This window comes from Macrobrachium rosenbergii, chromosome 22 (genome assembly GCF_040412425.1).
Source record: "Macrobrachium rosenbergii isolate ZJJX-2024 chromosome 22, ASM4041242v1, whole genome shotgun sequence".
Lineage (NCBI taxonomy): Eukaryota > Metazoa > Arthropoda > Malacostraca > Decapoda > Palaemonidae > Macrobrachium > Macrobrachium rosenbergii.
The window spans coordinates 1,551,990-1,692,061 of record NC_089762.1 but is presented as its reverse complement, the minus strand read 5'-3'; the positions used below and the strand labels follow the sequence as shown (position 1 = coordinate 1,692,061).

Genomic DNA, 140,072 nt, shown 5'->3' with positions numbered 1-140,072 from the left:
TATATATATATATATATATATATATATATATATATATATATATATATATATATATATATATATATATAATCATGTTTATAAATCAAATAGAGTTAAATCAGAAATGAATAAATAACCGAATGACGAAGTAAATGAAGTACAGAACAAAAGATAAATAAATTTATGAGCAAAAGCTGAATGTAAAAGGAAATAAACAATACGTAAAAATGAAATCATAAAGAAATAAATAATACATAAATGAGCACATCAGTGATAGATTACATACATTAATTATTTAAAAGATGGAAATCGATAAGCAAATGAAAAAGATGACACTAATGTATGAAAAAAGAAACAGATAAATAAATATAAATAAAAAAATGAATAAAATAAGAAATATAAATAGATAAACATAAGAAATAAAAAAATAAAAATTATTGACAAATAGGTTCGTATAAATAAAAACACGAGATAACGGAGAAATAAGTTATGTATGAATGTGTAAATACATATGTGAGATTAATTGGTGAATAAATATACATGCAAATGCCTTAACAAACAGGTAAATGAGGTAGACAAATGTAAATGTAATAAATGATTATAATAAATAACCTGAAAACATTACTAACTGAATAAATAGCTAACTAGATAAAAAATATGAAAATGATTAGACAAACGAGTAAGAGAAATCAATAAAAAGATAAATGAAGTAAATGAAAGAGTCGAATGGAAAATGAATAAATAAACAAATAAACAACTGAATTGCTTAAACAAATAAACAATAAATTGATTAATTAAATCAGTCATTAAACAAATAAAATAGTTGTATTAACTAAGAAGTAAAATAACGAATAAACTAAATAAGTAAATGAAATAAATAAAAATGAATAAAAAATAAGGAGGCGGATATAAACAAACAGATTAAGTAAATATTTAAATATATGAAAAAAATAAATCAATATGTAAAAGAATACATAATATATATATATATATATATATATATATATATATATATATGTGTGTGTGTGTGTGTGTGTGTGTGTGTGTATACATATATATATACATATATATATGTATATATATATATACTTATATATATATAAAGAAAAATCCACGAAGGAAAGAGAAACAATGGAGTGCTGAGAGGCCTTTCGACTTGTCGTCCTTTACTTAGCAGACTGAAGAAATTATTATAAAAATAAGTTTACAAAGAAAGCTCATATAAATGACAGAAGGGGATTACAAAGGAAAATAATATCTACCTGAATCCAACAAAACCGAAGAATTAGTAGAACTGCCAAAACAGGGTTAAATATTTTAAGAGGTTTTACAAGGGATTAGGATCAACCGTTCAGAAGCAGGGACAGGACAATTAAATAATACAAGGAGGTGACTGACCGCCAAAAAATGTTATAAAAGTACAACTCTATAATTCTCGAGTTTTGTAAGCAATAACAATTTTTGCATTTATATATATATATATATATATATATATATATATATATATACTGTATATATATATATATATATATATATATATATATATATATATATATATATATATATATATATATATATATATATATATATATATATATATATATGTGTGTGTGTGTGTGTGTGTGTGTGTGTGGAAGGGGGAGTGAATATAAAACAAATTAAAAGGAGAAATGAGGATAATATATATAAATGCATGAAATAAAGAGAATAATTAAAAAATGAACAAATCAATAATTATGTAAATGAAAACCAGATAAATAAACATGAAAATGAAGTAAATGTATGAGTAAGTAAAAAAACTGTGAAAGGGTAAGACGTAAAAGAAATAGAATGAGTGAAAAAATCAATAAGAATTGAAATGAAATAGATAAATGATTAAATAAGTAAAGAAATAGAAACTTGACAAACTCAGAGTATGCAAATAATACTGTTTTCATTTACAAAGGTTGCTTAGCAGAAAATGCATCTTGTATCTGGAGAGATGAAACTCATCATAAATCTAAGAAAACCAGAAGTCATGAGGGCAGAGCGAGCACAAAGAGTAAAATAGCATCAGATGGAGAAAGGATTAATGAGGTGGAATCTTTCAGATATTTAGGAACAATGAAATCTGGTAAGGGTTCTCTTGAGTTGGGATTTATTGAATGACTAAATATGGCAAATCAGCATTGGCCAAGATGAATAAGATTTGCAAGTCAAATAGACTGAAATTGCACGCAAAACTTACACCTATGTCTAGTTATGAGACCATAAGGGATATTAGGACACTTTCATATGTACATAATGCAATGATGGCTTGGGTATGTCCTTCGAGCAATTTGGAAGAGCAGTAGGCTACGTCTCAAAATGTCCGCTGGGATTCTGTGGGCACCGGAAGAGTTAGAAGACCCGGACAGACCTACTTGGATAAGAACTATGAGAAGGAAGGCTGGAGATGAGAGGAGATTTGCGGAAGACAAAGCGCTGGAAAGACATGAGTGATAGAATTCCAGAGAACGTTTGCGTCACGCGACGCTGGAGGCGATGGTGATGATGCAATATTCTATGGCGTGATATGAAAATAATGCAACACTTTGATGTCAAAAGAAATGCAGCTAAAGTGTCTGTCAGGTGTTTTTTCTCTCGCGCTGCGTTAAACGCCTTCTAGTTCTTACTCTTCTTAGGCTAATATCTATACCTTCTGGCGGAGATTCATAATGGCGAAGTTCCAAGGGTGGGTCTAGGAAGCCCCTTGCTCCGTATTGACAACGGTGGGTTGACCTTTGCTTACGAGACTTTGTTTTATTTGAATCAGGAACCAATTAAATACCATCTTCTCTCCTCCGTCTTCCTTTGTAGGAAGTCTTACAGTGGTTCGTAACATACAGAGCACATTTTATTATAAAGCATTTATCAGTGTCTTTTAGGCACAAGGACAATTTAAACAGTCGTTACAAGATGATTCAGAGACGTTTAGAATAAACAGAGAAAATGAAATGAAGACTAGAAAAATCAAGCAAATTTACAAGATTTTGTGAAAAACGCATTAGCATCCTTCAACCCAATATGACGAGGTAATGCAAATGGTAAAATATCTTAAAAACAACTGAATACAGAGGAAAATTGTGGCGTAAAAAAAATAAATTGGAAGCTACTGAACAAGGAAATCTGCTCTCTCATCAAGAAACTATTCCTTCCCAAGCAAAGTACCGGCCGGGAGGCGCTTATTAGCACGCAATAAGCAAAAATATTCAGTAGCTTTTGGTTATATATATATATTTTCAAGGTGAACGGAGCATTTTGGGGAGAGCGTTTACGGCACTTCATCGGTGAACCGTTGTTTGTTATCGTCGTGATAGCGGCGGATCGGTTGTTTGCGCTGAACCTGCAGAAGCTATTTTTATTTTCAGGAGCTCACTGAATTGACGGGGAATATTATCCGAGAGATAAGACAGGAGACATTGCAAACGGAAAGACGGGCTAAAGGACGACGACAGACAAGATGACTGGCAGAGAGGCAAACGGACAGAATTATATTTCTAACGAAAAGCAATTCTGTTGCCTATGTGTGTATGAGTTCGTGGGTCGAAAAGATAGTACAGTAGGGAATGAACATAACATACTTCAAACTTTAATAGAGATTTTGTCGTTACATAAAGGAAATACTAATGGTAAAAAAAAAATGACTGGAGGCTACGGAAATAGCAACCGACGGGGTTCACTGAGACGAAGTAAAAGATTTCATCATTCATGCGGTGGCGTAACAGTTCCAGGTGCGTAGATTTTCTACGCCACAGCACCCGGTAGGATTTACGGACAAATAAGGAAACGTAATCGCTGCAAGAAAATACTCTTTGCGGTGTTTAGTTAAAAGATCAGTTATACGTTTTTAAAAGCTGAATGCCAGAAATAAAAGCGGAGTTTTGTCTCAAGAAATTAATCATAGCCAAACAACTACACAAAGACTGAAAGGTGCTTTTTTTTCGCGCACTTTCAAATGCTTTCCCTCTCTCTCTGACGAAATATTGGAAGGGAACGATTCTCGACCGACGCTTTTGTCCTCACACAAGTTTCATTGCCATAGAGGACAACGAAAGGAAATGTCACTTAGGATAAGGTCGAGTATCCTTCGGGATACGCCCTAAATTATAATATGTCTATCAGAGTGATTGAGACTCACCAGCGTCAGGAGCAGAAGCTGTCCTAGATAAATGGTTGATAGATTGCATATTGCCGAATATCTGCCAAGGATCTCAGTGTCAGGACCCTGAAAGCGTTGAAGATAATGAGAGGCTTACGTTTACCTTCGTAGAAGTAAGAGGCGTCATTACTGCATCGAGTGTCCTTCAGCGCAGTTGTCCGGAGAAGATTATTGTGGACCCAATCTATCCCTCAGGCTGGTTGGGGGATTACTCCGTTGAGAGAGAGAGAGCCCCGAGATTGATTCAGGAGAGGAAGAATGAATTGAGGACTTTTCTGGAAAACTCTTTGTTCCTATCTTCACCAAAGAAATTAATTATACTTGGTAGTTAGTCGACTGTGGTGAGTCAAAGTTATCTACCCTCTCTAAATGATTTCTGAAAACTGTAAGGTTGCATTTTAAATATATATATATATATATATATATATATATATATATATATATATATATATATATATATAATTAATTATTAAGCTACAACTGTCGTTTAATACCCAATTCACGCTACCTCGGTAATATCACCTAATTCTAATATTGTCGGAATTATGGTCAATTGCACAAAAATTTAACTTTTCAACATCAAAAATGTTATTCCTACCATGTGCATTTTCCCATGATGAATATTGGTCTAAGTTATACGTAGTTTATGATGGAGATTCAAGACTCAAGAGTAAAACATTAATATTTAATAATTCTTTAATAAATAATAGTAATATATCAGGTTTCTAGCGAAGTAAACAAACATTTGTCTTTCTACATTAAATGTTAATGTTTCATTAACATTCCAACTTTTCGATAAGTTATCCCAGTACGTAATTATTAAATGTTATTTACTCTATATTTATTCACTATGATGACTTTGACAAGCCTGTCGTAGCCGAGGGTCAGTTATCCAGGACATAATTATCATGATTCGGCGCAATCGAGTTTTCTGTACAGCCGTTACAGCGCATAATCAAGGCCACCGAAAACAGATCTATCTTTCGGTAGTCTCCGTATAATGCTGTATGAGCCGCGGCCCACGAAACTTTAACTACTGCACGGTGGTGGCCTATCCTATGTCGTTGCCAGGAGCACGAGTATGGCTAACTTTAACCTTAAATAAAATCAAAACTACTGAGGCTAGAGGGCTGCAATTTGGTATGCTTGATGATTGGAGGGTGGATGATCAACATACCAATTTGCAGCCCTCTAGCCTCAGTAGTTTTAAAATCTGAGGGCGGACAGAAAAAGTGCGGACGGACAAACAAAGCAGGCACAACAGTTTTCTTTACAGAAACCTAAAATGTATTGGAAAACCGAGAAGTTAACTGGATTAGCTAACCGTTTCATCCACCTGCCCAGAAGTCTTGTCAGATACTGCCCTCTGGAAGTTAAACGGACCGGCGCAGCAAGCGTAACCCACAGGCAGCTTTCTCTCTCTCTCTCTCTTTCCATAGAGGCATAGAGTATAATATCACTTCTGAAGGCCAACTCAAATCCCCGTGCTCGTGGGCATATTACGTGTCTGCTGACCAAGGCCGGAGTGAAACGGTAGGTAGCCATCGTCTCAAGCAGACAACACTACGCATGCGCAGCCGGGCACGACGTCACGTCTCCCCTCCCACCAAGTGTTCTTTTTATGCGGGGCTCTTTAAGGCGATTGTATCTAAAATATCTAACAATCGTAAACTACAGGCTGGGAAACTGATGTATTTATTTTGAGGCTACATTATGTAGAAATGATTATGCTTATTCGTTAAGATTGAAAGAACACAAAGAAGTTTCCTTTGAAAACATTTAGCGTCGACTATGACAAGAAAAAGTGTAACCAAAGAACAGTAAAATGACTAAAGAAAACTTGCAAGGTTATTCTTTATACTGCCAACGGGTTTCCTCTAAAGCAAAAATCACGATAGAGCTATAATCGAGTCATATATTTTTCGAATCAACAGGGTGGCAAATACGTTCGTGAGAATTTCCCAGCGTAGCAATGGGCTTACTTAAAATGAAACCCGCGCATAAGAAAACATTTATTTTGGGAGAAGTGTCCGCGAGAAACTTGACAAAATATGCAGTTACGGAAACCAGCAATTTGACACGAGCTAAATGTAACTTGATACCTCCACGTATTACGTTAACATATCTGTAAATAAGATGAAGTTACTAATATAATATATGTCCATGTACTAGCGAACAAATCTGGAAAGTATCAGGGAGCACAAGTAACAAAAATTACTTGGATTAAAGGAACAACAACTGCACGGAACATTTCGATGAACGGTGGGCGTGTCTTCATTCCAAACAAACTTTCTGATCATTTACTTCACTGATACCTGTACTTGAATGGCTGTTCAAGGAATTCATGTTTGAGAGATACACACTTGTTATATATATATATATATATATATATATATATATATATATATATATATATATATATATGTATGATATATATATATATATATATATATATATATATATATATATATATATATATATGACTGAAGATTGAGGATGGTCCAGGGTTGCCTGGTAATAGTGAAGAGAAGCTGCAGAGATTAGTGAGTCTGCAAGTGCTTGTAAGAGGAGAGAGAGCTCAGAGTAGATATGAGATGGAAGAGGGTTATGAGTATGGATGGTGAAACATTGGAAACAGTATATTCGTAGCTTCAAAAATTCATTTAGCAATAAACATATTAGATGAGGGTAGGATGAGAGAAGAGGCGAGTTACAGAACAGGTGGAGCAAAGAAGACTAGGTAGAAGCTTGGAGTATTTTTAGAAGCCTAGTTTTGGAATGTATAAAGGGACTGTTGAGCCAACTCTTCATTATGGAAGTGAAGTGCAGGTGTTGGATGTAAAGGAAAATGATTGCAACTGCAGATGTGATCTGTCTGTGTAGTATATAGGGCGGAATAACAATTAAAACGGTAAGAAAATTGAAGATCTAGGAAGTTGTGAAAAGCTTAACATAGATGAAGGGAAGTGTTTCAAGGTGGTTTGGTTGTATGGAAAGAATGGAGGAGAAGAGGCTGGTGAAAAGAGTGCATAACTTGAAAGAACAGATAGGGAAGAGGAGAGGAAGACTGCGTAAAAGATACTGGAAATGAGGGACCTTAGCAGCCTTCAGGATTCACAGTTCGCCATCACTATTTGTCTTCAGTAAGACAGCGCCATCAGGTTGAGTAAAAGACCATCCTTGAGTCTACGTTTTGGTCTGCGTCAGTGACCTAAGCTTCTTTTCGGATTATCTTTGGGATGACTTGAGCTTTCTGTTTGTAGGAAGCGGCATAGTTCATCCTGTAATAGAAAGGGCTCCTTCTGACCTCCCTGTCTGGTCTCCCTGCTAGTTCCTCATTCTGGGATTTACCAGTTCTGGCTAGATCCCAGACGCCAGTGTTCCAAGTCTTTCTCCCACTGTTGTCAAGCGTGTTCTTAGTTTTAGAAGCGGTTTCTTTACGAAGAGGTCTTGAGTATAAGTTGGAGTATAAGATTTAGGCCAAGGGCCAAGCACTGGGACCTATGAGGTCATTCAGCGCTGGAAGGGAAATTGAGAATAAAAAGGACTGCAAGGTGTAACTGGAGAAAAGCCTCGCAGTTGCACTGTGAAACAATTGTTTGGAGAGGGTGGAAAGTGAGATAGAAGAAAGAGAATATGAACGAAAGTATAGCACAAAGTGGTCTGGGTAACCTTAATTAACTCCTGACCAGGGCAAGGGTCTTCAAAACTGCTAAATAGCTCAGTATAACTGTAGACCTCCCAAAGATGGGAAGAGTTCGTCCCAAGAGCTGAGGATTGTTATTTTAACTGCTTTTATGCAAATGCACAAACGAATGTCAAGGTTGCACAACATAAGCAGAAACAATAAAAGGTTTTACTTCACTGTCGGGAAAACGACCAAAAAGTCGTTATTTTGCTCCACTATTAGTAATGATAAGAAACAAGTAAAAAAAAGCGCCGAAGTTTCTTCGGCGCAATCGAGTTTTCTGTACAGACGCTACAGCGCGTAATCAAGATCACAGAAGATAGACCTATCTTTCGGTGGTCTCGGTGTAATGCTTTATAAACCGCGGCCTATGAAACTTTAACCACGGCCTGGAGGTGGCCTGTCCTATATCGTTTCCAGAAGCACGATCATGGCTAAGTTTAACCTTGAATCAAATAAAAACTATTGCGGCTAGAGGGCTGCAAATTGGTACGTTTGATGATTGGGGGGTGGATGATCAACATACTAATTTGCAGCCCTCTAGCCTCAGTAGTTTTCAAGATCTGAGGGCGGACAGAAAAAGAGCGGACTGAATAAAGTGCGGACAGACAGACAGTCACCGCAATTGTTTACTTTTCAGACAACTAAAAGGGTTCTTGAAAAAGCTGGTTTATTATCAACAGCAGTCATTAGATGCCAGAATCACTACAAAAAATATTCGATAATAATGAAGACAATCAATAAATCTCATTCATGACCCCTTGTCATCTGGATGAATTATAAGCAAGCATCTTAAATCTTACTTGAGTTCAATTACTGTCCAGCAGGTTGAGAATTGGAGTACCGGTAAAAGAGGAAGGAAGAGAAAAAGAAATAATTCAATCAAAAGGAAACATTGAAAGTAAAAGGACTTCATCTTTCGGGCGAAACAAAGCACCAGAAGAAAGACATTCTATAATAATAAAATCCCAGGGTGACAGTAGGGGAGACATGACACAGCCACCCACCCCCTGCGAACTGGTTTGTCAGCCCCGGGTCGGGTGAGGTAGGTAGGGGAATGGGAGGGTAGGAGAGACATCTACCCTCCTCCTGTGAACCTGTTTGTCCGCCCCGGGTGGGGGCAGGGTATATTGGCGAATGAGAGGGTAGGGGAGACATCTACCCTCCTCCGGCAAACCTGTGTGTCCTCCTCAGGTGGGGGGCAGGGTAGGTAGGAGGATGGGAGGGTAGGAGAGACATCCACCATCCTTCTGCGAGCCTGTTTGTCCTCCCCGAGTGGGAGCGAGGTAGGTAGGAGGATGGGAGGGTAGGGGAGACATCTACTCTCCTCCGGCAAACCTGTTTGTCCTCCCCGAGTGGGAGCGAGGTAGGTAGGGGAATGGGAGGGTAGGGGAGACATCTACCCTCCTCCTGCAAACCTGTTTGTCCGCCCAGGGTCGGGGCGAGGTAGGTAGGGGATCAGGAGGGTAGGGGAGACAGCGCGTGTAGCATGCACCAACAAGCTCGTTTAAAAACTAATCGAAGCAAGCTTGCTGGGCATCAAATTGATGTGAAATTTGTATTATCTGACCATTTATGTTCTTAGGAATAATAAATATAACTCTTTTGGAATTATATTTATTATTTATTATATTGTCCTGTCATAAAGGTATTAAAGAATTTCGAGATTGCTTCTGCAATCGTGTTTTCGTGTATTTTGGTGAAAGTCGGTCATTATGATGACTGGTGTCAATCAAACCTCAAATGAAAGCCAGGATTCGATCGTTTTACACACACACACATATACAGTATATATGCGTGTGTGTATTTATATTTATGTAAATATATTTATATATATGTATATATATGTGCATATATATACATGTATATACATGAATATATAAATATATTTACATCAATTTAAATACACACACACATATATACATATATAAGTGTGTGTACCAACACTAAACACCCAATTATCGTCCACACAACTGTTTATAGTATAATTGGCTGTTTGTTTCATGTTCGTTATAGGTTTCTCTCGTACGTCTGTTTTCTACCAGAGTCCCAGTCTTTTCAGTCACTTTTTAGCTCTTGCCGCGGGAGGTGTTTCTTTCAAGTTCTTGTTTTAATTTTTGTATTTGTAAGTGTTAAAAATTTTTGAAAATTTTCCCGTTGTATAAGTGACGTTTTATGTATTTGTAGTGTGTAATTTTCCAGCCTCGAGGATGAGGCATCGTGTGATGTGAAACGTTGGCATAATAAACTTGATCTTGTGAGAGACATACATGCCTTTACCTCTTCAACCTGATATATATATATATATATATATATATATATATATATATATATATATATATATATATATATATATATGTGTGTGTGTGTGTGTGTGTGTGTGTGTGTGTGTGTGTGTGTGTGTGTGCGCGCGTGTGTGTAAAGCGATCGAATCCTGGCCGGCACAAAGGCACTTCACAGTTATAATTCCCCTTCGGTGCAAGTTATTCCTGGGCATAATGAAGTCGATATCAAATGATATTTGTGGCTTAATATTTATGAATATGAAAAAAAAGTTACGCGCGTATAAGTGGCAAGAATTCACACACACTTTCACACACACACAGACACACACACACACAAATGCTGTGTATGTACACAGACAAAGGCGAGAAAGTTACTGTTCTGAATTCTTCTTTGCTTTTTGCTTGACTGCACAAACAGCTGAATTTCCTGTCACATCGAAATCTTGGGAAAATTCATTGATTTAACGAAAACAGATCAAAATATTGTTTCCGCATGACGTCAGAGAATCTTACAGAATGTCTTATAAAAAAAGAATAGAGATTTACCTGATTTTCCTGCCCAAGCTTTGCGAGGTAAGACTAGGGAAGTACCAAAATGTCCTTCAAGCAGCAGCTGAAACGCGACACAGGATATGTTTTTCATCTCGAAGTAGTGAATCATAATATGATTCGCTCTCCGCCTGAATGTTTACTAAAGCAGAAATCCATCATAAGGTTCCCTGTGCCTCCTTAGTAATGATTTGCAGTGTTGGTTCTTCCACTATTTCCACCTCATTACTCCAACCAAGCATCCACTCCTTTTCTGCGTCTCCTTTCCTGATTCGGAGCATATGCTCAACCGTCTGTGCGTCCTTTTCCTCATCATCTCCTCCCCCAATCAAATGGGCTCTTCTCTCGTCTATTCCGGCACTCCCCAACCGCCTACCTCATCACATAACCCACTGCTCTACAGTAGGTACCTACTCTTGAAAGCCTTCTCTCGCTCGCGTTCTCTCTCTCTCTCTCTCTCTCTCTCTCGTCAATTTGTTCATTCCCCACCGTAACAATACATCTGTTCCAGTTCTTGACTCGTGGTCACTCCAGTGGCTCAAGCTTCCTGAGTCACGCACTCATTGTTTTCACCACCAGTGAGTCACATAATGGAAGTAATGACTATTTTCGCCTTACTTGCTTATTCACATATCAAGCATCGGAGGAACCCTGAGACAGCCAGTACTCTTTGAGCCTCCGTCTTGTGAAGGTGAATATTTATCCGCCTGTGGGAGATTTACGACCCGTTTCGTTGTTTTCAGTTAGGTCTAAGTTCTATTCTTTCACATTTTATTTTTTACGACACGTTTCGTTTGTTTCACTTAGGTCTAAGTTTTATTTTTTCACGGCAGGCGAGTCACGCGTTTCAGCTTTTCCGTTTCGTTGCTGTCTTTTTGTCTATATATATATATATATATATATATATATATATATATATATATATATATATATATATATATATATATATATATATATATATATATATATATATATATATATATATATATATATATATATATATGTATATATTTCACAGTTATTTTTTTATGTGATACGTAAGTGTTGTCTTTATTTTCAGTTTCTTTTTTTTTTTTTTTTTTCAGAAGGCTTCGATATCCGTTTCACTTTCCTCTTTCTTCGCCGAATCTGTAGTTGCATAAGTAAGGTGTTATTCAAGATTAGGTAAAGAAACAGCTTCTTTTCAATTATTGCACGTGCACACACACACACAACGACTTTTCCATATCACAGAAGGCGAATTGTGTCGTACCCACCAACGACTTCCAGTTGGCGTTCTAGACCAAACGCCAGGTACCAAATCATTTATCATTTATAATTCCCCTCCAGTGATATTCCCGAAGTAGCGCGAACTGGATATTAAACGACATTTGTAGCTTAATGTTTGTTTATAAAATGTCACGGTGATGTGATAAAAACTATATATGCATATGTATGTATGTGTGTGTGTGATTGTATACCGGTTGGCCGGCGTCGTTTTGAGAGAGAATTATTTTAGCGAAGGTCGTCTGAAGCATTAATATCAACTTTTGAAGTTTACGCACAAAGGAACGAATTATCCGAAGCGCCATTGAAAGCAATTAGTCACAGAGTGTGGTCGTGGTATTTTATATTTAGATATACATTAACTCATCATGGAAATTTTTTTTAAACTAAAGGTGACCAAGATAAATAGAAATATGACGAATATAGTTATAGAAAGAACAAAGCCCGGGAAAGTACCGCCACATGCGCTGTGAGGTGAAGAATTGCCAAGGACGTTTGAGGAGAGCAATAAACTAAAAAAAAAAAAACAAATAGAATTGGGTATTTAAACTTATATTTTTTTAAAGTTAAATCCTTCCTTATTTTGCATAATAAATCTTCCCAATAAATTCTGTTCTCATGAATAACACTTTTCCATTGTTATATCTCGTGATCTCTCTTTCGCTTGTAATGCATTGCCTGGAGTGAGTTTGTTCATACTAACCTCGCATAAACAACTAGCCTAATATATATATATATATATATATATATATATATATATATATATATATATATATATATATATATACATGTGTGTGTGTTTATAAAACGAGTTCTATGTCCACGAGAAAAGTGAAATAACGGAATGCAAATCCTTCGCCTTTACTCTAAGGGAATTCTCAAGCAACCTACACACGACAGAAAAAAGTACAAAGTGAAACCTAGTGTTACAATAAATAACCAAGATTAAAGAAGCATAATGAATATAAACCCATATAAAACCTACAAAGATCATCGCAATGAATATGATCTTTCGACGGGGAACAGAAGACTTATTACCCGATTTCCTTCTGAGTTCAGTAGACGCCTATGAGTTATGATTGGTCTCGCCCCTCCATCCCTCTTATCCTATGATTTGAACTCAATTTCTCTCGCTGTCCAGGTGAGTGGCCTAACATTAGGCCGCACGGTGCAGCGTATACGAACTTCGAAAAGGCTTGAGATAGAAAGGACTTGGTGGACGGTATTGAGGATGTATGATGTATGATAAGTCACTGGTAGCGACTGAAAAGTTCTGCAATGCAAATGAAGACCGTGATAGAATGTGTAAATGGAGTGGAATATAGAATTTAGGCCAAAAGGCCAAGAGCTGGGAACTATGAGGTCACTCAGCGCTGAAAGGGAAATTGAGAGTGAAAAGTTTGAAATGTGTAACAGGAGGAAAGCCTCGCAGTTGCACTAAGAAACAGTTGCTAGAGAGGGTGGGGAGTAAGATGGAAGAAAGAGGATATGAACGGAGGTACAGTAAAAGGAACGAAAGGGATTGCAGCTAGGGGCCAAAGGGACGCTGCAATGCCTACATTGCCCTGCATGAGGTGCACTGACGGCACTAACCTCCTGAGTTGATGTAGAGAGGTCTGGGATATGGAAGTGTGTTGTCTCCATGGCTGTTTCACATCAACTGGGATGGAGCAACGCTACACTGATATTTGCACATGATAACATTCTAATAAGGAGTAGTAAAAATAAACTAGTGGTTGTATGTGGAAACACTGAAAGCAAATGCAAATCAAAATAAGGTTATGATGATAAATAGAAACAAGGATATATATAGAACAATAAATTTAATATGAATATGAGTGATGCACAGTGATATCCAGAGACTTAACTTGCTACAACAGACAATTATTGACAATGAAACGTCAACGTAAGTTGGTCTTCTGTCTGACATTTCGACAAAACCCACGTGAGATTCTCGTGACAAGGGATGTTTAGTAAATGAAGAAAAACAAGTAAAAACTGCGCCGAAGTTTCTTCGGCGCAACCGAGTTTTCTGTACAGCCGCTACAGCGTATAATCAAGGCTACCAAAAATAGATATATCTTTCAGTGGTCTCGGTATAATGCTGTGTGAGCCGCAGCTCATGAAACTTTAACCACAGCCCGGTGGTGGCCTATCCTATATCGTTGCCAGAAGCACGAGTATAGCTAACTTTAACCTTAAATAAAATCAAAACTACTGAGGCTAGAGGGCTGCAATTTGGTATGTTTGGTGATTGGAGGGTGGATGATCAACAAACCAATTTGCAGTCCTCTAGCCTCAGTAGTTTTTAAGATCTGAGGGCGGACAGAATAAAGTGCGGACGGGGAGACAAAGCCGGCGCAATAGTTTTCCTTTATCCTTTACAGAAAACTAATAAGATTATTTATGTTGTAAATGAAGAGCAGAAAGAGCGAGAAATCTCATCCTGAAATACCTGTTGAGATCAGAGGGACAATGCCTTCCGTCTCGCTGGGTAACCCAACCAGGGGCCATTCGTTGCCATTCATGTGAATGAACCATAGAACATTAACATTTGCATGGATAAGCATAGGTATGAAATCAGAACGTAGTGCGCAGCAAACCTGGAATAAAATATTTATATTTTTCGCCTTGGCGTTCTCCAAGGTAGTGCACCTGACTCACTGCTGTTTACGCTACTCAAGAACATTGCGGGGTTTAGCCTTAAAAAGAAAAGTTCGTTTTCTACGAAGGTGATGCTACTGTTTTCATTTGCACTGTCTGGGTCCTGCGCTTGCTGACTCTCTTAACAATGAATCCTCGCCCTGATCTTGTTATTTACAATGTTTCTTTAAATGTATGCAACTCAATTAAAATTCTAGACGTCATTCTTGATGGCAAATTTACTTTTAAGAAACATAACGAAGCCTATCAAACCTTCAGTTACGCCAAAGCATTGTTATTAGGAGAAAGTCTTTCAAGATTTTCCGGAGAACTGTTTACTCTGAAGAAATGTTTTTCTTCTTTTCTTACGTCATAATTATTTGCAGTACTTTCTCCGGTTTGGTCTTAATAGCTGATTCGCATCTCAGACTTAGTTCTGTTATATTTTCTGTTCCAGATCTTAGCAACACTTTGTCACCAACGATTTGCTAAATGTTCTTAACATTTTACACAATTCTTTTCATCTTTTGTTTTAAAATCTTTTCGTGGTCTACCCTGTGCCGGACCAGACCTGCTCAAAGGATGCCAGAGTGTCCCCCCCCACGGGACAATGCCGCCCGGGCCGGACCGCCCCCTCCCCTTAGTTAAGCCACTGGGTCTAAGATGCTAAATGTGCAGAGTGAGGACGGTACCCCTCTTACGAGCCGGCATTAAAATATAGTTGTAATGTATATGGTTGAAACCAAGGTCCAAAGGCCTTGGTTGAAACAACAAGACCCAACCATGGGTAATTGACATGCAGTCAGGGCACGTCCACACTGTTGCAAAATATGCCATACCCTTGCGATGGCTACTTACCTCATATACACCCGACTGAATATAAGCCAAGGACTTGTTGGTAGGCCTAACCAGGATTAATAGAATGCGTACTCTGTTAATCCTGGGTCTAACCAGTGCTTTATAAGATTATCCAACATTTGCCAAACATTCTCCACTAACGGTTATTAACATGTTTTCAACCTGTTCGTGAGATATACGCGGTAAGTTGCCGACGCGTGTTTATGACGTGTTTTACGGCAGTGTGGATATACCCTTGTACTGACACAGAGGCCAGTGGCGAGAGACTGGCCTAGAGAGTAGAGCCTTGGGAGAAAACGTGCCAGCCTTGGGAATGTTACGTGTTGTCCTGAAACAGGGCAAAGACACCTTCATTCTCCACAATCATAACGGATCCATTGGTTCTATCGATGCTACGCACAGAAAAAATATGTGGACGCCAATGAGGTTTTTGTAAGATATTCTACCTGCATATTCATATAAAGGAAGGTAAATCAAACGAAGCCTTGGTGACGCAAGTTGATGCCACATTGCAGTAAAGCTTCTAGTTACACTTCCTATAATTTTCAAACAAATCTTCTTTGGAAGGGTGGCTAGAGCTCTCGGCTAGCACGCTGTTGGTCCAGCGTTCGAGTCTCCGTCCGGCCAATGAAGAATTAGAGGAATTTATTTCATAGAAATTCATTTCTCGCTATAATGTGGTTCGGATTCCACAATAAGTTGTGGACCCAAGAAAATTTGTTCTTAGCCACGTAAAATAAGTCTATTTTCGGTAGGAGAGCTGTTAATCAGCTCAGTGGTCTGGTTAAACTAAAATATACTTAAAGACAAATCTTGAAAAGATCCAGTTCAGAATGTAAGTAAATCAACGGAGGAAACGTCACGGAATAAGTTTAGGTATTTGAAGGGGGCAAAAAAAAGAAACATTTATCATTAAAAATCTTCAGCGCATAATTCGCAAGTATTTTCTTTCACCTTCATAGGAAGCCTGCCCACTTTGAAAGCTTTCATTACAGGGAAAAAAAAAAAAGAAACAGTGAATACAAGTGCGGCTCTAACAATGGCCTATGATCTAAGCAGACATACTTGTCAATGATAATATCTATAACTATTAATTCTTGGTCTCATTACTTGATACAGGCTGACTTCGGAGAATGGAACAAACAGTTAATAACAGAAGATGACCACACTTCTGAACAAAAAGCGCTTTCTAGCTGCACTGGTAAGTTTTCATCATTTATCAACTTTAAGTTCTTATTAAGATACGCGCTTGAATTTAATCAGTAATGTGTGGTTTACGGTTGCTGGAACATAAGATTTGCACAAATCTATCCATATATATATAGGCCTATAAGCGAGCTTTACCTAAACTTCGATGCAGCTGTAAGAAATATATGCTAAAATTGAGCATTTTTAACATTTTTCATCAGAAGATCCTGATTCGTACGGTGACAGAAGTTTACGAGTATAAGCGACCATGATGTTCATTTGTCTAATGCGTACGCTAACCATTTGCCTGCCGTATCATACTCCTTTTCCTTGCTAATGTAGACATTCTGATCTTAAAGTCCTTTCCGTTACCTTTAGGTGCTGCTTCTGGCGTTGAAACTCCCGAGGAATCTATGCCGTGCATCAACTGACCTCGTGACGGCGCCGAGAGCTTTCAAGGAAAGTACACCTGGAGTTCGGTAAAGGACTTGGACGAACCATTGAGTTTTGTGGGTTCAGAATCCAGGTCTTTAAACTCTGTAGTCAGGCCGAGGGGCGACGACATTTTGGGAACGATCACCTACGGGGAGAGTGGGAGGTGGGTTGGTAAAGCCATTCCTTACATTCAGGAGCCTTTCACTAATGTTGTGTCCACATCAGTAACGGTCCGCGGGGGAGAACCGGATAATGGGGTTTATGACCCTTATGGGGTGAACCAGCGCAGATTTCCGAACCAGAGAACACCAGCGCCTCCCTCGTTTAACAATATCCCTTACAATAATTTCATCCCGTATGGCGAGCCTAATTATTATTATTATGGTCCCTTTGTCCCTTACTACGATCAGAATATCCCGCAATATTACAACCCATTTTATAATGAATTCTTACCTGTAGGCCGGTCCAGGAATCTCCCAGTCAGATATGGTGATATCAAATTCACCGAAGTGGACCCTAGCATTAAAACTTATCTTTATGACGATGACTCTAAACCTACAAAATTGCGCTCTTCCACAAAGATAAACGAATCGGTAAGATTGAAGCGAACGGATGACAGTAATGATTGGGAACTGGTTCAGGTGAATGGGTCTACAGTTGATAGTTCGCAACTTCATCTGGTGGACAAAATGGAAATGGTTCAAGCAGCTCCCATTTCACCTAATTCTACCGGTGAAGATTCTGAACTCAAGAGGCATTCCAGTTTCCCCTGAAACAGTGGCAACTAGGCCAGAAGTTCCAGCACGCCGGAAGTTTGTGCCCATCAATTTTCAAAAAGCCACTTCTGAAACAGCAGGTTCGGCTTTCTCTCGTGCTTTTAAAGTCGAAGATTTGCCGTCAGTTCAGGAAAATAAAACTGCACAGAATATATCCCAACCTCAGTTGAAGAGCAAAATGAAGGCTCCTCCGCCGAAAAACTTTTTCTCTCTTTCTATCGATCTAGTTTCTGAACCAAAAAACATTTCAGCTTCACCTGAAACAGTTACAGATAAGCCAGTTCTTACACATCAAGGGGTTGTTTCTACAAAGTTTGTTCCTATCGCTTTTCTAGTTACTACTCCTAGACCAGCAGGTTTAGCCTTTGGCACCTTTAACATCAAAGACTCGGAGCCAGTTCAGGGAAATAAAACTGACACTTCACAGCCTCAGCTGTGGAGCAAAATGAAAGTCCCTCCATCCAAAAACCTTTCCTCTGATTTTACCCACGCGGTTTCTGAAAAAAGAAATATTTCAGTCTCTCCTGAAACAGATGCAAATACCTCAGGAGCCGTTGGTGATCAAAGGTTTGTCTCTTCAGAGTTTATTCCCATTACGTTCATACAAACTACTTATAGACCAACAGTCCCAGCATCCTTTGGTTCTTTTACCCCCAAGCCAATTAAGACCCCTACAGATCGTTTCATCCCTAACTTCATCCCTACAACCCGTAGACCGATGACTAAATTCAATCCTGGAGCGGGAGCATCACCTGATGAAACGGATGCTAACGACGTGGACAGAGTCATATCTGATATCATTCGCGTAGTCCCTGCCACGCGAAGAGACAACCCAACGACTCAGAACAGAGAGGACGATGGCCTCCCGCCTTCAAAATTCCCATTTTCCCCTGAGTCAAATCCGGAGAATTTCCCTGGCTTAAATCCCTACCCTCCTCCGCCCCTATTCCCAGGAGAGAGTCCCCCCAGACGACTACCCGACGTAGATGAAGAAGGATGGACAGTAATAAAATCGAAGTTCCAAGGGACGATAACGAGAACACCCTTTGAGGAACCCCCGGGAGGGCGTCCTGTAAAATCTCCGGACGTCGAGTTCATTCCCGCCCTTCCTGCGAATGACAGGTTCAATCCGATGGTGATTGACAAAGCTCTGGCGTCCGAGTCGACCGAAACCAAGTTCCACAAGGATGTCAAGGGACCAGTGACGTCATCAAATCACTACTTCGATCGCCCAGGCGTTGGGAACAGCTCGCCGGTAGTAGGTTACTTACCATTCACAACTATGGCAAGTTCCATAATCATTTTATGGTTTTATTCAGTAAAGGCCGGTATCTGAAGGGCAATTGGTACAAGTAAGAGAATGTTAAGGAACTTTGTAGTAACACTCGATATTTTTCTCTAAATCTAAACTAAAAAGTACAAGAAATAGAGGAACATAATGGTACTTTTGTTCTAAAAAAACGGTTTATAAACGGGCTAATATATATAGCGCAATTAAAATGAGTAAGTTTAATATGTTGTCAAAATAAATGTAATCATTAGTGTTAGGTTCATCCATCTCCGCTTGATGCACTTTTACGTAAGTGTCTGTTTATATCTATTTTCAAGTTTCATTAGCACATGTGTATAGCCTACATTCAGCAGATGCTCTAAAACGAACGTAGTTTGATTCGTAATTCTGTACTGTTATTTGTACACCTGTCTTTATATGAGAGAGAGAGAGAGAGAGAGAGCGCGCGTTTTACTGCGTTCAGTTAGAGTACTAAGCAACTGGTTCATTACTGAAAATTTCCTAAACTCTGTATAAGAATCACTACGTAATTCCTTCCTTGTTTTCCAGTGTTGCGAACAATTGGCAAACATTGGACAGAATGATGTTGCTGACTTGTAGCCAACAAGACGCAGTCCATATAAAAATTCTAATGGTGTGTGGTTACCAAGACGTTATGTATGTAACGTTTCGATTGAAAATAACTATCAATGTAAAAGACTCTTGATTCCCCGGCAGTTGTGTATATACGTCTGGCATTGTTGATTAATAAGAAACGGATTGTGACATTGTTAATTTCCACAGAGACACCTCAAAGTTTTGTATTCTCAATAAAAATTTGTATAAAATTTCCAACCGTATGTAATTGCAACCTAACACACATGTATATATACTTGGCGAAAGTATGGAACAGAAATGAGACACATTTAGTTTTGTGTAAGTTTGCAAATCTTGTTCTGCCACATTCCAATTACACCGACTTATCAAGAACAATTAACGCTTCAAGGAAAAAATTTTGTATGAACTTCTCGCCATAATACAAGTAAGAAATGCTTTCGAGTTTTCTGTACAGCGTATAATGTTGCATGAAACTCTCAGCCACGGCCCATGAAACTCTCAGTCGCGGCCCATGAAACTCTCAGTCGTGGCCCATGAAACTCACCCACGGCCCGGTGGTGGCCTGTGTTTTGGCCAGACGCACGATCATGGCTAACTTTAACCTTAAATAAAATAAAAACTACTGGGGCTAGAGGGCTGCAATTTGGTATGTCTGATGATTGGAGGGCGGATGATCTACATACCAATTTGCAGCCTTCTAGTCTCAGTAGTTTTTTTTTAAATCTGAGGGCGGACAGAAAAGTGCAGACGGACAGACAAAGCCATCTCAATGTTTTTTTTTTTTTTTTACAGAAAGCTAAAAAGGCATTAGCCCTAAAGAAAATGGCACCAGCAACCCTGCAGTAAGTAACGTTATCAAATTGCCTTTGTGTCGATAAACACAAGCGTTATAGTAATCAGTAGCGGTATGCCAAAACCATTCAGGGTGTCAGTCCGTAAGTCCCTGTCCGGCAACGCGATTCATATAATCCTTAACTCTTCTGCAAGATTGTGCATTCTGGAAGTATGAATTGATGTTTCCACGTGCTCTGTGACCAGTGTTAACCAAAATTTTTCTGTTACCTGACTGAATGCTTGGTTGTATCAGAGGCTAGACTAAATCAAATGACCTTGTTCCAGGGGGAAAAAAAATGGAAAACGTGTGCTTCAAACCGTTACACCGAGAGCGTAATGTTTAATTGCTTTTTTCCGGTTTTATAAGAACAGTATTGCCACAGGGAAAGCCATGAGGCTGAGGGATTTTAGTTTGTTGAAAACTAACCCAGAAAAGTATTGTAACACTTCAGAACCTTTTGGACAACAGCCTATAAAAGCTATATTTGGCAAACTTTCTACTAAGTGCATGAAGCCAACTCATAACGACTATTGCTGTTGCCGTATGAGTTCCTAACATTTTCCTGTTTCAGCTGTGTTTTTCGTTTTATTTTGATACAGTACCAATAAGTTATTAAATTAAAGGATATTACAATTATACGTCTAAAGCATTCACATTTGTGACTCTCGCTATTTTTTTCTAGGTGACATTTGTCACAATAGGCCTATGAAAGTACGCGGTAAGCATTGTTTGCTAATGTTATGCATGAAACTTTTCATGAATGGCATTTCAGTGAATTATTTATTCTTTGTATATTTTGGAATTCATTTAACCTTGTTCATACGTAATGTTTAAGTCAAACCAACTCTTGATGAAAAATTGCTCAAGGTTTTCAGCAGTTTAAAATAAAGAAAATCACTTGTATTTCAGATTTAAAGTACACAGACAGCTCGGTGAATAGATTCTCTCTCTCTCTCATTACAATGTTTTCGAAATCGTAGGCTTTTTCTTTGGTAAGACATCTGAATGCTTATGTAAACAAAGAACCATTACACCTCATATAAATAATAAACATACTAATTTATATCGATAATTTAAGGTTACAAAAACTCGAATGACGAGCGTAATGTTGATAACATCACACGACATAAAAAAGCTAACCTATTCATACATATTTTTTTTTATTGTTGGGCACTGGAACGATACTTAGAATGAACAAAGGTTACGATAAAAGGTAATTTTGACTGGATTGGAATGTGTGTGTGCCAAATCAGCAGCATATGCCTAGCTTCATTGGTCCGTGCTTCATGTTCTTGCGGTTCACTATAAAGGTCATTTTCCAGTTTACGGACGTAGATATTACTTTGGTACCATGATAAAGTTATTTTCGCATTCAAGCAACGAAAATATACGTAGAATAAAGTCTGAATGACAAGGAAATCTCGTGATTTGAACTGTTTGTGAGCATGGGTCTAGTTTGTGCTCTATTAATGAGATGAACCATAATTATCGATATGATTCATCTCATTAATAGAGCGCAGGCTACACTTAGACTCATTCTCACAGACAGTTCAAATCACAAGATTTCCTTATCATTCAGACTTTATTCTACGTACAGTTTCGTTGCTTGAATATGAAAATAACTTTATTATGATACCAAAGTAATATCAGTAATATGCATTCAAGAATATGCACATCGTTCGTTTGTGTTTGAACTGAGCAAACTGTCTGATAGAAGCTCGTCTTTCGTGTGCTGGTATATTATATAAAAAAAAATCGGCATGTTCATGATTAATATAAGGGCTGAGGATTCTTTGTATATTTTATAAACATTCAAAAATGCTATTGAAGAAATATTTTAGTAACACGTAGATTTGGGTGCTGCCACCAGGGCGGCGCTGATAGCAGCCATCTTCAATCTTCAAACAGCTGGGGACTGCTGAAATTGTGTCCTGCGATTTCTTTGGATAATTATCTTCACAGGAGTGCGTTGCGCAGCTTATAATTGCAGAAATGGGCAAAGGAATTCTTCAAGAGAAATTGGAATAACATTTCACAGGTAAGCAAAGCATACAGAATTTTACTTACCCGTAATTTTATGCGAATCAGCAGTAGGTACGTTCTCTCTGTTAACAAGTCATATTTTCAGCATATTTTTGTGTCAGGAGATTTCAGTTTTGAAATCAGAACATCATTCATCTTATTTAGGTCACATAACATAAGGTAAAAACAAGATGTTGCTCGTTGTTAAAAATGCTTAGCAGTCAATAGGCCTACAGGGTAGGCCTAGCTGGTTGTGTCAGGAAGTCTCGACTTTTAAACATGTTTCTGTGATGCATAAGGGCACCTGCCACTAACGGATCCAGCGGGGCGGGGCACTTTGGGTACGTGCACCTCCATGAAGAATAATGACAAAATAATAATAATGAAGATTTAGATAGTAATAACATAAATAAGAAATATAAAATGGGAAAAATAAAAATCTATTATAGAAATAATAAAATTGAGAGAGAGAGAATATATATATGTGTATATATATATATATATATATATATATATATATATATATATATATATATATATATATATATATATGTGTGTGTGTGTGTGTGTGTGTGTGTGTGTGTAAGTATGTATAATATGAAAATTGGTGCCCTCATGAAATTTTTCTGGATCCGCTAATGGTATCTGCTGCATGTTGTCAGTCATCAAGAATTCTCTGCAGTGGGCAAGCTTGTAGGATGCTGCCATGCCACCAATTTTTCAGTGTTTTATCGAACATGGTATTTCAACGAAATTCCGAAACTTTACACTTGGTGAGAGCATTTCAGGACGACGTCAACAAACCAAGGGAAATAAGTTATGTTATTCGACTAAATGCAATATCAGCTGTGGTTTTTTTATGTGTAACAAATCTTGGTTTAATTTATGCTTTCATGAAACGATATGTCCCTTAGATTGGTGATAGCAAGAAAATGGAGTTCGGTAGCCTGGGCTACACTTTGCCCTCATACATTTGCTAAGGTGCTACATCATTTACACCATATTCTTAAGATGCTACATCATTTACACCTTATTCTAAGATGCTACATCATTTACACCTTATTCAAAGATGCTACATCATTTACACCTTATTCTAAGATGCTACATCATTTACACCTTATTCTAAGATGCTACATCATTCACACCTTATTCTAAGATGCTACATCATTCATACCTTATTCTCAGTACGACTTAATTTTGAATATACAAAAATAATTTCTTTATGGTAAAAGTTATCGTATTATCTTGCCAAGGAAAAATTAGCCTTTCAGAATAGTCACAACAAGGAGAAGAACCTTAGCCAAGAGTGTGTTAGGCCTATACCAATTGGTTCGACAGGTATTTTTACTGTTTTGTTCTTTTACGAACAATTTTATTTCTTCTTTTACGAGCAGTTTTGTTTCTTCTTTTACGAGGAATTTTATTTCTTCTTGTACGAGCAGTTTTGTTTCTTCTTTTACGAGCAATTTTATTTCTTTTACGAGGAATTTTATTTCTTCTTTTACGAGCAGTTTTATTCCCAGCAAGTCAAAACGGCAGACATTATTTAACAATTCTCTCCAAATATTGTTCCAAAGCCTCAGAATAGGAACAAATGACTCTGCTAGCCTTTTATGCCGTTGGTTACCATAGTTTATACAAGACGCTGAGCATGACGGGAAAAGAATCTATCTATCTATCTATCTATTATAATAAAATCCGAGTGGCTCTTATTTGTCCGCCTCGGGTGGGGGTGGGGTAGGTAGGTAGGTGGACACATTCACCCTCCTCCTGCAAACGTGTTTGTCCGCCCCAGGTGGGGGTCGGGTAGGTAAGGGATCGGGAGGGTGAGGGAGACATGACACATCCACCCTACTCCTGCAAAACTGTTTGTCCGCCCCAGGTGGTGGTGGGGCAGGTAAGGGATCAGGAGGGTGAGGGAGACATGACACATCCACCCTCCTCCTGCAAACCTGTTTGTCCGCCCCAGGTGGGGGTGGGGTAGCTACAGGGTCGGGATGGTAGGAGAGTTATGATTGGCAGCGCCGGGTTCTAGCGCAGCGTAGCGTGTGCAATCAAGCTCATATATCGTATTTTGCTAAACGTGTTTTCAACACTCGCTAAACAGTGCCCGCTTGGCAAGTAGGCCTGGAAGCAATTGTTTATGTTAACTGTCTTGTTTTAAACCTACAACAGTGTTGCATAGAGCAATACATACTGTATACAGTATATATATATATATATATATATATATATATATATATATATATATATATATATATATATATATATATATATATATTCAATCAGTAAGTTAAACGTGCTTTAATATCAATTCGTCTACCTCGGAAGTAATATATTTTCATATATGTTACCGAAGGGGAATTTTTTAGTTGACGAATTTATTATCAACTAAAAAATTCCCCTTCGATAACATATATGAAAATATATTATTTCCGAGGTAGAGCGAATGGGATATTAAAGGACGTTTGTAGCTTACTGATTGAATATGAATCACGGTGATGGGATAAAAGTCATATATATATATATATATATATATATATATATATATATATATATATATATATATATATATATATATATGTATATATATATACATATATATATATCAATAACTGAGTGGTGAAAGAGAAAGTAAAATTATTCACCAATAACTATATATTAACATACTGAGAGTGAAACATAAATCAACATTTTATCTTTTTATTTACCAAGGAATATCTAGGATTATCTATGTTTGTATATAGATCACTGACTATTCAATGTAAATAAATTTTACCTTTTTTTTATTTTAAAGGAGAATATATAGTTATTTATTAATATGCATATAGACTACCCGTCGTTCAACAGGGAAATACATTATCCTACTAAAGTTGTATTTGACTTACCAATATTTCAGATATATAAAGACGAATATACGATTCTTTTATGTGAAACTCTTTACTTCATATAAATCATTTCCGTTTTTCTTTATTTTTAAAGAGAATATTTAGCTATTTGTACATATATAGATTACTGATTGCTTGATGAGGTAAAGAATTATTCTTACGCCAGTACAATATAGTACCATGTGCTGGACTGGGAGGTATAGACCGCCCCCCCAAGTTGACTTTTCCCGCCATTCCGTGACGATTTAAGTCAAGAGATTATGGAAACTAATTTTATTTTTCATTTACATGTTCTCGAAAATTATTACTGCATATACAGTTCTTTATTTCATTATATGATTTAGACAACTAATATCAGATATGATGTGTCGGTAGTCATACTTAATTTTCTTTTCGCTATTTAAACTTTAGCTTCCTCCTTGACTCTCCTTCGCAGAGCTCTGAAGTGAATTTTTCAAAATGTTTCGTTCACCTTGCTTCGAATGAGTTTTTCCTCTTGTCGTTCTTTTATATAATACCATCTGTGTGATTAATAATATATCATAATGATATAAACGCATTTCCCTTCGTCTAACAAAAGCTTAAGTCGTTGTTTGGTGAACGAAAACTATTGGAAGAGACTTGTTGTAGTTTCTTTTATGTACTTTGTTCAAGTATATGAACTTCCATTGTTTAGTCAATCTCGTGATTTCTCGTTTCAGAATGATTCATATATTACATCAAGTTTTGTTGTGGCATAACGTGGGCGATAACTTCTCTTTACACTGTGATCAAATAAAAAGTAATTGCTGCCTCTTATTTCGGATGGTTAAATTAAATCGCTCCCAAGGGAAATAAAAGTAATTTAGCCGTTGTTACAGGTAGCTTTATAACTTACCATCGTCAACTTAACATTCTTTCAAGAAGTCTCCGACTTCTTCATTTTCCTGTTATACCCAGATCAACTGTTTCTCAACCTTTACCTTTCAAGTGTCCCAAAGAGTGAGTATAAACTTGATGGCATTCAAGATGTAATCTTTGTCATGTATTTTCACAGCTTCTGCGCCGCCCTGTAGCTGAAGCCTTTCTGTCACCGGCGTGTGGAAAAATCTTCGTAACCGTTTTATTGATGCAAAGTTCACCAGCTTAAAAGAGCCCGTGATGCTTACTTTGATGTACCGAATTATCTTTGTTTTTATTTATTTATTTGTATTTAATTTTTTTGTTTTGTTTAGGGGGAGGGCTCATACACAAAGAATAATACGTTTTTAGGATCGTTGCAGACTATAATAATATTAATAATAATAATAATGATAATAATAATAATAATAATAATAATAATAATAATAATGAGGTTGGACTTGAAAGTATAAATTATTCTCAACGTGGCCACCAAATCCTAATTTGCATATAGACTGATATAAAATAAATAAACATTCTCCTTTGCCCATGAACATGGCTGCAAATGACAACAACGGCATTTGACATGCGTGGTTTTACCCATGAAAAGTTATTACTATATGGCTTATTCTCAATTATATATATATATATATATATATATATATATATATATATATATATATAGAGAGAGTATATATATATATATATATATATATATATATATATATATATATATATATATATATATATATATATTAGTTAAGTTAAAGCCCTCATGGGCTTCTGAAGGCTCATAGGGCAGGCGCTGGTCTCCTGTTCCTTAGGCCGACAGCCAGTGGGAGGGGGGAGAGGTCTCAATGCCTATGACACGTGACCAGTGCATCGCTGGGCCCACTGTTTAACTCCCAGCCCGAGGGCTGGTACCTATTCTCCTACTGAACTTTTTTTGGACTTGGGTTTTTTTTGGACAATTAGGTTGACGGGCTGCCGGATTTTTGCAGTATATATATACATACATGTCTGAGCAAACGCTTCACTTAGAGCAAGTTGGCAAGTTGTTGATATTTTGATGCTTTGTGTCAACATCTGCAATAATTTTGGATAACACTAACGTATTTTATTTCGTGGTTTATTTAAAATATATTCTTAACCTTAAAATCGACCTTAATGTTTGCTGGCTATTTTTAACAGGTTATTTCTTACATGTCAATAATTGAAATACAGTGGATTTTTATGAATATCATAGGAACTCATAATTGTTACGGGAGGAAAGTATTAATGGTTTTATTTTCATCCAGAAGTACAGCTAGTAATTCGGAATTTAATATGCTTTTTCTGAAGCCTTATGCGCAAATTACCTTGAAATAACACTGAGTTTATAGTTTCTACGAGGCAAAGTTAAACATAAATAGTGAATCGGTTGCACCAATACGCACAGACTCGTTTATATGGTGTTATTTACCCGTAGCTAAAAACATAATCAAAATCAGCTGACCCTGGAAACACATCAGAAATCGGTCTTAAACCAGGACCTGAATTTGTCCTGTGGTCATCGACTTCTGGTTTGAATCTAGAGGGCCGGAAAGTTGTTGGTCTGGGGTTATCTGAAGGTCCTTCTCTAATGAAAATTGGTCCACTTTCTAAGATGACTGTGGTACCTTGATCTCCAGATTGGCCTCCTTGATCGTTGTTGGCTGAAAAGAATTCTTGAGATTCGCTGGGGGTTCCAGGAATCTCAAATATAAATCCAGGCCGATTATTTCCAGGTTCGACCACAGGCCTAGTGAATTCAGGTACTCCAAATATAAATCCAGGCTGATTCACTTCAGGCACCACAGTCCCAGAACTATTTTGTTCTTGGCCTTCTGACCCAATACTGTAGAAAGTGCCAACAATTCCTTCTTTTATTTCATTAGTTTTGTCATTCAGTGTGAGTCCCTCCACCTCCTCGTCCTCAGGAAGCCCTCTGTTCTCTGTATTTCCAGCAACCTCAAACTCTCTGGTCCTTCCAGTGGTGGGATGGCGACTGCCCAGATTATGTTTTTCATCAGTGAACAGTTCAGTTATCGAGGTCTTAAAAGGCAACTCAGGTCGGTTTCTTGGTGCTTGAGAACGCAACTGTTCAGGTAAATCATATCCAGGGAGTCCCCTAGTACCAGCGTCATACCCTCCTACGATAGATGCCATTTTGGGTGTGGATTCTGCAGAGACATTTGCAAAAACTCCATCAGTAAGATGGGGATGATCAGGCCCCTTCTCCCTGCTGGAAGGTGAAGCTGTCTCACGTGGCGAAATCATGGGTTTACCAGCCCCAAGGGCTGCGATGACTAGTCCTACGGCTGCAATCACTAGATGATGCTGCTGAAAAAAGATAATAGCAATAATAGAGACCATTTTAGGATAATAACTCCACACACTTTTTGCAGTTATTTTCTGAGAGAAATCAACCCAGAATTCAATAGAACTATCCTTTCATTTGCATTATAAAGAATAATCATAAAAATAATTAAACTATAAGACAGTTATAATTCCCTGAACCAAATAATCTAGAAGTAAGTTCGAAGTTTAGGAAAAAAGGTGTCACACTTATTAAACGTTTGCACCATGACCATGGGCCTATTGTGTTTCCAGTTTCAAAGCTCTGACTGAAAAAGTTTCAAATTGTCAAATAAGAATAAGAAGAAGAGTGATGAAAGCAATGACAATATAGTTGCCCACTGACCCTAGAGTGGCAAGTGGACTCGATATTTCCTTTTCTTCAGAGACTGACAGACTGGCAACCTAGTGCCTTTATCTAGCCCAGTTCTGACAGAAACAAGAAAGAGAACGAGGAAAGATAAAGGCTATCTTCACACCAGAAATGTCTTGAGAAAAAATGGAATGAGAAAGAAAATTAGAAAAGTAGAAAGAAGAAGCAGGTCCAGAAATGTGCAATCAAATGGTCATTAATTCCTACAGAGGAAATAAAAGAAGATTTGTCTGAGAGAAGGTACTCTCTCCATTAGGCCAGTATGGCAGGGGCCATTCGAAGAGAGAGAGAGAGAGAGAACATTTATGGTTTAGGTAACTGATCGAACAAAGTGCCTTTGATTCAGATACTATAGCGGAGGGAGAAAATGGTGACTACTCCAGAATATATAACAATATCACGAGAAGTAAAGATGTCATTTTAATGAACAGCTACTGAGGACTACAGCTTACAAAGTGTAAACTCAACATTCCGGTTTTGAGGCAGAGAATACTAGCAATTTAAAGTATGGGATTGCTCTCAGAGAACCCTTAAAATGCTGATAGGACTGATCGTATTGTAATTTATATATAAAATTTTAAGCCGTTTCACCTTAGGTAACTGGCTTCAAAGAACAACATATCAATGGCCACTGCCACATAAATATCCCAACTGCTAGACAGTGAGTGAACACCCTGAGTAGAGAACTTCCATAACACTGTTTACATGTACATATATTATATTTAAGAACTCCTGTTAAGCTCAGCAAATCGCTGACCAAGGCGACACATTTATAAAAGAAAGAAGCCACCTCGCAGTGACGACGAAGAGCATCGAGAGATGATGGAAGAGTGGGATTATAGATCAAGCAACTTACCCTGGATTCTCGCCTATTAAGAAGAGAGATCAGGGTGACTGGAATGGTTCTCCTCACTGTGGCGTATTAATAAACTCCTTAATGTAGCTAATCTCATCATTGGAGTGGGAAGTTGGCGAAGACTCATGACAAAGGGGAGGTAAAAACTAAATGAGTCAGATGATATCGCAGAGGAGATTCATTGTCCAATTGTAGCCAGAGGTGCTTGGATATTGCAGTAGGGAAAGATTTGAAAGAGATCAGGCCAAGATTCAGAATCTGGGCTTCCAAGAAGATTGTTGTTCCTTAAACGGATCATTAGAGGCCCAACCTCAAATATTAGAAATGTAAATATAAAAAGAGGCAGGCTTACCAAACCACATCCTAAATTTGGACTTTCTGCTGAATTCTGAATTAACACCCTGTGCAGAAAAATTCCACAATATTCAGCGCTTTATACACTTACACAGGGGACTAATCAACAGCACTTCGAATCCCCCTGTCATACTGCGCCATTTACCTCTATCTCTCACTTTTTTTGATGTTTAGGCTACCCTTTTCCAGTATCTCTTTCATTCAGTCTAGCCTTTATTTGCTTTCCCTCCCCACCTATACTTTCGAAATATACTTTCTTTCACCAACTTGTCACCTTCCATTCTTTTCACATGACCGAGCCATCCCAAAACACAATGATCATGCATTTCTCAACCGGTGTTCCTCAGAAACTTAGGCAGCGTGAGAGGCTGCTAGAGGTTTCCACAAGAGATAGTGATTGAAAGGCTGATGATATGCAAATGCAGTTTTGAGCCAGAAATGTCCTTCTGTCCGGTGAGTTAATTTAAGTATACCTTAGTTAAACCAGACCACTGAGCTGATTAACAGCTCTTAGGGCTGGCCCAAAGGATTAGGTTTACTGTACGTGGCTAAGAACCAGTTGGTTACCTAGCAACGGAACCTACGGCTTATTGTGGAATCCGCACCACATTATCACGAGAAATGAATTTCTATCACAAGAAATAAATTTATCTAATTCTTCATTGGCCGGCCGGGGAATCGAACGCAGCAGAGTGGCAGCCGAGAACGATGCCAACCCGTCCAATGAGGAACATTCAGGATGAAATGCTAGTGTAAGTCTCTAACGTTTGACTCTGAACTCAGTATTTGAGTACCAAAAGAGAACTACAGTTTTTTACATGTGAAAATATCAGTCATTCCATACTCCATTCGTGGCCCACTTCCCTATCCACAATTTGCACCTCTAAATATTGACCTTTCTCTGTCTTATCGCTTCACTCCATCCGTAAAGAGACGAAAGAGCCGCGGTGAAACAACACACACACTGAATCGACACACCCTCTTTCTTGTTCAAACCCACACTGTTCTTCACCTATCAGTCCTTCCGTCATCGATCTTACCTTCTCCGTCAAAATCCTACCACGCAATATCCTTGGTATATTAATCAAAGTTATATGCCTTTAGTTCTTCAAGATTCCTGTTTCGTCTAATCCTAATTCAAAAGTGCACCTGTTTCTCTCACTCATTCCCTCAGAAGCTTCCCTTCATCCAGTTATACAGACACAAATTCCACAATCGACAAATCGTCAAAATATTCACTCTGTCAAGTCAGGACTATAATCTCTTCAGACAAAATTTCTCTAGTTGCACCTAGAGAAGTTTTTCTCAGCTTTTACTTGCTTAGTTTCCTTAAAGCCTTCGCTCACTTTCTGTCCCTTTTTCCTCCGTCATCTTCTTGTATTCAGTGTTCCCTTCCGTCTCGCAACTGCACCTTAAGTAGTCTTTGATGTCCTTCACTAAATTTCTCTTCCCTAATCGCACCTTGCTGTCTTTATTAATAAATTCTCTCTGCACCTTCCTTCTAACCCTATGATTTACTGCTCATGCACTCATTCGACTTTTGTGACTACCTTTGCTCATTTTCATCCGTTTTCAGTTTTCTGTAAAGGAAAACTATTGTGCTGGCTTTTCCTGTCCGCCCTCAGGTCTTAAAAACTACTGAGGCTAGAGGGCTGCAAATTGGTATGTTGATCATCCACCTTCCAGTCATCAAACATACCAAATTGCAGCCCTCTAGCCTCAGTAGTTTTTATTTGAATTAAGGTTAAAGTTAGCCATAATCGTAACTCTGGCAACGATATAGGACATGCCGCCACCGGGTCATGGTTAAAGTTTCTTGGGACGCGGCTCATACAGCATTATACCGAGACTAACCCAAGATAGATCTATTTCGGTGGCCTTGATTATACGCTGTAGCGACTGTACAGAAAACGCGATTGCGCCGAAGAAACTTCGGCGCATTTGCCTCTTGTTTCCTTGTGTGTTCTGTCAAGCACACTTATCTCAGTCACCCTTGCAACTCTCTCTCTATATATATATATATATATATATATATATATATATATATATATATATATATATATATATATATATATATATATATATATATATATATATATATATATATATATATATATAATTCTGTATAACTTCCTAAAGACCTTGTTGAAGAAGAATTCGTAATTAACTGAATAAGACTTCAACAAACCAAGTTTCAGAAGCACTCACACTAAGCTTCGCCGTGTGCTCATACTAAAAGAAAAGCTGTAATAGAGAACAGTGACATTCAGTGAAGTACTGGAAACTATTCACAATAGGAAAAGACATTCTCAAACCTTCGAACATAACTGAACTGAGTTAAAGATGTTCAAAAGGACATATTCCCGTGAAGACCCATCAAATTGCGTATTTAACTATAACACATTTTCTGTAGGGGCCACTACTTAAGGTTCTTCAAGCGTGCCTTCCTTAGGCCCCTAGCTGCAACCCCTTTCGTTCCTTTTACTGCACCTCCTTTCATATCCTTTCTTCCATCTTACTTTCCTCAGCACTCTCCTAACAGTTGATTCATAGTGCAGCTGCGAGGTTTTCCTTCTTTTACACCTTTCAAACCTTTTTACCGTCAATTTCCACTTCAGCCTTGAATGACCTCATTGATCCTAGTGCTTGGTCTAAATTCTATATTCAATTCAAATAGGTGCAAAATACGATACAGAAAGGCGGGAATTAAGAACGAAAAGACAACCCAGAGTAGAGACGAAACTCACCATGGTGGGTGACGAGGATCGACTGAAAGCCTCGTCGAGAATCCCGCCTCCGATATCAGCAAAACCATCGGGAGGCGGAGCATGCCGATGTTATTTCAGCCGTAACGCTTCCTTTTGAAAAAAGGGGGGCGGGGTGCCGCCGCCCTTATACGAGGGTCTGTCCTTTAGTGCAGAATAATTGATATGAATGAGATAGGGAAACAGAGACAAGGTCGATGTGCTCAGGTTCGTCTCCATGAAGTTTTAAGGGTTGCATTGCCTTTTTTTTTTTTTGTTAAGTTGTTCAGTCACCCATTTCTGAAGCCTTAGGAGATAGAGAGAGAGAGAAAGAGAGAGAGAGAGAGAGAGAGAGAGAGATCGTTTAGTCAACTTTTCCTCCGAGGGAGAGAGAAAGAGAGCAAATCATATGCTACTTTTTGATCCGAGAGTTCTTGATGATTATAGTCTTAGAGTTCAAGCATCCGCCCTGTCATTAACTCTCTGAATTCAAGTACTTACGAAAAAGAGCAAAATTAAGTTAATTTGCTTTTGGCCTCTCATAATTTCCAGTTTCCACCAATCATTAAATAAATGTTTTTGTTCATAAACATTAAATGCTATCCTGTTGTGGAAGATTCAACATCAAAGTGTCAGTAACCTACACACACGCACACACTCGTGTGTGTGTGTGTGTGTATATATATATATATATATATATATATATATATATATATATATATATATATATATATATATATATATATATATATATGTGTGTGTGTGTGTGTGTGTTCATTTGCCACTAAAATATATTTTATATACAAGATAATCTTATGATACCTAATATGTAGCTCTAAGTAACCCATCGGTTGGAACTAGGCCTATAGGGTAACAGCGGGCGAGAGCTAACATGAGCTGCAGAGACTATTGGTGGAGGTCGAAGGTGTTCGCAAAATGAAAACGTTGAGAGTAAGCATAAACAACAGTTAGGTAATGAGAGTAAATGGAAACCAGGAATATTTAGCAATGTAAGCTCATGCGTGTGATGGAAGGATTTGAAATGGTATTTACCATTATTATTTCATGTTTTACGTACATTCCCAAGCTGGTTTGGCGCCCATTTTGCAGGCACTCGAAACGACGCGAGTGCGAAGGTGAAACGATTTGTAACGTACTCGAGAGGGGGGAGATGAGTCCAGTCACCGAATTCAGGAAGCAAAGACACAGCAGTGTTTGCACAAGACTGAGAAAAACTAGTGGCGTCTGTGGCAGGACGTTAGGAACATATGAAAAGATTGTTGAGCTAGTTCTCATTTATGGAAGCGAAGTGCTGATGTGATATGTGAATTAAAGGAAAATTTTCGAAGCTGCAGAGAAAATTTGTTCTTGTAGTAGGCTGTATGCGTCATGGGTAGATTTGAAAACGTGAGACGTATGGATATCAAAAAGGTTGGTGTAGATGGTGCTAGATTAGAGTATGTTCAGATGGTCTGGTTTAGTGCACGGTTCCCAACCTTTTTGTTCTTCTGTAGCCCTGGGGCATTTTTATAGATTCCTGTGTACCCTGGAAAATTGAGGATGAAAAGAAAAACAATGAAATTGATATTGTGATATAATTTTATTATGAAATCTGTTTGTGTACAAAGCATAAGAATATTAATGGTAATAAGGAAATGAAAAAAAAGACACGACATTGTGCAATCTCAGTGCAGATTACATCATGTATTGCGCAGTACTGGCAATTCTCTCAGATCCAATGTACCCCCTGAAGAGCACAAATGTACCACTGGGGTTACATGTACCCCAGGTTGGGAACCACTGGTTTAGTGGGAAGAATGGAGTGCTCTATGATGACGGAAAGCGTACAATCCGAACGTTTTAGGGGGCAGAAGGAGAAGAAGACCTATATATGAAGTGGACGTGACAAAAGAAGGGGGCCTGTAGAAGTGAATGGTGCAGTGCGTGTCAAGGGGTTTGACACTAAGCTGATGAGCCTTGTGGTTGAAGCTGCTGAAGTTGTAGAAGCTTATCTTCACTGGGGGTTTACCCACGATTCAGCACAGCAGGTAAAGTAGCCTACGCAATTGCCAGTGGTCAGATGGCTTAATGTTGGTTCTCGTGTTAGCGGTTCGAACCCGTGAGATGACGAGCCACTTATCAATTATAATCCCCCTTCAGTATATATATATATATATATATTTATATATATTATTTATATATATATATATATATATATATATATATTTATACATATTATTTCGAGACACAGCGATTTGGATATTAAACGACGTTTGTAGCTTAATAATTGTATAAAAAATTACTGTGGTGTGATAAAATTTATATATATATATATATATATATATATATATATATATATTGAGACAACGTACCATTTGCTTTTGTTTATACATTCATCACGTTCCATAACTATATATAATCAGTTATATATATATATATATATATATATATATATATATATATATATATATATATATATATATATATATATATATATATTGAGACAACAATATTTGCTTTTTGTTTATACATTCATCATATTCCATAACTGTAATCAGCTATATAAATACATTATATATATATATATATATAAATATATATATATATATATATATATATATATATATATATATATATATATATATATATATATAGTATATATACATACATACATACATACACATTCACCGTCTATTACCAAGCAGTTGTACCCAGCCAATTGCAAACCGATCCACATCCGCAGCTTCTCACGAGGAGTCGATAGATTTTTGTTGCAGTTGCAAAGTGGCCAAAATTTCAGTTTCTTGTTTTCTGTGAGACCGTGCCCGAAGGCGAATCCACCAAAAGCGATCTTTTCCTAAAGGATTTGCCTTCGTATATCATGACGTTTTTAAACCATCTTCTTAAGGGAACACCGGAGAAGTATGTGAGGTTGGTCCAAGATATGTAAGAAGGAGCAAAAACGCAGGTCAGAAGCAGTGTTGGGTTTACTGAATGGATACCAGTAAGAGTTGGTTTACATCAGGGATCTGCTTTAAGTCCATATCTTTTTGACCTGATAATGGATGTGCTATCTCAAGGAATAAGAGATCAATCCCCACGGTGCATGTTGTTTGCTGATGACATTGTGTTATGCAGCACCAACAGAGGGGTAGTGGAGTCAAAACTAGAGCACTGGAGGAAGGTACTGGAAGACAGAGGTTTAAAGATCAGTAGGAAGAAGACTGAATACCTAAGTTTTAATTAAGATCAAGACTCTCAGATTAGTATGGAAGGGACAAGGTTGAACAAGTAGAAAAATTTAAGTATCTTGGTTCAGCAGTGGCTGATGATGGAAATTTGGATGTAGAAATAACACACACAGTGCAGGCTGGATGGGAAAATTGGAGAAAGATGTCAGGTGTCTTGTGCGACCGCAGAATCAAGACAGTAGCGAGACCAGTTTTGATGTATGGAGCAGAAACATGGCCGGTAGAGAGAGTGCAAGAGAAGAAATTGGATGCGGTAGAGATGAAAATGCTCAGGTGGATGTGTGGAGTAACAGAAATGGACAGGATCAAAAATGGAAGAATAAGAGGAACTGCTAAAGTCGTAGAGCTATCAAAGAAGGCACAGGAGAGAAGACTGCAGTGGTATGGCCATGTGGTGAGAAGGGATGAGACATGCGTAGGGAGGAGAGTGATGCAGATGGAGGTGCCTGGTGGGAGGCAAGAGGAAGACCAAAAGAAAGTGGATGGATGTAGTTAAAAGATCTGAGAGACAAACAGTTGTCAGAGGACGATGTGTTTGAAAGCCAGATGGAGAGAAAGAAGAAATATCGACCCCACAGAGAAGTGGGAAAAGATCCAGAGAAAGAAGAAGATATATATATATATATATATATATATATTACCTATATATATGCATATATACAAACACATACACACACATGTATATATTATATATAAATATATATCTATAAATATCTGTGTTTGCGTTGTGTGAGTGTGTGTGTGTATGCGCGCGTTTGTGTGGGTGCAAGTGCCCAGACTATTTCTTTTCCATTGTTTACGTCTCCTCTCAACGTGCGGTTGCAGGGTGTCGCTTCGGGCTACGAAGCATTACTGGGGAGGCGCCCTTAAAAGATCGTTCAGCCAAGGATTCGATACCAAAAAGTGTATCAAGCCAAGGCAAGGGCACTGTCACTAGAAAGAAGAAGAAGTTTTCTCTCGCTTCCTGTGTGTGTGCGTCCCAGTTTCTAGTTAATATATTAACAGACAGAAATTAAATTCATTTGGACTAATTGCCACGATTGTCTGTATGTGTGTGTGTGTGTGTGTGTATGAGAGAGAGAGAGAGAGAGAGAGAGAGAGAGAGAGAGAGAGAGTTTAGGTGGATTTTCCCAGTCAAGCTGAGTGAAAAAGCCCATTGAACAATCATGAGCGTTCCAACCTCCGCAGTGTCACGCTGTGACTAAAGGCGAATGTTTTTGTGCCTTTCTTGCTCCTGTTCCCCTTAGTGATGCTCTGGAGGTTTCCTCAGTGTTGAATGATCGTTTTTTTTTGGATTTTCTTTTTGAAAACTGTTTCTTTTGTAAGCGTCTTGTGATGAATGAGTTTTGGACCTCTGGATACTAAAAACCTGATATTAAGTTCACATAGTACTAACTCTAAACTAAGGGTGGATTCATGTAACTGCTGATCTTGTTCTTAACGTCATTATCGTCTCTAGACTCTCGCCCTAAACAACGACAGTTGTCGATGAAACAGTGCCTTTGTCGCGGAGCAAGGCTGCAATAAATCAGTACATTCAAGAGAGACTGAGCGTTACGTGCCGTTTCCTTTGCCTAATTACTCCACAGTTTTGACCCAAGCCAGCGCTGTTCCTCGTAGTAAGGTAGGCCGAGGTAATAAGAGGCTGATGCAGGTTAGGACAGAATAAAACCAGTGGCACATGTAGATGAATACGAGGGTAACAATAAAATGTTACAAGGGAAGTTGAGGACTCATGCATGTGTTATCCTGATAATGTAACATAACCCTTACATTATCCTATACGCTAACTTCGTTGTTTTATCCCGACAGAAGCTGTCCTTATCGGGGTCTGCAAGTGGGTTCTGGCAAGGCCTGTGAATTCAGCCGAGCGCGAGCGCGCTCGTCGTACTCGAAGGCTCCTTCTTTGAACGTCAGGCTTCATTAGGAACCGTTCGCTACGGCTGACGGAGGTGATTTTCCCCCCAAGGTTCCGAAACAAGATCAGATGCAAAGACCTGTTGTATTTGATCGAGTCTTCACATTCAAATTTAATATATATATATATATATATATATACATTATATATATACTGTATATACAAACATATACATATATATAGCATGACTGATGTTTCGCCATACGGCTGTTGTTTTGGACTCACGAAGAGTAAAATGAAAAGGCTGAAATCGAAAGACACCAAGTCATGGAAAAGATTTTAGATTTTTGTCGACTCATGAGAGAGATGAGATTCTCCTCAAGCGTTTCTCAACGACTTCGTTCACAGGGCGACGGAGAAACAAGTCATTGACGAGAACGATAAGAAATGAGAAGGAATAGCGTAACCTCGATTAAGGCGCTATCTGAAAAAAGCGCATCCATGAAAAATAATAACAAAATAATAATAATGAAGATTATAAATAATAATAACATAAATGAGAACTATAAAAGTGGGGAAAAATAAAAAATCTATTATATATATATATGTGTTATATGAAAATTGGTGCAACCCCCATGAAATTTTTGAGGATCCGCTAGCGGAGGCAATAGAAAACGGAACATATAGAGAATCGAAACAGAGACTTGAGAACGTCTTCCATTCGGAGAAATCATTCAAATGGTTTCCTTTAACTGTAATTCAATCAGTTTCTTAAGCCTGTTTCATCACATTCGCATTCCCTGCCATGCTGGACTATGTTCAATATCCCATTTTAGAAGAATTATCGCCAAAATAAAGCCGTTCTTCGATCTACGGTGTTTGCCAGTTTAAAAGTGTGTGTGCAATGGAATCATTGGCAGTGTGATTCAGATTTTAAAAAATGAATCGATACCTGAGGATTTTTTTTTATCATTCTTGTCAAGTAGACTACGGTCCTCAGTGGCATTAAAACATGTCGCCTACTCACATCTGTCATTTATTATATATATATATATATATATATATATATATATATATATATATATATATATATATAATGTATATGCACATATACATACATATATATATATATATATATATATATATATATATATATATATATATATATATATACATACACAAAATGTATAGGCTATATTATATATATGTATTTATTTATATATGTATGGTGTATATATTTAGATGAATAACTAGAATTCAACTTATAATATATGGCGTGAAAGCTAGAGTTTGTTACTCTTGAACGGAAATAAAAAATGAATAATACTGTCTACTCCAGGTAATGACTTAGGGAGAAATAAAACATTTGAGCTTTTGGGCGAAAATATTCATTAAACATTTCGTGTCAGCCTACAAATTAAAATGCACCTGGAGGTAAACTTCAGGCGACAGCTCAGTCTGCCATATTTTCAAAAAGACGACTTCCAAGGTTTAGAATTTCATAGCCATGCTATAAAACGTTATAATACTTTCCTTTTATTAGTAATATTTAATATCATGGATCAGTACTGAACGTTTTCAAATGGCTAACTGTTTTTCTTTTAGAGTGTTCAGAGTGTTCAATGTTTTTCTTTTAGAGAATTACCATTTTATATTATTGTAATGCAAAGGGTCCTTTCCTTTCATTCAGAATATTGAACATCACGAATCAGCAATGAACGTTTTTGAACGACTAAGGAAAGCTGCAGCATTTACAGTTTTTCTGTTCAGGGAAATTGCCACTTCATAGTGATGTAAAGGACTCCAAACTTCGAAGTCCTCTACATCAATATGAAGTGGCAATTTCCCTGAACAGGAAAATTGTAAACACCGCAGCGTTTCTTAGTTGTTCAAAAACGTTCGGTACTGATCCGTGATGTTCAGTAGTCTGAATGAATATTGAAACTTCGAAAACATTTCATCCGTTTCCAACAAACCCAACAACTGAGACAAAATCATTCGTGATACAGATTCAGTTTCTTCTCTTCGCGACAAGCCAAGATCTTAGCTGCCGTCGCCTCCGACACGAAGGCCACAAAACTTGCCACGCAGCCGGCCGCAAGGACTACGAACATTCCCTGCAAAGGACAAGGAACGTGTTAACACTGGATGAGTTTATGAGACTTGGATGTCTTTTTAGAATCGCTAAGACTAATATACGGTGAATTATGAAATTCACGAAAGTAAGTTTTTTTTTTTTGACAAGATTAGATATTCTGCGAACTCAAAGAATGTGAAAATTCTCTTACTTGTCGTTAACAAATCTCATTTAAGATATATATATATATATATATATATATATATATATATATATATATATATATATATATATATAACTGAATGCAAATTTGTTTGTTACCAATAATTTTAAGAAGACCTATCTTTATCTCATGACAAAAAAGACAAATATATGTTGCCATGTTGTTCCATGCATTATCTACTGCCGATCATTTTTTTCTGTCGATAACTTACACTTATCACCAAACACTAAGCATTAAAAATACTGAATAAAAATAAAGCGTTAAAATTAACAAAGAGATGTGATCTATTGAGAGATGTCGGAACAATTTGTAGGGAAGCTATGCATATATATATATATATATATATATATATATATATATATATATATATATATATATATATATATATATACTCATTGTCGTTATTAACAGTCGGCATATATTTGCCATTTACGCCATTTCCCTCAAACAAGGCGTTTAAAACTCTCCATAAGGTTTTCTTCTGCCATGTGACGTTGTACATTAGTACCCCGTGCTGCTGACTCTACAGTATGGCAGTACTGTTTGCAACCGAGGCAGGAGCAGTAAATGATGAACAACTGACCTTATTTTCGTGACTAATGTAACCTTCTTAATAATAAGGACACTATTAAAACTTCAGCCTGACTTGACTTTACCCACAAATTCGTCATAGACAGAGGTTCCTGCACAGTAATTTTCGTTGGGGGACGCTTGCAAGATCCCACGTTGGGTATTGCGTCGTTGATCCAGTAGCTGTAGAGGCCTCCCTCAATTGCTCCTTTTATTCTGAAATGGAACGTGTTTTATCTCATTTTAGCCACCGGAGCTTTATGGTACAGATAATCAGCTGGGAAAATAAATTCCTCATGAGACTTTTAGCGAAACGATTGATTGGGTTGCTTAAACCAAGACCAACGAGAGAAACCCGCTTGTAAAAGTTTACTTCTAGAGGTTGCTTTCCTACGCAAGTTTAAAAACGTGAATTATCTCCAAAAGTCTTTCATTGAAAGTGTTCATTCCCGATCTGTGTCTCAATTTTAGCTGTAGCAAATGATTAATAATTACGTAGGCCTACGCCAGATTCATTTCGTGCACTAGGCCTAGAGGAAAGATAAAGGCAGCAGTTGGGTGTTGGGGGGGAGGGTGGGCCATGGGAACCACGACAACGGAATCTTGTTTAAAAATTCAAATCTTAGTGATGAGTAAATACAGATGAGTGTCAAACAACAGAGCAACAACATGAGGGCTTAGCAGACAAATCATGAAATAATGAATAATATGCATGTTATTTCTTCTTGTCATCCGTGAAATTTGTGGAAGTTCCATCTGTTATGCTAAGAAATGCAATACTTTATTATGCCCATAAAATAAAACATAGAATAAAGCATCACTGTAAACGAATCCTGTTTTATTTTATGGCTGTTATGTAATGTGAAGCCTTAGAACCGTTATGCTTTATTACAGTCATAGAATAAGACATGAATGTACAATGACACCATGTTTCGAAGTACAATGTGATTATCATGAGTTCGATGGTAGAATCCATATTTATATTGCGAACGCCAGAATTCTGCAAAACAGATATTAAGTCTTACATTATTTATTCAGAGGACTCTGAAATCTTAATCTGCAAACTATCCTTTCCTTTCAAATCACTTAACTCATGATGTGCTTTCTTGGCTTCGAAATACTCTCCACAATAATCAGAAAGTGAAGTCAGTGAAAGGGCGATTGCCCCAATAGCGCCTAAGCACACCAAAGCGTCCAAAGTACCTTCTGTCCATGGCATGGCGAAGAGGACTGTCCTTTTGGAAGACCAAACTTAGGTGGGAATCCATGAAGCCTTCGCTTGAGGCATAGAACTTGCAGTTCCCTGAAAAAGAAACCAAAATATCGAGGGCTAGGAGTCACCTTGCTAATCATATATATATATATATATATATATATATATATATATATATATATATATATATATATATATATGTATATATATATATATATATATATATATATATATGTGTGTGTGTGTGTGTGTGTTTGTATATTTATACGTACATATATTTCTGATTATAAAGACCGCTCACAGAGCGGGAGCCGACCTTGCTGGCTGGAGCTAAACATCACCGCACAACAATATAATATTACATTGCACGCTAGGCCAAGCAGACTTGAGCCATCGAGGGTTGAACTCAGCCCAAAGAACCACAGCAGAAGTCCAGCAAAAACCTACCTTTGTACATGTAGTTCTCCGTCAGGAACAGTTTCATCATGAGGAAAGGTGCCAGGAAGACATGGTCACCCCTCGAGACTAATTTGTCGACTACAGGCACGAAGCCTGGAACCGGTATTAGGCTGTAACGGCCCCTCTTCCCAGCCTCTGCCACGTCATGGAATATGCCCGACTCTGCCGCCTGTTTTCGTGAAGAATGGGTGAGTCAGGTTATGCGATGCTAGAACTTCAAAAGATTGCTGATAGATTAGGAGCTGACTTCTTTTCAAAAATTATTATTCATGAAGTTCTTACAATTACGAGCAAAAATACGGAGTTTATAAACTGAAGAAGCAAGCTTTTTACAAAGACGAATGCTGATGTAATAAAAAAGGTAAATAAATATGTGTATCCAAGTTACATACTGATATGCTCTGTACAGTATGTGTTTCATTTTTAATGATCTCTAAGTGAAATGTTTCTTTGGTAATACTGTCCATACTGGAAGTATTCCTTTGCCAATGTTCATTAACGAGCTTGTTGGCTCGTGCTACGCGCGCTGGAACCCGGGGCTTCTGTCTCTCCTACCCTCCCCATCCCCTTCCTACCCCACCCAGGGTGGACAAACAGGTTTGCAGGAGGAGGGTGGATGTTTTCCCTACCTACCAAGTCCCAACCTGGGGCAGACAAACTGGTATGCAGGGGGTGGGTGGCCATGTCATATCTCCCCCTACTGTCACCCGGGGGAGGACGAACAATATAAGATCCTCTCAGATTTTATTATTATAGATTTTATAGAATTCGTTGATTCAATCCATTCGCTGTGGAGTTTATTTTGACTCTCATTCCCAGTGAAGTGCACATTTTACATAAAAAAAATTGAAAATGCTTTCGGTTTAATAAAAAAAATTTGTTACTACATCTTTAAGCACTGTGTTTTCCGGTTTGAACTTCATTTTACCAGCAAGCAACCCATCATGTGTAAAAAAAGATTAGTAAAAAGTTTAAAAAATTGTAAAAAAATTAAATCTGATGGATTCTGGTTCTGGCTTTTTTGTTACTGGCACAAGTAATCCTTTTAGTGCACTATCAATGCATGTTATAATCATGTTCCACATTTGCAACACTTCTCGCGCATTCTATGCGTAAGCGGTATACTTCAAAATATGCACGTGATAATACAGATACCTTTATTAGTGATACTAAAAATCCTTTTTCTACACCATCAATCTGATATCTGTCCCTTGCAAATCCTGCTTTGAAACTTGCCGTGTCTAATGTGGCGCTATTCTCACGAAAATGACTTTCAATGGAAGGTTTGTGAACTAACCCGATTTCAGTTGCAACAAAAGCTTTTAATTTCATGGAGGTTAAATCTTTCCACTGATGATACATTGCTCTTTTAGGCAAAAGGTTGCTCTTAGCTGTCATAGAATAGAAATATGCATTCGATTCCTTTGCTACGTGATCATCTATTTCCTAAAATAAACAAGTAAAAAATGCGCCGAAGTTTCTTTGGCCACGTCGAGTTTTCTGTACAGCGTATAGTGCTGTATGAAACTTTTAGCCATGGCCCATGAAACTCTTAGCCGCGGTCCATGGAACTCAGCCACGGTCCGGTGGTGGTCTCAGCCACGGCCCATGAAACTCTTAGCAGCGGCTCATTAAACTCAGCCACGGTCCGGTGGTGGCTTGTGTTGTTGGTATCTATAGCGGTGCCAAAAGTACGATCACGGCTAACTTTAACCTTTGATCAAAATAAAAGATACTGAGGCTAGAGGGCTGCAATTTGTTATGTTTGATGACGAGAGGGTGGATGGCCAACATACCAATTTGCAGCCCTCTAGCCTCAGTAGTTTTTAGGATCCGGGGGCGGACAGAAAAAGTTGTGACGGACCGACAAAACCATCTCAATAGTTTTCTTTTACAGAAGACTAAAAATTAGCAAAGTATTCATAAGGAGTAAAGTTTTCAAATCCTATAACCTTATGGAAGTCTGTGAGTCACTGTATTGTCCAGTTATTTTTTATTATTATAATAGACATAAACTTTATTCCATGTGTATGGCACGTGGGGTTTCTTCATCATCATCATTACCATCCTATACTTTGCACTATACCATAATCATCAATATCATAATCAGATTCTGAATCGGAAGTAAAAATATTTCCTCGATATCTTATAGTGAAATATGTGTGTATATATATGTATACATATGTATAAAGATTATATATGTAGGTATATATGCATATACGTACGTATGGATATATACATAGATACTTAAATAGATATATATATATATATATATATATATATATATATATATATATATATATATATATAATTTACATATATATAAAATGTGTATGTGACACTGATTCCTAACGACCAATCATTGCATATCTGAAAGGTTTCCATCTGCTTCGGGCATTCCACCTTATACAAATGCACAACGTGTAAACAACAATTTTCACTGTCCAGTTTAATCCGTGCTAGCAACCTCGTTTCCTTAGCTAACAGGACGTGCATCTAAAATAAAAAATAAAAGGAAAAATTCCCTTACCGAAAGCATCTGCGTTTGAGCGGTGTTTGCGAACTGAATGATGACGAGGGATTCGTCGTCCACCATGTCCCGCCATGTCTGGTAGGGTTCGGAGATGTATCTCACAGCCAACAGCGACATGAGGTTCGACTCGTATGAGGCGATGACGACGAAAACCGACAGCGCCCAGCTGCATACCATGAGGCGCTCCCAAGCCAGGCTTTCTCTGTCCTCCACATCTGAAAATTCAGGTCACGTGACGTCTGTTGAATAGCCTATACCCCCGTCAATCGATGCAACAACACCATCCATGATGTTTTCATCTTCTTTGCGGCGTCCCTACGGCCCCCTAACTGCAACCTCTTTTATTCCCTTTGCTATACCTCCGTTCATATTATCTTTCTTCCACCTTACTTTCCTCAGCCCTCTCTTAACAATTGTTTCTACGTTATTTTCGGCGCTGAATGGCCTCGTAGGTCGCTGCACTCGGCCTAGTTCCACTGCTACTATATATCGTTCGTCGCTTGACTGATTTGGGTTAGAAGTCAGACGCGGTTGCTTTCTTGCTCAAGTAATTACGCTACCGAATCAGTTTGAGGTATTTACGCTGATAATAAAATTATTATAGTCATTTGAGCAGTAATTAACATCACATCGATTTCAACATAATCATGCGCCGGCGTATGTTAAGTTACAAAATAGAACAATTATTTTTTATGTAATTAGGACGTGACTGATAGCGATAGGAGACACACACACGCAGGCACATACAAATGCACATATATATAAATACGACATATACATACGTATACATATAACATGTATATATATATATATTATATATACATGCATATTTATATACATATGTGTATACGGTTAAATTCAATAACGCTTAATCAAATCGTTATCAATGATAGTTATACTTTAACACCTATAAAGTCAAAGAAATATTTTGTGATGTTTTGGTTCTTCATATTCGAAATGGCTCATGACTTGACTGCGTTGAAGAAATTACGTAGAACATGGAGCAATCTACAAAGTATTCGATCCGACTTGTCTAGTACAAGTTTCTAAATCCGGGGTGCTATTTGAGTATAATAGTAAACTGTCACAATAAAGTAACGATCCTGTGGATACAAATGCCTCCTTCAAAAAGAGTCATTGTAGCCAGAATCTTGTTTTAAAGAAAGAAGAAATAAAAAAAGATGATTCAGGTGTGAACGTAAATGCACTTTAGCGACGTACGCTGCTCTTACGATTCACTCTGGGGGCATTTGCTGAAGAACTATACAGAAGCCAGGCAAAGGTTTTCGACCTTTTACTGTATTGCTGATAAATTTGATAATCAAGATTAGCGGAGGTGGAAAATGGACTATTAATTGTCACTTCAGGAGTTACCATTTCACTGTGTTTGTCAGCATTAATTCTGTTACGTTACCAAATCATACGATTCCAGCATAGTTCTATCTGCAAGAAGAAATGATCACCCGCTCTCCATCTCTGGTGAAAGAAGGTTCATGACTTATCTAGTCTACTTTTGTCATTAGCAGCTCAGCTTAATTCTCAGTTACCGAAAATGGTAGTGCATAGAGTGTAGGAGCCTAAAACTATCATTATGGAACTGATATATTCTAATTTATGTTAAATTTTACAAAATAACAGAAATTTTGTTTGTTCCTACATCCAAACTAATATTAAACATTTTAAAAAGATCAGCAAATACCATGGCTGGATAAAAACGTACAGCCAAGCCTCATCGGCCCACTACATAGATGAACCCTAATATATAACGAAAGAAAAATGGATCGAGTGGAATGAGGTGGAATCAATTTCGAGAATTCTTGCCTTGCTGGAAGATGATGCGGATGTAAGAAGAATATCCGGCGCCACCACCGAAGGGAATTATTTTACTCCCTATCATCCGGAGCAGTTTAGTAACGACGACTAAGGCGAGCAAGGATATAAAAGTCATCAGCCACACCAGAGGGCCCAGCGGCATGACGAAGCTCCACTCGTCCACCTCTGTACGGCCTCTTCTGCCCAGAATTTTGACGTTGTCCACCAGGAGAGGAAAGGAAAAGTCGACCGCAATAGACCGATCGTAAGTGATAGCGAACGGACCAAGCGCCAAGTCAACTTCCTGTCGATACAGATTAAAAGAAGATGAGGATGAGGTTCCGAGCGAGATCTTTGGCACTAATTCTTCTACTTGTTTCTCCCATGAATTTGAGAAGTGATTACGGGATGTTCAACACCAGGAACTGTATCTTATTTCGAAATTATTGCAACCAAGTTCCACTATTTTTTTATGACATATTTTTGCATATAGTATAAACTGATATAATTGTATGTATGTGCACGTGACTGCTAATACACAGTACAATGATAAAGGCAACTATATATATATATATATATATATATATATATATATATATATATATATATATATATATATATATATATATATATCCCATATATATTGAGTGTGTCTACTTCCCCATAGAGGGCGTGGTGTCAGAAGGTATGAGCCTTCCCGTTAGAGCCTATTTACAAAATTACAATCCCCATGTCCTTTGTAATCATGTTTGTAAGCGTAGCCTTAGATCGAGGCAGTCTTAATGGTAACCTGCTTCTCTGGTGTAGACTTACGAAGGATTTCAGAAAAAAACAAGTTTTTATCTTCCATGTTAATTTTAAACCTTTTTTTTTTTTTTTTTCTAAGCACCAAAGGTGCAAATGATGAACCGTGATTTCGCAGACCGTTTCTCACCTTCCGGACGACCATGCCCACCATACCGTTCCAGGAGCCATTGGGGAGCAGAGATCCAAAGGAGCCGTCAGGAGGTTGAACTATGCTATATCTGTTGAATGAGGAATTGATTCGCTTGCATTTATTTGATTAGATCTCCGTCTCTATGCTAAGGAAAGAAACGTTAAAACTCAACGATATGTCATTTCTACCCTTCTAGTCAATATATTTTATCACATCCTCAAATGGGGTCCCAAATACTCCCAGACCTTGATTACTGCCCTTATGAAACTGCTGAACTCTGCAGAGAACTTACGTGAAGTTAACACGACGCGCCAGCAGCTCCAGTAACATCAGAGAAGGCCCATAAAAAGTCGTCGATGTTCCATTGGCAGTCTGCGTCTTCTTGGCAAACAGATAAGGAGACAGGCCCTGGGCAGCCACAACGAGATGCGCGTTGTTAGTTAACCTGTTGGGAGGGAATATTGTTTAGGCGTGATGGCGTTAAACTAAACCGAATTCTTTTGAAGATTTCTTTATGACATTAGGCCTATCACTGACAAGAACACGAGAAGCCCTTGCCACGAACCTTGGCAGGCAGGTTCGAGAAAAGAGCGAGTGAGGAAATGCACATTACATGGAACAGAATTCAGAAGGGGCTTTCTTCTTTAAGGTATATCCCGCCGCTGACCAGAAGGCAAAAGCATTTTTCCCAAGGAATACTACTTACGTATTGACAAATTAGAAGACGTTCGCCACATGACATCGGGGAGATTTTTGAATGTAGTAATGTAGGCCTATTAGTAAATTTGCCGGCGGTTTAAAAAAAAAAAAATTGGAGACAGAAACTTCCCCTGCTTTATCTTTCCATATTTTTTCCTTTCAGACATGATAAGCACGATGTCACATGCTGTAGTCAAAGGATGAAATAATTAAGATTTACAGATAAATAAACAAATATCCCTGTACTGAATTACTTAATATTATGAATAGTTTGAGCTTCAAACAGAATGAAGTTTAAATAATTGTTTTTGTTTTTACAAAGTAAAATATCTTTTATAGTTAAGCCTTGTAGTATGAAGATAATTAAAAGAAAAAAAAAAGAAGGGAAGTACGTTACTGGTTTTCAGTGAAAAAAAATCTTGCTCGGATACTTATCACTGAACTGGGAAGGTTTAGCCGTGAAATAGGGTGAATCCGTTTCAGTGCCTTTTGCTTGGCGTAGCGTTGAAAATATTCCGGGAAAGGGAACGTTTGTGTGCAGCTAGAGCTTTTGAGCTCAGTGTAAGGGAGTAGATGATAGACGGTCGAGCGAAAAAAGGCCACTCAATTAAAGGCAAGCCAAGAAACAGAGGAGAGGACCCATGAAAAGATAAAAGTCTTTCACGAATCCGTTGATCTTTCATCTGGGAGAGCTGTTCGCTTTATTGCATAATACATGAATGCAATTTGGAAAGAGTGAAGAAATGCGTACCTGCTGAATTTATCGGGGAAGAGAGTGTAGTCTGTAAGGTATCTCAGCCCAAACCTCGTAGACCAGGTAGCAATCTGAAGGCGCCTGTGATCATTGGGAAGGTAAATGAAGATTTCACACCTGCAACACAAAAACTAAAGTCAGGTTTGTTAGGTGAATAGTGCTGGTCTACCCTAAAAGGGTGGTTTGCCACAACACTATAGATGCATTTCTTTCACCTCCTAACACCTTTAAATCTCACTCGTGAAAGAGTTAAAAGTTTATCTCCTTAAGGCTTGTCCTACTTTTTTCCATAATGCATCCAAACCTCTATCGTTAATGAGGATAAAATTCGTCTACTTTGAGCTTATGCCCTATTTTCATTTCACTCTTCCTCCCCTCCCCCCCGTATTTCGTTTTCTTTGAAAGTCTACCTTTTATAAAAAAAAAATGAATTACCCGTCCCATAGGCTCTAGTGCTCTAACATGCGAGTGACCGCCCTGACTTAGTAAACTAAACGCTTAAACTTGAAGTGGTCGTAATAATTTAAACTGCCTGGGATACCTGAAAGGAGCAACTTCATCCTGAAGGGTGACCATCATCCCATTGCTGGTTGAAAGTTTCTGGCGTAGGTGCCGAGATCGGAGCCGCGTTAGACGAGTGAGGACGAGAAGCCTTACCGGCCATTTCAAGAGGCCGTTCGAAGCTGCGGTGTCGGTGAAAAAAACCAGGAACTCTTCGACGTCACTTATGACAATCAGCGTCAGGCACCAAGATGTCTTGCGAATCTGGCAAGAATATACGTAAAGAACTGCGCTCAAACTTTCTTTTCATTGTATTTCGAAGTCATTTTACGCAATGCAAGTTTAAGTATAGAGATGAAATTTGTAAAAATACTGTTAAATATCCACTATATTCTTTGAAGAGCTTTGAAATATCAGAACTTAGTATTACCAACATAGTAGCATAACCCATACCTTATCAATACTGTGAAATATACTGGGCTGTGACAGTGTCGTCGAGTTACTACTGTTACTCTTTTTCAAGAGAGCCTCGAAATAGGCGACGTTTGCCGTATAGCCTAAGTTGCTGACGACCTCACAAAAAATACAATTGTGTTAACTGGGGGTTTTGGTGTAACTATTTTGTTTTTCTTTAATAAGGGAGACCGATTTCAGTCTCCTAACGTAAAAGTTCTTTGATATCTCATGTATTATCCTATTTTCTTTATATTTTATGCGGGAATTTAATTGATTATATCTAAGAAAGACTAAAAACAATCTTAGATTAATTATTCATTAGAGTAACGGAGGTGAAAACTCACAAACGATAATTTCATGTCAATACCTTGAGCACGGATGTAGCAGGAACGACCCTGTCTGATACAAAGACGTGAGTTTCTTTCGAGCACCGCGATTCCTTCAGAATAGCCGTGGTTACTTCTTGAGCCTTGGAGATGATGTCCGCATCTCCTGATAATAATAATAATAACAACAACAGAACGTTAATAGTCATATTAAAATATTTCAGCGGTTATTAAAAACTTCAGAACTTCAGTAACTATCGTCGATAGCTGGTTTACAGATGGTTAGTGAACGTATCGATTCATATATATATATATATATATATATATATATATATATATATATATATATATATATATGTGTGTGTGTGTGTGTGTGTGTGTGTGTGTGATCACTGTCTGCTTAACTTGAGACTAAAGTAATGAGAGGCATTTGATATATAATCTTTAACTGGTTATTGCAACAAGAAACCTTTCTACTTACCTGCCACTTTAAGGAAACTGCCGAGAACCAAAATCGATACCGTGAAATAAACAAAAGATTTATTCCGGTGGCCTTGGGTGCTCGTCGTTGTCATCATCATAAAGTCACCTGGTGTACGAGCGGGGAAAATATAGGAAAGTAAGAACACGTTATACTAGGCTTATACAGTATTGTTATTGTTAGACTTTTTTAATTTTTTCCCCACTTTTTATTTCTCATCTGTTATTATCATGGGGGGGGAGGCCACGTGCCCAGGTCCAGCCCCTACCCCCGGGATCCGCTAGTGGTTCTTCCCCGCCTGTTTTATAGTATCTTAAAGGTTACATTCATGCACTTCCATTACAGGTATTTATAACGCTGAATGACCTCATAGGTCCCAGTTCTTGGCCTTTGGCCTAAATTTTATATTCAGTTGAATTCATAACGTTTATAAGTTTATTTAACCTTCGTGGATATTTTTCTGAGGGTCAAAAATTGTAACCTAAAGTTGACACATTCCGCTAATTTTATGCAATATGAAAAAAATTGCCTAAATTTAAATTCCTTTAAAAAACATTTTGTATAACGACATGCTGTCACCTTCCCTTACTTAAACTCTGAACGAATATTTTCCCTCATTACTTTCACGGAAAAATAACCCAGAGAATAACTGGTTCTAGAAATGAAAGGCACTCATTTGTATTGGTGTTTTGCAAGCATTCGGGTGCTCGGACATTGAGTCCTACGAACGACACCAGATATTTTTCCTAAATTATCTAAGCATAAATCCGAAGAGCGGATTGGTAAATCAGTAAAAAGAATCATAGCAAACCACTCGATAGACCGAGGTGAAAAAAAAATTCAAAGACAAACATCAGAGTGATTCGAAGCTGATAGAAAATGCTGTTACGAATGAATAGATTATTAAATGTTCGTATTCGTGCAACTCGGGAAAACACAAGCAATAATGTGCATTAAATAAACATCATCGAAGTCTGTGTGCACGTCTTCAAAGTTGCATCTTTTCCCGCAATCAGTTGAGTGTCCCAGTTTCGATAAATCAGAAGGAGAAAGAGAAAGGTGAAAAAAAAGATAAGTTAATGCATCAGATGGAGAATGGGAAAGAGAAAAGGAAAAATAAAAGTTAACGGTCCATCCTGAAGGTTACCAATCTGTACAATAGAGAACAAAATGCTTTGATCTGTATTAATCTTAAGTGGCCGCAAATGGCAGCGGTTAGGTTTTACCCACTTTACTCTCTCTCTCTCTCTTTGGGTTTTTATCACACTGGCTTAGATTTAGACTGTAAAAAATTCCCCGGTTTTCTACTTTACCCATGCAAGCATCTAGCTAAAACCCTTTACTCTCGCCCAAGCAACGACTTTCACACTACGCTATGATGAGACTGGAGAGAAACAATTCCACAGCTACGTATGGGTACATATCTTTTAAAATAATTCTCCACAGAGAGCTTTCGGGAATCTGTTCGATTCCCCTTTTCAATCTGCAGATGATAAAGGGGAATCGAACAGATTCCCGAAAGCTCTCTGGAGAGAATTGCTTTTAAATATTTGTACCCATACATTAACGGTGGACTTGTTTCTCCATTTCAAGACTCGCGCCACTATGAGTATTTTTTTTATTAATGCTGAGAGTGCCATGGTTTCCTTTTCCTGACATGCGACGGGCGTAAAGGCGCAATATCAATAATGATATTCACTATTATAACGTAAAACGTGGAAGTCGTGCCGTCAAGCACCCCTTTTCTCTTCCTTCGTCCCGGCAAGGGCGTTGTGTGTGACCCATTCTGTTGATCTCTGAGTGAAAACAGAAGCTCTTTGGAGAACATTTATTGTTTTTCCTTTCGGAGAAAAGTCTTCAGAAGATTTGGCCACACAACAGAAACAAAAGGCGGTTGTGCTCTGCTGATTCTTCTCCTCTCTGTGTTTTCCAAACAGTTCTTTTCCACCTCATTTATTTATCTTTTTTTATTGAGTTGTCGCGTAACTGCCTTTATTCAGTCGTCTTCTTTCGTGTCTAGATGACCATGTAGTCCTGCACTTTCTTTTTTTCTATTCTATGTTATTTAAGATCTTATTCATAACCCATTCGATTTTGATTTTATCACAAATCGTCACTTTCTTCAAAGTAATCAGGCATGAAGATATCCATCTCATCTTAAAAACGAAACATGTTTAATAGTTACGATTTTTTTTTCTTTCTACGAAAATTAGACTCGTTTTCTTTCTGCCTCAGTAATCAAGACTGGCGTTAAAGTTTTCTTTGTCTTCATCGTAAACCATTCCACTTATCGATTGCTGTCGAGCGCGAATAGTTAGTCCAACCAAGAAAACATTACTCATCCAGCAATTGCCATGAATTGAAGAAAAGATCAAGACGTTGAGAGGACCTTTGATTGGCGTTCCTCCTTTCTCTCATTCCGGTTGCGAGGCGAATCGCTTGACGTGCCATCTTCCCTCTGACGGACAGGTCCTGCGCCTCATCTCACTGCTAGATTTCGTAAGTATGGAGTTGTCTGTCATCCGAGGAGCGAAAGTTTCTTGGAAAAACTTTGCACGAATGCGACTTTGTTACGAGAATGGTTGTTCTTTTGTCCCTCCGTTTCCATTCTAAATAGTATTTCTTCTTCTTCTTCTTCACATGGAAAGCGAGTTGCTGTTTTATGAGGTCTCGTTGATGACCATAATCTCCTATTTACAGCAACTCGCTCGTATGATATGATACATGTCAAAGTCTCACTTTTTATTAGGAGCTATTCGAAATGAAACACAGAGCGCATTAATAACTTCATAGTTATTACAAAAAATAAAAGGTAAAAAAGATTTTAGAAAGAAAAAGCTGTTACAATTCTGCATTTTCAGCAACCATTACATTGCGTTCAAGTATATTTTCATTTTTTACAATAAGTGGTACTAAAACTTTTTTTATTGGGTTCTTTCTTTTTTATTTTTGTGTTTGGTCACGTAGATAACGACAGCAAAATATTAGGGGAAAGAGAGAGAGAGAGAGAGAAAAAAAAAAATTTACCACGCGTCCAATTTATGGCTTCAAAAGACCACAAAACAAACAAATCGGACTGAAGCAGCGACGATGAGTCGAGTTCTTACTAAAATAGTGTTCGTGGAAGTCAGTTCCCGTATAGCTTCAACAGCAGGGAAAAACCAAGCAGGTACGTTTCCTGGAAATATTAATTCCGCCTCTGTTGCCTCAAGTAGTGAAATATGTCCCTGGCAGTGAATCGATGGTTGTATGTGTGTCTGTGCATTTCTGTGTGTGTACTTTTGTGTTTGTGTGTGAATAAATACTAGTCTTTACTGTCTTTATTTAATACTGATTATCATGCTGGACATTCATTATAAAGATGTTGGACTGATCGTCTTCTGCGTTGAGCCGGAAAGTGTTTGTTTGAGAGAGTACAACTTCAAACGTTCTTGATCTGGTATAAAAGTGTTCACTGTCGAAAGCACTTTAGCTCTCAACGATTGACTGATATTTTCTTGAACCAGAAAGGAGTAGAAAGCAAAAGATATCAGTGAAACAATAAAATATGTAAATGGAATAATACACAGCCAACATTTGCTGAGGGTAAAATTCATGAAAGTAGATATTACTGAGTGACGAGAAATCCCAAGCTTTGGTTCCGAGCAGTTGTAAGGCTAGGAAAGTAGACTGGAGCAAAGCTAATAGAGTCATCGTGTTCACCTAGATATACGCGCTGAGAAAATAAAGATATTTTGAGTATAATGTATGCGACGGTAAAGGGGGCGAATAATTTGCTCGCCATGAGGTGATAGTGAGGTATTAGATTTGAGTTCCCCATAAAGAAAAAATTGAAAATGATCAACGTAAACTAACCTATTTGTACAAGTGAATAGCAGGAGGACACTATGCAGTAAATTAGAAAAATAGGGAAAAAGTAAAAACTACTTGTTGTTGTTGTTGTAGTAAAGCGTCCTCTAACACTCCTTCACGTCGTCAAACGGAAATAAAAAAGAGAAAATTCCGAAGTCATGGGTTGTTAGAAATTCATAAAAATCCCAGGAATTCTCATGAAAAGGCAGCGTCCACAGAGTGGTGACTCAGCGGGCGAGCAGTTAGTTTGTTGCTGACGAATCCGTATATGGAAATTTTGCCTCTGTGGTCCACACAGAGCAGTTTTTTTTTTCACATTAGGTTTTTTATTTCCTTCCACGCTTTCTCAGTTACGGGTGACCTTACGGCAAGAGCCCGTGCTGGCACAAAGCCGGCGGTTTGATCTAACACAGCCACCAGTCATAAAAATGCATTGTAAAGGTTTTTATTTTTTTTTACTTATTTATTTATTTATTTATTATTATTATTATTATTATTATTATTATTATTATTATTATGGCGCACAAGTTTCATCAACGACAAGACGGGCTAGGAAGTCTCTCATAAAAAGGAGGCAATTAATAATAATAATAATAATAATAATAATAATAATAATAATAATAATAACCCAGTGAGTTCAGACAGTGCTGACAACATCCAATTGTATCTTTCCAGATACAATTTTGATCTAGGAAAAATCCACCCAGATTTTTAAAGATTTCGTCAGATCTAGAATTCTGTACCCATACAGTTTCAATGAAAATGGAACCTATACCAATCTCTATTACAACTTTAAAGCCATCTTTTCATCAGTATTTACTGGACCAAAAGACATTATTTTTTATCCTGTTTAGTTTTCTGTAAAAGAAAATTATTGAGTTGGCTATTTGTCCGTCCTTCCGCACTTTTTCTATCCGCCCTCAGATCTCAAAAACTACTGAGGCTAGAGGGCTGCAAATTGGTACGTTGATCACCCACCATCCAATCATCAAACATACCAAATTGCAGCCCTCTAGTCTCAGTAGATTTTGTTTTTATTTGAGGTTAAAGTTAGGCATGATTGTGCGTCTGGCACTGCTATACGTGCCGACAACACAGGCCACCACCGTGCCGTGGCTGAAAGTTTTATACAGCATTAAACGTTATACAGAAAAATCGAATGCCGCGAAGAAACTTCGACGCATTTTTTACTTCTTTTTTTATGAGGGGCGTTTGCAGTGACGTAAGTGGCATATTCAAGCTTTCGTTCCATCAATACGGTCCTTTTGGGTCACCCATCTTCGAAATTCGTTAAGCCATTCAAGGTCGAACCCTGGAGAATAGCCATGAGAACTATTCTTCAAAAGCATCTGATCTACTAAATCATACCGTGTAATACTGTCTTTACATGACGCACTGGAATTTATTTCTGGTGATAGAAATTCATTTCTCGTCATAATGTGGTTCGGATTCCACAATAAGCTGTAGGTCCCGTTGCTAGGTAACCAGTTGGTTCTTAGCCACGTAAAATAAGTCTAATCCTCCGGGCCAGCCCTCTCTAGGAGAGCTGTTAATCAGCTCAGTGGTCTGGTTAAACTAAGATATCCTTAACTTTCTTCATTCTAACTGTGGCTTCACGCATCTTAGTAACTTAGTAAAACTCTTTAAAGTTATAGATTTCAAAAGGTATCTTGGTTTGTCGGTGGACAAAAGCAGCAGTTGTTGGAATAACAGGGTTTTAGAGATTTAACGAAAAAAAAATTTTTTAGTCTATGAAATACCTAACCCACAAAATTACGACAGAACCTGATTCGTTTGAATTCTTGAAAACGAGACACCTTTAACTTTCAAGAAGTTCCTGAGATACAGAGAAAACACACTAAAATTAGATTTTAAACCTGACATTTTATCTTGAGAAAACTGGCCACAAGTGGAAATATTTTGGGTAAAAAAATCACCCATTTGTATGGTACCTACCTACCTACCTACGTACTAAGTCTCATAAAAATCAGAGAACAATAGGCCTATCCATTCGAATTTTGATCTTTACATTTACTGTAACCTTGAGAATTAGGTCAAGGTTACAGTGGCCAGAGAAAAATAAAATGTTGACCTCTGCTCTGATATTGCTTCTGTGACTTTAGTGGTTCGCTGGATGGTCAAGATTATTATCGTGTGATGGTCGTCATTGCATATTATTATTATTATTATTATTATTATTATTATTATTATTATTATTATTATATTATTATTATTATTATTATTATTATTATTATTATTATTATTATTATTTCAGTAAATGAAACCTATTCACATGGAACAAGCACACCAAATGGGCGACTGACTCGAAATTCAGGCTTCCATGGTTTCAGACTCGAAATTCAGGCTTCCATGGTTTCAACCTCCCACCGCAGATGCCACACTGCTCGCTAAGATGAAGATAATATGACTTCCATGATATTAATTCGCTTATCACATTACGGTGAAATACAATAACGCATTATACGATGAGGTTTGATGACATAATCCAGTGACAGTATCATCAGGTAATAGAATAAGGAAGTTATCCGTTGGTGGGTCTATATTATAACCAATTATTTCTTCCAACGAGTCATTCACGAATCTCTCTCACAACCACTGGTAGTACGCGCGCGCGCGCTCACATCGACACCGCTGTTGGTGATTACATCTGTCGTGGCGGTTGGCCTGTTTTCTTTTCATTCAAAATTCGCAGTTCTGTTCTAAATAATTGGCCATTGGAAAACATAATACTCTCCTACACAAATAGAGAATAGCATCTTTAATTACTAGAGGCTAATTTTACTTTCTGTTTTGAATAAGGTAGCCATAATAATAAGTATAAGTGAGAATTCAAATCGAAATTTTCAAGAATTTTCCTTTAATATTCAATGTCGAGAAATTCATTCAAGTTTTTTTAAAATGACTTTTTATTATAGATACCTCTGATTGTTAGTTTTGGATTTGAAGGATGTCAGGTGGCCATAAGTTGACGTAACTTGATCATAAAAGTGTGAAGATAGGATAGATTAACTAATCATCAATATTATGTGCACTATGTTTGATAAGGAGTAGGCTGCATCCCAAACTTTTCACAGAAAATCGTATAATCGAGCTATGGCCATTTAGTACAAACCAAACGAGCGAATTCCTGAGATATCTTTTATGCATAGGAATTCATCCCCTCGTCTGCTATTTTACCAGTATTCTAGACCGAGTGAAAAAGGATTAGGGACTCACCAGCAAAAGCATGACTAGCAAAGGAGGCCGACGGGAGGTCCCGATAAAGAGAAAGGAAAGAATGGGAGGAAAAACGAAACAGAATTATAAAATATTTGAATGAAAGTCTTACAAAGGAAAGGAGTGAAGCCACAATTAGGAAATTTGGCCGACGGAGTATCATATCAAAGGGCGACGAAAAATGATTCCCCAAAGTTCCGCAGAGAAGATGACCAAACGTCAGTAGATCTTGCCATACCGAAGTCATAAAGGTGATCCCCAAGAAAGCTGGTTAGATTCTAGGTGTCAAGAAAGTTACCGCTGAGGAAATTTTCGAATACATTATTCACGTAAAAGTCGAGGCAATATGACGGTCACTGGAATGATGAGTGAGGCTAGCGGTCCTCTATTTTAGGGACTAGCTAGACCAGAGCAAATTTCTAACAAAAACGATAGATCATTGCAGGTTTTGACACTTGGGTAAGAACATGGAAAAACACAGGAGCGGAGAATACAAGGGAAGACAAAGAATCAGACAGGGGATAGAACAGAAAGATCAGACGCGTCGACATCTCTGGGAGCAGAGTTAGCTGAAAAATGAGAGCTAATTAACGTGACCTTTTCGATAGGAAAGCAAGCCACAGACCCACGGGGACAGAAGAAAGGGGAAAGTCCAGAAGTTGTTGAGAACTTCGTTGGCATAGGACGAGAATTCTCTTTCTTTCCAGAGTTCTTAGTGCGAGAGGATTCTTCTCATGAAGTAGAGAAGTAGGGGATATAAAAAAGAGTACAAATAGCAGCAGAGTGAGAGGCTAGCAAGACTCATTTTTTAGTTTTCTGAAAAGAAAACCATTGTGCCGGCTTTGTCCGTCCGTCCGCACTTTTTCTGTCCACCCTTAGATCTTAAAAACTGCTGAGGCTAGAGGGCTGCAAATTGGTGTGTTGATCATTCACCCTCTAATCACCAAACATGCCAAATTGCAGCCCTCTAGCCTTAGTAGTTTTTTTTATTTAAAGTTAAAGTTAGTCATAATCGTGCCTCTGGCAACGATATAAGAGAGGCCACCACTGGACCGCCGTTAAAGCTTCATGGGCCGAGGCTCAAACAACATTATACCGAGACCACCGAAAGATAGATCTATTTTCGGTGGCATTGATTATACGATGTACAGAAAACTCGATTGCGTCGAAGAAACTTCGGCGCATTTTTTCACTTGTTTCAAAAGATTTATTCTATACTGAAAGTTTATGACAGTCCTGTAATGTATTGCACTTCAAGCTTACCATTATCAGGAAACCCATTCTAAGATCAATTATTCACGCCTGAGGAAAATGATTGATGACTGTGTAAAGAAGATCTTCTGTACCTAAATAGCATGAAATTATACGAATTAGCTTTAGAAGGCGTCAGATCTGAAAGGTTAAGTGCACACTGCAGGCCAGGACGGCAAGCATTCAACATTCTGATTTTCAGAACTACCAGATTTAAAAGTAAAACGCACAATAAATCTCTTTTAAAAAATGAGTCTTGCTAGCCTCTCACTCTGCTGCTCTTTGTACCCCTAAACCTAAAGCGTCAAGTATTTATAAAACAAAACTTGTACAGATTTCCACTGCCCCGGAAACGCTCCTTTCAGCAAAATGTCTTAAGCACTTTTACGGGAACGCCCTTTTATGATTTTGTTGGAGTCCAGCGCTCCTGAAAAGTTATAGCACATCAGCCATTCTGTCGGTGATTGATTCTCTCTGCACACAGGATCACTATGAAAAACTGGTGATTAAAAGTAGAAAGAGGTTTGGAGGGCCCGTTACAAACTAGGTCACCAGAAACAGAATTCTTTTAGCGCGCGTGTTGATCTCAGAGAGACCCTGCTGGGTCAGTAAAAGCTTGATTAGAATTCCTTGGTGCGTCTGACAAAATTGCTGAATTAATACTATATCAAAAATCAAATAAATCATATGACTATTATTATTTTTTATTGAATAAAATGGTTACATTATGCGAATTGATTTTATACTGAGTTTTCCCAATTCTAACAATTCGCTTTTCCTGCACATCAATATTGGTCAATAACTGACTAATAACTGATGTGCAGGAAAAGCTAATTATTGGAAGAATTGAGAACACTCAATATAAAATCAGTTCGCATAATGCAACCAGTTTATTCAACAAAACTTTCCTTATTATTATTGTCATTTTATACGGCTGGTTATTATTTTAGGGCGCACTTGTATAGTTGGTGAGTGGAAACATACTTTCGTAATTTCTGCCCGTAGGTTGCGTCTGGATACTGAACTCAGCTTGAGTAAGGTCAAATAAATTTTTTTTCTCGCAGTGTTATTTGCACTTGATGAATGGTTGTCTTCCTGGCCTGGGGGGTTGTAGAAAACAGACAGTACTTCAAAACATTCTTCTCGTAAATAAAAATAAGATAATGAAAGTTGGGCGAGTCAAAATTACTTTTAGAAGGATACCCGTCAGTGGCAAAAACATTCTCTTTCGGCTGAATCTGACGTTTCTAAATGATCAGGTGCATTCATAAGTCAATGAAAAGGTTGTTCTTTCGCTTCAAAAAACCTATTATTTATCTGAAATGCCCTGAGGGTAGGAAACTATAGTGCTGGAAATGATGGCTTGTAATCATATGTGTGAAAAAATTATAGTTAAGAGTATTAAGTTAACAAAAGTAATAAAGGCTTGATAACTGTTCCCTGTTGCTTACGGGCAAAACTTTGAATATTTGAAGAAAACGGAAGTAGCTCGTTTAAGGCTCACTCAGAGGAAAAGCGTATTGCATCTTTTTACGAAGCCTTAGTTGCTGGGGATTTTGTCCCCGTATTCGGATTTTTTACTGCATCTAGGGATAATCTGGGGAATTTAGCTATTTGGGGATTTCATAGGGAATTCTGGGATATCCGGGACAGTTTTTATTTTTTGAATTTGACTCGACCAATCATGTGTAGTGATGCTCAGTCGTGACTCAGCCAGGTGCCACCTTGCCAGTTTGTATTCGAAATCAGGAAATCCCATATAGGAAAACTCGAAGAGTTGATGATAAGGGTAAACACATGGACGGTCAGATATTTTCCCCTAGACCATTTCGACCAGTTTACATCCGGTTCGGTTGATGCTTCGAGATACATTTCAGAGTTAGCTGATCTTTCTTTAGGCTCTTCGAAAGGAGTTCGTTTACTATAGTGCGTGTAATCTGAAAATAGTGGATTTCCCTTTTCTTTATATATGGAATATAATTGTGAATTACGCACGAAAATAGCAAAAGTGGCAAGTGAAACATAAAACATGCCAGTACGAGTCATTTCTATCTTGAATTTTTAAGTGACATTTTCGTCTACTTATTAATTATGCAGAACCAGAATTCTGAATGATTACTTTTTTTTATGCCATAAGAAATCATAGTGCTGACATAACGACAGTATCTCATGTTAAATTCAATGTCTTTGCCTCATGTCCGCGGTGCGATGGTACTAAAATTTAATTGCTCTGTTTATCCTATCAACGAAATGTTTGGATTGCGTAATTATTGTGTACGATCGCAGTCAGTCTTTTACAAGGCTAGTTTAAAATATTCTTTCAAACCATGCTATCTTTCATGCTGCAAATTCTGCTCAAATTTCCTAATTTTTACAAACATATGTAGTTTTATCATCGGTCGAAGGTCAGGGCAGTTTTAAAATTTTCTGTAAAAAAAGTTTCGCGGAGCCCGTGAATACACGAACTGTCTGAAATAACTTGGCAGCTACAGTATAGATAAGCTAAAACGATCAAAGGCATCATGAAATGACCTCTTGACTTCTCAGTGCCTAATATTTTTGGATACGTTTTTCAGTGAAAACTTGGAGTCCTAATTTTGGAATGAAATGAAGAAATGGCCATAAATCTCTGTTAAGAATTTATAGCATTTCATAAGTATGATTTTATCTGTCCAATTCAGATACGAATCATTTGAACAGAATAGACCTATCCTGGCAGAGCTGGAAACGTATTTAGAATTACCGGAACCAAGACTTTGGGCGTTCATGGCAGGCTGTTATGGGTTACATATTTCTATTGACTGTGACCAGTATATTCCCTCTGTAAGACGTTCGTACAGCTCAGCCTATGTTCTCTATAAAAATTCGACACCATAAAGTGCCTTAATACCTTTCCAGTACAATATAGGAAGTGTATAATATAATTTTCTTCCGTAAAATGTTGTCGCTTTTAGCGACGAGACTCCGGAGCAAAAGACAAAACAATAGACCCTATTACATTTATCAGTTGCTGAGCATTAGCTGCTGCCTAACACACACACACACATACACAGGCACAAGGCTTAATAACAGTATATCAAATGACCATTTTAGCATAACACAGTCACTCTATTTGGAGCATATGAAGGATATTACTTTCCGGTACCTCTTCCGCTTAATCGGCAGTTCCAAATCATACTCTCTTTTCATCAACCTGTCGTCCTCCACATCCTCTTTACGACCATTTTTTCACCTCATACTTTTTCGTCACTTCTTTATATCTCTGCAAGTCTCGCCTGTTCACACAAAATTCAAATTTTTACCTCCGCAGCTTCAACTTTTTTTTTTATCCCATTCATATTTAACAATAACACTTCCCTCCAAAAAAAGAATAGGCTTAACAGTATCTTCATAAGTAACAACTCTGGTCTCTCTCTTTTCATCCAGTCTTTTAATACGTCTCACTATCTTCGTTATACCCATTCTCTCAGCCTAGCCTACCATCATCCGTTAAATTTACGGGACAGGGGTGCAGGAGATTTAACTTTAATTTTTTCAACGATTATGTAAAACATATCGCAAAAAAAACTGCTCAAAACTTCTGCCAGCGGACAATCGTCAGCATTGGTCATATAATGAGATACACGTAACCTCGTTCAAACGTCTACAAAGCTAGGACAGGAAATCAGTTTTGAACACCTTGAGAAAGTATTCTGTCCTTTGAGATCTTTACACGCCTGGAAGAAACTACGGGCCAAGGAAGCTCACTTTTTCATTCAATTCTTTGTTTTGGGGGGGATATCTATTGCATAGCCTAAATTACAGAGGAAAATAAAGAAGGTGGACCGAGATGACGTACTATGAGGTGCGACAACTTACTTCGGATCCCCCCATTTCGGAACACGTTTTCTGAATACGATTCCAGCCAGGAAAACTGAACAAAGAGCAACAAGCAAGATCAAAATGGGGGGAAAACCCCCACACTGCAAAGGGAAACTGGACACCGGACCGTCTCAGAAATCTGCTGGAAATGGGAATAAGAGAATGACTATCACAGGTTGTAGGTTTGTTGTGAAGTCTCGTCAGATTCTGCCCTAGGGTATTGAATGCAAAGATCAAGGCCATGATGAACGTACAGATGGGAATGACTTATATTTATATGTAACCTTTGTGGATGGGTTTACAAGAGTCATGATAACTAGCTGCACTGAAAGGAGGCAGGATCAGCGTCTGTCCGAGAGCACGAACCTTCGTTCAGCCGATAGATTTTCCCGTTATCACTTGATTGGAAACAGTCTCTTTACCGAGTGATTTATTGTATTACCTCGTGCATACGACTAATTGCATAAATTCATTTCCAGTACATATGCTGCTACTCATAAGAATAAGAATATGTGATTTGCTTGTTTTTGTTTAGTTTTTGTAATAATACACACAGTCGCCTTTTAACAACAGCGTAAGTTCAATTCATCATGTGCACGTTTAGATACGGTGACAAAAATAGTAATACTGTAACGGTTAGCGCCAGTTTTCCCCTACCCCCAGTTACCAATACGAATTAAGGTCTTCTAGTCTTCCACCATCTATATTTAGACTCATAACTTCACGTTTTCCGCATTTCTCATAACAGCAGTCTTGTTACATGCACCTATCCTACAAACACTTTCAAAGTTCAAACACTTATACTGGGAGTTGAACTATCTCTTGATTATCACCAGTCAACAATTTATTATCCGTGTCACTCATTCCACATACCATTCACAACCCATTTCTTAATCCAGTTACTTTACACCAATATTTCTGGTAGCCTACTTCACAGCATTCCATCTACTAGGACAATTGTTCCCGGCTCACTTTCATGCAAAGCTCGTCACTCCTCTGTCTTCATTTGTTCACAAGCTGTATTTTCATCATAAGAACTCTTTAGTCTCTCAGAGTCTTTAGGAATCATCTAAACAATTTCCAAAAGACAATCTACAATTCTAAGCTTTAATGCCTCTCGATAAACGGCACATCTCGCCGTCTTTCTACACCATGTGCCGTAGCGCCGACAGTATTGCATTTCTGTTAGTTCTTTTTAAAGCGGTTTCGACGTCCATTTACACCACACGCAGCCTTCTCCCCTTTTCTCTTGAAGCTCCTACATTGCTGTTACAGGAGTAAAATCCCCTGACTCACACATCCTCTTCGTTGACTAAATTCATGCGGCCTTTCTCCTACCAGTCATTCCGTTGTCCGTTATACTTTCGCAGTCAAAATCCTACTAAACACTTCTCCATCACGATACTATTTTTACGTGGCTAAGAACACTAAATTCCTCCAATACGCCTTAACATTCAGATTGGTAGAAATCAATTACTAAATTCCTCCAATACGCCTTAACAAAATAACGTAAAATAACGTAGCAAGTACGATTGTCGTTTATTTCTGAAAGAAATTAGGAAAGGCTTGACTAAAGTGTCCCGATTCTTGATGAAAGGAATTCGTTCTTGATCAACACTTCCTTTGGTCAAGAGTACTGAGCCCGCCATGTAACTAAACGTTTAAAGTAAAACTCTACGCACATTAAAAACTGATGCCTCTAAACGCGCATAATCTTTTGTTAATCATTAAATATTTTTTTAAACAAAGACGACTGATGTGAAATACAATAATATTGTCTTGAAGTAATAACACTGGCTACTAGGAAGGTACTCAAATGCACTTCAAATTATAAAAAAAAAATGGTCCAATCAATCTGATTAATTAGTCAGACAAAGCGATACACATATTCTCCAACAGAGTTTTCATCTAATGTAAGGGGTCTTTATACCAAAAACATTTGGAAAATCTAATGGGCAAAATTATCCTCTTTTATGAAGAATCCCAATTTCTAACATTTCATAACTCTGTCTATAAAGAGTTATTTCATTATCATCATTATTCAGACTTTTAATCTTCAATAATCTGGACAATTCAAGATAAATTTTCGAAGAGTACACCATTCCATTTCTTTCTTTCGTAAACCTGGGTGTTGCCAGCAGTTAAACTGTTTCAATTTCTATAATGTAAAAGGACAAAGACTATCATTCTTCAAGGTTGCGTTGGTTTTTCCGTTTTGTAAAAAATACCTAAAACTAGGAGTGTGCACTTACCTGAGCTGCTTTAGCAATTCTAAATTATCGTTCCATAGCTTTACATTTGTGTCTTGGATAATAGACGATTGCCAGGGCGGCAAATATTCCAGATCTCAGTGCAACAGAAATCAGAATAAAATTAGGAAGTTCAAGGAACTATCTCCCATTCAAAGAACAACAAATGAAAATGATGGCGGAATGAGATGATTAGACTCACCATCTCGGAATGCGCGAGCCGCGAGGCAACTCATCATCCAAGGTAATCCCCCTTTTCCAATACCTTTCGTCTTTTACAGGATGAGAAATTGTAATTACCATTTTCACAAAGTATAGCGGGAATACGCCAGTTTTTTAACACCTCTTCTTAACTAATAAAAGCATCTGTTATTAAAAATGAGGTTATTTTGATTCTGTAAGCTTAAAGCATGAGGTTGGTTTTTTTTTTATCAATGGACACATCCCGGATATAGGCCGATAACCGCAAAGTATTTCGAAAGAAATACTTTACACTTTATCACTATAGCCTACATTGTGAAAAGAATCCTTTATTTTAAGAAATGACAATTGTGCTGATAATGATGGATTATGTATAAGATATTTGCAAAATGATGCACGTATTAGTAATTTCCATTACCAGGTTTCATAAATGAGTCTCCACTAAGTAACTCATATGCTTTCGAGTCCTACAATTAATTTTAGATTGATTATTGTTTACTCTAACTTCTCGCTTATGCACTGTATAAGTGTGACATATTAAAAATACTTGAATATTCTTTCCATACTTACCGGAAATAAAATACTGATCGTGGTCTCGTGAGAAGTGGGTTACGACGGTTTCAGAGAAATGAGGCAAAAATTAGTTATTTCTTCCAAATATTAACGCTACTCAAGCAGCTATAAGAGGGGAAGAAAGGGGAGGAGTTTGATATCGGTGTTTTCTCCAAACTGAAAATCACCAATGACAATAGGGAGACTAGACTTCCAAATTATATGACAAAATTTACACCGAATCGTTATGCTGCTGGCCAATATGTCAACGCATGCGCACCATACCAGCAATCTGATTGGACAAATTTCGTTGTTTACATCACGAGCGATTTGAACCGAACAATTTCGAACCAAGCCCCACCCAATGTGCGCATGAACTTTCTATCACAGTAAATTTGCGATGTTTTTTTTTTTTTTTTATTAGAATAAGGTTAGTTTAAACCTGCGCAAAAATTGTGATTATCTATGTTTATCATTTATGCACTTCGGCTTTCAACTCGATATCAAATTTCATTACAAATCCATCTTAACATTGAGCACTTGTGTTGATTTAAGATATTCATTATTATTATTAGCCTATAATTATCTCAGTGTTTTGACCAGTATTTTACTAAACGGTTGTATGTCGTGGATTAAAATAAATCCCGCTTAGTGGAAAATATTTGTGCTTAAAAGACTATACAAATTTATACTCCAACTTCTACTCAGTGAAAAATAATTACGCTGACCTCATATCTTGAGGATGTTTTCTGCAACGTGACATGGTTGTGTGTGTTCTGAATATTCTACTGAATTTGAGTTTGGAAGGTCATTCTGCGAAGCTTTACGAACTTTTAACATACTGGAAACTGATTGTCTAAAATCTCAATATTTTGCTGTCCAGAAGTATACTTATGCAACGAGACTGTTGGTAGATCTATACAACAATTTTCAAAAAATCATTAAATGTATAGTAAAGTGAAAAATTAAGAATAGTAATTTAATTACTTTGTTATAGAATATCAAACTTCACTTGAGAACAGAAAAATTCAGGCGAAAAATGAGACTCCTCACTAAACTTATGTCAAAGATTTGCCATTATGTGACATCTTTCTCCTCTTGGATTAAAAAAAAAAAGTCGTTCCATTATTAATTCAGGTAAATAATGTCTGCACTGGCGGGAGAGCAGCCTTTCGAATGACTGACAAATTCGTCCTTCGGCAAAGATCGATTAATTCCGAACGCTGAGGAGCAGAAGAAGAAGAATAAGCTAGAGCCATCATCGCACGAGCAGAGGAAGGTCTTTGTTATTTAAAGCCCTTAATTAAGGTGCTAAAGGCTTTACAACTGACAAGGATGGCTATCTCTCTCTCTCTCTCTCTCTCTCTCTCTCTCTCTCTCTCTCTATAGAAGGAAGGCCACAGTGTATTATTAGAATTTGGACACGTAGGTCTAAACAGCTTAATCTTTGTAGTCTAATTATATGAAAGAAGAAACCAAATTAAAAAAAAATAGACCAAAGGACAAAGATTTTGTAAAGTTCGGCTACACCTTTGGAGACATTCGGTGCAGCTGTGGAAAAGAGAGAGAGAGAGAGAGAGGGCGCAGAGGTGGAAAAGAGAAAGAGGGTATATAAATAACATCCCATCGTTACTTCGGGGTTTGTAATTTGTTCGACAAACAAACACGTAATAATGTAGGGAGGAAAACGTGGAATAGGTGATACAAATACCATTTGCTTCCTTCCAGCTTGTCTGAGACTATGGGCTGACGTCATCGTTAATCCGACGAATTGAGTCAAGACGTTATTTTCGAAGTCGTCCTTATTATTGTTTGTATGGCAGTTGCTCTGCCTCTTCTCTGATCTTCTCTATCTCTCGTAGTCATTTTTGTTCTTTAATAAGATAATTCTTTTCGAACATCTTATGTGAACTAAACAAAATTAATTCTGAATTTTATTTGACATCCGTATACCACAAGGCTACAGGTTTATAGACAATGAAAAATGTTTCCTCAAAACTCTGATTTAGTGGGAAGAAACTGCAGACGAGCGTATTCCAATAAATACAGTTATTAATGGGGAAATTAAAGACATTTCTTCTTGACGCGAGCTTTGAAATTGCCGCGCTGTGTCTGAGGTTGTCTTGATAGTTGTCTTGAACAGCTTGATTTGTCTTCGGATTCCTTTTATTCAGGATTTCTCTCTCTCTCTCTCTCTCTTTCTTTATTTGTCATTCTCTCTCTATTCCTCTTTCCTAATCACTAACTTTTTTTTGGCCAAGGTAACGATTTGGATGTATGGATCTAAAAGTTCTGCATTCATCTCAGAACATAGTCCATTCACCTCAGATAACTTTTTCTTTCCACTTTGTATGGATCTACGATCAGTCAGTCTTGATCAATCAGTCTCTTTCACTTCTAATGTTGCCGCTTATTCTACGCAACATTTGATTAAACAATATTGAGTCTGATCATTGCTCGGATCGGTGACAAGCAAGAAAAAACGCTCCAGTTACAAAAATAACCTTTTCAGACTTTTCAGGACAATTGACGCAACAATGCTGGTTAATGATTCGAAAACCGCCTCACAGGATCCTGACCATTGTTATATCTTTAGGTACTGAAACTGTGTCCATATACTCGATAACTTTAATAGAAAATTTTGACCTAAAAAAGTACAAGTGAAGATCAACAATCTTTTAATCAAGTAAGTATCGTCATCACATGACCTAAATTACTAAGTTTCTAAATCTCTCCGAACTGATTGTTACTCCACAAAAAGTAGCATTTGGTAAAAAAATAACAAACTCCCACCCTAATAGAAAGTCTTTTGAGATGAAAAAATAATCCATGCTCTATAAGAATGCAGTTTTAAATACAAAGCTACTTGCCACAAGTAAAAAAAGTTGGATGCTTTAAGAACAGATCAGTTCGTGAAATTTCCAAGGCATACTGAAAGACAAAACAACACACTTTTAACATATATAAGAAAGACGTATCGCAGAACCTAGTCTATATTTTCTGATTTATAAGCTTTAATGCTATAGATATGTATTCTATATGATGCCGGAATACGAAACTATTAAAAATTAAATCAAATAAAATCGACTGAAACAGCCGCCTCTCCTATCCATGCAGCCCTACATATGAAAATAAGAAGAAGAGCACCGTTAGCTTTCATATTTCGTTCTCTCTCTCGTTTAAATACGTTTATTTGTTTTTTTATTCATTTATTCGTTTATTTATTTAATTAACGCTCATATGTTCAGAAAATAATGTTTTGTTTACATTCTACTCATGACGTCACTACCGTTTCCATGGTAACCCAGTTGTCTCGTGTTGACGTTTGAGCTCATAAACAATGTATTGTTGTTGAAGTTTCAAGCATTATAAGAGACCGGTAAGACTGTAATGATCTCCTAAAATGATGTATACATATATCAGGACCTATTTAATAAGAAGAATAGTCTTTTTGTGCTCCATGTCTCAAAAAAGAGGCCAAATAAGCAAGAACTTCTTTGTCCGGCCGGGTCATGCCGAACGCTCATAATATGGGCATGATTAATATTTACGACCAAATCTTATGTCATATGTTTTGTTTCCGATTTAGATCAGAATATAGAGTTTTTGGACAAGGCCCCCTCATCAAATAAGTATCTGATGATACCAGACTGTCCAAACATTGTATAAATCTACGATTTTTTGTCTTGAAATGCTTTCTGTCGACAGAACAATGGCCACCCACTGACTTGGTCTTTCTCTCGGAATACAGTAGTTTACAATAAGTTATCTTGACCTGTCAAGGAAAATTAAGGAAACAGCCCCCTAAAGAAACTATAAAATCACAACTATGGCTATTTAAAATTGATCTCTCATGAGACACTTTCAAGTGGAGCTGTTTACCGAGTATTTATTATTTCACTTATGGAGACGTGGGTGATTTTTTCTGAAATACGCCAAATCCCGCTCATTTGGGAGTTCCAGCTTATTTTCCTTGACCTGACACAGGAGGCCGTGCCTTTCTTAGTCTGCCTGACTTTTCCTAGGATGCTGTGGCCCTCATAACCTATCCTAGGAGGCTGTCTTTCCTAGTCTGTCGTAGGATGCCTCGTCCCTCCTATCTGTGCTGGGATGTCGTGACCTTAATATTCAAACCCCCCGTACGCACAGCATTTGCTGCTAATGGATCTCAAAATGGTCATAGGACTTTCGTGAAGTTCCACCAGTTAAACAACAAATAATTGATGTGTTTCTCAACTTGAGTGTAGGACCTAACCTAGCCGTTAACTCAAGGTTGTCAGGTTAGCACTTGGTAGCCCAGGGATCCCCTGACATGAACTTGCACTCTGAGCGACCATGACAGGAATAGCCTGTGATATTTTGATAAGCCCTTCATAGTCTAACCCTTACTATGGTGGCAGGATCACTTTACCCTTCACCATAACCTGCAGCATTTAATCTCGCCAGTGTCACTGTTTTGTATGATGCGAAGATTATCATCACTATTTAAACTAGGTTAACCACAGAATGATACATTGTAGCATTCTTTTTATTGGAAGCTTGCCAAGATTTTTAATGACCTTTCTGGCTTGGTGGTTGTTAATGTGCTTGCATTTTGGGTGTGATTGTGTGCATATTTTGGTGCGTGAATATATACAAGTATTTTGGTTTTTACATATGCATTCTAACCATAATAATAATAATGCAACATTTGTTCCATTTAATTCCTCCTCAGTCTGTGAAGAGATTCCATGGCAGAGGTCCACATCATTGGTCAAGTGTCAGGTGGCAGTGGATTTACGAAGGAGTCTTCCCTCTTTTGCAAGTGGTCGTTGCAGCTAGGTGAGCTTTTATTTATATTTTCATCAGTTAAATCCTTTGTGTGAATTTCCGCGTTGCGTACATCAACAGTGAATAACCTATAGATGACACATCCTTTAATGACATATCCTTTCAGAAACCTGTGTCAGAATCCTCAACATTTTCATTCTATCCATTATAAGTTTTTGCACAGCCATGATTTAATAGTTGAGATTAATTTGATTCTATTTTATGAGAATAAACCTTTGGCATCCAGTCTTTTTGGAATTTTAAAGGTTTAAAATTTGCTAATGAGCAGTATGGGGTTGGGACAGGTCCCCTCCCTGCTTTTGACACCTGGTTAACCAAAGCAACAGCTGCTGGTGACTCCCTTATCCATATCCCCAGCTCACAGGGACAGTACAGTCAAGTGGAAGTTAAATTCTGTCAAGGACTTGAGCAGGAATTGAAATCTGGGCCTGCGCAGTAGAAAATTGCCAGCAACATTACTGAGCTACCAGTGGGCTGTAGCTGTACAATTACATTATGCATTGGGGTGCACAATGTACAGATTTTCTCCTGGCATTTGTTTGAAATATTGTAAATATTATTTGTGAAACATTCTGGAAAGCTGACAGTGACCAGACAGGGGTTGGGCCTAGAAATGAATGAAATGGAAGGTGTCCAGAGCCATTTTATCTTATTCCCCTATAAGTTAACCATGAATTTTTCAGCAGTAAAGTTAATTTGCTCCAAGCTTCTTTGTTGCTAGTGGAGATACTCGATCAGGAATTCCTCTTAGGAGTGATCCATGTATTTTTATGAAGATTTTGGAATGTTTGATAATTTGTCCACATGTTGTGGTTAGGTTGGGATTTAAACCTGGACTCCTAAACTACCACAACTGGCTCATCTGTTTGGTAAGAGTCCCATACTCAACATACAGGAAGGCACAACATGTCTGGACCACCAAATAATATAACTGCGGGGATTCTGGATATTTTAAGTACATGTCGTAAAAATATCAGGGTTTGCTCTTGGTGCCGGTTTGAGGTGAAATGCCCTCTAGAATCCTACCCACAAGATGTACCATCAGTGTAGATACATGCTGCCTAATAGTGTTCTGTTTTGTCCATACACAAATACCATTTATTATTCACAAGTATTTTAAAAAATGGTGGGATACAACAGGTTCCGTGTTTCCAGATTCACTAAGACGTGCAGCCCAACTCAACTGGAAGCAACCAAAAATGCATTTTTTATATAAGTAACTTACCAAGTGATTACATAGCTATTGGTTCCTAACCTACTGCAGCTTAAGAATTCAAAATTTGCGTGGTGGTACTTCTATCGTTTGTGTGTAGGTGACAAGGTCCCGCCCACTATCCGAGACTCAAAGGAACAACTTAGCAGAGAGCTCAGTTCGTTTCCTGTCGGCTTATGATCAACATTGGTAGTTTTCTTTTGCAGCTGCTTCATTGCTTTTCGGCTAGTTATTTGCCCAATCTTGGTGAGGTATTCAGGATTTGTTGTTTTGTGGCTTTCAATCGTTGTTTCTGGTTACCTTTAGGAATTACTTCAGTTAACGATGTCTGATTCCAGTTCATCCAGTCTTCGCTTCTGTTCTGAGGGTTGTAGAACTAGGTTAACCAAGTTTTTGTACGATACTCATAAGAATGCACTAAATGTAGGGGGCAAGAATGTAGTAAAGATAATACTTGTATAGAGTGTCAAGACTGGGAGGATAAGAAATGGAAAACCTTAAAACCTCATCTAGAATAACTGTAAAGAGACAGAAAGAGGAAAGCAGCCCTTAGGGCTGAGAATAAGGCCAATACAGATTCCACTCCTTTAGATAATGTAGGGGATGATAGAACTGTTACTCCTCCAATTCCTCCTGTTTCTCCGATTCTAAGTCCTACTTTACCATCTACTCCTGTTCCAGGTTTCCATGATTCCTCCGTTAGTGCCATTGCCAGCCTCGAACCAAGGTTCGATCAGAATTTGGTTTATTATCTAATGCCATTATGGAAATGGGATCGGCTATTAGATCTGTAATGGAGAAAAATATGTATAATGAAAGTGCAGTGAGAAGTGAGAGTGTTGTGAATGTTGAGAAGACATACCGGAGGTCCAAGGTAGGCTGGTCGAGCCTGTTGTTCATTCCCAGGCTTCGACTAAGCGGCATTGGAAAGGCATTCCAGTGCATCAGCTTTCATCAGATTCGGAAGCTTCCAGCCCACGCAAGAAACTCCGATATCGCTTCTCTGTTTCTTTGTGCCCGCTCAAGAGACATTCAGATCCTGGTGATACCTCCCCTCTGGCTGTCAAGAGGTACAGGGAGGCTAGCCCATGACCTTCCTGCAGTTTTCAAGACCAGCCTGCTTCTCCAGCTCACCCTCTTCATTCGTTTGGAGACAGTCCTGAGTGCTGTAAGAGCTCTAAGCGTCTGACTTCTTCTGAGCACCTGTCGCCCGCCGACTCGCGCCAGACTTCCGCTTTTTAGCGCCCAGCACCAACTCCCAAGCTTCCGGCGCCTACAGCCGAGTGCCCAGCCTCTCCCTCTTATAATCTGTCATCAGCATCAGTTCAAGAAGATTAAGCATCAGTTGACCGAACTTATGGGTTTTTTGAAGAGAACCTCTTCAGTTCCCAAATCCAAGGCTATCTTTGTCTCCTATCTCTTCAGAGGAGGAAGAAGTTGTTCAGGAGACGGTCCCCTCTTCAGCTTACTCATCTCTTTTGCTTTTCCTCCGGGATAGTTTTCCAGATTTCTTCGTTCCTGCTTCTCCTAATTCTCCAGCTTCTACCTTCCTCATGAGAAAGCAGCCGTCAGAGGGTGCCAGGTTACCCAAGCTAGTACTTTCCTCCTCCTTGAAGAAGGCTCTCAGAGAAGTTCATGACTGGCTGACCTCTAAGAGAGAGCAGGGCAAAGCAACATTCACTTTTCCACCCAGCTAATTATTAAAGATTGGGTACTTGTTCTACGCCGCCGGGGGAGCTCCTTCCTTGGGAGTTTCTGCTTCCTCCCAAGGGAACTTCTCCAGTCTGTTGGATTCTGCTTGTAGAACAGTCTTTTCTTCTGCCAAGGTAATGTTTTCTTTTTCTGAACTGGATCACCTTATCAAGAACATTTGTAGGGTGTTCAAGATTTTTAGTTTTCTCAATTGGGCCATCGGGGCTCTAGCAAGGAAGATTGAGGACTGTCCTGATCTCGCTGAAGACTTTGCCTCCGATTGGCTGGGAGTTCTTTCGTGCTCAGATAGGGCAGTTAGAGGCGGCTCCTTGGAACTCGCCTCCCTCTTTTCTATGGGTGTCCTTAAAAAGAGGGAGCTCTGGTGTTCTTTCACCTCGAAAGGAGTCTCACCGACACAGAAGCCAGCTTAACTCTTCGCTCCTTTAGATAAGTCTCAGCTCTTTCCAGAAGTCACTGTAAAGGAGATTCTTTCAGACTTGCAGAAGAAGTCTACCATTGACTTGTTGGCACAGTCCGCTAGACGTCGGAGGGAGCCTGTGCCTTCCACGTCGAGATCATTCTCCCCTCTACAGCCTCAGACCTTTTGTGGAGGGAAGACAAAAACCCAGTCTAGACCCAGATCAAACTTGTGACCTCCTACGAAGTCCACTAAGAGGTCTTCCTTCAAGACCAACCCCAAGAAGTGAGAAGTTAGTCCTCCGCGCCCAAGTAGGAGCCAGACTTCTGCTTTATTGGAAGGAATGGGAGTGCAGAGGAGTGGATCCTTGGGTAGTCAAGGTTCACAAGGAGGGCTACACCATTCCTTTTGTGAAAACTCCTCCCTTAGTTACATCTCCAGTTGCCTTGTCAGCATATTCAAAAGGTTCCAAAAAGTTTTTTGGCCCTCTCTCAGGAAGTCGAATCCTTTTTTTGGGAGTGGTGGAAGAGGTGCTAGATCTCCACTCAGAAGGTTTTTACAATCACCTTTTCGTGGTTCCGAAGGCCTCGGGGGGGCTGGAGGCCCATTCTGAACGTCAGCGCCCTTAACGTGTTCATACTGAAGACGAAGTTTCATATGGAGACTGTTCGTTCAGTCATGTGTTCAGTACAGCAGGGGGACTGGATGGCCACCCTGGATATGCAAGATGCGTATTGCCATGTTCCTGTTCATCCAGACTCACGGAAATTTCTACGCTTCATTTTTCAGGGCACACTACAGTTCCAGACCCTATGCTTTGGTTTGTCAACAGTCCCGCAAGTTTTCACACGAATCCTTACTCCTCTAGGGAACTGGCTTCACCTCCTGGGAATCAACATCAACTTATGCCTGGACGATTTGCTTCTCTGCTCATTGGAGGAGGAAAAGTGTGCTGAGAACTTGAGAGCTCTTTGCCTGACACAGGAGTTAGGCACTCTCATAAATGAAAAGAAATCCCTTATGACACCTACTCAGGAGATTCCCTATTTAAGGACTTTTCGGGCTTTTCTGTCGCCCAAAAGAGTCGACAACTGCCTTCAGACTGTCAGTCAGTTCCTTGCTCTTCCTTCCTGCTCGGCAGTACAGTGGATGAGTCTTCTAGGGGCTCTCGCATCAGTAGAACAGTTTGTAAAATTAGGCAGACTGCACATGAGACCCCTTCAGTTTTTCCTGAAAGCAAACTGGTGCAGAAAGACCCAACCAGACTCTTTCGTCTCCCGGATTATGTCGGAAATCAAAGAGGATATCCAGTGGTGGTCATGTGAAGAAAGACTTCAGGAAGGGAAGTCTCTTCTCCCAGTGCGGCCCAACCTTCAATTTTGTTCAGATGCCTCTGACTTAGGCTGGGGCGCTCTTCTGGATGGCTGGGAAGTCTCCAGAACATGGATGACGGTACAACAGAAGTCTCACATCAATATAAAGGAACTGTGAGCTGTTCACCTGGGATCTAGTCTGCGGCAAGAAGATAGTAGTGCATAGGACAACACCACTGCACTTTCTTACATTCCCAAACGGTGGGGGGGCACTCACTTCTTCGCTCTGTACGAGATGGTGAGGGATCTCCTTCTGTGGGCGGAGGAGAATCAAGTCACTCTTGTCACCTGGTTCATTCAAGGGAGAATGAACGTTATTGTGGATTAATTAAGCCGCCTCAAACGGGTCCTTCCAACCGAATGGACCCTAGACCCGTTAATCTGCGACAGTCTGTGAAAACTATGGGGCAAGCCCACAGTGGATCTTTTCACAATGTCGAGAAATCACAGCCTTCCACTCTTTTGCTCTCCGGTCCCAGATCCTCAAGCATGGGCAATGGACACCATGCTTTTGGACTAGACAGGCTTAGATGTGTATGCTTTCCCTCCCTTCGGAATGATCAGGGAGGTAATCAACAAGTTGTCTACGCATCAGAGCACCTCCATGACCCCAGTCGCTCCCTTTTGGCCGAACAAGGATTAGTTCCCAGATCTGATTTGACTCCTGGTCGATTACCCAAGACTCCTTCCACAAAAACGGTCGCTGCTCAGACAACCCCACTTTCTCAGATTCCACCAAAGGTTGTCCACTCTGGCCCTGACAGGCTTCAGACTGTCAGGTGCCTCTTCAGAGCAAAAGGCTTTTCGAGACAGGCTGCAGGGCAATTGCGAGGTGCAGACGAGCATCTTCTGCAAAGCTCTACCAATCCAAATGGGCAGTCTTCAGAAGGTGGTGCACCCGCTATAACGTCTCTTCTTCTGAGACATCTATAAGTCAAATAGCTGATTTTTTTATATTTCTGAAGTTTATCAGGAAGTTATCGACCTCTACCATTAAGGAGTATAGGTCGATGCTCAGCTGAGTCTTTAAACATAGAGGAATGGATCTGTCTTCTAGTCAAGATATCAGTGACTTGATCAAATCTAAGAAAGAAAGTTCTTCCAGCATCTCTTGGAACTTAGACGTTGTACTGAAATGACTTTCAGGTCCTCAATTCGAACCTCTCTGTTGTGTTTCCCTCAGGAATCTCATCAAAAAGACTCTTTTTAGTGGCTCTTGCTACTGCCAAACGTGTTAGTGAATTACGGGCGATAGACAAGAGAGTAGGATTTGTGCAAGAGGACGCAGTCTGCTCTCTCTCTCTCTCTTGGTTTCCTCGCAAAGAACAAGGACCCTTCCAAACCTTGGCCTAGATCCTTTGTCATCAAGAATCTTATGGCTGTCTTAGGACCTGAGGAAGAAGAAAGACTTCTCTGTCGAGTGAGGTGTCTCAGGTACTACCTTCACAGGACGGAAAAGGTTAGAGGACCTTTGAGCAACCTCTGGTGCTCTGTAAGAAACCCAGTTCATCCGCTCTCCAAAAATGCCATATCCTTTTTTCTAAGAGAATTTATATCAGAAGCCAACTCTCAGATCCAAAGAAGCCTTTCCATTAGTTAAGGTTAAGGCTCACAAAATTAGGGCAGTCGCAAACTTCCTTGGCATTTAGACATAACATGTCTCTCTCTACAATCTTGCAGTTGACGTTCTGGAGATGCAAGTCCATCTTCGCCTCACACTACCTCAAGGACATGGAGATGGTGTTTGAAAATTGTAACACTAGGACCTTTATCCGTGGCTGGCATGGTGCTGGGAGAGGAAGCATAGGGAACTCTGTTCCTTTGCTCTCCACCCGCCTTGACTTATGGTTTTGAGTTGACAGGAAGCCTGGGGGTGCTTTGTACCTGGAGTACCCACCAGTTTTGTTTTTTAATAGTTTGGGTTATGGTTTTAATTTTGTGGTGTAGGTGATAGTGTTGTTATTTTGTATTTTGGTCTTCACCCAGGGCAAGGACATCTTTTAAACTTTGTCAGCATACAGTGTACTTCCTCCGCTGCAAAGTTCCCACCAATGTAGGGGCGACCCTTGATTACACTGCCAAGCCCAATACAAGTTGAGAGGAGCACCGACTGGAAGCAGTACCTACCTGCAGCAGCTCTCTCAGACAGGTAAAGAAACAACAAACATTTATCCAATTTTAGCAACCTTTCTATTTCAAATTCATTACTTACTTAATGCTTTGGAGCAAAATATGTCCATGCTCTTTCCCACCTCCTAACAACGTGGAATCAGCTGTGTAATTACTTGGTAAGTTACTTCTATAAAAATGACATTTTTATGATGAAATAAAGTTTTATATACACTTACCAAGTAATTAGATGATCGGAGCCCGCCCTCCTCCCCTTGCATGGACATTAGGGCATGAAACGAATTGAGCTCTCTGCTACGTTGTTCCTTTGAGTCCTGGATAGTGGGTGGGACCTTGTCACCTACTCACAAATGATAGAAGCGCTGCTGCGCGAATTTTGAATTTTTAAGCTGCCGTAGGTTAGGAACCAATAGCTATGTAATTATTTAGTAAGTATGTACATATAAAACTTTATTTTATCATAAAAATGTCATATTTCAGCATCCTCATAGAGGTTTCACTCTTGTACTACACATGAGATGAGGAAACTTTATTACAGTTACTTGAAACATTCACTGTAATTACTCCTTTTCAGGATTTTGTAGTATCTGGAGGCAGCTGTAGGATCCCTTGTTGTAGCCTACCTGAAGAGAGAAATGGGGATTAGTTACAATGAAGGATGAGCGTGAGAGTGGGCTAGATAAAAACAATACAAAATATGACAATAACAGGTTAAAACAAATGAAATAATATTTTTATTAGCATACAGAGACAGGTTTTCCACTTCATGGTCGTGAGACTCTGGCATAACAGGTAACTGGAAAATAATGTAAAACCAACTTTAGTAAAAGAAAAATATGTAAATAATTGATTTAAACCATGTTTGGGATTAATAGATCTGGAATACTGTGTTAAAGCTCGAGTTGAATATGCAAAATCTGTAACAAAGTTAGAGTTATTCAGTAAACAATGATTTAAAAACTTTACAGTACTTAAGAAAATATAGGTACAAGTCATCATCAATTATATTCCTACTTAACAGCTAGCCTACATGTTACGTCTAGGCTTGAAACTATTTGGCTCAACCGATTTGGAAGATTTGCCTAATTCCTCAGGTAGCCTTTGTCAAGTTGGCTGAATCATTTCAAGTTTAGATACAACATTAATAGGATGACTGGATATCACAAGAACAGTCTATATGTAACATTTATTGTGCTGAAAAATGGACGAATTAATTGCTTAGGAAGAATAGAGTTTGAAATTGGTAAATAATCCTACCACAAGCAAGAGAATGATAAGAACTCCCTCTGAAATCCCTAAGACACACTGTAATCTTAAACTTGAATTTTGTGGAAAACTGAAAAAAGGAAGTGAAGTACAGTACTGTAATATTATTGCTAATTAATAATTTAAGCAGACCACAGATTTAACGTTCTGAATTCTCATAAGTTTGGCCTGAAGGATTTGTTTTTTTTATGTACTGCATAGGTACACTGAAAAAGTTGAAGATTGTGACAAAATTTCATTTTAAATTTGTTTGCAGTACAGTACTGTGCTTGGTAAATAATCGCTAAAGATATGTATGATTGTAAGTGTAGTTCTGCATTCATGTATTGGCTTATGTGGGTTATTCATCAACTACCCACACCCTTGTGTTGACTAATCTTCGCAAGAAGATCCATTCTTTGTTGGCAGAGCTCCAAACTCTAGCAGTTGTTGGCAATGATTCATGGCCATAGGTTTTGGACTTGATCCTGGCAACAGTGATTTTACTGGGTTATAAATGATTTGTTTAACCAGACCTCTGAACCCTATTTGAAAATGTGTAACTCTTTTGACAATGTGCTTCTTTTACAACTGGATGCCTTGTGGAAAGTGACCACACAAATAATATATTCAGTAATATAATTTTGTAAAATCGGCCAGTCATTACTTCAGTGCAGTTGTGGACGCATTAGTCAAGCACAAGGGGATTCCAGATTAGTCCTAGCAGACTGAGTGTGACCAGTTCAAAGACAGGATAATATTATTTCATTTCAGTGCTCTTGTTTGGAGTGAAGGACACTGCAAACCAAAATTGGTTTATTCTGGGTTTTAATTTCTTACTGTCAGATTCATTATTCTGCAGATTTTTATGAATCCTTTTGAAGGGCATCAGAATATACATTTTGAATATAAAAGTTTAATATATACTATTTTTTGTTGGTTCTGTCTAATATCATTCTTCATTTTTTACGTTCATATTTTAGCACTGGATTTTACTAGTATATCATCATTCACCTATTCATTATCAATCATATCATTAATTTATATATTTCGCCTTCATTACGGCCCTGAATAATCCCGATGGGTTCCAGCGCTTGGTCTTCAAGACCTAAATTTCATAATCAACCAATCAGAATGGTGGGAACCATAATTAAAATATGACTCTCTCTCTCTCTCTCTCTCTCTCTCTCTCTCTCTCTCAGGAGGTGGCTGGCGAGTAGTGGAAGGCCTGAGCGAAGGTCAGACTCAAGCTGATCAGTCAGAAGCCAGTGAGGACAGGGTCACCTGGTGTCATCCAGTTGACATACATCTCAGTTCACGTGGAATTCAAGGTGAGGATGGCCTTATTTACTTTGCTGATATCAGTATCCCAATGTCTTTATTATTTAGTCTTGCTTTCATTCTTGATTGTAAGGAATAACAGTAGTTCTAATTATTAAGTATTTGCACAATGACTCTTAATATTTCTACGTGCTTATTTTACGTTAGAATGTCAAGCGTAGAAATGTTTTTCAGTACTAATTTCATTTAGTCTGTTCTTTTATTGGCTTCTCAGACTCCAAGCAAGGCCAGTAAGAATTTAGGAAGTCATTATAATTTAGTTAAACTGACTGAACTGTATTTGAACATTACTGTCTGGCACTACAGTAAACCCCCATGTATCCTCGGGGGATGCATACCAACCCCCCTCCCCATGAATAGCTTAATCCACAAATACTTTAAAACCCCCTCTAAAAATGCTTAGAACTGCCTATTTGGATAGTTCAAACACACACAAAACCCTCTAAAAATGCTTATACCTGAGTATTTTAATAGTTATATCACAAAAAGTATATTTAGTCATGAAAATCATATGAAAATACAGTAATTAGTAAATATTTCTCAGTGAAAAATACCACAAATGGGTGAATTTTCCGCGAACAATGTGTATATATGTTCCATAGAGAAATCCATGAATAGGCAATTCTGCGAATCATGAGAACGCGAATATGGGGGGTTTACTGTAATTATGATTATCCTATGCATTCAAGCTTCCCCAAATAAACCATCACCAGGTAGTCTTAGATATGCAGTTATTTCCAAGTCTTATCTTTTCTTCTGAGAGGATCAACACCACATCTAAAGTTTTGTTCCTGCTGTGACCAGATAATGGAAATATCTAAAGCTCTAGAATTTCTGAAGTTTAAACCTGGTGTAAATACAGTACTTTTTTTTTGTTTATCAGGATCACCTGAGTCTCATTTCATAGTGTATTTCTTTTTCATTATTTATCTAATTTTATAAGTAATTAATTAGTACTTTATTTCTTTGTCCCATACTGGGCTTGTTGTGCTCTGCTTTTCCAAATGGGAAAAGTGTTACAATAGACAATAGGTCGGTTGATTATGCTTAAACACATTTGACCTTATCTCATAGCAAGCTAACCCTGTGTTTGGCTCTGTAAAGAATTTACAGCGGGGTATGGCTTCTCTTCCCTGGATTTGGTATTATCCTTGAAAGCCTTGGTTTACAGTTTCTACTTCTTCTCAGCTCAATCCCTACTCAAGTTCACACTTTTTAATGAGTCTTTTCTGAGTGTTTCTATCTTGTGTCGTCCTTTCATCTTTCATTGTCTTTCATGTCTTCTCAAATGCAGTTTCTCCTTCTCTTAGGCCTCCCTCTCCTTCCTGTCCCTTGCTCTTCCATTTCCATGATCTCTTGCAGCTTGTTTTCATCATCTCCCTTCCTCATCAGGTGCCCAAACCATCTCAGTCTTGACTCTTGGGCTTTCTTATCACTTCTTGCCACTCCACTCACCTATCTGAACATCCCCATTTCTGCCAAGTCTAACTTTTTTTTATATTTTCATCACTGGTGCTGCTTCTAACCATTACAACATAGCTGGTTTTACCATCATGTTATGTACTTTGCCCTTTAGCTTGATAGGGCCTCTGTTGTTGCAGAGTACACCTGATATCGCCCCTCCAACTGTTCCATTTGGCTTGAGTTTGAGAATAGGTTGACAACATTGCACTACTGAGGCCTTTACAAGGGGTTGGTTTACAGACAGTGTACTTAAAGATTGGTTTCACAACTTCTGTCAGGAAGCCATCTATCAAATTAGAGAGTGGGCATTGCTTGAGACATTGCATCCCATCAGATCACCCAAAAGAAAAAATTGTCAAGAACTTTGAGAAGCTTAAGTATCATTCTTAGCAACAGATTGCGCTTGAGCATTCCTTCATGGTTGCTACTTTGCGGGATTCAAGTCTATCCTATCAAATCACCTTAAAGCACAATAACCAAGGTAGTAAAAATGCAGGTCATGGAGAGAGAGAAACAAAATACAGGCAGTCCCCAGTTAACGGCTGGCTCGGTTAATGGCAATATGGTTTTACGGGGCTTGTCTAGCGACGAAAATCGCCGATTTCTGCTTATCGGCGCCAATAATTGGGTGTTGGCACCGATACGTACCTAACAGAAGCGCCGATAACCAAAAATTGGCACTTTTCAGCGCTGATAAGCCCCGAAAATCACCGAAAAAGCGATTCAAATCACCAATTTTCGGTTAAGTGGCGATTTTCGGTTATCATCACACCCCAGAACGGAACCCCCGCCGATAACTGAGGACTGCCTGTACAGTAATCTATTTTTGAATAGTCTAATTTTTCAGGTGTTCAGGAAACAAAAGGATATTTGAAACATGGCTTTCTTGAAGGGTCAGACCTTTAGTGTGGTGACTGTTCGTATTTTCTTCTGCTAAGGTTGGCCAAGATTACTGCTTCAAGTCTACAGGCAGGATGACTTTGGCCGAATTGACCTCTGCGGTTATGGGGTAGTGCATGTGCCAACCCGCCCAGGACATCACGCTATTACATGTTCGACATGGCGACCAAGTGGTATGCATGAGCATTTGTGTTTTTGTTATTGTTTCACTCTAGAGCTCCTGCAGGTCCAGTATATAAAGAATCACAATAGCATTGCTTTTAGTCCGCAGCATTGAAGGGAGTACCTTAGTAAAATTCTGTTGTTTAATTGATATCAGATAGTATAAAAATTAAGTTACTGTAAAGTTGTTTTGAGATATTGATTGTTCATGTACTGTCCCAGGAAATTTGACTGAGGAGTTCCGTAGAGCATTTTTAGGAGGGGGCCCACAGCTGCTTTCCACAGAGTTCATCCATTCTGCAATGGAGCGCTACAGGCTCCACACCATTCCATCAGGTTCTGTGAGTGTTATGATTTCTTATTGTCCATTGAAGATGTAAAAATATCTAATTATTTATTGCAGATTTTTAACAGATTTTTGAGCATGAAATTGTTGTTTGATTTGAAGCTTTTGTCGTAAATCAGAGATGTGAATCAGAGCAAGACAAATTTGGAGGAGGAATTGGATACTAAATGAGATAAGGCAAGTGAAGTACATTTATTTGAAGGGCAGAGAGCTAACATGCATTTATTACTGCCTTTATTATACCTTTTCTGAGCTGTGTAACTAGCATCATTCTACAGCACTGGTCCTGAGTTAAAGCCCCTTCAAGGCTTGATAGATTTTTACCTTCTCACTAACTTATGGTCCCTGTGAGATACATTGTTTTGGTAAGGCTAATAGTTCTACTTGTTGAGTCATCAGCAGCCATTTGTATGGCTCCTTCAGGTTCTGTGTTGGGAGAGAGGGTTGTGGGTGCTGATCATATGTATGTCTTAAGTTTGATCTGTAGGACTTGTTGCATCAACACAATTACCTTTCCCTGTAAGTGACAAGTCATATTTAAAGGAGAATCATATTCATACTGTGCTATGTTACCTTGAAAAAAGCTTTGTGTATTTTGTATGAAAATGCCCTTGTTGATATTTTCTTATTACCTTTTCAGGTGCATTTGGAGCTTGGGGTGATACTTAGGAATTTCGAGAAGCATGGTGTCATGTATTGAGGGGTGTACCATCGAGAGATCTGCCTTGTTGTGCCTTTATTAGTTTGTGCTGTGAACACCGAAGCTTCAGTTATGCAGCTTCTGTGTATAGTTTACATTGTGGCAGTGATGAACTGCAGAGTAGCAGTCATTTGTGGCCAGGAACAGGGTGAGGAAAATGGTGCAGTGACTGGGAATGGAGAAGCCACCCTATCTGGTAAATGGGGTGATGATTTCCCTGCTACTTCTCCCATTACGTCAGATGCTGGGGAATCTACGCAAGTCCCAACAGAGATTGTAGATGCAGCAAATAATACTCTTGCAAACAGTACAGGAAACAATGACTCTGATGAATATGAAGAGGAGAGTAATGCATCTGTGACACCTCCCATGCCGTCACCAGACGAAGATGTGACAGAGGAGCCACCGTCTGGTCAGACTCCAGACAACTCCATTGCAGAGAGAGGGTTCATGGTCGAAGATTTCTGTCTCTGTGATTTGAAGGTGAGGATTAAAATTGTTTATAAAATTCCTTACATTTTAATGTACTTTTTTTTTTTAAGATATATGGCTTTCTGTCTTTAAAGAGATGATTAGAATGCTTTCTCTGGGCCTTGTTAACTCTGTTATTCTTTGTTTAACCCTATGAGATTCTGATGAAGTTATGAAAAAATTAAACTTAGGTATTTTGTCATCTGAAAGGTATTGAGTGATGGTTTAACTCAATGCCCCTAAAAGGTTGGACTGCAGTGAAAATGACTCAAGTACAGAATCAGATATTACATCTGAGAAATTTTGATTCAGCCAGTGATATAGGCATCTGACTGTGTTGTCCTTTATCCAGATAAGCAACCAAGGTGTTGTATGTATCAAAAATGAAAAAAGATTTTGCAGGATCAAAAGAACAACAAAATGTTGAATTGTCTTGGATATTCACCTCTTGACAGTCTTACCTGTAACTTGTTTTAGGAACAGGATTAGATAGAAAAGACAGTTGAAGAATGTCATAGTTACTCTGTAGATACAACCCACCATTTAGATTTTCCTTGATAATTAATAGGAAACTTCCGTTTTATATAAGTAACTTACCAAGTAATTACTGTACATAGCTATATAAGTATCTACTTGTCGATAGCTGGAATTTTGAAATTCACAGTAGCACTACTTTTGTTTTGGCTAGGCGACTGACCCTTGTGGTTACAGTAATTAGCAGCAGCAGTTTTTTTGAATTTTGCTTCTCAGTTGATCTTATTTGGAATCATTTGGTGAAGTATTCTCACTTTTGGTAGCCTCTTTGGCACAATTAGGTGGTGTTAGGTGTTATTTCAGACTGAATTACCAAATTTTATTGTTATTTTGCTGAACTTAGACTACTTTAGGCTTTTTTGATTCGTGACGTGTCGGCTATGTCCAATTCTGGCTCTCAGAGTTTTAAGTATGGAGGAAAAGGCTGCAATACCTGTTCAATTAAAGCCTATTATGGCCCGATACACTCTGCACGACTTGTAGGGGTCAAATATGTTCTCCTGACTTGACTTGTGAAGATTGTGTCTCGTGGGATGTTAAAATGTGGAAGGCTTTGAATAGTCATTTGAACAAATTAGACAGAGACAAAAAAAGGAAGGCAGCCGTTAGAGCTAATAATGAGAAGACTTTAGCTAGTCAGGTTTCTGCTAAGTCCTTTAATGATGACATATCTGATTCTGTGTCTATTTTGCCACCTGATCCCACTTCTCAGTCTGTACTAACACTCCTCACCCTGGCTCCTTACTTCCAATATCGACCCTATTATCAGCCTTGAGTCAAGAATTAACCTTAAGTTCAGGTTATTAGTAAATACAATGGAGCAATTAGGCACTTTGACAAAGATCCCATAGGACAAAGTTAGTGTTAAAAGTGTTGGTGAAATGTCAGTGGAGGAGGTGGCTGTCTGTCCCTCCAATTCTCCTAGGCAAAGGTCCCTGGCAAACTCCCCTAAACCTGGGAGGAGCCAAACTGGTAACCCAAAGGAGGTGAGTGGAGTCTGCCCACAGGCAGTCGCCCCTCAGTCGGACCTGTTGCCGCATCCCAGGTTACAACAGAGCACCACTGGAAAGGCATCTCCATGGAAGTGGATTGTCTTTCATCTAGTGTGTCTAGCAGTGTTTGGAGTCCTCGGTACCAATGGCGTTTTAAAGGAGAATCTCTCCCTATGAAGAGGCGCACAATGGAAGTGTCTCAGCCTCCTCCAGCTTCTGTCATGTAGTTTTTGGGATAGCCCAGAATGATTCTCCCAGGATCACCCGGAGTTAGTGGGACAGTTTTCGTCAGTTAGGCATGCCACTGGTCGTAAGCGATCTTCTGCTTCTAGGACCTTGTCCTCTGATAAGCGCCCATCCTTAATTTTGGAGAGTATGCCTGGGCATGATGTTATGTCTGAGCACCCATTAGCGCCCGTGTACCCAGCCCCTGAAATAGTAGCTCTGGAACACTCATCGTTATCCGGATCTTTAGTAGCTTCCAGAAAGAAGTCTTTGGTGCCAATGTGCCCATTAGTGGCACCAGAGCCCCCTTTGACTCCTGGTCGTGTTGTTGCTGATCGTGTGGTCCCTTTTGAGAGCCCGTTGTCTCCTGTACACCCGTCGGCCCCGAGCAACAGTTGGCTCCCGAGCTCCCATTAGCTCACAAGCACCTCTTGATCTCCAAGTGCCCGTTGGCTCCTGAGCGCCCACTGGCGCCAACCTGCATTTTGCCGCAAGAGAGTTTGTCGGCGCCCAAATCCATTCTAGTCTCCGAGCACCTGCTTGCTGCCGAGCTTCTTGGAAGTAGAGGCGCCACTTGGCTTTACCGCCACGCCACTATGGGTCGAGATGAGCACTGACCAGGGCAGTATCTTCCTGCTGTAGCTCTCTCACCAGCTAAGTTTACAACAAGCATTTTACGAATGCTAGTTACTTTTCTATTCCAAATTCATTACTGAGTGTTTTGGAGTATTGCATGTCCATGTATCCTACCTTCTGTCAGTGTGGGATTCAGCTATGTAGTTACTTGGTAAGTTACTTATATAAAAATGACATTTTTATGATAAAGTTTTATATATAATTATCAAGTAACTACATGATCAGAGCCCTCCCTCCTCCCCTCCAATGGACAGAGGGCACAAATGTATTGAGCCCTTCAGCTGTGTTGTACCTATCCTTCCCCAAAGGTGGGCACAGCCGAGTTACCTACACCAAAACAATAGAATGCTACCGCAAATTTCAAATTTAAGCTGCCGCGATAGTTAGAAATTAATAGCTATGTAACTACTTGGTAAGTATATATAAAACTTTATTTTATTGTAAAAATGTCATTTTCCTACTTCCTGAAATATGCAGAAATTATATTCTGTTACTCTACAAATGGTCCTCTACTGTATATGAAAACTTTTAGATGTGTGTATTTCATTTAAGGGTACTATTCACTAATATTATATGTAATTCTAACACATCAAGACAACAACAAAGATTCTTCACTGTAATTCATCATATGTAAGTTACTGCCATCCAATATTGGCCTTGAAAACTAATGGGAAAGCTGTTTGAAGGTAACAATGTTCAATCTAACTTAGTCTTTAAAAAAATTATTTGGTAAGTTTATTGTAAGCAAAAGCACTCTGCAGTAAGAAATGATAGCATTAAAGAGTCCAAAAAAGAAAGATATAAATTTTTTTTTTTGTTTCTCTCTCAGACATACACTGTTAATACTCACCTTACCCCAAGACTTGGATCTTGATGAGCTTGTCTTCAGGGCTATGATGAATAGATGAAATTATGATGTTATTTACAGTATCAGTGAAATGACTTGTAATGAATGATACTGCAGAAAGAAAAAATGATGAAGGCTAGTTATTGATGTCTTCTGAATAGACAACAGCAGGGTCATCAAAGCTTTTTCTGTCTTTGAATCTGCTTCATTACAAAATTTTTTTACCATTTTGCTGTTTCTGGAACAAAAATGAAACTAGACCTTATTTTCCGCTCTTTACCTTGAATAGTACGGATGCTCTATTCATTTTCCCATGAAACACCCAGCTTCTGTTACAGACCTGCCATCTTTCCACAAATCTAAAATATTCAATTTATCATTTAAACTAAGCATGTTATCTGCCCTTTAGGACGATTGCACCATAAATTTTACCTTGCATATTAGGCACCATTTTCTTTTGGAATGAACATTTTCCCAAAATTGAAGGCAGGGAAAGAACAGAGAATGATTCACAACATACAGGCAGTCCCCAGTTTACTATGGGTCCGGCTTACGACGTTCTGAGGTTACGACGTTTTTCAAATATATTCATCAGAAATTATTTCCCGGTTTACGACGCATGTTCCGGGGTTACGACGTGTCGTACGCCGATCCAACGGAAGAAATATGGCTCCAAAATGGCAGAGTAATCAAAATTTGGAGGCTTTTTTTATGAAAAACTCAATAAAATGCAGTTTACATTGTTTTCAATACACCCAAAGCATTAAAAGTAATGTTTTCTTAGGATTTTTGACAATTTTTGACGATTTTTCGCTTTACGACGATTTTTTATTTACGACGCGGCGTAAAATTGGAACCCCCGTCGTTAACCGGCGACTGCCTCTACACACAAACAGCTGGACCATGTGACTGGCTCTGAGATTGTGGGTGCACTGTGATGCAGCTTCCAGCAATCAGCTGAGCTATGAAATGTGCGTGCGGTGAATTCGAATTTAACAAAAAAATTATTTTGATATTTTTTATTAATTATTTTATTGTATTTTAGGGGGTGGTGTGTTGAGTCTGTGCAAAACAAAATTGTTGTTAAGTTGGGGTTACTGAACTCAGAAATGTGTTTCTTAAGATTATCACTTTATTACAACTCTGTCCTGACAGACACCCTTCAAGTGATGTGTTTCATTTTATTCAACATTTTGCAGGTGAGCATTTGTGACATAAACTGCTGCTGTGATGAGGATTGTGATGCAGAAGACAAAAAAGTATTTTCGCACTGCCAGGAGAGACCACAGCCTGTGTTGGGTATGTAATGTTTCCCATTTGCATCTTTGTTAATTAATCTGCTCGTCTAAGTAATACAGCACCTGCTCCTAAGAATGGCATGTTTGTAGACTGCAGTAACTACACACCAACCAAATTCTGTTCTCCTTGTGCTGTCCAGAGTTGCAAAAAAATTATTTTTAAGCCATTATATAAGCACTGGTATTTGAATTCTAAAGGACTGTTAGCTGATGGTCAATATACATGCAGGAGGCAATTAGGTACCTGCAGTGCTCTGTTAGATTTGACATGCCATTTGCAAGAGAGCCTTGATAAGGGTTTTGAGTGTAGAGTAATTCAAATAGATTTTGGTGCTGCTTTCGATTTAGTAAATCGCATGGCACTTGTTTATGATGCAACAATTGTGGGTGTAGTAAAGTCTCTACTTTTGAGAAATGAAGCTGCACTTAGTCTCAATCAGGACATTGACAGGATTAGTGAATGATGTAGTTGGTGTGGTATGAGGCTGAACTCCGGTAAAACAAAAACACTCTTCATTAGCAGATCCTGTAGAGATTTTCCACCCCGTTCTCCCCCTCAGGTGGATGGGACTCTGCTGAATGAGTCTGAAACTTTAGCTATTCTAGGTGTAATTTTTGACTCACATCATACTTTTGAGAAACATCAAATGAAAGTGTCAGCAAATGCCGCACAAAAGTTAGGTATAATACGTAAGGCCTCATATATCTGTAACTGAAAAAATCAGTGCAACCTGTTTTAGGTCATTTGTTCTTCCTTTACTAGAATAATGTTCTCTGGTGTGGATGTCTGCTTCTACCAGAGATTCATCTCTTTTAGATAGAGTGGTTGTGGTTCTGTTTCCCAGTATTAGCAGTTATTACTGGACCATTGACGGATGGTCTCTTGTTTGTCAATTTTTTATAAGTTATATCTTAACAGATTTTTCACATTCGCAGTTGATCCCTGATCCCCTTTCTTGCTGAACAGCAGCATCAATATATAATAAATATGCATCGCTGTCAAACTTCTCAGTTCCAGAGGTCCTTTATTCCTCACACCATTGGACTGTGGAACAGTTTCCCTGAGGATTTCATGCAATTGGAACTTGAAAAGTTAAAGCAAAGATGCAACGTAGCAATACCCTAATGCAATTCTTCTTGTATTTTAATTATTTACTTACATTGTAACTCTTTATGTATTAATTTTTAAAATTTATTTTTCCTTTTTTAATAAGTAATGTCGTCTTTCTGTATTTCCATTTGCCCTCTGTTAATTCATTCTGATGAACACCATATTCTTTGAAAGCTTGCATTTCAAGTCAGTGGCCCTGTGGGTTTGTTCCATATGAATAGGGTTCATCTTCTGATTAACAATAATAATAATGCTGTAATAATTTAAATCCAAAATGTCACATCACAGTGTTGTTTTGTTTCCATTGATATAATGTTTATGTAGCATGATTTATGTAATTTTTTTACTTGTTTGTCAGTATACTCCAGAAGGGGTACTCCTTGCAGCATCTTTTTAATATGTCAAAGAGATGGGAAACTGCCTATGCTTTATAAGGATTAGCATATATTTTTAATGTGGCAACTGTGGGCAGTCTGCAGTGGTAACCTGTTCCCCAAGATTGTACAACAGCCTTCAGGACCTGAGAAGTCATTTTCTCTGGAAGTTCTGTGGTGGAGGTCATTATTTTCACTCCTGAGATTTTGGAAAGAATGTCGTAGAAGTACACAAAACAAGAGGTCTTTAGGTTGGTCAAGGAACCTGGTTTTCTCAGAAAGTTGTAATTGTCAGTGTTATCTCATTTTAATCAGCAATGCATATGGTTTTAAAATTGTGTGAAATGTGATTGTGATTACAGCGTATACTCTGTATGGATTGTTCTGTGAAACATTTGGTTCAAAATTATCTTCATCTCTAGTTAAAAGTACAGCCAAAACATATTTCATGCGGTGTTGGTTATACAGTGACCCCTCGTTTATCGCGGGAGATAGGTTCCAAGACCAGCCGTGATAATTGAAATTCCGCGAAGTACGAACAGCATATTTACTTATTTAATGAAGTAGCGACCTTGTATTTATTTCATTATGTACTATATACATATATATTTAAAGGCTTTAGAAACCCTCCCCACACTCTTATAAACCTTTACCACACTATTAGCCTTTCCCACACTGCTATAAACACTTCCTATGCACTTAAACACTGTATTACTATTTTGATCTGTTATCACCGTAATATGCATAAAAAAAAAAGATCGTCCCATATTTGTAATGTTTACTTTCTGAGAATCAGCTGACTGAAGCTGCTCACTACTACCGAAAGAATTAGGAAAATAATTTTTTATTTGCTTAAAGAAAGAAATTTATCAATTAAATTATTTTTAATTTTGTACATAAAAGTTTATGATACAGTAATTCATATTTCATTGAATACTACATATATACTGTACATATGATCAGCACAGTAGCCTGGGACGAGACTAAGTCTTGACTTGACAAGCTGGGGATGAGAGAGTATACAGTATCCTTGAGTTGCTTACGTATGAAATTTGGATTTTAATTATTTTTACAGTGATTAAAGATGAAACATCAACAGTGATAAGATATTCTCTTGTGTAGCAATCATGTGCCTTGTCCGAGTGCCCGTGGGTATATACGAAGCTTCCAGTCCTTGTGTGTCGGTCTCGCAAGCCGTTCTTCTCGCGTAACATGATAAAACATCGCTATTTTCCGCAATATGGCTGCTGATATGGCAGTACTTTTTAATTTTAATTTTTCGATGAATATTTCTGAAAAATCCGCTTTGCAATGAAGCCGGCAAAGTTGAAGCGCGATGTGGAGAGGGATCACTGTAGTCACTGTGATGCCAGTTTACCTAAATTTGCAGTCAATCTTTTTGCCCATATATAGTACATTACCCTTCATATTTTCCTTTTCCTTGGTTCTGGGCTGTCAGCTTCTTTAACTTTTTTTTTCACTAGTTTTCAGCTCCGCTTTAAATAGAAGTCCCTGTGGTAAGCGGCACAATCCTAGAAATATACTTTAGAAGGAGAGTTGAATTACCATGCAGTAATAATTTAAAGTCAGCAAAGCTAATGTCTAGCATAATAATAATAATAATAACAATATAATAATAATAATGGTCACAATAGACATATGGACAGGCACAAAAAAGCTAATTATGCCAAGCAGTCAAGTGAGGGAGATAAGTAGGAATTCAGTTAAACTGGCTGGATCAGTCCCCTTACAAGTTAACAGTTCAGGCCTGACCATGCATCCAGGATAAAAAATATGCGTATGTTTTCTCAAGGATATTGAAAATGAGGTAGCAGATTGAACTTGAAGCATCTGTAGAAACCAAGGAGAGATGCTTTCAAATGAACAAGACTCATCTGTCTCTACATAGAGGTTCAGGGACTTTGTAGGCCCTTTGAGGCTAAATTGAAATATGGTAGACAATTACATTTTGTATATTATTATCCATGAACAAATGCCAGTGGGACAGACATCCATAATGCCAGAATATTAATAGAAAAAGAAGGCTCAATTAGATGTTCTTAGAGAGCAGTTGAACAAAAACTGTCTTTAGGCATTGAATCCACATTCAAATAAGCTCACAAAATCATAGATAATGATGAGGATCAGGCCAATCAGGACTGAGTGCCATCAGCAGTGGCTTAAACAGAATTCTGGTTCACGTATCTAGATGCTCATGTAAGAAAAGTCACACTTGAATCTTGTGGAAGATGTAGGTGTTTACAATTAGTGAATAGAAGCTGTAGTGACTAGTGAGAGACAATAAATGTTCATAGTGAGGTCATTTAAAATGTGTGTAATTCATGAGTATGAGTTTAGGAGTAAATAGTAACTCCTTAGGTGAACAGATAAGGGATAGCTTGGATTATAAACATATAAAATGATTTTTTTCATTCTTTTCCAAACAGACTCCAGGTATTGTTTCCAAGAGCACATCATATTTAGTAACCACACAGAATACTCTGTATCCTTCACCCATCCTGGTGTTTTCTGCATTGCCACCGACAACTTGAAGCTACGAACAACGTACACCTCAGTAAAGGTATGTTTTTAACATAGCTCCCATGTACTGTGTGTGCTAATACTCTATGTTAAAGTAACCTCATAATTTACCCAAATTTATTAGAGATCTTTACTTATCAGTGACATTATTTTGAAAACAATTTTTATAAAAGTTTTATGAATTGAATGATGAGTAAATTTCAAATTGGCTAAGGTTATAAATTTTATGGAATTGATGTACTATTGGCTCATATATCTTGAATGTTGAAGGATAGGCTATCCTGTATATGGTCTAATTTACTGATCAGAAGGATAGACTGTCAGACCATCTGAAAAGTTAAACATATTTTGGTTTTTAAAGCTAGATATTTGTTGCATAAAATGAGGCTGATTGTAGATTACCACATACGCGTATGTATACTTGCATATAATCTGATCTCTTATATCTGACTACCCTTCAAAAGATGATTTCATCCTGTATCTCATATTGTGGGATTTCCATTTTCAGTAAATGAGACTAGGTGAGACTAAACATGAACCATATAAAAAGTTGCCTTTTACAAATATTCACATGGCAGACACTAGGCAGAGTCAGTTATGTGACATCACAGAAAATTGGTAGACACTAGTCAGAGTCAGTCATGTGACATCATAGAAAATTGGCAGACACTTGTCAGAGTCAGTTATATGACATCACAGAAAATTGGTAGACACTAGCCAGAGTCAGTTACGTGACATCACAGAAAATTGGCAGACACTAGGCAGAGTCAGTCATGTGACACCATAGAAAATTGGCAGACACTAGGCAGAGCCAGTTATATGACATCATAGAAAATTGGCAGACACTAGGCAGAGTCAGTTACATGACATTGTAGATGTGCCGGGTAGAGGGAGATGTATACTGGGCCACAGGACTATGTTATGAAATATGGAACCAGCACTGGTACTTTGAGTTAGGTATATAAAGCAGTAGAAGCACCACATCTTTTATGTTAGGTATTCTAGTCAAATCTAGATTTGAAATCTCAAAGACTGAGATCATTTGGACTTGTGATAAAAGTGGGGTGGGGGTTAGGAGGACAAAGTAAGACGACAAAGACCAGTTGGATTGCCCAGCAAATCCCTGAATAAGGGCACAGATGGGAACCCAGACCAGATTGTAATTTAGGCAGAAAGTTTTCTAGTGTGATGATAACATGATGCATGTAACACTCTAAAAAATTAAGTAAAAATGCCAGTTCTAATGCAGTGATGAGAGTTGATGCTCTCTTGCATTTTTGATGATGATGATGTAACCTTTTCATCATTGTCTTGGATTGCAAGAACACTTTCCTCTTGCTACATTGTGGACACTTATTTTCCTCCGGCTGAAATAATGGACAACACAAGAGCAAGCACTAAGATGATTAAGGCATTTATTGGTGTCACTGGCTCAAAAATGACTTGTTTTAGATTCCAGTATACACTCATTTTACTGGTTAAATTGCAGTGGTTTTACTGATACAGCATACAGTGGGAAATGAACTGGTGTTAGTGGTTAAGGTATGCACTTGTTTTATTTGTTACAATGTATAACAGTCAAGTGTTTTACAAAGTCAGAATACGCTGATTTGACAAACTTTAGCACAGTTTTTGCAAGGTATATTTTCAGGACATTTAAAGCTAGGTAAATCCTAAGTACTTACAGTTAAGTGAATTTTGAGCACCATTATGTTTAGATTAAAAATAATTATGACTAAATAAATTTAAAGACCATCAAGGCTACTTAAATTATAAGCACCTTTATAAACAGTTTCTTTAAGGTTTGAGGTAATGTAAAATAAATGTGCATTCTTCTCGTAGATAGCTTCAGCCAGGTTTATTTATTTATTTAATATTTTGTTACCAAGTTACAGTAAGCAGGTACATAGATTCTCTACAGCAACTTTAAATTCAGATAACTTTTGCAGGGAGCAACCACTATTGATGAGTTTCAAAGCCTGAAGAAGGAAAAGAGACGTTCGTACTCGTGGGCTCCACAGAAAAAGACGTCTTCCATTTCACTCGAGCCTTACAGAGATGGCACTAACATATGGGCATTGGATAGAAATGGCACATCATTCCCCATAGGTAAGATTCTCATTCATCTACAGGGAAAGGTGAGCTGGTCCCCTGTATATGCAGTAAAAATTTCCTATACAGTAGAATATTAAATAGCACTAAATAAATTGTCATTATGAACAAAATTCTAGTGATTTGTTAGACATTTTCTTTGACTATAAGATTAGAAGTTTTTCATAATGTTTTTACCCAGCTATCCAACATGCTTAAAGAATGTAAGCAAAAAGTATCTTACTTTCTCAAAAAGAGGAGTTGATATTAAGAAAGAGTGTCAGCCAGCACTAATGTATTAAGAGGAGGGGTCCCATTTCAGTATGCACTTAATCAGCACTCAACCTAATGACTTGACACCCAGAGGAAAAAGTCCTCCCTGACAAGATTTACGATTCAGGCAATGAGGTGTTTGCTAAGTTAAGTGACAGTCGCCCCTTAGAGAGTTTTTGTCCAAGTAACTTTGAGATACTGCAAAAATATTAAAACTAGGGAAGAAATCACCATCCAACAGGCACACTAAAAATCAGCCACCTCAGTGCTGATCAGTGCCAAGGAATACCAAGATGATCTGGGCTTATTTAGGAATAAAACTGAAAAATATGTCGTGTTTATTGATAATAAACGACAAAATGACAGTTCAGGATACACATGATATTTTCAAAGGATTTCTCTTGTACAAATGGCAAGCTCAAATAGCTTGTAACTCTTTAGTGCCAAGGGTGCTTGTTATGAGGGATTTTACTGTAATGTTAATAGTAGTAAAAATAATTATATTTGAGTAAATGCCAGTAATAGTGCAGTATCGTGAAGTTTAGGTAACTAGTTGTCTATGGTGTCTGGGTGAACATTACGCTACAAGATACCTCAACTTTGCATAGAGCACTTGGTATATTATTTGCTCCATTTCTGGGGATAAAAGGGGGTTGTGGGCCATCAGATACGGCAATCAACAGATGAGCCAAACATTGTAGTTACAAGAAAGATGGGGGATGCCCTCTTTAGGATAATCGAGGAGAATTGTACACCCAGATCTTCCTATAAAATCACTATCATTATATTTTACAAGAGCAGGAAAATGGCCAACTTTCTACTGACGGTGCCTGTAAGAATTGCAGCATCATTCACCAAAACAAAACCTTAGCTTAGAGATGACCTAAATTGTACATTCAAATGGCGATAAAAATTTACACTCTCAAAGTATTTTTCCTGCCACCAACAGGAAGGTGTTATATACAATCATTATTCCCAGGAGCATATGTCAAGACCATCAGACTCTCCTCAGCACTGTTGAGGCTATGGAAAGACCCTTTGATATTCCTTTAATAATCTTGATAGATACTGGAAGCTATGCAAACAAAATCTAGCCCTCCCAAAATATTAAAGTGCTGTGAAATAGAATGCCTGTGGTGGCAGGTAATGCTAGGCATCATCAGTTATTCAGGATTAATGAGCGCTGTGTTACCTGTGCAGGGAACATTAAGGAGTGCAAGCTAATATTTCATTGATTTCACACAACTTGATCCATTCTGGCATCTAGAGGGGCACATTTGTACTGGACTACATCATCTTTTAGGTCACCAGTCATGTCACTAGTAAAGGCTTAACGTAATGGACTGGGTAGGACTAGTCTCCACTCTGCAAGTTGCTTCAAAATTTTTTGTTAGTTTAAAGTACATAGCTTTGGCACCCAAATCACATTTATTTGGAAAAGCCTTATATGAAGCAGGTCAAAGACAGAACTAAGATTAGCTTGGATCAAAATAAACACATCTGAAGTATAATTTTTTTTTTTAGAAAGCTATGTACTGTTGACATGAGTGGTTTTCTGTAGACTATCAGGGGTTTTGTATTCATCATCATAATTTTTTTTTTTTTCTTGATGGGATTAAACATGGCATGAGTTCTTTTTCTCCATTCTCCTATGTCCTGTGCTTTTTTCTGCCTGAACCCTCATCAAATCTAGGTTTTTATCTCTCCCCTTTTTCCATGACTTCCTAGGCCTACTGGACTTTCCAGTCTTGCTTCTTCCATTTCTGCTGCCTTTCTGATCAGCTGCTCCTCATCTCTTCTCATCATCCTGATGGGAAAGCTATGCAATATTATACTTAAAAGCCCCTGAGGCTAACATTAAATGAATATTTACATTGGATGTCTTAGTTGATGGAAATACATAAAAACTATTGGCTAATTGATTACTGTATCTAGATGAGTAAAGCCATTAGAATGACCATTTTTAGTGTCGAAAGATTGTGAGGCTAGGGCACAAATGGAACACTGTGGAATTGTAAATATGTTGTTTGTTTTTATCATTTTAATTTTGTGAACCAAGATTCTTGAATGTGAAATGTTTTTCTCTTGCCAGGAATACCATCGTCAGTCGTTGGGAGCGAGTGCGAAACAAACACTCCAGTACTGTTCCTTCGTGATGCTACGTCAAAATGCGTTAGGGTTTTCCAGACCTTAGCACTGGACTGTGTGGCCAACTCCTATTTAGATGCTCACAGTTACTTGGCCTTTTCGTTCATTGCAGATCCCAGTCGTCTGTTCCAGGTATGGTAGTGTCATTGGTTTGTCTCAGGTATATAGAAAGGACAGGGCTAGCTAGGTTACTGGGAAATAAAAATGTTCTTTTAGTAGATAACTCAGTTTAGTGATTACTTCATATCCAAGCTAGCACTAACGAAGAGTCGTCGACACTCAGGCCGGAGATGGCGAATTCTCTTCAGATAGTGCTGCAGCACTCTAACAGGACACAGAGCATCTCGTCTGGGTCATTACCAACAAAGTCCTCTAGGGAGGGGATCATGAAGGACTTGAACCTAGCGTCAGGGACTGATGGGTTCTGAGTCTTCGCTACGAAGTCCGGGACGAAATCGAGCGTAACTGATCCCCATCCCCTCGAGTGTTTAACATCGAAGGAAAGTCTGTGAAGTTCTCCCACACCTTCGCCAATGCCAGGGTAAGCTGGTAGACGGTCTTGATGGTCAGATCCCTGTCTGATGACTCTCTTAAAGGCTCGTAAAGACTCCTTAGAATGAGAGTCACATCCCATGCCGGGGGCCTGAGTCCCTGGGTGGGCAAGACCTCTTGAAGCTTCTCATCAGTAGAGAAATCTTGAAAGAAGAGGAGATATCTACCCCCTTCAGTTGCAAGACTAGGCCGAATGCGGCTCTGTAGCCTTTTACGGCTGAAACGGAGAGAAGCTTCTCTCAGCAAAGAAAGACGAGGAAGTCCATGGCCTGCTGAACAGTAGCTTCGATCGGAGAGATACCCTGTCTACGACACCAACCACAGAAGATGGCCCACTTTCCCTGGTATACTGCTACAGAGGACTGCCCGAGGTGTCCAGCCATCTCAGTTGCTGCACGACGTGAAAAGCCTTGCTTGCAGGGGGTGCTGGATAACCGCCAGCCGTGAAGATACAGACTGCACTGCCTGATGGTACCACTCTATGTGAGATTGACACAGCAGGTTGGGCCAGGGAGGAACCTCTATTAGTGCCTCGGAGAGAAGAGCTAGCAGGTCAAGATACCAAACAGCCTGGGGCCATTTGGGAGACACCAGAATCATCCTGAGATTAGGGGTGGTCATCACTTGGCTGATCACCCTGCGAATCAAACAAAATGGAGGAAAGGCGTAGATGTCGAGGTTGTCCCACAGCACTGTGTGATGGGATGCCGGCATGGCAGTCACCTGGGTACCCAGGTGAAAAGAGACAGTCACCGGCATCTCAGCAAAAGCAGTAATCGTAATGATGCTGGTAGTAGCAATAGCTGTGCCATGGGTCACTACTGGGGCGCCAGAGAGATGAGCCAGGAGACCCTCTAGTGATGGTACGCCAGGTGAAGCCAGGTTGAAGCGAGATCTGGAGCCTGCCCCCCGTGAGAAGCTCCTACTGCCATATCTGGAGACAAAGTTGGGTTAGGGGAGGGAGACTCCACTTGCTCTGGGGGAAAAAATTTCCCCTGGAGCAAGGAGAGGCCCCCAAGAAGAGGTCGTCCTGATTGTCCACTCCCCCACGTCGTTCCACACCTGACAAAGCGAGCGAATAAGATGAAGGGGAGTCCTCTCCCGAAGGAGAGGCAGCCAGAACGGGAAGCTTGCCAGGAGACAGAAGTGATTCCTAGTGTTAGCCACCAAGGGAGTCATCAGGGCGTATAACCCTCAGATGATGCCTTGGAAGGTTTTTTCCAGTACTGTTTCCTCCCTTCAAACCCTGCCCACTGCTCAGCTGACCAGGAGCAACACTCAATACAAGGAGAATCACAGGAACACACACGCTTGGGGAAGGCGGGCTGAAGAGGTTTATTTCCTTCATGAGCTTCCATGATAAAGAAATGAATGTACAATGCACACAACAAACAGAAAAGATCCCACTGGGAAAACAGTTCAAGGAAAGTCCAGGCAGAGAGCGAAGAAACATGTACGTACATGATAGCCAAAAGCAAATTGGAATGTTTACATCCGGTCATCAGAATTTTATTGTTTATTTTTAGCAAACCTAGTTGTACATTCTCATTTTCCTCCTAAAACTTGTAACAGACTTTAGGAATTTATTTTGGGTGGCATTGAGTCACGAGACCTAAGCAGCCTACAGAATTAGAGTAAATAAACTTACTGCAGTAATCTCTCAATTATCCGGATTGATAGAGCCAAGACCCTGTCGGGTAAGGGTGAACTCTGGATAAACGCAAGTAAAAAACTCAACAGGTGTAAAACGGTAGCTCTGTACTTTTACTCACTCTACCTTGTCAAAACTACATAACCATAAACATTCAGTATGCTTATAAACAACAACCATCACACTTTGAACTGAAGACTGTATTGAGGAGGCAGTTATCAATCTTTTCCCCCATATTTACAAAAAATATACTGTATGAACACGCTTAAAAAAAAAAAAAGTTTTCTCTCTCATAAGTGACACACAGTTCGGTTGTGTTTACACACGGCCTATCATGGTTTTATGGCTATTAATGTATTTTTATACAGCAACTTTCTTATCAGTTGTTACCGTATTGTTTTACCATACGCAAGATACAAAGCATTATTTGTGAACTATTTACCTAGGCTAGGTAATACACACAGTGTCCATTTGCATAAGTCAAGTAGGTTATTACAGCTGTATTTAAGATAAAGATAATGGTAAGGAAACTGATATTTATCTTAATGGATCTATTTATACTGTATTATTATCATTTTACATCATGATTATAATACCTGCCATATGCATTCAAGTAGGCTAGGCTAATGTTCATGTTCTCAGAATCAGCTGATTGAAGCCTCCTATGGAAATAATTAGGAGAATAATTTTTTAATTGTCAAAGAAACAAATTATTACCGGAATTATTATTTTTATTTTTCAACATAAATGTAAAACAGGTATACAAAGGTAAACTAACATACTTCATGTTGTTTATGTCATGTCTTTGGTAATGGTTGTTTAATTATAAGAGATGGTTATGAATTGTTACAAAAGCTGTAAGTTTTGTAATCTTGTTTGAAAGTCTAGTGTGGTACAATCTACTGAAAAGGCAATTTGCTTTACAAGCGTAGTATTATCTTGCACACCAAAAATAGTTCCTCACTGGGGGGTTGGTATAGTTCTCAGCTAGCACACTGCTGGCCCAGTGTTCGATTCCCCGACCGGCCAATGAAGAATTAGAGGAATTTATTTCTGGTGATAGAAATTTATTTCTTGTCATAATGTGGTTCGGATTCCACAATAAGCTGTAGGTCCCGTTGTTAGCCACGTAAAATAAATCTAATCCTTCGGGCCAGCCCTAGGAGAGCTGTTAATCAGCTCAGTGGTCTGGTTAAACTAAGGTATACTTGTACACCAAAAATGAAGTTCGCACCACATAGCCTAGTACAGTACAATCTATCAAAAATCAAATTCTCTCAGTAAATAAAGACTGGTTTTATCTTTTAACATTTATTTATTTAAACAAGAAGATGGGATTACAGAAGAAAAGAGGTCAACCTAATGTTATCTTGGCTATCAAAAATGCAACTTGCATGATACATGAGATATATGGTGAAATCATGTTTTTGGGGACAAAATTTTAAGGGTTGCATGACAAGTGAGATCGAATGATACGTGAGCATGTACAGGACATGTCATTTATTTAACTCAAAATTTGATAAATTTGCCATTTTTATTCCGTCTCTTTACCCTGAGTTATGCCAAGTATTGTATCATTTATATTACACTACAGACTGGGCTCTTTTCAGTATGCTGTTTTTAAGAATATTACTTAAGAGGTTATCATTAATTTTTTATTAGGGTCAATGATTTTTCATTTTGCCTTATCACGGGAACTCTGTGTGTGTGTGTGTGTGTGTGTGTGTGTGTGTGTATAAAACACCCTGTGTTAACATCTTGAGTACACATGGCATTTCTCAGTGATGACGTGTCCAAAGCAGAGTCGTTAACCACTAAAAAGTAGTTAATATTTTATGTTTTAATGGAATTAATGATTTTTCATTTCACATAATATCTGTGTGTACATCTACATGTGGCATTTCATCAATGTTATCACCCTTAAGCTCTTTTTTTTTTTTTTTTAGTTGACTCTAATTTGAACATTTTATTACTGTTGATATTTCATTTCAAATATAATGTTCACATTCGCAGTAAAATATTAATTTAAAATATTTATACACTTAATGCTACATTCATTATGAGTTTTGTCATAGATGTTGGTAACTTGATGAACTATTTATAACTCGTTCCCCCTCCCTCACCTGAAGGGAAGGGATATGGATGTGTGTATGTGCATCTGCATGTGCACAGCCATACATGCACACACAAGGGGATGTTGAATGTGAATGCATTTTTGTCTCTCCCTATACCATGTAGCTTTTTTTTTTATTTGTGCTTGATGTATTTCATTATTATGTACAGTACCGTATATATTAAGTAAAATGTGGAAAAAGCATAAACATTACAAAAAATAAAACAAAAAAGCTCTAACGAAGTCAGATGCTTGCTTACCCCTTTTCACCCATAACATGCTGTATTCCTGGCCCCCTCTCAGCCAGGGAAACTCCCTCCCTGCTCCACCCACCTTCCCAAAGAATCCTTTCTGTGGGTGAGTTCTTGTAAGCAGCTGTATTGCTGCTCCTCCCCATGGCACCCAGCCATCCACCCCCTCAACCTTGGAAACTTTTCCAGCCCTCCCAGACCCCCCAACCCATTCTTAGTCTCCTTATGAGTGTAAGCAGTGTTACCAGCGTTTCCTTAGGCCGCACAGCATTGCCAACCATCGGAGAGTGGTTTTTTCAAATTTTTTGAAATTATATACTGTTTATTATATATCTTTGGTCCTGGTCCGGTTGTGTTGGATGATGCAGATCCGGGTAATCGAGAGATTCCTGTACATATATAGCATATTGTCACCTTCCTTTTTATTGATTCGCAGAATGCAAGTAGAGAAGCAACGACAGAATCAGATGCTGCTTTGTCATCCACGACAACAGAGACCACAATGAATGAAAGTACAGATGCTCCAGCTACAACTGCTATATATGAATCTACCCCGATGCCAGCAAACATGACAGCGGGGGAGCATGATGAAGTAAGCAAGGAAGAGCCACAACGTATTGTCTTGTCATCCCCCGGTGAGATTGTAGAAGCCCTGAGCAACTTCAGTGACTTATATCCTGACGACGTGGTTTCAGTAAGTCCGTACATTTGCCACATAATGGCTGATGGTGATGAGGAATGTTTGGATACACCTTTAACGGTGGTTCCTCGTGTATCTTACAGAAATGGAACATGTAGTAATGCCATCATAAGCATCAAGTACACCTTCCAGCATAATGGGTCGGAAGGCATACTGTATGTCAAGGCTAAGATATACTTAGCCAACTTGACGGAAGCACAGAGGCAAGTGACCCAAGGATTTGAGGTGAAGTTTGAGTGGCTGTCCAGTGACAAGCGGGAATCACTGCTAGAGAGAAGTGGTAGACCAGGTTATGTGCAAGGGAAGCCCCTGCTCATGGGAAAGCTGATTGAAAATCGCACAGAAGAAGGTTAGTGTTTTTAAGTATAAACAGGGCATTTAAGTTCATTGTGAGGATTATTTTATTTAGTGTAATGAAGATGAGAAATGATGAGGGAGATAAAGCAAGTTGTGTATGCAGATAAGATATTATGAAAGGGAGGGAGATGGAGAGAGCATGGACATATGTTTCACATAACCCATGGGGGAATAATATGTGGTAGTGTCAGCTGGGCTCCAGTGGGCACCAGAAGAGTTAGAAGACCTGAACCCGTATGGATGAGGACTATGAGACTCGAGGCTGGATATGAATGGAGCTTTGTAAAAGATAATGCACAGGAATGACATAAGTGACAGAATTTCACAGATGCCCTTTTTGACGTATACATTGGAATCTATGATCAAGATGGCAGTGAGTTGACCACTGAGCATGACTGTTGTAAAGTACTAGATGTAGGTATGACAGAATTAATCTTCTCTCACTAACACCAACACTCCCATTTGCAGAAGCTTCCAAAAACAAAGGCAGTATTGGAGGTTCAAGGTGCTAGCTGGTATTTTTTAGATTCCAGTCCTTATTTTATAGGTTTCTAATATTTTTCTATTTTTTTTTCTTTTGTGCAGCAGCAATCATGTCTGGAAGTAGAAGGAATTATAAATGAGGTGTTTAGGAAATTATTCAGTCCTCAAGAAATAGTTGTACTAGATCACCAGGTCTCAGTCGTAGTTTCCATTGAAACTGACCCAAAAGGATTTACTTGTAAATGAAAATTCAGCCATAAAGTGAAAGCAGCTGGACAGCCCAACAGAAAGAGACATTGGTATTGTTATTAATGTGGTGCAGTAGGGTTACCTGGCGTTCTTCCAAAGGACCTGAAAATAATTACAGAAGTTGCAGCTAAAACTGTAATCACTAGAAAATAATGACAGAAGCTACTGCTAAAACTGTAATCACTAAGAATCCCAATTTATATTTATGTGACATTTTATTTTGTTTTCAGCATTTACTGACAAGTGAAATCTTCCTCATCTGACGCTATATTCAAGAGTTGCTTAAAGAATTTATCCCTCAAGAGCTTTGTTAGCCTAGATGACAGTGAGAGAGAAATATAGGTGTCACCGTTTTGTAAATGTAAAGTAGTTCAATATATGTTGTAGTAGGCTTTAGGCTGTAAAAGTTTATAGATGATAATAACTATGCTTGAACATTTTCAAGATATCCCACAGCTAATAGTTGTGCCACATAAACTGTGCTGTTAACATTCAATTTTAGAGGTTTATCTACAAGTGTATCACACTGGAAATGGTAGCCAGGCAAAAGTTAATAATGTATCAGATAAGTATGGAGGTCTGAAAAGTTGAGGTATTACTGTACAGTACAGTATTGCAGTTCTGTATGTTTGCAGTTTTTACAAGTCTGGTCCTCTGTAATAAAATGTTAACTCCACTTGAACAGATGTGTTGAAGGAAGCTATCCAGCTTAGCACAGATCCTAATCACTGGCTCAAGATCCTGGCACCAGGAAAAGAGGGAAGATGCGATTCATCCTCTCAGGTGACGTTTGGTATCGACGTAGGAGGCAGCTGTTTACTTGAAGTTTCACAAGGGGACTTTGATCGAGACTGCAGTGTTCTGCAAGAGAAAATTCTCACAAAGCTTTTGGGACCTGTTCCTCTAAATGATGCATTGTTGAGGGTTGCCTCTTTCGGCGACTCCAGCATCAACAACCCAGCAGACTGGGTTCCTATTTTGATGACTGAGGAAGTTCAGTGTGGAACCTTGAGTGAGTTTTTGTGTTTTCAACTTTATAGTTCAGATTTGCTATAGGTAGTAGATCACTTTCTTATTTTTTTCTTGATGCTGAGGTCTAGTAAATATATCATACTTATGTGTTCGTCATTAACTAATTAGCATATTACTAATTCAGCCATTAATTAACAATTTATCTAAAAATCAAGATCTTTTATTACAAAACAGTTCAGGCTATCACTGACATAATTGACTTACATTGCCTTGGAGGGATCTTAAATTAAAAATGTGCATAAGTTGGGTGACTGCATAGTCTGTGTTGTAATGTATATACATTGCCCCCCATTTTTACACATTTCATTTTGTTGCGGATTTTTGTGGAACACATCATTCACTTGTCCACAGGGGAAATTTGTGGATTTTTCTTTGGGCCGTATCTCTAAAATTATCACTAATTCACCTTTTTTTTGTAGAGTAACACTGTGTATTCACTAATTACTGTATTTTTTCATTAAAATATATGTATACTGTATGGAGAGAGAGAGAGAGAGAGAATAATGGCACAAGAATTTTTTAATAAATTTATGGGAGATAGTGAGGACTAACCATGTTTGTTTAGTTAGTTAGTTATAAATGATTTGTTTAACCAGACCTCTGAACCATGTTTGTTTGATAAATAAATGTTTTACCTAACAATAATAATAATAATAATAATAGTGATGATAATAATATACTGTAATTTAAAAAATTATGCATTTCTATAGTAAGTTGTTTAATTTTAAACATAAAAAAAATTATTTACTATAGTAAGTTGTTATTAATCTTTGAAATGATATTATTAATATCAATTCAGAGTCATCTTAAATATTTTTGCCCTTAAAAATATATACAGTGCATTCTTGTAGAGAGAGAGAGAGAGAGAGAGAGAGAGAGAGAGAGAGAGAGAGAGAGATTTTTCAGTGTGATTCATAGCTATTTTTTTTTAACCACATGGGCAATATAATAATAATAATATACTATAATTTAAAAATTTATGCATTTCTATAGTAAATTATCTTTAATTTTAAATAAGCAAATACACATTCCCCGGCTTTTCCAACTCTCTCAATTGAGGGGTAGGTTGGACATGTCATATATGTCAAATATCTGCCCGCGAGGGTCGCTTCAGATATTTGACATATATAACAGGTCCAACCTCCCCCCTCAATTGAGAGAGTTGAAAAAGATTGGGAATGTGTATTTGTTAGTTTAAAATTAAACATAATCTACTATAGAAATGCATAAATTTTTAAATTATAGTATATTATTATTATTATAATAATTATTTTTTTAAGGGTAAAAATGTTTAAGATGACTTTGAGATGATAATAATATCATTTCAAAGATTAATAACAACTTACTGTAGTAAATCATTTTTTTATATTTAACATTAAACAATTTACTATAGAAATGCATAATTCTTTTAATTGCAGTATATTATTATTATTATTATGTTGCCCATTTGGTGGGTAAATAAAATAGCTATGAATGATACTGAAAAATCTCTCTCTCTCTCTCTCTCTCTCTCATATACTGTATAGTATTTCTCTCTCCCTCTCTCATACGTACAGTATATATTTGTAAGGGGGAAATGTTTAAGATGACTTTGAAATGATATTAATAATATCATTTCAAAGATTAATAACAACTTGTTGTAGTAAATAATTTTTTTTATCATAAATGTATTTGTACGTAAACACAAAAATACTAACATGACGTACAGTAAATATAATTTCAAAATGATTTTACAACACAAGAAAATGTTCTTAATATAAATGCCCAGTGCATTACATACAATATGAGCAGAACGATGCCCAAAGTTACGTAGGCCAAAGAAAACGTGTCTGAATGATAGGGGGATATGTAAGAGTAACAGTTGTAGGCTTGAACTTAATTTTGCAACATGACTGAAATGATATTAGGGTGGCCTGGGATGATAATCTGAGGTATATTTTTGTCTGAACTGTCAAGTTTGGTGATGAACTGTTAAAATAGGCAGTTATAAGCATTTTAGGGGTGTATAAAGCCTACTTAAGAGTAATAGTAGTATGAGAGTACTGTAATGTAAGGTTACCTTGTGTGCTTTGGGATGATGATTTGGGGTGCAGTTTTGTTAGAAAGGATATTAAATTGTTTTAGTATGATAATTTGTATATTTTTGTTTGAACTATCAAAGTAAGCAGTGAAATTTTAAAACAGGTAGTTATAAGCATTTTAGTTTAAGGAGTACAAGGTATTTGGCAGTTGTAGTTCAGTTATAAGCATTTTTAGAGGGGATTTTTACATTTCCATGGTAGGTTCTGGAACTTATTTCCACGTAAAAATGGGGGAGCACTGTACTTACATATGTTTCTTCCTACACAGATACAAACCTGAAGCTCTTTACATGAGGATAAGCTTGCGAATATGAGCTGGAACAGCTGTTATAAACTTACAAACAAGGTTGTTAACAGTTGATGGGTAGGGGGGAGTCCCACCCATCTGTCGGTTTACATTCCACTTTGCTTTCGGCTGCCATTAGATGTAGATGTCTTTTCAGCTCTCTGCACCTGCCTTTGCCATTCCTTCATGCTCTGTGGTTTTGAGTATTTTGATTTCATTTCTTTTTTTTCCTATGTAATAGATTTTGTTGTATTTGATTCAAAATGGATCAACCCCATAAATCAAATACTATCCTTTTCCTCTACACTGAGGAAACCTCATGCTATCAGGCACTGTCCTGGGATTGGCAGAGCTTGTAAGCAATTCCTGTTCTAGTACCAAAGTTGACCCACGTACACTGTGTATTTATTGCAGAAAACATTTCTTCAATCAAGAGGATCCATGTTTTGAGTGCCAGGGTTGCCATCAGAGCAGTGGGTAAAGTTGCAGCGAATGAAAAGGCTGGGAAGACCTCTCTTGTGTCATTGGAGGGGGAATATTCCATTCCTGCCAACTGCCAAACTTCCACTGTTTCAACCCCCAAGGGAGCTCTCTCCCCTTTGTTGTCTCACAACAATTGTTCAATGGGGAGTCAGCGAGAGGGAGAGGATGTTTATTCTAGTAGCTTGTTTGAGGCTTCATTTCACTTGGAGGGAGAGTCTTTCAGTGGCAGACACTCTCTCTCGGGGTAGAAGGAAAACCTTGCTACTAACCCAACTGTTCTTGCAGAACTAGAGGATGCTGAGAAACTTAGGGAGTCATGGACATCCCTAGAGATCTCAGGGAGCCTAGTGTGAAGTCCTTATTGGAACACCTGTTTTCTTGATGACTCCCTTGACTATGACCTCTTTGACCACCACAACTTTGATGGTCACCATATTTACTGGCTCCTACACTGCTACTATGTATGCTGTAACTCATCACTTATCTTCTGTGATGCATCTTGAGGAGTTAGGAGTGGTCCCCCTATGTCCCTTCACAACTGCTTTGAACTGGCAAGCCTGCAGAGGAAGTAACTCAGGATAATTGAGAATTGGAAGGGCCTGAGGATCCTTTGCCCCAGGACTCTGATACTCCTGAGTTACAGAAGCAGTTTCGACATGTCATTGGGCTGATCAAGCAACACAATGACCTAGAGGAAGGGATTGCGGCTGCTTCCGCAGATCACTTCTCAACCATTGAGGCTGAATGGGGTCCACAAAAACTTTCAACCCTTGATTGGTTTGCTATGGTCCAAGTTTGCTGGTGGGGTCCTAGACCAGGTGAATTCTCTTGTCTCGGGGCAAGACATTTCACTTCAGTCTAGCCAGTCCAGTAAGCTACTTCCTCTGCCTCTAACTCATCAAGAGGAAATATAATGTCCCAGATTCAAGTGCGGTAACAACCTTACAGGTAGACCCGGACCTGATGCACTTGTTGCCCAGTGTCTTACTAAAGTGCTTCCACTCTCAGTCTTTCTCACTTGGCTGGACATATGTCCTCCTCATGAGGGGGGCATACCCCTGACTAGGATGGCTCCTTCAGATGGCAAACATGTGGTCCAACCTGGTCCTGAAGAGAAGGATTGTATTTTATTCCAACATTCTAGGAACCTTGGACTGGAGTTTGTACTTGTACTCAGAAACAGACCGATTCTGGGGTCTACCTCTCTTTCCTTGGAGTGAGCTTTCAGCTGCTCCGCAAGTGTTCATGCTAGTCTCGGCTTGGGCCCATTCGCATGGGATATGTCTTTTGAGCTATTGACAATTAGCTGGTCCTGATGAGCCCCCTCTTGCAGTTGCTACAGGACAGGGACCATTTTTCCTTAAGCCTCTCACATCAACAAGTTCAGAGATGTTGTGCAGAAGTTCCTGTATTGTCAGGAACAACCTACTTGGCATTGGCAAGTTGTCCTAGGTCACTTGCCATCTTTGGAGAAGCTGATCCCTCATGGGTGCCTTCACCTGTGTTCCCTTAGTGGAGGCTTAAAGGGTTCTGGTCCCCCACGACAGACCTTTCCTTCTTTACGGTTCCCCTCTCTCAGGTAGTGAGAAGGGACCTTGCTTGGTGTTTGGACAACAGGAACGTCACAATAGGGGCGCAACTTGGCACTCCCCCTTCAGAGATACTTCTGTTCTCAGACGCATCTCACGAAGGGGTAGGCACGCACCTGGAGTAGTTGGTGTCAGGTGTGTGGAACTAGGATGAACCAGCACCTTTGCATCAATGTCCTGGCGTTGAAAGTAGCGTTCCTTCCATCGCAAGAGTTCCAGGACCGATTGGTGGGACACTCCATGGTACTGATGAGCGATAACACCATGGTAGTGGCATATGTTAACAAGCAGGGAGGGCTAGTCTCTCTTCTGCCGCACCAATTGACAGTGCACTCGATGGAGCCGTCAGCCAGGTTCTTGGAACACAATGGCAGAAAAGCTCAGCTGTCAGACACAGGTAAAAGGAATTGAATGGCCCCTAGACCTGTATAGTGTTAAGTTAAGTATACCTTAGTTTTACCAGACCACTGAGCTGATTAACAGCTCTCCTAGGGCTGGCCCGAAGGATTAGACTTATTTTACATGGCTAAGAACCAATTGGTTACTTAGCAACGGGACCTACAGCTTATTGTGGAATCCGAACCACATTATAGCGAGAAATGAATTTCTATCACAGAAATAAATTCCTCTAACTCTTCATCAGCCGGCCATGGGAATTGAACTCCGGCCCATCGAGTGACAGTCTGAAGCTCAACCGAGTCGGCCAACAAAGGGCTACAACCTGTATAGTGGAAAAGCTGCATGAGGTATGGGGGTTGGGGGACTCCAAGCATAAACCTGTTTGCCACCAGACACAACAGGAAGTTGTTAGTATTCTGCTTGATAGTTCCCAACCCATGGGCAGCCATGAAAGACATTCCAGCAACCTCAACGAGTACGCTTTTCCACCGTTTTGCATGATTTGGAAAGTCATCAACAGAGTGCCACTGACCCCGAATCTTGCCACGTGGTATTTGGACTTGCTAGCTCTACTTTACAAGACCCTGAGAGAGCTGCCTCTAATATGCCAGCCAGATGTAGAGAGATATTCCCAGGCCATGAAGTCACTGGCACTTCAGGCTTAGAGATCAGTCTCCTTCGAACAAGAGGTTTTTCACGCTAAACTGTGAGGGGATGTCTGGATACCAATGCAAATCCTCAGTGGCTGTCTACCAGAGGAAATGGGCTGTCCTCTGTGGTTGATGTTGTAGGCAGGGTATCTTCCCCATCAGAGCAACTCTTCAGCAGTTAGCGGACTTCCTTGTCTTCTTTTGCCGAGAGCTCTTCTCCATCCCAGTCATTAAAGGCTACAGCTCTGCCATCGGCCAAGTATTGAGACTTAAAGGGGTAGATCTCTCGTCCTCATGGGAGATCGCCATGCTCCTGAAGAGCTTTGATCAATCTTGTCCCCCCGGGGAAGTCAGACCCCCCTGAGTGGGATGTGACTCTTATTCTGAGGACCTTTACTCGTCACCCTTGCAAGCCTCTTAGAGAGTAGTCAAACAGGAATTTGACCCTTAAGACTGTTTTCCTCCCTGTCCTGGCATCAGTGAAGAGTGTAGGAAGCTTCAGGGCCTCTCCTTTGATGTTAAACACTTGAGAGGATGGGGATTAGTTTTGCTTGAATTTGCCATGAACTTCTTAGCGAAGACTCAGAATCTGTTGGTCTCTGATGTCAGGTTCGAGTCCTTCTTGATCCCAACCCTTTGTTGGTAATGATCTGGATGAGATGCTACTGTGTCCTGTTAGGTTGTTGTGATACAACCTAAAGAGGATTCGACACCTCTGGATTGAGTGTCAACGACCCTTAGTAGTACTGGCAGGACCAAGAAAGAGGTGTCCAAGAACAAAGTTTCCTTCTGGCTCCATGAGACAATCAATTGGGTTTATGACTTGTCCAGTTGTCCTGAGAGGAAGGTGAGTGGAAGATCTGGGCGAGAGCTCACAAAGTCAGGGGCATCGCCCCTACGATGGTATTTAAGAAGAACCTGTCGGTTCAGCAGGTGTTGTGTGCAGGGTCTGGTCAAAGAATATCTGGCTAAGGAATATCTCTTATATATGCCAGAGGTGCAGGGTCATTTTCTCTGCTCCTTTCTCAGACCAGGAAGGGACATCCCAGGTTGAGTGAACCTATCGTTCCCTTAAGAGAGCATCCAGATTTCTTCCCACCAATGGGTAAGTCTCCTAATGTAAAGAAATGACAAATTCTTAAAATCAATTTGTATTATTCATAACTAACAAACCTGCAGTCTTAACATAAGGGAAAAATTCTCTAACGTCTGCTGAAGTCCGGTTAAAAAAGGTTACAAGGAATTTGGTAGCATCGGGAGTAGCCAAGATGGCAGTAAGGAGGAGGGTTAGTTGACCTTCCTTAACCCAACTCAGGATCCATCACGTCAGTTTCCTCTAGCCCAGGTAAAATATGAGGGGTGGCTTGAGGTGGGCAACGTACAGGCAGTCCTTGGTTATCGGCGGGGGTTCTGTTCCGACAGTGTGATGATAAGTGAAAATCGGCGATTTTTGGTGCTTTTTCAGCGATTTTTGGTTATCAGTGCCTCTGTTAGGTATGTATCGGCGTCAATATGTGGTTATCGGTGCCGATAAGCGGAAATCAGTGCATATCGGCCCCGAAAATCACTGATTTTCATCGCTAGACTTATGAAAAATACAAATTGATTTTAAAAATTTGTCACTTGTTCATATACAGACCAAACCTTTGGTCTTAATTTAAGAAAGACTTACTCTTGGAGGGAGGATAGAGAAACCTCAGAACCGACTGGAGGTTCAGCTCACCTAGGCTGACTTCTGACCAAAGTAGGACATAGGAAGAAGTTATATGCCTCTGAACTGTAAAGTAAAAGGTTACTTGTCAGCCAATTATATGGGTTAAAAGACAGTGTGAACTGCTGCTACATTAACTATCGGACACAAAAAAGCTACATTAGCCACTAACCTTGTTTGTTGTCATTTCCTCTCTCCCGTTGTAAGAGAGATGAAGGGACTTGCTTCCATAATAGTTTGTATTGTGCTGGAAATATCAAATAAAAACCAAAGGAAAGGGCTCACTCACCTGTATCTGACCAGTTCAGCGCATTATGGGTAATTCCTCTCCACTGCCTGCTGGTTGAGGAGAAAAAATGAAGAGAAGGAAGAAGACCAGTCATCCCATTCACTCTGTGTCTTACCTAAAATGTTGATTTTGTAAGTAAAACTGTCCTGCTAGGGGCACTGGATGAGCTACACAATCTGTTGAGCAGTCACCACCAGACCCAAGGAAAAAGTGTTCGAGGACATGTGGGCAACATCCCTCAGATAGAAGGATGTGAAGGTGGTTTGGCATAGCCATGTACCAGCCTTAAGATCCTTTGAATCGACAGGTTCTTTTTGAAAGTGGTGGAGGGGCCTAGACCCCTGGTGCTCGCACTGAATTTGAAGTAGTAGTACAGTATAGACTTGCTTAGTTATGTCTCAGTAGCCAAAATGAGACAGAATTTTTGGACACTTCCTTCTTGTTCTGGCTTGTACTAACAAAAAGTCTTCAACAACCTGGTCTGAGATGTTGAGTCCTTTGTAGATAGTTACACAATGCCCTGACGGGACATGAAAGTAATTCGTCAGACCAACAAAATCTCTGAACGAAAGGATGGAAAAAGACTTGAATCTGTTGTCGTGAACAGAGGAATTTTAAGTCTTAACTACGAGTTGTGGGACAAATTTGGAGGCTACTGACCAACAACCCCTCGTGTGTTTAGCCTCAAAAGAAAGTCTGTGCAGTTCAAATACTTTTTTGAAGAGGCCAAGGCTAAAAGGAAAACTGTCTTGAGGGTTAAATTCCGGTCTGGTGAAGCTCTTAAAAGTTCGTTTGGACTACGTGTGAGACTGCTAAGTACCAGTGTTAGGTCCCGATGCGGAGATTTAAGATCTCTCAGGGAACAGGACTGCTCAAAACTCTTGAGAAGCATAGAAATTGCGCATGAAGAAAGGTCTACTGTACGTCCTTCAAGCATACAACTAAACCTAGAGCAGCCCTATATCCCTTGATGGCTGACATTGAGAGAAGTTTCTCCCTTCAGAGGAAAATGATGAAGTCTACTACTTGTTGAATAGTAGTTTTGACTGGAGAGAGACCCCGCTGGCGATACCAAGCACATTAGACGGCCCACTTTCCCTAATACATGGCTGTAGAAGACCTCCTGAGGTAACCTGACATTTCTGTCGCTGCTCTATGAGAAAAGCCTCTTGCTCGCAGGAGATGCTGGATAGTCTCCAACTGTGAAGAGATAGGGACCCTACCAACTGGTGAAATCTCTTGGTGTGTGGTTGGCATAGATGGTTGTGCCAAGGAGGAATCTCTCTCACAATGCTTCTGTCAGTAAGGTTAGAAGATCAGGGTACCATTCTGCATGTGGCCACAAGGGAGCTACAAGGGTCATTCTGAGGTTCTGTGGAATCATCACTCTGTAAATAACTTGGTGGATTAGACAAAAGGAGGGAAAGACGTAGATGTCTAGACTGTCCCAAGGATGTTGGAGGATGTCCTCCGCCAAGGGCCAGGGATCTGGAATGACCAAACAAAAAAACCTTTAGTTTCTTGTTGTGTCTTTTTGCAGATAGGTCTATTGATGGCCTTCCTCACAGATGAAAAAGCCTTCCTGCCACTTCCTGATGCATTGATTACTCTATTCCCAGAACTTGACCCCGGCGACTCAGCTTGTCCGCCACCACATGCTTCTTTCCTGGGATGTATCTGGCTGAGAAAGCCACCAAGAGACCGCCCAATGATGCAGTTGTACTGTCAAGTCGTGAAGATGACGAGACACTAGTCCCCCTGTTGTTGACATAAGCTACCACTGTAGTGTTGTCAGACATTAGTACCACAGAGTGCCCTGATACCCTTTCTTGAAATTTCCTGAAGTGCTAGGAAGGCTGCTTTCAGCTCCAGGATGTTGATATGAAGCTGTTTGTCTTGGTGATCCCACACTCCTATGTTAGGAGATCTTCCAAGTGCGCTCCCCACCCCTCATTCGAGACATCTGAGAACAGAAGAATCTGTGGAGGGGGAGAATGAAGAGGTCCTATGGCCAGGTTCCTGTCATCCAGCCACCAAGCTAGGTCCTTCCTCACTTCTTCTGAAAGAGGAACTTGGAACTTGGAACAAGGGAAGATCCTTTGAAGGTAACCAAAACTCCTTTAATCTCCATTAGAATGATTGAATGTGTAGTCGACTGTGAGGAACTAGCTTCTCCTAGGACAACAGGTAACCTAGAATGACCTGCCACTGATGAACGGGTTGCCTCTGTTTGGACAGGAGGAATTGGGCAAAGTTCCGGAACTTCTCTAGTCGTTGGTGTGAAGGGAATACTCTCGCTACTGTCATGTCTGTCAGCATGCTCAGGTAAAGAATTCTTTGATTGGGCGTAAGGTTTGACTTTTCCAAATTTATCCATGTCTAAGCCGTGACAATGAAGAAGACAGTCCCTGTCTTGGATTAACTTTACCCGAAAATCTGCCAGAACTAGCCAGTCATCAAGTTATCTTAAGATCTGTATCCCTTGAGAGTGTGCTCACGTTGAAACTAGGGTAAAGACTTGTGGGGCAGTTGAAAGACCAGAGCAAAGAACCTTGAATTAGTTAACTATTTCTCCCAGACTGAAGTGAAGATACTGTCCAGGAAGATTGATGGATCAGAATCTGGAAATATGCATCCTTTAGATCTATTGTGAGCAAGAAATCGTTCTCCTTGATGGCTCGAAGAATTGTGCGAGGAGTTTCCATTCTGAACTGTGTCTCCCTGATGAAAAGGTTGAGAATCGACAGGTCTATTACCGGTCTCTAATTGCCAATAGTTTTGGGAACCAGAAAGACGTGGATGTAAAATCCTGGAGATATGTCCTTCACAATCTCCATGGCTCCTTTTTCTTAAAGAGTAAGTTGATTGGTGAGGTGGACACTCGGAGAGTGGGGGAGGAAACTCGAACTGCCATGAAGTTGCCCAATGGCTCGCCAGGCACCCCTCCCCCCCACCAATGGCAATATGTGGGGAGGGGCACCCTTCCTATTGTCTGCCTCCCCTGGCCCTGCCTCTACCTCCTCTCCTAGGTCTGGAAGAGCAGGGTTGAAAGGGTCGCTGGCGAGGAGTTTTCTTGGAGATGGAGATGGTTGACGAGCCCTGCGTGGAACTGTCACGACTTGAGACGTCTTTAGGGAAACATAGGAAATATTTGAGGTATGGATTTAGAAGTACCAGCACAAGAAGGAACGGATGACTCTGACACAGTTTGATGCACTAGCCTGTCATTATTATCCACTCTTCGCCTATCGACTGCTGAGTCTAGCTGGTCCTTAGGAAATAGAGACACAAAACTTGAAATATCTCCATTCCTTAAGGCTAATACCGAATCAGTACTTACAAACCTCTAGAACTGGGAGAGGGCAGCATCCCTTCTTTTAAGCAGCCAGTTGGCCCACATTACCTGTTAGATGGGTCAAGTAAGAAGCTGTTAGATGGGTCAAGTAAGAGATGGTTTTCCCACCAGACTGTAACAATCTAATAAAGGAGGCACTGTCTTCAGAGGAGCCATCGCAGTGGAAGAGATCTTTGCCACTGCCGCTGACCACAGTTCTAACCATGAAACAGCCTGGGAGGCTGATGAAGCAGTTGCTTCCAATGTTGCAGATTTCTGAAAGGTAAAGGATGTGCCCTCTGCTTTCACTTGGTCCAAGGATATTCCTGTGCCTAATCGAACTAGGTCTGGATCAACTTGCCTTGGTTGCAAAGCAAACACTGAAGTTGCATAAAATCATTTATGTTAGGGAGGAGGTAGAGACATTAACTGGAAAGACCTACTGGAATGTGAAGAGTTATCCCAACCTGAGATAATTCACTTGTTTAAGAATTTATCTAGCATATTTGGATAATGACAACCGTAGAGAAGTCTTCACCTCTTTCTTAGGCCCTAGTAAGGCTTCAATACCCGTAAATAATTCTGAATTGGCTGCTACATTCTTGTCACTTACAGTAAGTTGTTACAACCACGAATTAATTCGACGACTTCAGCATAGGAAGTTAAGAACTCTTGATGGTCTTCCTCCTCCACATCCTGGCCTCGAGAGTCGCGGTCCAGCCTGTCGTCTAAGTCAGGCGTATAGGCAGTCTCCGCTTACCAGCGGCATCGGTTAACAGCGTTTTCAGTATTACGTGGTTGGCTAGCGATGTTAACTGGATTTTTGGCGCTGGTAGGGAGTTTATTGGCGTCGGTAAGCGGTTTATCGGTGCCAGTAAGCAGTTTATCGGCACTGATATCCAGTTATCAGCACCGTTATCTGGTTAACAGCACTGTTAAGCAGGGTTTTCGGCACTATTATCACTGATTTCCGGTTAGTGGCAATTTTTGGTTAGCGGCGCTCGGCCGGTAATGGAGTGCCCGTCGTTAACTGGGGACTGCCTGCAGTTAAAATGTCTTGATTTATTACTGAAGCATAGGCTCTTTCAGGGTCTTAGACTTTCTTGGGTGCCTGTAAGTCTTTAGAGCAAGTTGGAACTTTGTCTTGGTCTCGATCCCGCCCACGGGAATGGGAACGAGAATTATGATGAGATGATGAATGTTGTGATAGGTTACAAGGCCATGAAGGACTCTTGTGACGTGAAGATTGGTCATGGGCATGGGAATAACAGTGCAAATCACTGTCACGGATGTGTGAGCAAGATCGCTGGTCATGAGGAGAAGAATGACGTGATTTGTTATTGGGCTGTGCAGGACTCGTGTTACGTGTAGCTTGGTCACGGCCGTGTGAATGGGACGTGAATCACGGTCATGTCTGTGCGAGTGACTCATGGTACATGTAGCTTTGCCATGGCTGTGTGAATAGGAGTACGAATCACAGTAATGTCCATGTGAGCGAGATGGTTAACATGGTCCCTTCTAGGGGAACGTGAACGGGAACGATGACGTGAAGGTGAAGGACGAGGAATATTGCGTGACCTTGAAGGGCTTTCAGTATGTGAGATGTGGACATGAGAGGAAGGAGACCTCCGGGAAGAGGGCTCTTGCACTTTCAACTTCTTGATGGGGGCCTTGTCGTCCTTCCTACGGACTTGAGGAATACTTGCACCTGGGACAGGACGAGTAGGAACAACAGATATCTTCTGTGGAGGAGAGTGATCTGTAGGTTTGGCAGTCCTAGAGGATGAATCTCTGTCTAAAATCACTGCAGCACAGGAGTCATCAACTGGTCATGGAACATTGGAAATGGCAGAAGGAACACATACGTGTGCCTTGACGAAAGAATGGTTCTGAGTAACTTGCGCAGAAATACGAGTGGGTTAGACATAGGTGTGTTTGGTTGAACTCAGAACAACTACAGGAGAAGAGGAACAAGACTCCAAGGAAGACTCGTGAATCTTCTTATGTGGAGGGGCTACGAAGAGTCTTTTCCTCCACATCAGTTACAAGATCTCATGAGCCCCAAATCGTATCTTCTAAAGCTGAAGCAGTAGCAGAATACGAGGAAGTAAAATCTTCATGAGAAGAAGAGGCAACTTCAGGAGATTTAGTGGAGAAGAGCCAGGAGGAGAAAGAATGGATGTGGACAACGCCACTGAGGAAACAAAGATTTCTCAAGATGGCAGAGCCAACTTCCTTCTATGTCTCCTCTTCTTATCAAAATTCTTCCATTGCTCAGGAAACCAGTCAGCACACTCTGGACATGGATTACTTATGCTACAAACATGAGATCTAGATCTACATCTGCTACAAGTAGAATGGGGGTCTTTCACAAAGGATGGCAGAAAACTGGAGCAGGGATTGCCATCAACCCCAAGGCTTGGAAGGCTTAGGTGAGTCGTGGGTTTGCATATCAAGTAGTAAACACAAATACACAAAGTCACACAGATCACGCAACAAAGAAATAACCTGAATTCTATGGTGTAATTGAGGGCAGGAATTGGACAAACAACTGGCTTCTAGACAGAGAGAGCAGCAGCACAGCCTGGTCTGAAAGCAGTCAAGAGAAAACTGATGCAATGGACCCAAGATGGGGTAAGGAAGGTCGACTACCCCTCCTCCTTACTGCCATCTTGGCTACTCCTGATGCCACCAAATTCTTTGTAATTTTTTTTAACCAGACTCCAGCAGGTGCTACAGAATTTTTCCCTTACGTTAAGACCAAAGGTTTGTCCTGTATATGAACAGCAAAGGTTTTTATTTGTGTAAGAACAAAAAGCAAATTTTTAAGTTAATTACATAAAGGCCCACGTCAGCCACCCCTCTCATCTGGCTCCTGGACCAAAAGGCAAAATGGAATGCAAATTGACAGGTGGACAGAGCTTCCCTCTACCTGTCAACTGTTAACCTTGTCAGTAAGTTTTTAATAGCAGCTCCAGATCGTGTGTGCAAGTTTATCCTAATGCAAAAAACTTCAGGTTTCTATGTTATAAACAACACAAATTACTTTTAAAATTTATTTTACTGAGATTTCTATTTGAATGAATATTTCATTTTCCTCTAACCTGTAGTATGTTATTGTTACCATTCCAGATACGTATTCTAGGCCATCACTCAAGAATGGTCTGTATTTTATATTAATTAATCCTCATTTTCAGGCCAGCTGTATGGAACCGGCCAATTCTTCAGTCTTGTGACTTCCTTGCATGTCGAGATTGCGTTTAGCCTGCAGGGAAGTCTGGCCAACCCTCAAGCTAAGGTAGTTGGCATCAACATTAGATATGGGGAGCCACTGGAGTTCTACCCCCCATGCATGCACAATGCATGCTATTCCAGATCTGCATCCTTGACAGGAAATGTAGAGCTCAAAGCTTCTGTCTCCTTTGTAGATGTGAGTCTTCCTCCACTACCAGCATATTCTCAGCCACCAGCATTGGATGTCAAGCTCCCGTATGATTTTTTCTACCCTTTTCTCCCTTCTGCGTCTGCAGTGAGGTCCCTAAATAATGTGGCATTTATTTTGAGCAGTGTCCTGTATCTTGTGATGAATAAAGCCTTTTAATTTCCTTGGGTTTCTTACTTGGGACAAGTATCTGATACAGAATTCAAGACCATGTCAAAGTTATATTGTGGGACTGAAACCAAAACTTATATTACGGGATTGTGTTATGTTCTAGTATCCTGATAGAATAGATTAGGGAATCTAGCAATATGCGTTTTTGGTTCATGTGATTGGATATTACCATGGAGTAAATGAGGACACTTGGTACCATCTCTACTCTCTCTTAGAAGTTAGGGTACGCTCTTGACTGTGGTGAACTTTATTTTGTCTGCATTATGTTCATTTAATTATTATTGTTCTTTATTATTTATTATGCTTTTGTATAAGATCTAAATGAAATTTGACAAGCAGATAACCATGTAGTCATGACATCCAACTTTGTTATGGGTCACAAAATGAAGTTTTTTTGTCTCGTTCCTTTGAAGAAACATACTCGAGCAGACAAGTGCTTTGGACATGCTCAGACAGAGAGTGTTGGCCAGGTCTCTGTTTAGATTGCTTAAGTTTTTGTCTTTAACTAAACTTCTGCTCAGTATAATTGCCTCTTCTCTGTACCAGCTTAGAGAAGTTGAGGCACGAACTTAGTGTGTTTTTGGCACCAACCTAGGGAGTTTGTGGCACCTGCAAAAATTTAACAAGGAGGAGTGTTAGAGTTTTTGACTTGCGCAGTCAAATCCATTTCTGACAGTGCAAGCAAATTTTCTCATGCTTTTACTAACTCATTTTGGAAGAAGTGACAACACTTTTGCTCCTATCTGTTGTAAAAGGCTTATTCTGCACAGGAGATGGCAGCTGTTTTGGTTTCTTCTTCGGGTCACCTTCTAAGCCTAACTCTCTTTAAGGTGATAAGGGAGGATATATTGGTACAAGTCATATTTTATACCTTACAGGGGTCCAGTCAGCCCTCGGATTCCATTAGGAGGCCAACTGCAGGATTCTTGGCATGCTTGGAGAGACTTACAAACAGAACTGTAAGTGGTGGAGGTACTGAAGGAGAGTTATGATTTATTTTGAGTTCCCACCACTGGTTTACTGTAGTTTCCTATGGCTGCTCCTCTGCAGAAGTATCTCGTTCTTCAGTAGGAGGTTGCAATTAGAGGGAACAAGTGAGAAATTGCGAAGACCCTCGGCCCGCCTGCCGAAGACCAAAGTCCCAGCAGGTAAGTGAGGCCGTGGGAGGTCGTCAACCTGAAATGATAATGTCCACCCAGGTTTGGGAGAGCACTCACACTCACGCTAACGTGAGCAGGGCCTGTACCATGAGTGTGCTTCAGTCTAATTAGAAGCTGAGGCTTCTACAAGGCAAGACTGAGCAGGGGACCCTCTCTTGCCTTGCCTGAGGAACTGGCCCGGTTGCTGGGCCACCATCCCAGCACTCTCTTGAAGAGCAGGGTGTTGGGGGGGAGAGGGAGCACCTATATGCTCTCTGCTCACCTTTCTTCACCGGCTTTCACCAGCAGCTGGGACCAGGTCCATAGACCAGGGAAACCTTGCTGACCCCGTCAAATTGGCTACTGGGGCCAGCACCGGTGGCCTGGGTGGCCTAGCGCTGGGGCCACTACCGGTGGCCCGGATAGGCAGGCCACCAGGGCCGTTACCGGTACACTTGGGGGTCCAAAGAATCCTGGGTAGTAGTTGCACCCATGCAGTCAGTAATGGGAGCAGCAGTACCATGGTACTGCTAGTGAGAGACCAGGGATGGTACTGATAGCCCGGATAGGTAGCCTACCAGGGCCAGTACTGGTACACCGGGAGTCTGAAGAACCCCGGGTAGCAGTTGTACCAATGCGCCCTACAACAGGAGCAGCGGTACTGTTAGTGAGAGACCAGGGCTAGTACCAAAGGCCCAGGTAGGAGGCCTGCCAGGGCCGGTACCAGTACACCAGGGGTCGGAAGAAAGCTGGGTAGCAGTAGCACCAGTGTGCTCAACAACGGGAGCAGAGGTACCACGGTACTGCCAGTGAGTGACCAGTCCTGGTACCTGTAGCCCAGGTAAGAGGGCTACCGAGGCCGGTGCCAGTGGTCCGGGTAGGAGGGCTACCAGGGCCAGTGGTCCGGGTAGGGTGGCTACCAGGGCTGGCATTCAACAACGAAAACAAACAAAAGAAAACGAGAATGACGACTTCCTTCTCTTATCCTTGAATTTGTTGAGCATGCCTCCGGCAACAGCGTTTAGAGAACATCATGCAGAGATGATGTATACAGCAGTACCTGGCAAGTAAATTTGCTGTAAACACTGGATTGCTACAGGTAATGGTATGTAATGTTGCTGTTTGCCCCTTTTTCTAGATTTTAAAATGAAAAAAGTAATTTTCGATGGAAAGGAACATTTAGACTGGAGTAATGATAGAAACTGGAGCTTGATGGGCTTAAAATATGCAGATGACGCTGTTTCAATTTATAAAACACAAGAGTTATAGAGCTGACCTAACAGAATGTATCATATCCAAAACTAGAACTTATAAATCTAAGGAGATTGAAATAATGATATAGTATGCATAGAGGGGTGAAATAACACTAGCTGGAGAAAGGAGTAATGAGGTTTTGTCTTTCAGATAGTGTATTTATGAACAAAGTTATCCAATTTAAGTTCTCTTGAGCTGGATAAGTCAACTCGAACAATAGGCAGCCTAAACAAGATTTAGAAACTATTTAATGAAACTGTATACAAAAGTAAGAGCACATATTTTTTAGTACAACCTGTATTGCAATAGGGATATGAATCACGGTATTATAATGAAACTATATAAAAAACATTTTGTCAGTTTGAGAGGCTTTAACTAGAATATTCAAAGTTGGCAGGATGGTATAATAAATAATACCATTTGGGAAATTACAAAAGATGACAATGAAGGGTAGATGTCCTTCACTATCTCTGGTAGAGTAGCAAGTGAAAGTGTTAGGTGGACTCCTCTGGGCACCAGAAGAGTTGGAAGACCCACACCTACTTGGATGAGACCTATGAAATGGGAAGGTGGAGATGAGGGGAGACTTGTGTAAGTGAGAGCACAGGAAACAAATGAGCAGTGGAATTTCACACTGGGCTATTTGCATTGAATGCAATGATGATGATGATGATGAAAACATACAGTAAGCTAAAACATTAATCAAAACCCTACTTATCCGGAATCCCAGGTATTCTGAACTGAATCTACTAGCAGCTATGAAAGAAATTACAGTACATGTATAGAACAAATGAATGATAACTGGCATGTAAAATTGAGTGCATTTCAAGATACTCAATGCAAATCATTGCAGATGGTTATCCAGATAATTTCATTTTTCTAACACTTTTCAACACATGAGCACATGCTCTCCAACACTGGAATAAACATTAAGCTAACTCCCAACTGGAAGGAAATACAGCAGAGAAACCAAGTCCTTTAATACTGTCCCCTAAATATGGTACAGTGCATTAAAAACATGAAAGAAATATTTGGCCACAGTTATTTTTAACAATGAAAGAAATATTTAGCTACAAGAACTTCCTAGAGTATTTTCTTCAAATGTGGACAACAGACTGAATTTAAAACATTCATGGAGAATGGAGTATTCAAAGTAGTACAGTACATGATTCTTTTATGTGTGTTTTGTTCTATGCCTATTTCCTTATAACATCACCTTTATGAAAACTATTGGAATTTTCTCAAAAGTTGTAAAATTTGTTTTAAAATGGCCTTCATAAAATAATGATTACTCATAGCTTTAAGACTAACTATGAACAGAATTGTGTATTCTGTTTCAGAAAATGCTAACAATTGACTAACAGAAATGATTTTTCCGGTAAGGTGTAAAAGTAATTTTTGTCTTGAAAACTGCCCAAATTAATACAATTACTAAAAACAAAACACACTTGATCAGTTTTTTATGACCAAGCTATAGCAAACTATAAATATAAAATAGTGAATAAATAAAAAGAATAGGACTTTGAACGGTTTACATGAAATTAACACGTGTTTCTGACATATGCATATATGATTATCCAACATCAATGTTATATTTCAAGATGGTCTTGAAATTTCATTTGGGAACTTAGCTCAGAAAGCAAACTAATTCCATGTAGTTTAGTGATCACATCAGAAAAATTTTCAATACAAAATGAAGACAAAAAAGCAAGCTAAAAAACAATAAGTGAAAAATAGCATGAAAAATGAAGACATTAGTCACCAAAAAAAAACTATTGACTGTTAAAATACTGTAGAAGACATTTTTGACACTGTTAATAATACTGTAGAAGACAATCCTAGATGGGTTTATACAAACTGGGTAACAACAATACGGACTGCTTTCCTGAGCAGTATTTACTGTATAATGAGCTGCTCAAATTGCATCGTATACCTCTAAAACTTAGAATGTGCTGTCTGAGATGTACATAATAGGAAAGTTCAGCATTTTTTCATGCACTGACTGGCCTTCATTTGTATCTTTTTAGCAAATGTGTAACTGTCATCCCTCAAGGCAGACTAATATTTTCATTAATTATGCATAAAACTAGTTACAAATTTTTTATGATAAACACTCTTAACAATACACATACATTTAGCAGCAAAAGGTTGGGAGGAGGGGGGAGGGGTTAGCTGCAGCACTTCAGCTCTCATGGAATGGTTGCTCCTCCATATAAAACTTTCACATAATTTTAAGTCAAGTCTCTTTACCTATCCCCTGAATAATAAAAAAAAATCTTGGTGCTATCTATTATTTAACTGTAATGACAAAACATTCCCTTAGGCTTCTTTTATGGTTGAATAATCAGACTGATAAATACATGAAAAAAAAAACCTTTTATTATTACATGAATGCCAATATAACATCCTTAAGACCCTTAAAGTAAACATACAAAAAGGTTTTTTTATTATACAAAACTAAATCTTCCAAAACAGTACATATTCTACTGCAAGTCTCATCAGTGCACTGCCATCAAATCCTTTGGTCTGCACCTCTCAAAGCACACACCACAGGAAGACCTTCATCACCTGTCTAGTTATACATCCAAAACATCTGGGGCTTTTGGTGGTAATTAGTAATCCCTTGTGTTTGATGAAGTCAGTGGTCTAGAATTTCCAGACATGCAAGAACAACACTACAGTGTAACAACAGATACAGCAATTGCTTGTCACTGAACAAGGAGCTTCTGTCAGGGGAAAACAAGATAGCTATGAAGCTCCGACTGCAAACAAAATCACATGCAATGTTATCGACCTTACTGTTGTACTTAATCTGAAGAGAATGTCACATCGAGAAAAATGCATATAAGCCAATGAGGAAGAACTTATCAAAATTATTTGAAACCTAGTTTGCAGGTCTGGCCATAATTTGCTCGCCATCATACTCTCTTGCAACAAGTCTCATTTTAAAATCTCCCTTGTCATAGACAATCCACGTTGCTGAGATACATAATTGTCGTGCATCCAGAACTTGAAGGTACAAATTAAATCAAGCTGATACAGTGCAAACTGTTGCCAAACATCATGTAAATGAGAATATTTTAAACTTTTTTAGCTTTGATATTATTTTATAGTGTAAATTTCAAAATCTTTATTATATATATCTTAACCTGTTTTTATGTGATTTACACTTTGTTGCTGCTTGATACATACATGCATACAGGTAGGGCCATTCTTTATTTTTCACTTTAATTTTTAACAGAAACTGTTGTAACATTAAAAAACTCAACTGAAGGCATGACTGTACAGTACATATTTTGATTAAAACATTAATCGGTTCTCTTTAGGCATAGCCATATAAAGTGGTACCTTTCATGTATACCATACCAAAATTTCATAAAAGCTTTACCAAATCTTGAAATGAAGTTAAGTAAACTGCATTCATAAAGATATTGTGCTTAATTATAATTTTGGGTCATTTATAATGTAACTGATGATACAAGAAAAATAACCTGGATTATTAAAAATAATAGCAGGCATGTAGCAATATTCTTAGAAAGTCTGGGCAATTTTAGGCTATCTCCCTTTGATTATAGCACTCTGTATAATACATGATGATCTTACCAGATGTATTGCTGCTTACATAGTAAATATACTGACTCTTTCAGAAATATACTATAAAAACAATAATAATACCATTACTGGAATTAGCTTGGTTAAAATGCTAAAATTCTGCATTACCAATAAGCGTATTAAAATATAATATTAAATTTGATGATAACACTTATTTGCATGATGGGTGCTCTAGAGCCCTAACACTGAAAAGTTATATTTACATTTTTTATGGATCTAAATTCTTACATAATAGTAATCCCTCCGAAGACAGACTTTTATATGAAAATACATTTAGGTATATTGATTATATATACAGTACCTATCATTGAATAATAGAGATATTATCTGATCTTAATTCAGTATATCCTAAAGTACTTGAAGTTTCTGATCTTAATTCTGTATATCCTAAAGTATTTGAAGGTTCCATTACAAATACTAACCATTATAAAGCAAGATCCTTCTTAAATACCGACATCAAAATTATTAACAACAAATTCACAACTAAAGTTTATGATAATGAACTTCAATACACCACTTGATATGAGGTATGAAGTAAAGTGCTCAAAATTTTATATACTGGCAAATGGTTGTATGGATGGTGAAGATCTTATGTTCAGTTGTCAGATTTTTGTTAATAAATTAGTTGATAAATATTTCCAACATAAGATGCCTACAATGTATGTAGTAGTGATGGTTTTGCACAAATAAAAATCAATTTTAAACTACTACCTAGTCCAAAACCCATCTATATTTTTGAGTTAATATTCTTAATTTACTTGAATAAAAGTAACTACCTGACCTCTTGCATATTCAGCTGAATTGCTCCTTCTAAATATACATACATACATACATACATACATACATACATACATACATACATACATACATACATACATACATACATACATATACATACATACATACATACATACATACATACATACATACATACATACATACATACATACATATACATACATATATATATATATATATATATATATATATATATATATATATATATATATATATATATATATATATATATATATATATATATATATATATATATATATATATATATATATATATATATATATATATATATATATATATATATATATATAAAGAGACCCATAAAACACTATTTGAACATTGCAACCATATATTTCAAGCCCTTCCTTTTGTGGCTCTGTTCACTGGTAAAATATGAACAGATGAAATGTTACAAGAGTATATATACAAAGCATATGTAGGTGTGGCAGTAAGTCTCCAATGGTATGCAGGTGACCATTTCCCAAGAAGGAGGGAAATTAAGCAATTCCCTGATGGTTTTTGGACTCTTTAACTCACGCCTGGTGGTCATATTTTCTGGAACACCAGCTTGAGAAGAGGCATGAGGATTAACCCATCGATGTCATCCGATTTCCAATGTCCTCTTGACAAGTTCATATTGTTGGTCTGATTGATGATAGCAGATTCAAGCATCTTTCTTTAGTACGGACAGATGCTGAAATCTGTGATTATCAATCAAACCAACAATATGAACTTGTCAGGGGGACATTGGAAATCGGGTGACAACGACGGGTTAATCCTCAGGCCTCTTCTCAAGCAGGTATTTCAGAAAATAAGACCACCAGACGCACTGCCAGATGGGAGCTAACGAGGCCAAAGACCACTAGAGAATTGCTTAATTTCCCTCCTTCTTCGGAAACAGTCACCTGCATACCATCAGAGACAATGCCACACCTACATATGCTTTGTATATATACTGTACTCTTGTAACATTTCATCTATCCATATTTTACAAGTGAACAGGGGCACAGAAGGAAGTGCTTGAAATATATGGTTGCAACGTTCAAATTTTGTTTTATGGACCTTTTTACCTTCATATTATACTATGGTATTACAGTAAAGAAGTATATATATATATATATATATATATATATATATATATATATATATATATATATATATATATATATATATATATATATATATATATATATATATATATATATATATATATGTATAATAACTATTAAATTTGATAACACCTACAGAAAAAAACGGGTATTTATACAAGTGCTGAGTCTGTACTGTATAGCCCTACCATTGCCAATTTATATTTGTATTCAGTGAAAAATAGATTTATATATTGTTATGTTAATTCAATATATCCCTCAATACTTTTAGTTTTCAATGACCCTTAAAAACAGGATCCTTAGTAGATAGTTATATTAAAATTATAAATTTATGACTAAATTTTTTGATAAAAGATGAAGATTTCAATTCTGAAATACTAGGAGTGCCTGTTCTTTACTCTAATGCACAACTTAATAAGACTTACAGAGTCATATACAATATTCACAGTTTTCTAGATTTGCAACTAATTGTATGGTTGGTGATTTTCTCTATAATTTTCAACTTCTAGTAAATAATAAACTTCAAATTAGCTGCCTATGAAAATAAAAAATCTCAATTTAAAAAATCTTGTTCCATCCATAAGCACAATTTCAATTAGCGAAGTTTCTCTAACTAACAACTAAAGTCCGTTAATCCTGTACTATTACTAACTATATATATATAAATATATTTATATAACTGCAGTACCTTAACTGATCAGGACCATTACTATAATATTATGAAGGTACTTAATGTATTCTGATACCTACAGTACAGCAGTGGATATGATAATGGTAGTTATTATGTATATATATGTAAAAAAATTTAAAAATTTTTCTTATAAATGTAACATTTTATATTATGCAGTATATATAAAAAATTATATTTGTACAATATTAAATTACAGGTGGTGAAAGCAGTTGGGGGCTACCTTAAAATTATATCCAGTGGTTATTAAAAGTCAACTCAATGAAACATAAATATGACATGCACCTCTTATACCCCACAGGGGAGTAGTGCCCGTGCAGCGCACCTCACGTGCTTCGTGCTGCAATGTAGGCATTAACCTAAGGTTCTTCAGTGTCCCTTCAGCCCCTAGCTGTAACACCTTTCATTACTTTTACTGTACCTTTGTTCATATTCTCTATCTCCCATCTTTCTTTCCACCACCTCCAAACAACTGTTTCATAGTGCAACTGCAAGTTTTTCCTGCTGTTAAACCTTTTTTCAGCACTGAATGACCTCATAGGTTGTAGAACTTGGCCTTTGGCTTAAATTTTATATTCCTTTCATTTCCTTCACCTCTTATACTCCCAAATCTTACTTTTGAGAAACATCTAATGAAAGTGTCAGCAAATGCCGTACAAAAATTAGGTACAGGCAGTCCCGGGTTATCGGCAGGGGTTCTGTTCTGCGGGTTTGATGATAAGTGTAATTCGCCGATTTTCGGCGCTTTTTCGATGATTTTTGGGGCTTATCAGCAGCGAAAAAGCACTGATTTTCGGTTATCGGTGCCTCTTTTAGGTATGTATCAGCGCCAATACTCAATTATCGGTGCCGACAAGCAGAAATTGCTGATTTTCGGGGGCTAGACAAGCACCATAAAACCAGATCGCTCATTACAAATGAGCAGTGTGAAAGACCAACAACTTGAAGGGAAAGATGGATGATCCCAATTTGAAGAGGGTTGGAGTCTCTGCAAACTATGCTTATCAAGCTAAGATTTTTCATTTTTAATTATGTGAACGACTGTGCTCAGAACTTGTAACTAATGACTAGTCTCTACTCATCAACAAGAGAGGACTCCCATGAGTGACTAGAAGAGCTACTAGTGCCCAACCAGTGCTACTGTATTGCAACCAATGCAGCCTATACCTCCATCCAGGCTACTGTATGTAGTCTGAGATACCTCCAAAACAAGAAAACACACTATACAGGGGAATAGCATGAACATCAATATGTACCAGTGGGGAACACCAAAGCCCTTCATGGAAAAGGTTTCCACAATGTGGAGAGGTGCTTTGTTCTATCTGTTCCAGAAAAGAAGAAAAAGGTAGCACCTCAATTCCACTATCATCAATGAGAAAACAGCAGACTTTACGACTGTGGCACCAGAAAGGGAAGACATCTGTGAAGCTATCATCATCTGGATGACACATTAGAGCTCCATTATTAACAGGGTACTTTAAAATCTTTGAGCTCAAGATCAGCCGTTGCAAATATCATATGTAAGCTCAGGCAAAAATACTTGGTTTTTAAACAACTTACACAAAAAGTGGTCTTCACAATGCTAGACATAATGTTATGTACTGTTTAACAGGAGTACCAGTGCACATTCAATATGCATATGTAAAAAAACAAGCTATCAAAATATCAATGTAACGATATCAGTAACGCGTGGATACTACAAATGCTAAAATAAAGAAGTTAATAACATAAAAATAGTGCGAAGAACCTAGAATTAAAAAATTTATGGCTGGAATGTAAATACATTAACCGCAGCAACAATAAGTGAGGAGAAACAAGGATAATGAACTCCACACAATTGCACTGGCACTGACATGAACTGGAATGAAATGCAATAACTTTAGTTCCTTACTGGTCTTTGCTAAAGATACCAAACAAGATAAAGGCTAAAATATAATTAAACTTAGCTTACAGCAACAATGACAGGTAGCTGTTAAAAGGTTAACATACATACTTAAAACGACAGGAACAAACAACTTATAGCACTTTCAGCCAGCGTAGGAAAAACATAAAGTTAATATTCATGGAATTTACGGAAAATATGCACAAACCATTATCACGCAAAATTAAAGTGATTAGGAAAACATGATTAACATATTGAAAACTATGAAGAAACTAGTGTGTAAGGATAAAAATTCTAAGAGTTAAAATTCTAGGATGCTTGCTTAATACGAATACAAGGAATGACTCAACAACAACCAAAGCACTGAGTGTCATGGATGCATACCTGACTAAATCAGTGGGGTTCTTATACTGCTTTGAGTGTCTAAAAAGCCAAAAATTTCAGGTTTAGGCAATTGTAAATTGAAGAGCTTGAGTCAAAACAATTGCTGACTGATTTCATACAAATCCACCGATCTTATAATTTCCGACATTCACAGTCTCACATGGCACCAAACAGCCTCTTATCTGACATACAGAAGTAAGGTAGCCCAAGCATGCACTACCTGAAAGCACATATATGTCTCACTTATTCACTTCATATCTCTTGTACAGCTATGCTCTTAAGTGATACGACATGATTGCATAGGATTTTGTTCAAAATTCACGAACTGGCAACCTAGCATGCTCCCTATCTATCTCTTATTCCAATGCAAAAACACAATTATTTCACACAATAAAGCCATAATATGTTTCATAACAGTGAAATCTGTCATATGCAGTACTTCAAAACTGTAAGAAAATATCACATGTAGCCAAATTTCGGAAAAACAGTGATGAGACATTTTCAAAGCCTTCGTTCACTCATCGCCGATGCACTTGACAAAAAAAGTCATCATCAAACCTCAGTTCAAATGTTAACCAAAAAAATTTGTTGTAACATTAATATTGCTTCCAATGCAACCATAAAACTCGAAAAAGTCCTATTGATTGTTTTTACACCTTAATGCAGAAATTGTAAACATGTAAACAAACAAAAGTACAATGCATCCACCATTATCAACGGGTGAGCGGAGCATGTGGGACGCAACCGTTAGAGTGGCGGTGCAACGTGAACCACCTGGTGCAACATAGGTCTACAATGAGCAGCGACAACGAAACCACCTTGAAGTCATTTATTTTATAATTGTTAGATGAATATTTGGATTTTCATACAAATAAAATGATTTTAGCTATATTTCATAAACACTTCAAAAATTACGGCTTACTAACAAATATTCGCCTATGCAATTATTCTTTTGTTAAAGCCAAGATTTTGATCCTATCTCTATACAGTAAACCCCCGTATTCACAGTCTTACTATTCGTGGACTCGTATTCATGGATTTCTCTGTGGAACATATCTACTCATTATTCACGGAAAATTCACCCATTCACATATTTTTCACTGTGAAATATTCCCTAATTACTGTATTTTCATATCATTTGCATGACTAAATGCACTTTTTGTGATGAGACTATTAAAATACTCAGGCATAAGCATTTTTAGAGGGTTTTTTTGTGTTTAAACTATCAATATAGGCAGTTCTAAGTGTTTTTACAGGGGTTCTAAGTATTTGCAGATTTGAGCTATTAGCTGGGGGGATGCGGTACTCATCCCCCACGAATACGGGATGTTTACTGTAATAAAAATTTCTGGCCAGAAAGCATATGACATTATCTACACATTCTTGCACTTCAAGTTACCTTATGAATGAATCAAATATACACCAAAAGTGAGGAGAAAGACTTTTATGAAAATAATACTTTAAGCCAGTTAGAAAACAAGTATTCCATAGGCCTTGATATAAATACTAACAGGTATTTCGATTAATAGCCATCTTCTCCATATAACTAAAATCACCACCACCTTTTATTCTTCAAAGAGCCGGTAATCTCTACAAATAAATTCTTTAGTAACAGAGATTACATCTCAGAAGGCTTAAATGATTTTTTTAGGCCTAAAAATCATTTTGCAATAAACAGATAGCTTGAACACAGCCTAAAACTTCAACATTCAAAGAAAATGTGTTGTTATTCATATTCCTATTTTGAAAATGTTATGACCGTGGAGCTTATTAAGTTCACTGTTATAATGCTGCAGAGGTAGTTATGTTGGCCAGCCGGAGGAGCAAATTGACGTCCACACTAACCTTATCATACTGTGCTTTGAGCTAAACAATGTGAATACATAAAATCAATTCAAATCAAATAAGTTATGAAATATACCAATGCATAAAACGGATCATATTTATATAACCACAGGGAAAATATGCTAGCTGTGAATTCGTGAATTTGTTGACATGTATGACATTGGAAATAAAAAAAAATTGTTAACACTACTTGGCAACGTTACATTGCATCTGAGATTTTGGACGATACAAAAAGAATCATGTTGCCTCAGATTTGAGCATAGCTATACTATAGTAGGACAATTAGGCTGCAAGACTTGTGTGGGTGAAACAAGGGAATGGATTGTCAAGAAGACTAAAAATATGTAACTTAGTATTAACTAAAAATTAGTTCCTTGTATAATTTCCATATACTGTCTACATATTTCATAACATTCAGTAGAATTTTTTTTAGCTATAACATACAGTAATTATTAATATGCACCACTGATATGAAAATGTTTCTTCATTGTTCAGTGTACAGTAAATGTTTACTGAAAATATCAGTAAGTGTTAACAAGAGAGCAAAATTTCTTTTTGCAAAGAAAATGAATGGAGTTGTAACAAATGAAATGGATATATACTAAAATTATGCTGCTATTTACAGACATGAGTCACATGACCTACTCTCCTTCAGTATCATCTTTTACATTTTCATGGCGTTGTGAATTGTTTTTCACACAGGTTTGAAAGTGATATGGGATTTTTGCTTTTTAATACATTCAGAAGTTATCAACACACCCTAACTGTGTCTGCATTCAACCTGTTTCTGATTTTGTCTTATGAAGATTTATTTTGCTAAACACATTTTTGTTTTGTAAAGACTTACTTTACTATATACACTTTTGTATTCGTCATTAGCATGTGGTAAACTCAGGCCACAGAGAGCACAATTTGCAAGGTCAGAAAATTCATCCTCTCTTTTTTAAAATGCCAACCCAAAATTTATCAGGAGTGTCAAAATCGATCTTACCTTTAAATGCGAGGAGAATTCTGTTAGTCATCTGTTTTTTGTATTAGTGAATAATTTCCTATTTACACAATTAGCAGAACTTCAATGACCTATATGTAATGATTTACCACACCCTTATATGTTTAATTGCAACAGGAAAACATTTTGAGTATCATCAGTTCCTGTGCAAGCCAACCATTAAATAGGGGCCACCAATCCTTTGCTGATTACATGTTGCCTAAATATTTTGAACCATGGTGTTTTTCAGTTCATGAAACACAAATTATAATATAAATGTCTACAATACCTACTTTAGGTATTGCACATTGTGCCAGAACCTGTTTTGTCATAAATGTACAACAATTATCGTACAAATGGCAACCCTCATAAAGACTCACTCCTTAGGCAGATGTTGCCCAGAGATCATGACTGGTGTTGCTCTCCCACTTGGAAATGTCAGCTTCCTTGTCACATACATGAGCAGGGGAAGGATGATTCCTGTAACCACCTGTAAATCCTTGCATATGTGATTTCATGGATGACTACCCTTTACGAGAGTGTGACTTTTTTGTAACCTAACTCTAGGAAACTATAGGAGACCTTTGGTTTCTCACTTAGGATGGGAAGATCAGCTCCAAGGGCAGCATATTATCATGGAATCCTCAATACTTATGCTCTACTGTCCACTGCCCCTTGTTAAAACTGAGATGGAGAAAGTCACTCTACAGAACACAATGCAAGTCAGAGAATGGAAGCTCTTTTAAGTAACTTGCCTGGATCTGGCTAGACCAATGAGAATACAGCTGTTGGCTAACAGCCGTAAGTTTAGAATGAGAAGAGAATGCCAGTCATCCTTCTTTCACAGATGTAAACCTAAGGTGAGGTGCTACTCTGTACTATGACAGCTCAGGCAGTTACACAAAATCATTGAACAGCCATCACATATCCTAAGGAGAAAGTATTAAAGGAATAATCAGTGATGTCCCTCAGGCAAAATAAGGTAAAGAGATTTGACACTGCCAAATTTTTCTGCTAGTATCACCAACATTGCCTTAGGCACATTTTGGTGCCATGATGTAAATATTAAGGGTATTTCAATTAGGAGATAACATGGAAACTATGCGTAAACGATACCTGTGAGCACTGAACATAAGGATCAAAGTCATATCACGAATTTACTTTTATCATAAAAGCTTCAAATTCTCATGGACCTTGTTTACCCAATTCTCATGGACTATGTGAGCATCAGCCCGAGAGAAAACAATTGTTTTCTCGGAGCTTTCCAGAGTTAAGAATTATAGAAGAAAAAATTTACAAATGCACTGAAGTCATATCATAAATTTCATCATAAAACTACACAATATCCTTATGAACAAACTTCTAAACATCTTGGACCAGACCTCACCTCTCTAATACTCACTGATTATATGAGAATCAGCCTGAGAGAGAAAGAGGGACGTTGTGTCCTCACAGCTTTTCAGAGTTCAGAATTACATTAAAGTTGTATTATAAATTTTATCATAAAATATACAGTCATGCCAAAAATTTTATCATAAAATCTATGAAATTTCCTTGTGTACAAAACTCTAAACATCATGGACCTTGCTTCTGTAATCCCAACAAACTACATGGGAAGCAGCCAGAGAGAGAATAACAGGTTTTGACGTAGGAAAAACTTATTTTTGGTAGCCACTGTGAACCTTCAAAGGAGTTACACTCTATTAGTCCCTCAAGGGTTCTATAAGACAGACCAACCAATTACAAAGAATTCTCTTACAATTGGTCTCAGCCAGAATAGTGCTTGTTGGCACAGTGATAGAATATAAAGGAACTCAGGACAGGAGGGCTCCATCTCCTGTCCTACAACGATTAACTATGCTCTACAGTATACTCGCACAGATGTGACAACAAATCAGTGCCATCTTCATTACCCACCAGGTCTGTGCGAGATAAATGTTCACCCCAGTCCTATGTCTTTTCATCAGGGAAAGTGGATGGATCTGAGGACTCAAAGCAGCTATCTAAAACAGGGTTTTCCTACGTCAAAACCCGTTTTTTGATAGCGTGGCCACTGTCTGTCCTCAAGGATATAACAAAAGAAAGTGACAGGTGGCGAAATGGCTTAGCTCCTAATAAATAAATCCCAACAACCCAGATTAATTTTTGGTCCAAGGTACAGTCACAGGTTATTAACCATTTTCTTTATTACTGATATCCATAGGATTTGGCAATAAAGAACAGGGAACAACACATGAACCAATATGTGTTATTCTTGTGGTTCAAAGGTGGCTTACCTAATCATGTTGAGTCTGGCTGCAGGATTATTGTGCTTTCCCCAGCAATATCCCAGCATGACCACCACTCTCATGGCAATAGTGTTTTAGAAATTTTTTATTCAAGGTAAAGTCACAAATTATCAACAGTTTCTTTATTCCAGATATCCATTCGCATCTGGCAATAAAGAACAGGATACACACAAACCTATTAATGTATTATCCATTGTGGTTCCATAGTGGCTTAACTAATTATAGTATCGGAACTGGCTGCAGGGTTACTGCACCTTCACCAGTTTAGGAACATTATCTATACTGTAATAACCATTCCGTACACTTGAAGACTTCTTCAAAGGAAACATTTCTGAAGAAAGTTAATGATGTACAGCCGTCGCCCAATATTCGCAGGGGATGGGATGCATACCACCTGTGAATACTGAAAATTCGCAAATATCAAAACCTCCTCTAAAAACACTTATACAGGCAGCCCTTGGTTACTGGAGGGCTTAGTTATCAGCAATCCGATTTCCGCTTGTCTAGCGATGAAAATCGGCAATTTTCGGCACCGAAAATTGCCAATTTCCACTTATCAGTGCCGATAATTGGGTATTGGCACCAATACATACCCAACAGAAGCGCCAATAACCGAAAATCAGCTATTTTTGGCGCTTTTCCGCACCAATAAGTCCTGAAAATCGCTGAAAATCACTGATCTTTGTTTGTCATCATGCCATCAGAACGGAAGCCCCGCCAATGACCAGAGACTGCCTGTAAAAGCCTATTTTAATAGTTCAAACAACAAAGCCCCTCCTAAAATGCTTATAACTGCCTATTTTAATAGTTCAAACACCAAATACACCTTAAACTATCATCCTAAAACATTCAGTCACAAAAATAATATGAAAATACAGTACAGGCAGTCCCCGGTTATTGGCAGAGGTTCTGTTGTGACAATGTGATGATAAGTGAAAATTAAGATAACCGAAAATCAGCAATTTTTTTAGCTTTTTTGCCAATTTTCGGTGCTCAATAAATATAAAAAAGCACCAATTTTTGGTTGTTGGCACCTCTGTTAGGTATGTACCAGCACCAAAACACAATTATCAGCGCTGATAAGTGGAAATCAGCACATATTGGCGCTGAAAATCACAGATTTCTGTCGTTAGACAAGCACCGAAAAACCGGATCACCAATAACTGAGCCCGCCGATAACTGGGGACTGCCTGTAGTTGCTCTATGAAAAAACCTGTGAACAGGAGAATTTTCTGTCAAATAAAGTGGATATGTGTTCCACAGAAAACTCAACGAATAACTGAAGCCGTGAATGCTGAACCGCGAATAAGTGGGGGTCAACTGTACTCACCTTCTGGATGCCATGCGACTTAGGAAAGGAGTGAGGGTCTGCCTTTTTAATGAGAGCCACTAAAATCATTCTCAGCCCATGCAGAGAGAGTGGTTTGTTTGTGCTAAGGTGTAGGAAAAACAGGACCATCTAGGATGTTACCATGTCATCTAAGTAAACCTTAAGTGCTTGAACCAGGCATAATATTTTATATAAAATACTGATTTCCTTTATCAGAAAAGGGGACTTTTCCTTTAAAAACGTCCTCATTCTTGGCCAGGAATGATAGGCCAGGAGACAACAGCAAATGTTAACTAGGTGTATGAGTGGTGAAATGTTGTCCTTGTCTAAGAGAGCACATGAACTGAGCCAATGACATGAGTCTAAGAACCTTATTCAAGGACCAGGTGCGTATAATGAAAACTGTTGCTCGTTCCTTTGTAGCACTATCTGATACTGGGATGGTGGAGAGAAATGGCTTTATTTCTGCCATAAACTCTCGTTTCCCAGTCATCACAAAATTCTGAAGTTCCGTCTTCACATGATTGATTGTTTCAGAAGTGAAGACAGAAAACTGATGCCTCCCACAGAGGTTACTGGTTCTGTAAAATTGTTGTACTATATTTTCCATTAAACTGGAGAAAAGCTGCTTCTATGGCTTTCATCAATATGGTTGCTTCTACAGTCAACACCAGTATTTGCGGGGGATAGGGACCACAACCACCCGCAAATAGCTAAAATCTGCAAATACTTGACATCCCCCTCTAAAAATGCTTATTACTGCCTATTTTAATAGTTTAAACACCAAAGACACATCTAAAAATGTTTATAACTGCCTATTTTAATAATTCAAACACCAAATGTATGCCCTAAACTATCATCCTACACCAAATATACCTTAAACTATCATCGTAAAACACTTTAACATCATTTCAAAGTTATCTTACAACATCTTAAAAATACCCCTATATTCAGGCACATCCATTTTCTTTTTACAGTACATAAGGGAAACACTGGGAGTTCACAAGTACTGTACAGTGCCTAAATATTTAATATGCATTAAAAAAATAGAATACGTTTTATTGATATTTTGCTGTTTACATTAATATTAATCTGAAAAATTAGTAATTAGTTTTTTACCATAAAAAATGCATTTAGTCACAAAAATAATATGAAAATACAGTAATTAGTGAATATTTCTCAACGAAAAAGTCCGCAAGTTACCGAATTTTCTGCTAATAATTTGGGGATAAGTTCCACAGAAAATTCTGCGAATAGGCAGGGGTTGACTGTATTTGGCTTTCATTGCTATATTATTAGCAGGATAACTGTCTCCTTCAACGGCTTTTGAATTCTTACATGCAGAGTGACCAAGGACCATCAGTATTGGGAAAGGCCACTCTGTCCCAAAATTCTGTAAGCTCAACCTCAATCAGTTTTCCTTTCAGTAATGAGGATTTCCGTCTGGTAAAAGGATGCACACTGAGGTGTCTTGCCAAGGGTTATCAGTATTATTCTCAGGGGCAGATATGGATGCCCATACCACATTCTGATTTGAAGTTTTCTTGTCTGGCCTGGTCTCAATTGTTACCATTGAGAGCCCTGGGAGTAAGCAGGCTGTCTCTTACTATCCATTCTGACTTCAACAGGGGATCTAGACAATTGATTTAACTTCTTTTTGGACTTAGGTTTTTTATTATCCTGTTCCCATGACCTTGGATTTTTTATGAGAATCCTATCTCTGCCTGGATAGACTGTGCAGCCTCTCAACCCCTGGTTTAAAGAATGAGAAATTTTACATACCATACAAGTTTCCATATCCAGGACACCTGAGTTCCTCTTATGAATCATGGATAGCATCTCTCTGCTGATGCTCAGTAGCAGGTGAGTCCTCAAAGGAGTTACATTCTCTTGAGGTCATCCTTGGTACTGTTCATATTTTCCTCCCGGAATTCTGAAAGTACTGCAAGCAGAATTTTCCCATCAGGGAAGCCTGCACGAACTGATGAGCCAAGGCAGTTGTATCATCACTGTCTGGCAGTACAGAAAGTACAGCAAGTGGAAGTTTCCTATAACAGAAGCTTGCATGAACTGACTGAGCCAAGGCATTCCTACCGCCACTGCCTGGCAGTATAGAAAGTACAGCATGCAGAATTTCCCTATCAGGGAAGCCTGCACGAACTGATTGAGCCAAAGCAGTTGTATCACCACTGCCTGGCAGTATAGAAAGTACAGAAGCAGAAGTTTCCCATCAGGGGAGCCTGCACGAACTGATTGAGCCAAAGCAGTTGTATCACCACAGCCTGGCAGTACAGAAAGCACAGCTAGCTGAATTCCCTATTAGGGAAGCCTGCAAGAACCGATGAGCCAAGGCAGTTGTATCATCACTGCCTGGCAGTATAGAAAGTACAGCAAGTGGAACTTTCCCATCAGGGAAGCCTGCATGAGCTGATTGAGCCAAGGCAGTTGTAACATCATTGCCTGGCAGCACAAGAAAGGACAGATTTGGGTGGACCCTATCATCATTGCAGCATGGGAAAGGCAAGATTCTCATTTGTATCTCTTTCATGTAAAGCAGAAAGACTGTTCCCTAGATCTTCTGGAATCAGAAGGGAAATTTCAGTGACTCTGTCCACTTCACGTCCGGTATCACTGACCTCTCTCCCAAGAAGAGACTTTTTGTCTCCATCAGAGGAGTATGGAAGGAAACACACTGCCATAGTTTTGCCGGAACATGTACAATAGTCTTCTTTCCTACCCCTGTTGAAATCTATAACTAACAGACACCTTAAAAAAGCTCTTTCATCATTTAAACTTGCTGCCAACGTGTGGCATATTTCACACATGTACAGCCAGCAACCAAATTCTCCTTTATTCCTTCTAGGGCTGGCTTAAGGCAGGTAGTTATGAGCCATTTCCACAGGTGAAAAGCAGACTGAGCAATTTGCTGTGGCAGAGGTAATGTGGAAGTCCTGCGTAATAGTAGCCCATTAGTGATAAAAGGAACAAGTGTTTAACAAAAACTACCTAGTCTTAGCTACCTACATCACTGTATAGGCTGCAAACACTTCAAATTAACCCACATGGGTCACGAATATAAGACAGTAGTAATATACAGTATTAAAATATTAATTCACAATCACCATAATAACGTTGCCTTAGTGGATTTACTCACCAACGCTT

At 38.7% G+C, this 140,072-nt stretch overlaps 3 protein-coding genes across 4 annotated transcripts; 2 read left to right on the top strand and 1 right to left on the bottom strand.

Moving 5' to 3' along the window:
- Positions 1 to 22,469: 22,469 nt before the first annotated feature.
- On the top strand, positions 22,470 to 84,309 carry B9d2 (B9 domain-containing protein 2). 2 transcript variants are annotated; one of them, XM_067124102.1, is made up of 6 exons: positions 22,470 to 22,608; positions 71,130 to 71,236; positions 80,519 to 80,647; positions 83,060 to 83,194; positions 83,406 to 83,524; positions 84,170 to 84,309. In XM_067124102.1, the coding sequence occupies exons 2-6, from the start codon at positions 71,146 to 71,148 to the stop codon at positions 84,227 to 84,229; spliced, it is 534 nt and encodes a 177-aa protein (XP_066980203.1). In that variant the 5' UTR covers positions 22,470 to 22,608; positions 71,130 to 71,145; the 3' UTR covers positions 84,230 to 84,309. The 2 variants fall into 2 exon arrangements, with proteins under 2 accessions (XP_066980203.1, XP_066980202.1); XM_067124101.1 differs by lacking the exon at positions 22,470 to 22,608 and adding an exon at positions 69,710 to 69,794.
- LOC136850520 (glutamate receptor ionotropic, delta-2-like) lies at positions 39,544 to 66,713 on the bottom strand. The gene is made up of 14 exons (XM_067124100.1): positions 66,434 to 66,713; positions 51,213 to 51,320; positions 50,773 to 50,897; positions 50,403 to 50,522; positions 49,990 to 50,213; positions 49,446 to 49,565; positions 48,288 to 48,440; positions 47,993 to 48,083; positions 47,068 to 47,362; positions 45,244 to 45,461; positions 42,702 to 42,882; positions 42,245 to 42,344; positions 41,128 to 41,257; positions 39,544 to 40,288 (listed from the first exon to the last, which is right to left on the bottom strand). Exons 2-14 carry the CDS (start codon positions 51,310 to 51,312, stop codon positions 40,166 to 40,168), a joined length of 1,980 nt encoding a protein of 659 aa, XP_066980201.1. The 5' UTR covers positions 51,313 to 51,320; positions 66,434 to 66,713; the 3' UTR covers positions 39,544 to 40,165.
- Positions 84,302 to 119,585, top strand: tctn (tectonic). Its single transcript, XM_067124099.1, has 8 exons — positions 84,302 to 84,712; positions 89,134 to 89,233; positions 93,165 to 93,298; positions 95,208 to 95,367; positions 97,715 to 97,902; positions 102,774 to 103,386; positions 104,812 to 105,138; positions 119,178 to 119,585. Exons 1-8 carry the CDS (start codon positions 84,302 to 84,304, stop codon positions 119,579 to 119,581), a joined length of 2,337 nt encoding a protein of 778 aa, XP_066980200.1. The 3' UTR covers positions 119,582 to 119,585.
- The last annotated feature ends 20,487 nt before the right edge of the window (positions 119,586 to 140,072 follow it).

Excerpts from the sequence above, each read along its gene's own strand:
- LOC136850520 (XM_067124100.1), bottom strand. The coding sequence starts at position 51,312 with ATGATGATGACAACGACGAGCACCCAAGGCCACCGGAATAAATCTTTT. Across the intron at positions 47,363-47,992 it reads TGGGCATGGTCGTCCGGAAG|GAAGTTGACTTGGCGCTTGG; the intron begins GTGAGAAACGGT and ends CTGTATCGACAG. Across the intron at positions 40,289-41,127 it reads TGTCTATGACGAATTTGTGG|GGAATGTTCGTAGTCCTTGC; the intron begins GTAAAGTCAAGT and ends TGTCCTTTGCAG.
- tctn (XM_067124099.1), top strand. The coding sequence starts at position 84,302 with ATGCAGCTTCTGTGTATAGTTTACATTGTGGCAGTGATGAACTGCAGA. Across the intron at positions 95,368-97,714 it reads TGGCACATCATTCCCCATAG|GAATACCATCGTCAGTCGTT; the intron begins GTAAGATTCTCA and ends TTCTCTTGCCAG. Across the intron at positions 103,387-104,811 it reads TGAAAATCGCACAGAAGAAG|ATGTGTTGAAGGAAGCTATC; the intron begins GTTAGTGTTTTT and ends CCACTTGAACAG.
- B9d2 (XM_067124102.1), top strand. The coding sequence starts at position 71,146 with ATGGCAGAGGTCCACATCATTGGTCAAGTGTCAGGTGGCAGTGGATTT. Across the intron at positions 80,648-83,059 it reads CAGTTCACGTGGAATTCAAG|GTTGGCCAAGATTACTGCTT; the intron begins GTGAGGATGGCC and ends TCTTCTGCTAAG. Across the intron at positions 83,525-84,169 it reads ACACCATTCCATCAGGTTCT|GTGCATTTGGAGCTTGGGGT; the intron begins GTGAGTGTTATG and ends TTACCTTTTCAG.